At 51.5% G+C, this 137028-nt stretch overlaps 9 protein-coding genes and 5 long non-coding RNA genes across 20 annotated transcripts; 4 read left to right on the forward strand and 10 right to left on the reverse strand.

The window, feature by feature from the left end:
- Window positions 1-2287: 2287 nt before the first annotated feature.
- Window positions 2288-63573, reverse strand: HOXC4 (homeobox C4). Of its 4 annotated transcripts, none has more exons than XM_033221831.1 (3): window positions 63499-63573; window positions 3950-5147; window positions 2288-3461 (listed from the first exon to the last, which is right to left on the reverse strand). In XM_033221831.1, the coding sequence occupies exons 2-3, from the start codon at window positions 4386-4388 to the stop codon at window positions 3106-3108; spliced, it is 795 nt and encodes a 264-aa protein (XP_033077722.1). In that variant the 5' UTR covers window positions 4389-5147; window positions 63499-63573; the 3' UTR covers window positions 2288-3105. The 4 variants fall into 4 exon arrangements, with proteins under 4 accessions (XP_033077722.1, XP_033077721.1, XP_033077724.1 ...); XM_033221830.1 differs by lacking the exon at window positions 63499-63573 and adding an exon at window positions 20358-20454; XM_033221833.1 differs by lacking the exon at window positions 63499-63573 and having other exon boundaries at window positions 3950-4885; window positions 5031-5367.
- HOXC5 (homeobox C5) lies at window positions 23044-25633 on the reverse strand. Its single transcript, XM_033221839.1, has 2 exons — window positions 24851-25633; window positions 23044-24135 (listed from the first exon to the last, which is right to left on the reverse strand). The coding sequence occupies exons 1-2, from the start codon at window positions 25302-25304 to the stop codon at window positions 23921-23923; spliced, it is 669 nt and encodes a 222-aa protein (XP_033077730.1). The 5' UTR covers window positions 25305-25633; the 3' UTR covers window positions 23044-23920.
- On the reverse strand, window positions 27593-41537 carry HOXC6 (homeobox C6). Of its 3 annotated transcripts, XM_033221837.1 has the most exons (3): window positions 41013-41537; window positions 29486-29831; window positions 27593-28755 (listed from the first exon to the last, which is right to left on the reverse strand). In XM_033221837.1, the coding sequence occupies exons 2-3, from the start codon at window positions 29637-29639 to the stop codon at window positions 28448-28450; spliced, it is 462 nt and encodes a 153-aa protein (XP_033077728.1). In that variant the 5' UTR covers window positions 29640-29831; window positions 41013-41537; the 3' UTR covers window positions 27593-28447. The 3 variants fall into 3 exon arrangements, with proteins under 3 accessions (XP_033077728.1, XP_033077727.1, XP_033077726.1); XM_033221836.1 differs by lacking the exon at window positions 41013-41537 and having other exon boundaries at window positions 29486-30043; XM_033221835.1 differs by lacking the exon at window positions 41013-41537 and having other exon boundaries at window positions 27593-28779; window positions 29486-30043.
- Window positions 45751-49672, reverse strand: HOXC8 (homeobox C8). The gene is made up of 2 exons (XM_033221838.1): window positions 48821-49672; window positions 45751-47454 (listed from the first exon to the last, which is right to left on the reverse strand). Exons 1-2 carry the CDS (start codon window positions 49254-49256, stop codon window positions 47162-47164), a joined length of 729 nt encoding a protein of 242 aa, XP_033077729.1. The 5' UTR covers window positions 49257-49672; the 3' UTR covers window positions 45751-47161.
- On the reverse strand, window positions 55188-58805 carry HOXC9 (homeobox C9). Its single transcript, XM_033221834.1, has 2 exons — window positions 57795-58805; window positions 55188-56102 (listed from the first exon to the last, which is right to left on the reverse strand). The coding sequence occupies exons 1-2, from the start codon at window positions 58330-58332 to the stop codon at window positions 55858-55860; spliced, it is 783 nt and encodes a 260-aa protein (XP_033077725.1). The 5' UTR covers window positions 58333-58805; the 3' UTR covers window positions 55188-55857.
- Window positions 58819-59495, forward strand: LOC117090015. Its single transcript, XR_004439855.1, has 2 exons — window positions 58819-58947; window positions 59247-59495. It is a non-coding gene; the product is annotated as an uncharacterized LOC117090015 (long non-coding RNA).
- Window positions 63574-68219: 4646 nt separating the features above from the next.
- HOXC10 (homeobox C10) lies at window positions 68220-73381 on the reverse strand. Its single transcript, XM_033221840.1, has 2 exons — window positions 72480-73381; window positions 68220-69327 (listed from the first exon to the last, which is right to left on the reverse strand). Exons 1-2 carry the CDS (start codon window positions 73228-73230, stop codon window positions 69050-69052), a joined length of 1029 nt encoding a protein of 342 aa, XP_033077731.1. The 5' UTR covers window positions 73231-73381; the 3' UTR covers window positions 68220-69049.
- Window positions 72916-75187, forward strand: LOC117090017. The gene is made up of 3 exons (XR_004439856.1): window positions 72916-73014; window positions 73408-73527; window positions 74342-75187. It is a non-coding gene; the product is annotated as an uncharacterized LOC117090017 (long non-coding RNA).
- Window positions 75188-82048: 6861 nt separating this feature from the next.
- Window positions 82049-86095, reverse strand: HOXC11 (homeobox C11). Its single transcript, XM_033221841.1, has 2 exons — window positions 84580-86095; window positions 82049-83316 (listed from the first exon to the last, which is right to left on the reverse strand). Exons 1-2 carry the CDS (start codon window positions 85259-85261, stop codon window positions 83084-83086), a joined length of 915 nt encoding a protein of 304 aa, XP_033077732.1. The 5' UTR covers window positions 85262-86095; the 3' UTR covers window positions 82049-83083.
- Window positions 86096-91328: 5233 nt separating this feature from the next.
- Window positions 91329-108424, reverse strand: LOC117090020. Of its 2 annotated transcripts, XR_004439858.1 has the most exons (3): window positions 108244-108424; window positions 91747-92137; window positions 91329-91516 (listed from the first exon to the last, which is right to left on the reverse strand). It is a non-coding gene; the product is annotated as an uncharacterized LOC117090020 (long non-coding RNA). The 2 variants fall into 2 exon arrangements; XR_004439859.1 differs by lacking the exons at window positions 91329-91516; window positions 91747-92137 and adding an exon at window positions 94351-95382.
- Window positions 92184-96194, forward strand: LOC117090023. Its single transcript, XR_004439860.1, has 2 exons — window positions 92184-92512; window positions 94376-96194. It is a non-coding gene; the product is annotated as an uncharacterized LOC117090023 (long non-coding RNA).
- HOXC12 (homeobox C12) lies at window positions 99532-103541 on the reverse strand. The gene is made up of 2 exons (XM_033221842.1): window positions 102917-103541; window positions 99532-102131 (listed from the first exon to the last, which is right to left on the reverse strand). Exons 1-2 carry the CDS (start codon window positions 103518-103520, stop codon window positions 101893-101895), a joined length of 843 nt encoding a protein of 280 aa, XP_033077733.1. The 5' UTR covers window positions 103521-103541; the 3' UTR covers window positions 99532-101892.
- A 3417-nt stretch (window positions 108425-111841) lies between the features above and the next one.
- Window positions 111842-119614, reverse strand: HOXC13 (homeobox C13). The gene is made up of 2 exons (XM_033221843.1): window positions 118732-119614; window positions 111842-113386 (listed from the first exon to the last, which is right to left on the reverse strand). The coding sequence occupies exons 1-2, from the start codon at window positions 119462-119464 to the stop codon at window positions 113130-113132; spliced, it is 990 nt and encodes a 329-aa protein (XP_033077734.1). The 5' UTR covers window positions 119465-119614; the 3' UTR covers window positions 111842-113129.
- On the forward strand, window positions 118767-120418 carry LOC117090025. The gene is made up of 2 exons (XR_004439861.1): window positions 118767-118903; window positions 120193-120418. It is a non-coding gene; the product is annotated as an uncharacterized LOC117090025 (long non-coding RNA).
- The last annotated feature ends 16610 nt before the right edge of the window (window positions 120419-137028 follow it).

A 137028-nucleotide genomic window follows, 5' to 3' on the forward strand; every position in this document is an offset into this window, starting at 1 on the left:
GCAGAATATAAAGGCAATGGGAGAGAAAATGCTGTGTCCTCCCCGTGAACCTGGGCTGTGTCCTCCCCCCAGCCTTTCCCCACTGCTCAACCCAACTTAAATAAAAGCTCAGCCCTCAGCTTCCAGTGAGGCTGTAGCAGCATCAGGCAGAGCAGCAGGGACCAAGACTGCTGGGGCTTGCGGCCCTCGGCCCAGATTGGCCCCCCCAACCCTGCCCTGCCATTCTGGGTGTCGAAGTCCAAGGCAAAGGAGAACTTTGGGGAAAGGGGAGAAAATGGAGCCCACTGGAGGGAAGGCCAGAGGACAAAATCTTCAAACTCAAATGTAAGGGATTTTAGTTTGGGTTCGTTCATTTGTCAAGAATTACGGATTTCTGATGTTTCTCCTTTTCGGACCATAAAGGACAGAAGGAGACACACAGAGAATGACCATGTATGTGAGGGAAGAGGAAGGAGAAGAAACAGAAGACGTAAAGAAGGGGAAATAAAATAAGTGTTCCAACCCTTTTGTGCTGCTTTTCCTCAACTAGAGTGTTCCTTCAGCAATTTCAGGCAGAAACTTAGGAAATAAAATGTAGTAATTTTCCCCCTCCTCACTCTCATCTCTTCCACTTTTGGGAGGAGAGGGATAAACTCCCTGAAAGTCACACGAGCAAACTTAGGAAAGAACCATGGATCTCAATTTACCCCTTCCCTGCTTTCCATCTTAGCTCCTTTACAGGCTTGAAAAGACACCCTGGTGCCCTTAGACCTTCCTTCCCTTTTCACAAGCGCAGCTAGAACCCCCTTTTTCTGTTCCAAGGGCAATCGCCTCAAGACGATAAGGGCTACAGTTGGATTTGGCCCCTAATTCACTTGATCATATAAAAAACTCCAGATAATTGTTGGCCTGCCTCCTCGCACTGTAGGCAGCATGTTTTGTTGTCTCCAGGGTACCACTGAGGGAGGAAAAGTAGACCTAAAGGACTAAGAGCTTTCCCCCAGCACACACACTTGTGAGGGCATGCATACACACACACACACACACACACACACGCACACACAGCAAGTAACATCCAGCAAGTGGTTCAAAAGGAAATAAATTCAAATCACACCAATGCGATTTGTACAACTTAGTGCTGCTGTTGCCTTTCACTCCAGAATTTGGGGATGGGGGAAGGGGTATCCCTGGCTTCCCTGCATGCCCTAGATCTCTTCTCCCTCTGTCTTCTACTTCCAATTGCCTTTCTTCTTGAAATATGGATAAATTATCTGAGAAGAAGCTCACCAACAGCCCTCCTCCCACTTTCTCCTAACAAACAAGCAAAAAATTAAGCAGGCCTTGCTAGGGCCTGGTTCTCAGACCACAATTATTTGGGATAATTCTCCTACCAAAACCTAATCATAAGTCAAAACCTGGCCTTTCTCTTACTTAATCCAGGCAAGATTTTTTGTTTCTTTTTTAGCCCCAAGGAAACAATTTTATTTAATTAATTTATTTCTTTACAGCCAGACAGGCTTGTTCAGGCTATCCCCATACACTGCCAGGACCTAGGAGGTTATAGAAAGAGAGGTTGGTCCTTGACTCTCCCTAAGTCTCTTCTCAACACCTGGCAGGTCCATAATAGAAGGGAATAAAAAGGTAAAAATCTTTTATTATCTCCAGGCATCAACCTTTGAGGCCTATCCATAACAAGGGTAACTCCCAGGCCTCTGGCCTCCACCTTACCCCTTTTTCCAAGCCTAAACAAACAGAGAAGGCATCCTGATAGGTCACTTTGCTGCTTCAGAATCACCAGCTCGAAACCTTTCTTTTTTTAAGAACTCAAATGTTGAGGGGATGTCTTCCTTAATCCCTCATCCCAAAAGAGCCCTAAAGATGAAAGAAAACTCTTCTTCCCACTCCCTAAACTTGCCCTCTTGTCTACAAATTAGGCAGGCCTACTCAACACAGAGGAGGGAGAAGGGAAGAGAGAGAATATACAGAAAGAAGAAACTGTACCTAACTATAGAAAAGTGAGACACCCCCCACCCTTAGCTCCACTGAAGTGCCCCCAGAGGAGTCTGGCCTCTCTGCAGACTCAGGGGGAAGCAAGGGGACTGGAGAAATTAGCCTTAATCTTCCACACCCCCTCTTCTGAAGATCCCATACCCCAACCCTTTTGCTGTTTCTTCTAAGGACATTGGAAGACTAATGGAGAGCTAAGATTTGTGTTTGTTTAAAGTAAACTTAGGCAACTATAGAGAAGATGGGATGTTACCAGGCCAGAGAAAGGAGGGGGATAAAAAGAAACCATCAGACATTGACGTAAAACTAATTCACATCCACTGGTTTATTATTGATCACGGGGCATTTCACATCAACACTAAAATTCTTTATTGCAAGTTTTACAATAATCAAGTAAATTCAGTCCAAAAACACAATAACCACGATGGGGGTGGGGAGAGATTCTACCTATAGACTGCCTCTCTGAACTGAAAGTTCATTTTGATTTTCTTTTGGCTCCTCAAACTGAACAGCTTTGAGAGGCTCTCCAGATGCATTTAGCTTTGTCTGCTGTCTTTGCCCCCTCTCCTCCCGCACCCCCCCCCAACAATAATACAAAAGAACTTCATAGCTTTGTTCTCCTTAAAATGACTTCCCCCTCACTAACCTCCCCTGGTGCATTTTCAATGCAAAAGGCCTAAGGAAAGAGGGGGGAAGAAGGAGGAGGAGAAGGATGAGAATTGGCTTTAAAATCTTTTTCCTTTTTTCTTTTCCTCATTTCCCCTGAAATTCACCCAAACCAGACTATCACACCTTGCAATATATAATTTTTGCAGTTTTTTTCTTAAAAAATAAATAACCCCCCAAATGGCCTTAAAAAAAAAAAAAAAAACACCCAGCAGGTACCATGCTAAGACAACATCACATGCTTAAAAGGGTCCTTAACAGTGGAAGGCAGAGGAGGGCAGGGGGCTTGTTTGTTTTTCTGTTTTGTCTGTTTGGAACTGACAAGGGACAAGGTGAGAGGAAGAGAGAAAAGAACCGATATATATATATATATTAAATTCTATAAATAAGAGTCAATTTGTGTGTGAGGGGAGGGTGGGGGCATGGGGTGGGGGCAGGGGTGTGAGTTATGTTTTATAACCTGGTAATGTCCTCTGCCCGTTGCTGCTCCGGCGGCGTGGCGCTCTGGGAGTGGTCTTCAGAAGTACCCGGGGTAGCTGCCGAAAGGGTGCTGGGCGCAGCGCCGGCCGGGGGTGCTGACCTGACTTTGGTGTTGGGGAGTCGGTGGTCCTTCTTCCATTTCATGCGACGGTTTTGGAACCAGATTTTGATCTGCCTCTCAGAGAGGCACAGCGAGTGGGCGATCTCGATCCTTCTCCTTCGGGTCAGGTAGCGGTTGTAATGAAACTCTTTCTCTAATTCCAGGACTTGCTGCCGGGTGTAGGCTGTTCTCGAGCGCTTGGGTTCCCCTCCGTTATAATTGGGGTTCACTGGGGGATGGGGAGGGGAAAAGCAAATAGTGGGGTTCAGAGGCAGCAGGCACCCCGCCTCCCACCCCCCATCCTCAGCTCTGAGGAACAGGAGGAGGGAGTGGTGGAAATAAAGTCATCAAGCTTAAATGAGTTATAAAGAAGTTGAAGGAAGCTGAAGACTTTGTAGTGTAATAAGAGGGGAATCCTCATTGTAACGACACTGAATTATTTATGCGCCCTTAGAAAGCGAGCATAGTTTTCACACATACATAACAGATCGTAGCACATGGCTCGGACTGCCCAGAGTAGCTAAGCCATAAAATTTATGGGGGATGTAATTACCCATTCTCGCTCGTAAATCCAGTTCAATTGTGCTAACCCAGAGTCGCTCCTGGAGAGAGAGGGGGAAGGAGAGAAAGGAGGACGGGGGCCAGAGGGGGCCGAGGAGGGTGGGGAGAGCTAGGGAAGAAGGGAGGGAGGGGGGAGCAAAAAGCAAAGTTGCCTACCCGTGCTAACGTGAATTTTTTTCATCCATGGGTAGACTATGGGTTGCTTGCTGGCGGCGCTGGAGGGATGGTCTGGGGCTGGCTGGCTGCAGGCTGGCGGGGCTGGGGACGGGGAGGCGGAGGCGCCTGAGAGAGGCGCCGGCTCGCAGAGCGACTGTGATTTCTCGGGGTGGTGGTGGCTCGCCTGGGCCGGCCCGTGGCCTCGCGAATTGCCCGGCCCCTGGAGACTGGTGCAGCTATACTGGCGCTCAGGGTAGCTAGGGCGCGGAGGCGGTGGTGGGTACAGCTCCTGGTGGTGATGCTGGAATCCCGATTCCCTGGTCCGGCCGTAATATTCCGGACTGTGTTCAGGGATGTAGCTATTTTGCGAATATTCTTCGCATGGAGGAAATTTCGGATCGATGTAGTTAGAGTCCATCAAATACGAGCTCATGATCATTAATTTCTGGAGTGGAAAATAATTTTTCTCGCTTTGTCGTTTTTCTGCTCCATAAAGCCCTCCTACTAGCTAGCGACCCTGTAAAGTTACTTTCACCATGTGACTCCGCCGGCCAATCACACGGAGCAACCCAGTCCCCGGATAAGGAACCGAATCGCTTTATTCAAAATGTATCCAATTTTTTTGTGTGTGTAGTGGTGGTGGTGCTGGGGGGTGGGTGGTGGTGATGTGGGGTTAGCTGGCAGGGGTTGGGGTGCCGCCAGTGCACATCCCACCAGACTGACAACCCTCCCCTGCAAAAGGAGATGGGAAGCTCCCGGCTCCCCTCCAAAGCCCGGGCATTGGGGGGCTGTCGGGAGGCAGTGATTCAGCCCCCGCCCAGGGTCTCCCCTCAGGCCTCTGCTGGGCCCCGTGGGCCTCGGCTCTTGAGCTTTTCCAGAGGTCTCCATTCATGGCGATTGTGTCTCAGTCTGTGTAGGTCACCGGGCAGCGCCCCTCTTTCGCAGGAAGAGGAAGTTGAATGAGGACTGGAGTGGAGGTTGGATGGGGAGGGGCCCAGGCTGAGCCGAGGAGGCTGGAGAGCCTGGAGTGCCCCCCATCCAAGGATACCAGAGTCCAGCCCTCTTCCCCATACACACTCACCCAACCCTCTGGCCATGGGGCCGGCGAGGCAGGGTCCCAGCTGGACCAGGCAGGTAGAGGCAGCGGGATGCAAATGATTCTGACGTCATTTCTGGAGGTCTGGGGGTTGAGCCCCCGCTGAAGAGAGACAGGAAGTGGTTGGCAAAAGCAGAGTTCAGAAGTCTCACCTTCCCCTGCTACCCACTGACCCTCCCTGCCCCAGCCCCAGAGCAGAGAATCTCTTCTACTGCTGGCTCCTGTTTCCACTCCCCATTCAGCCCGGCCTGCTATTTTCTGACAATTATCTCCAAGGAGATGGGGCACGGAGGAGAGCTTTCTGCCAGGAGTCAGTGCCCTCTGATGGTGCCCAGCCAAGACCCTGAGAGTTCTTTCTCTGTCCCCACAGAGGGCAGACCTAGCTAATAGGGAGGACTGTGTGGGTAGAGCCTGCTTGCTTCTGGCTAGGAGCTGTATCCGTGTAACACGTGTGTTTACATGTAAACACGAATTCTTAAGGGCCAGCTCCAGGCTGCTTTCCAAAAACGGAAGGCTAAGCTCACCAAGTTGGGGAGGCAGGGCCAGCCTTGGGGGTCTCCAGCCCATTCACACCCCCTCCCCTCTCTCTGCCACCCACTCACAGTGGTACCCTGATGGAGGAGGGTGGCAGGGCCATAGAGGAGGGAGGGGGCCAGGAAAAGCTGCTTTCCTAACCACCCCACCCCCCAGCTAGGGGTGGTCCTGTCAGGCCACTGATTCCAATGAACTGATCGCCCATAACTCAGAGTTGGGGGGGTAGCAGTGGGGAGAGCCCAGGGAGGGAGCCGGGTCCCCTTGTTGTACTTGATAACAATTATAGTTTAAAATCATAGCTTGCCGAGGCTCGGCTATATTTTACTTGATAACAATAAAAGTGACACATAAAGTTAACTGTTTATGTTTTATTTATTAGACTAAATCTGCCAGCGGTGGTAGGAGCGCTTGCCTCGTCGCTACAGCTTTTATAGGGCTGTGAAACGTCATAAATCAGTCTCGCGGAATCGTCCGCACTCTTTGTGTCGGCGGCGGCGCGGGGCTGGCGGCCGCTGGCTGCCTGCTCCCTCCTTTCCACGAAAAGTCGTAATGTGATTTTTTCCCCTCTGATTTTATTATTATGATCGCCGCCGTGATTAGTCAATCTACCTTTAATTCGCCGCCCTACGCTGCCTCCTCCCAGCCCAGCCTGGTTGACACTTGAATAAGTACCTTTTAAAACGGCATAACAACTATTTGAGGTTTAATTAGAACATCTGCAATTAAGGGAATAAGGAGGGGAAAGGGAAAAAAAATAAAGCCCTTGTGAGAGGGAGACTGAAGGCAAGAGATTCCCATCCTTTTTTCATCACCTTTGGGATGTTGGAGAGGGTTCGCACTTCCAAATTAGGGCTTCCCCAGAGGGCTGGAATGAGACGGAAGCTGGACCACAGGCAGTGCCCAAAGGGTGCCGATTCCCGCCTGGGCCCTCCCTGCCTTCCCTCTTCTAATGTTTAGGCCCCCAACCCCACCCCAGGCTCAGCAGGGCCGGCGCTTAGCTTCCAAAGAGCTGGCGCTTGGGGGTCCCTGAATACTCTCTCTCCAAGAGGACAGTGCCCATCCCCACTGTCACCTGGCCAGGTGAAGGAACAGGAGTTCCCCAGAGGCTGACCACCTCTTATGGAGATTCCCAAATTCTCAGAGTTGGCTGAGAACCCTTGCCCACTCTTGTCTGGAACCCTCTGCATGTGAGGACAGGCTGATTAGGTTGGAGAGGAACTTGAGACTGTGAGTGAGGGGGCAGAGGAAGGCTACTGCTTGGTTAACAGTGGTTTGGGTTGTGTGAGGGTTGTCTTATTTTAATCATTGATGGTGGGGGTGGGTTCATTAAAAATTGCTGGAAGAGGGCAAAGGGAAACCAGTGCTGAATCCTAGTACCTAAGTCTGAACTATAGTCCCAGATGACTCCATGGGGAAGTCCAAAGCTCAGCAAACTTTGGTACCGTGGGGAGAGGGTTGATGAAGAGGGAGGAAACCGGGCCCCACTCCCTGTCCCCCTTCTAGGCCTGTACCTGGATACAGCTGCCTCACCTGGAAAGGTGAGCTGTGAGCCTGACTCTCCTCCTCTCAGCCCACACACTCAACTTCTACCATCCCTGCCCTGGCCCTAACCTTCTTTTCTTCAATCTTCACCCTCCTGGACTTGTTAAGAAGTCCTCCCCAATATGTTGCCTGTCACAATCCATCCCGGCCAGGTTTCTGAACTTCTGCAGGTGGGTCAAGGAGACTGACTTTGGGCCAGTGTAAGTAGTAGACACAGAGGGTTCAGATGCCCCCAACTGAATGTCAAGTCTGTCTTTGGTTATTATGGTTAACATATATGCATGCACGCTATTAATATTTATTAATATATTAAATGCCTCTTTATGCAGCTATAAATTAAATGTAGAGTTCTCATTCCAGGTTTGTGCAGCTAATTCAACATGCACATCCAGAAAGTGAAATCTCCAAGGTTCCCCCAAATGTGCCCACACTCATCTATATCATTTACAAAACAACAACAGCAACTCCCTTTGGGCTCCTACAGCTTAATAGCAAGGAAGTCGCCTATCACATGGGTAAAATACCACACACATACACACAAACATTTTCACCTGGATATTATTACAAGCACAGAAATAAAATCCGTTCGAAGGGCTTTTGCACTTAGCAATGGCTTAATTGGGAGGGGGTGGGCGTACTAAAGCAGCTCTCATCTGTGATGAATCCTTGTATCTGGTCCTGTCTTCTTTTGTGTTTCACCCTCCTGCCTCCCGCCTTGCTGGCCCAGGGACCGCACCTCTGCCCTGTCCTCCACCTTACTTTGCCCCAGTTTTATTTATTTTTATTTTTTCTGACTACCTTTTGCCAGCATCCAAATGCTCTCTGCAATTGCCCCTCCACCCCATCTCCTTTCTAAATCTCGATTTGGTTTCTCTTTCGGAAACACGTTTCAGTACAAAGCGCTTCCCTTCTGACATCGCTGAAGAAAAATATGTGTCCATTGTGTGTGAGGCCTTATTGTGCCTGGATTACCATACTGACCGTTGGATAACCCATATTCCTCCCCTCCCCAGTAACAAGCTGCCGGCTGAGAGAGCTCAGCGGCTCCACAGATTCTCTGCTGCATTAAAATCTCGCCCCTCTCTGATTTTTCCAAGGGAGAAAAATAAATGGGTGAACCAATTCAGGATTTGGAGGGCAAAGGGAAGGAAAATGAGGGTCATTCCTTTCCCTACTCTTTAAAATGCAGGGCTTATGTGTGTGAATGTTGTTGTTGTTGTTGTTTTAGGGATTAAAAATTGTAACATGTCTGTTTACTTTCACTCATATAAATTGACTTTTAGATGTTATGCAATCAGGCAATTCATTTCACTTTGATTTTTTTTCCTTTGGGCAACTTGAAAACCCCAAACTAAATCAAGGCTCATATCCCATTTTTTTTCGTGTGTGTGTGTGTGTGTGTGTGTGTGTGTCCCTTTCTAATGCTCCAGCGAGGGCTAATGTATGCAAAAGAATATGCAAATGCTTAATTGATTTTTTCTTAAATCTCTTGTCAGTAAAAGTAATGAATTGGTCTAAGATGATTTTAATAACCTGGATGTGTCACCAGAAAATACTCAACCTTTTTTCTTCTCCTGGAATAGCTTATAGTCTAGCAAAAAAAAAAAAAAAAAAAAAAAAAAAGCAATCATGGAATGTTAATTTGCCCCTCTTTAAAATATTGAAGATGAATTTCTCTTGTTTGTTTGGAGACCGTAAGCGAGGTCCTCTCATGGATTTCCCCTGCCTTGCCTTGCCTTCCTTGGAATTCAATTTTCCTTAAATCTCGTTTAAAGTGGCTTTTTAAAAAGTGGCCGCATTTTAATATTGGTTAGACAGAGTGACCTGCATTTCACCTCGGGTGTTTGACTTGTTCCAATAGGTCACTGCCATGGGGTTATTGATGAGGAAACTCCATTGAAATTTGTCTCTTCGCAAATGGCCTTTAGATCTTCCAGCGAGTTCAATAACTAGTTATAATGTGGAAGGGGAAAAATGAAGGCCCTGGGCTAACGAATTTGATGTTTCATTTTTATGCTGGAGAAATTGTTAGTTAGAGATTGGGTTCCCCACCACCTTCCTCCCTCATCCCAGCCTCATCGACCCCCACCCCTCTTCAAGACTGCTTTTTAAAACTTGGTTTGGGGTGTCCCTTGCTAACTTTGATGCAAGCTTTAATTCTTCATGTTATGAAAATTGTTGCTGAAACTTCTGATGTGTGGATGCAGGAACCTTGCTCTGCTGCAGGTTTGTAACCTGAATTTCTTGCTGGGGAGGGGGAGTTTTATTTTTCAAGGAACCTAAATTTGGCTTGAAAAGATCTAGAAACCAGGCTGGCCTTAGGTTAGTTTATGGAGGGCTCCCTGGCCTGGTCCTCCCAGTATTAAAGAGATGACAGGAAGCTGGAAACACTTTTAAGAGTTTATGAGGGTATCTCAAAGTGCCTTAATCTGTTCTTGGCCTTTGAACTGCCAGAGACCCATGAGATTAGGTACCCAAGAGCAAAGAAGGCAGAGACTGGGAAAAGCTAAGGATAGAGAGAGAATTCTATAGTAGGCAAGGGAATCCTGGGTCCTCTCCAGGGTCAGCGTCAGAATTCATGGGGACTCAGTCGGATCACCTCTGTTGCTTCACAAGAAGGGTGATCCAGAAAAGCTCAATTCCCAAAGACCATGCATTTTAGTAAACTGGAGAGAGTCGAGGAAAAAGTGGGGTGTTGGAGATTTTATAAGCTTTCCCTTTTTCTGGAGTTTTTAAGGGAGGGAGATGAAAAGGCAGAAGAAGGGATTGGAGGTCTTTATTTTATTTTCCCCAACCACAGTCAAGTTGGAGAACCCTTGACTCCTCGAGAAACCTCTGTGAGAAAGAACTTTGGAGAGCGCGGTCTCCTGGGCTGACCCAGCGATATCAGATCATTACCATGATTAACCTCAATAATAAGAGCATCTTCCCCTCACAAAACACAGCTCCCGGGGTGCCTTTTTTTCCCTTCCAGGAACTGTTCTTTCTCCTTTCCTGCCCAAAGGGATCCAGTTTGCTCAGCCCCAAGCTCCCCGTTTAATAACCCCGTCTGCCTCGCACACCCCTTCCAAGCCTCGGCCCATAGATCGGCATGCCTTGAATCCTGGGTTGGAGGAATCAAGGCCGAGAGAGATTTCTAAGTGCCTGAAACTGAGGTGTCACCTCCCTCCATCCCCTCAAACCCAGAGGCAGCATCTTGATGCCATTTGGGTTCGCAAACTTGCCTTGGCAAAATCGTGGCACCAGTGGGATCTGGGGAACGGCCTTCAACTGCAGTTGCGCGTCTCAACCCCACAAAAATGGGAAAGTCGGAGAAAGGGCCATCGACGGTTTCAGGGTCTGGCCTGGGAGAGGGCACCAGAGTCTGCTCTTCCCAGCCAAGTGGGAATCAATAGCGATGTGTTATAAACTTCCCCGAAGCCCCTCCGCACGCTCTGTTCCTGGCGGGTGAGCCACGTCCCTAAGCCGCTCGCCAGCCTCGGCCTGCACCTTGGCCCCCTCCTCCGAACCCGGGACCCCCAGCCTCGGGCCTCGCCCCCTCCCTGTTTTAATTACGTGATTGATTTCCGCTTTGGCCGCCTCGGGACGCCTCTCCCTCCGACTGTTTAAATCTTTCGGCTCCCTTTTTGTATTTCCGAGTCTTCCCGGCGGGCTGTAATTTAGAGGCGGCCCCTCGGCTGCCTGCGCGCACCTCGCGGCCTGGGTCCGGGGCGGGCTGCGGCCTCGCCCTACATTCCAGCGAAATGGTCCTGCCGCGGTGCTCGGGCGGCAACCGGCTCTGCAGCGGCCCGGTGGCGCGGGACTCTCAGGCTGTGGTCCTGCCCACTAGCTTTCTGAATTATTTTGTGCTCCATTATTCTCTGATAGGAAAACGTTCCCTGTGTGAATTATCCCTTCAGGCCTGGCCTTAGAGCTGGGCTCTCCGCGGTTCTGTGCTTTTCTCCTCCCCCGAATGAGGTGTGTGTTGGAAGGTCTGGATTGAGCCCGGAAGAAGCGCGACGCCTGGCTCCAGGCTTGCGGGGGAGCTCCCCTTCGCCCCAGACACCTGGGCCCTGCGCTGGCGGGCGAGAAGCACCAGAAGAGACGCGAATTCGGCCACAACTTTACGCCAGTCAGCGCAAGAGGGACCACCCCGCTGCGGCCCCTACCCCGCAGTAGGCGGTGGATCTGACTTTTCGCTCCACAGCCCAGAGGCCCCCTCGCCCTGGCAGCCTCAGCGGGCACCCTGCAGCAGCCTGGGGTGGCTGCGCCCACCTGCGCCCGGGAACACGCTGTTCAGCCCCTCCACCCGAGGGATTGAAGGTGAGGCGAAGGAAGGGAAAGAGGGGAGAAATTGAGAAGAGTAGACTTAGGGTGAGAGGAGAAAGGGGAAGACAAGAAATGAAGAAAAGCAGCCCCTTCTCCCACTGTGGCTGACTTCTTTCCATTTCTCTTTTTCCTCCCCAAACTGCTGGTTTTCCACTTAATCTCTCATTTATTTACAACAAATAAACATTGCTCTGCTTATTCTCCTACGTTGTGTTCATTCTTTGATCTTTTCTAACGAGGCAGCAATGAGTTACTATTAACAGTGTGTATATATGTATATACAAGGACAGAAGGGGATTGGGAATGTCTTTCTGACTGGGAAGAAGTTCAGTGACACTTGAGTTGGCCACAACCTTCTCCCTGTCCCCTGACCTACGACACCCCAATACTTGCCCCCCAGGCCCCCTCCCCCACAGCAATGTTGCCGGGTAAATAAGAGTCCGCCTGCCTGGCTATTAGGATTCTGGAGACGTTGGCATCTGTAGCAATCATTAGTCAAAGCCGCGGAAGCCAAAGGAGCTGAGGAGTTGGACAGAAAAAATCTTGGAAATGATATACAGGAGCCGCTGAGGCATCAATCCCAGCCGATAAGAGCGGGGTTGCTGGGAGCAAGGCGGCCGCTTAATTGGGCCCTGGGCATCAAGAACAACTGGGGAGGAGGAACCTATGGGTTGTGCAATAACCCTGGCATCATTTGGGCACCCTACAAAAATTGTTGGGGACTTGATCCCCTTTTCCCCCACATTTCAAAGGCCCAGTTGGGGGTGTAGGGAGACCTACAAGCCCCTGTCAGCCTCTCGCCCTGGGGATCCAAGAGGAACTGGGCTGGAGGACTCTCCCCTTCCTTCTCTCCCCCTTTCTTTTAGTGGCTACTTTGAGAGGTAAGGAGCCTCGGCTTGGATCTTGGGTCACAGAGGCAGCCTGGAGGCAGGCTATGACCCTTAGAGTCGGTTTTTGGGGGCGGATAACTCAGTGGGACTAGCTTTGGAGATAGTCTTGGAAATAGAGACAGAATTACTTGCTTTAATAAGCTAAACATCCAAAATATATTTGTTCCCTACACCCACTCACCTAATATTTTTGTATATCACAGACGCAGAGATAGAGAGGGAGACAGAGAGATGCAGTAAGTTTAAGTCCTTCTAGAAGGGAGATCTATGCCCCTATACACAGATGCATGCATTATGAAACCATCCCTAAACATATGTCCAAACATGTAAGTTTTTCAGCAAAAATGCAAAGACTGTAAAGACCTCTAAATATGTAGCTTCAATATGTAGCTATTTTATGGGTTAGGATCCTTGCATAAATCTAGATAAAATTTTCAGAATGCACATTGAACACACACATGGTTCTTTCCAACCAAGAAAAAAATTCCCAACTATTCACTAGGTGTTTCAAGAGAGTTGTACCAATACATCCTAGCATATACATCCAACCACTATAGAAAGATTGGTAAAGTGCACACAGGAATTCGACCGAGGACCATTATGTTCACTATGGTTCTATAAATCTAAAGATCTATAAATCTGCATTTAAACGTGGAGTAAAAAGGAGTATAAAACATACATCCTGATATAGACATAGAACGAACTATCTACAAATACATTTTCACATATATAACTATAGGAGTGCTGAGCTCTCTGTGAAGATTATTTGCATGGAGTCCTAGGAATGAAGAGGAATCTCTAGTGCTTGTGGGTTTAGGGTATCCCAGTCCAGGCTTCTCTGAGAAAGAAATGAGGGTGGACTAGAGCCTTCACAAGTACTAAAAGGGCCCAGGAACTTATATAATCTATGACATATTTCCAGCATATAGGGGCATTTTACTGGTAATGAATATAAGCCCTGATGCCTGGGCCTGAAAGATTCCTGACCTGATCTGGCTTGAACTAAGGCTGAGTTAGAGGGCTCTTAACTTCGTTTTCCTTCAGCTCCTTAGCCCCAGGCTCAAAGGAGGGACTTGCTAGGGAGGGGGTAGGGGATCCTTAGGAGGGGAAGACTCATTATCTTTAGGAAATGGAGCTATTTAATAGGTAAAATATATTGTTTGTTAGGTAGATAGAGATATAAGACGGCTGGGGGCTTACACACACACACACACACACACACACACACCCCTGCACCCATCTCTTAATCACAAAAAACCCAGTGACAGACTGCAGAGCTCCCTCCATTCAAGCAGTACATGATGGGGTTCCCCCATGCCCCCCTCCCATCTCCTCTTATTCCTAGCTCCCATGAACTCTTTCTCTTATACATCTGAAGTTCTACCTTGTCCAAGGGGGTTTGAGGCTTGGGGAAAGAGTGACAGGGAGAGATGAGCCCCAGAACAGAAGAGTCCTGCTATCTACAGCCAGGCTCTGAAGCCATTTACCTTCAATGTTAGTTCCTTTGTGATTGAGGGGTTGGGGGACCAGGGACTGCATGGGCAAAAGGAAATGAAAGGCTGCATTATTTTTTAGGGGAAAACTTTGAGGGGAAAAAAAAAATCACCAACTAGCCTTTTAAAAAAGAAATTGGAGGCAAAGGATTTTGAAGACTCCAGATGCTCTGTTATATTTCTCCTTTAGTTTACTGGGGAAGGGAGGAAAGGAGGGGCCTCAGGTGGGCTTGGGGAAGTGCAATCCAATCTACCAAGCCTGCTTTGGGGGAGAGTGATTTACAAAGCAAAACCTCAGATGCTACTTCCTGAGAAGTTACCAGATCAAAACACCCTCCTCTAGGTGTTTACGACCCTGTCTTTACTCCCAACAGGAAAAGCACCCTCAATAAAACCTCAGCCCATGTCCCCATCCTCCACCCAGGGGATGGGGAGAGACACAACATAAAATGAAAGACCTGACCCTTACTACTCCCTACACACACACACACACACCACACACACACACACACACACCCTGTATTTTCAAGCCAGAAAGTTGACTTTGGAAAGAAGTATTTACTAGACAAGATTTCTTTCTAATGTCTGAGCAAGGGAGCCCTGAGGAGTTTGGAGTTTGGGCTTGGAACAGCAGGAGAGGGGGATTAGATCAGATAAGATTCTGGCCTGTTTAGACCCTCCATGTCTCTCCAACTCCCAACAACTCAATCTGGGACAACACGATACTGATCACAGAAAGCCTGGCTGCCACCATCCCTGGAGTCAGCTCTAGGGTTTGGGTTTTCCAGAAAGGCAGAAGGAAGGAAACTCAACAGCTGCTCAGGGCTTGAGGGGTGGGGGTGGGGTAGGGAGGACAAATGGTTTGGAAGCTGGGCTGACAGGAAGAATGGAGTGGGAGGGAAGGAGTGGGAAGTTGGTTCCATGCTGGTTACTGTATCCAGCCCAGGCTTCTGACCTCTACCATACCATCCTTGGGCACATATATGTATTTCTGTGTGTTCAAGTATTCTGGTGTTCAGGGCCAGGAACTAGGGGAAATGAACCCTAGGGAAGAACCAACCCTGAATTGCCTCTCTCAGATCTGTGGTGCAGAACTGAAAGGATCCTAGGTGACCAGGCTACACATTTCAGCCAGCCCACATGGGGTTGCAGATCACTGTAGAATTTTTTCTGTACATGTGTGCAGGTGTAGAGAAGCAGCCTTCTCCCTGCACTGGCTCCCTAGCATGCCTGGAGCAGTGGACTGGCTCAGGGCCCAGCCCAAGTGTTCAATCTCTTCTCATAGCTGATAAAATGTGGTCTTTTTTTTTTTTTTTTTTTTTTAGTAGAGACGGGGTTTCACCATGTTAGCCAGGATGGTCTCGATCTCCTGACCTCGTGATCCGCCCGTCTCGGCCTCCCAAAGTGCTGGGATTACAGGCTTCAGCCACCACGCCTGGCAAAATGTGGTCTTTAGAGGCTGAAGAAGTTCAATTTTAACCGAGTTCAATTTTCCCAAGTCCCACATTGCACAGCCACACTGCTTCCTCTGAGGTATCTCTGTTCCCCTTTTGCCTCTCAGTGAACCTTAGGATTGGAAGAGGGAGATGATTACAAGGGTTGTGTAGGGCTCAAAAATAAAGAGATCTGTATCACCCAAGTTCCTCAGCCCAGACCTTGTCTGGCAATTCCTTGGGTTCCTGGGGCCCCATCAAAGCAGCAAGCAGAGATATTATCAGAACAGACACCAATCTGGGTCACAAGGAGCCAATAAAAGTGGGGAGGGGTAGGAAAGGATGTGACTTTCTTGGCTCTCAAATAGCCTTGTCTTCTCCTTAAATTGAATCCCTCACCCCAAAACCCTAGTTTGGCATCCTGATTCCAGATTTTCTTTCTTTACCTCAAAGGGCTTCAGGGGCCCTAGTCCCACTAAAGAAGAGGCTCAGGGTGGTGGTACTTGCCTTCTCAGCAAAAAAGACCTAATTAAATCATAGAACAGTGATGTTTCGGCATTCCCCCTCTCAAAAACTCAGTCCAAAGCAGCTATGGAAGAAGAGCAATAGTCAAAAAGAGAAAGTTTACCTAGATATTAGGAGGGGTCGAGGCACTCATAAAATCTCTTTTCCCAGTGCCTGTGTGGATGGAACCAGTCTCCCCCATCTTTGTTTCTTAACTCTTCACGAGAACTGGTACCCAGTGTAAGAAGTCCACACTGAGGGGAGAGTTGGTTTCCAACAACCTGCCACACCATTCACTGGGGAAGAATAAGTGTGTCCTTTTATCCTAACTCATAAAAGAGGAAAATGGGGTCAGCCGCGGTGGCTCATGCCTGTAATCCCAGCACTTTGGGAGGCCAAGGCAGGCGGATCACCTGAGGTCAGGAGTTTGAGACCAGCCTGACCAACATGGAGAAACCCTGTCTCTATTAAAAATACAAAATTAGCCAGACGTGGTGGTACATGCCTGTAATCCCAGCTACTTAGGAGGCTGAGGCAGGAGAATTGCTTGAACCCAGGAGGCAGAAGTTGCAGTGAGCTGAGATCCTGCCATTGCACTACAGTCTGGGCAACAAGAGTGAAACTCCGTCTCAAAAAAAAAAAAAAAAAGGTTGGACGCGGTGGCACACACCTGTAATCCCAGCACTTTGGGAGGCTGAGGCATGTGGATTACCTGAGGTCAGCCTGGGCAACACGATTAAACCTCGTCTCCACCAAAAATACAAAAATTAGCTGGGTGTGGTGGTGGGCACCTGTAATCCCAGCTACTTCGGAGGTTGAGGCAGGAGAATTGCTTGAACCCAGGAGACAGAGTTTGTGATGAGCCGAGATTGCACCATTGCACTCCAGCCAGGGCGACAAGAGCAAAACTTAGTCTCAAAAGAGGCAGATGGAGCTGTGTGGTTGAAGGTAACTTGGGAAGTGAGGGCTCAATGACTTCTGAGAAGAGCTGCTCTTTTTCTGGCTTGTCATCCTTGTCTTTCCCACCTGGCCTGTGGCATTGTCCCCAAACCAGCTCCACCCAGAAGACAAACAAGGAGGGGAGTGTTGAAAAACTCCAGCTCAGTCTGGACTATCCTTCCCATTCTTGTGCTCTTAATGCCCCCAGGGGAGGGCTTAGAGGTCTAGGTGGCACAGTCCATCAGAACTCCTGCCCCTTAGCTCAAAGAGGGCAAGAGATCAGGAAGAGAAGGGGAGGAGAACCCAACCAGAAAATTCACTCTGAAACAAAGCTCTGGAGAAGGAGTCGGGGGAGAATGCCCGGGTCTGGACCCAGCAGTGGACTGCCTCAGGGCCCAGCCCAAGCATTCCAGAAACACAAGCATTTCTGTCATAGATGTGCACTCCCTGTGCCTCAGATGCTCCTACTCAGCAATAGTTTCTCGCCTATTGCTTGTTCTTGGTCTAATCCATGTAAACTCAAACACTGAAATCCACATCTTCAGTAGCTGTACCTTCTGATGGCTATTGGCCAGGACATAGGATCATCACCTAGTCTATTATTATTATTACTATTATTATATCCTGTTAAAAGAATGGAAAAGGAAGGGGTTTAAACAAATCCATCAACTATTTAATGTGGAGAGTGAGGAGAGTCGAAATTCTCTGTGCTCATTCGTTTCCAGAGCCCTTAACTAGCTCAAAGTTATTTGACAAACGAGAGGTACCAAACACAACTTTAAAAAAAAACTCCACTTTTGCTCCCTTCCTAACTTTATCAGCCTGAGGCAGTCTGATAAAGCTAATGGCTATTGGAGCATTTCCAGAAACATAAATCAAAAGTCCTCTCCTCTAATCACCCCACCTGCCCACATGAAAATCAGAAGAGTGAATACTTGTAAGTGTATGGGGAATAATCACAGCCAGAATTTGAATTTAGGGCTGGAGTTCATATCCGCATTTGCTCTAAAGTCTAATTTAGAGTCTACAACTACAACACCCAGAAAACTGGGTAGAATCACGCTGGCGAACGTGGGAATAATCCAGAGGTTGCCCCCACAACTTCACATCCTTGTGCATTTGAGATTGACTCCCAGACACAACTTTGTAAGAAATTGAGGAGACAAGCCAAAGACTCCTGAGATGGTTCAGGGACTGAGAGAGGAGGCCAGAATATGCTGGGTATCACTCCAGCCTTCCAAATCTGAGATAGGGTAAACCCACGAGCTAAGGCCGTGGTGGGAAGGGAGGGAGGGAGGAAGGAACAGGGCCGGATGGGAAAAGCGAGACAGAGACCCAAGTATTTTTTGCTGATTGGTTGATGGGGACCATGTGACCCTGCTTAGTGTATTTCTGATTGGTTGCTTGACCTCTCCTTGGGTTAAAGGCCTAGGAACAAAATTGAAAGCTTTCCGGGTTGGCTGGAAAGCTTGGCACCTGATTGCCTGCCCTTCCTCCCGATCCAGAGGGACTCCAAATTCGGATTTAGGGTAGTGAGTGGGAAAACCAAGAATTTCAGGCCTCCTATGTGTTTGCCTTGTTTCCAGGTGGAAATTGAAACTGTTTTTACAAAACAGTAAAAAGCTGAGGCAAACTATTTGAGGGGAAGGAGAATCAATTATCACAGGAAGAGGGGTGGTATTTAAATGGAACTTTTGAGCCTAAAGAACAGAAAAAGGGGTGAAGAAGTCATCAAAGGGCTCAAGGGACGCTGTGTAAATCTTTAAACACCCTCGAATGCCCGTCTACACAGAGAGGAAGGGAATGGGACTGAGATTTGGCCGGGAGTCAAGACGAGTGTCAGGGTGGAGTCTTGCCTGGATGTGGGACTTCGGCCCTGGCTAAATTCCCGGTTAAAGACCACTGCACTCGCTCCCTAGAGCCCTGGGGAGGCTGGAGAGAGGGAAAGAGTCAAGTTACAGACCAAGAGAAACTCCCGTCGCCCTGCTGCTTGTATAGGAAAGTTTCCAGAAACCCTCAAAATCACAGACTAGAGGAAAGGAGCGAGCCAAAAGGGACTGGTAATGAGGAAGGGAGAAACTGGTAATTAGTTTTTTCCAATGCGTTGCTGGAGAGAATTCCCTGTGATCCTAGGGAAATAAAGGCATCAGGGAGGAGGGTGGGGGAGGCTGAATCTTGGCTGAGACTGAGGCCCTGAGGGATGGCGTCAAGGGAATCCTCCATGTCGGGTTCCCGAGCTCCTCATGCAAGTGAGAGACCCCTAGACTGAAGGATGGGGCTCAGCTAAGACTCTTCATTTATTTGGGCCTCTGTACCCCATTCATTCTCCCAGAGTCTACCTGCTTCTCGGTTCTTCCTCAGTCCCTTAAGCAGCAGGGGCGAGGCTAACAGCATTCCCTCCTCATCCCCCAACAGCACCTTTCCACAAAGCAGGCGCCCAGACACCCCTGCTCCCCAGGCATGCCCCTCCTTCTGGAAGGTGCAGATCTGGCTCAATCCCTCTGCTCCCCACCCCTTTCTCCCAGCCTGGAAGAGTTGCCCTATGGGTCCGCTGGCCTTCAGCCCTGCTTCCAAAGCCCTGGCTATTCATGGCTGGCCAGTACAGGAGCCTGAATTCACATGTTGTTTCTTTCCTGGCTTAGCTCCCGGTGACGCACAGGGAGGGATAGCACTCGCAGGTGTGGAAGACACGTGCCTCTCATGCCCAATGCTTCTGCTGCTCCTTTCTAGAAACCTGAAGAGCGCCCTAGCATTAGGATTGACCCCAGGGTGCAGTGCTCAGATTGGGCCCTGCTAGCTCCATCCCCGAGGGGCTACTCTGTCTTTAAGGTTGGGGGACTTACTTTCCCAGCCTAGCAAAGACATTGCCTCTGCTCCCTCACCCATTCAACACACAATTACACTCCACTCACAGCAGGAACCTCTAGGGCTCTTAGGGCCTAGTTTTATCTGAGGCAAGGGCTGGGAATGCCAGGAAGACCCAAGCAGCTAGAGGGAGAGGAGGAAGCATGAAACCACACTGGCTCCAGACGGACTAAGATGCCAAACTACAGAGGATGAGACAGCTGCCCATCCAAACCTGGTGATGAGGGAGGGAGGGGGCACTCTGGGACCTCTGGGTTCAAACAGCCACCTTTGGGATGCTTTTGCCAGTTCAGGCAGCAGTAGCCTGTGGGCTTAGAAGCCACAAAACCCTCCTTCCCTGCCTTTCTCCCCAGCTTCCCACCCTGCGTGGACTCTGGGCCACTGGCCAATGGCTGAACTCACCCCTTGCTGGAACAGGGGGCCCCAGAGGCATTTCGAACTTGTGTCTAGAGTTTACATACCCGTACAGACACCAAACACCCTTGTTGCTGCCGCTTGCTTTCTTCTCAACTGAAAGGGTCAGGAAGACCTGACAAAACTCTAAACAACCAAGGCCTCTCTACCCCAGTTGACTTGCAGTCAGAGAGAATAAGGAGTGGGAAGGGGAGGGCTGCTCTGGGTAGACAAGCTCCCCCATCTTCCTACTTCCAGCGGCTTCTTAGGCTTCTTCTCTTCTCCCACCCCAGCCTGAGAAGGCCTTTTCCCCTCCCCCTAATGAGTGGGAACTGCCTTCTATCAAGTGAGGGGGGTGGCTAGGTAAATGAGAGAAAGGGTCTGAGAGAGAGAAAAAGAGAATTAACTCACAGCGTTCGCCTGGGATTCATTTGCGAAGATGTAACCTCTCTCACCATCGTCCCCAGCGCCGTAATCCCCTCTAACTGCCAGGCCCTCTGTCCTAGCATTAAACCTCACCAGCAGCTGCGTGGCTGGACAGTTAAGATTATATATGATGTAAATATATTGTGGGTTTGTCAGCTCTCCCTACACCATAAAACTTGGTTTAATGATATCACGTGGTCCCCCAAGAGCCACTCACGGGCTTGCCTTCAGGCTATTCACATAAATAACCTCCAAAAGTTTCAAACTCCTAAATTCACATAGAAGCCATGCCTATTTCTCTAATGCTCAGTTACACTAAAAAGCCCTGGTGCTGTTCCTTTGCCCCACCCCCACATCCCCCTTGCAGGGTGGAGAGCGGGGAGAGGGTAGATCCTTATTTATTTATTTACTTACTTATTTCCATAAGGACCTGTCGCCTTCGAGGTCGTGTTGATATTTTTGTCCTCTTATTTTTTCCTCCTCTCTCCTCTAATTGCTCAGAGTGGGCCGTGTCCCCCCTCTTCCCACTCCCCCGGAAGGTAAGTCATGCTTCTTCCCCTTCTTTCTCGCTGCCAGAGGGGGTGGGTTCCAGGGCAAAGTGGATAGGCAGGCTCCATGGTCTCTGTTTGGAACCCAGAAGCCCCCTCCATGAACTCCCCCAGAGCAATGCCAGACCCTGGTACCTGGAACTATGTTCTAGGAGGCTGGCAGGTGGGGAAACTACCGCAGGTCCCAAAGCAGAAGCCTCTGTTCAGGGAGAAATGAGGGATCTGGGCCTTACACACCCCCAGTGTAGGGAAGTAGGTATGAGGCCTCTGGCTTGGTTGCCGCGGCTGATGCCGACCGACGCCACAGAAGCCGAGGCTGGGGCCTGGGCAGACCTGCAGATTGTGACAGGAAGGAGGAGAGCAGGCAGGCACTCTGTGTCCACCCAAGCCTGGCCAAAATGAGTCAGACCTTCAGCTCCTCCAGGGAAGGAGAGGCCCAAACCCTGCCGGGAGGAGGCAGTCAGTGCACGGTGGGGCTGGTGTGCCCTGCCTGACAGCCCTAACCAACGTTGCCCCATCCATGACAAAGCCCTTGGTTTTCCCCCGGGGTGTTACACCTGTCCCCTGGGGAGGGAGCACAGGGCCTGGGCAGCCTGGGAGGCTGGAGCGGGCTGATGCGGGCGCCACAGCCTCTTTTTTAGTTAACTGTTACCCACCGGAGACGCCAGTGCTTCTCCACGCTTCACTGCTCGCCCAATAGTTTTACTCAGCATGGAGAAAAAATTAAAATAACTCCCTGAAGAAAATTACACATTTTATTTCAGAGAGAGAGAGAGAGAGAGAGAGAGAGAGAGAGAGAGAGCGCGAGAGCGAGAGCGCGAGCTGGTCTGGGTTGACTGCTGTGTGCAAGTTGAGGAGAGACAACAGGCGCCCTAACCTGGCCTGAGTGCAGTGCGAAGGGGAAGGGTGGCAGTTGTGGGCACTGTTCAATAAACATTTGTTGAGACTGCCTATGTGCCAAGCATGGGGTGAGGAAAGGCTCTTGGGTCTTTTAAAAAATGACTGATGGGTAGCTTAGGCAGTGGGATGCAGCGTAAGTTAGTACTTATAATAAATCCAAGGAGCATCAGCATTAATAATCATAAATATTCCCTTGCCCCTCCCCAGAGCCTCTCTGCTCCCCTTTCTTCTTGGCTACTCCTGCAGCCCAGCTCCAAACCCTCACTCCACCAGTGTGGGGGGCCTAGTGTGGGGGGGAATCACCCCCTTGTGGGAGGTGGGAGAGGAAATGCAGTGAAGTTTTATGGACCCTTCCCACATTTGTTTCTACTGTAAAGTGCTTCCTTCCCCAGCCCATCCCAGGAACCTGGAGAAGGACCTGAGCCTCAGACACTACCTGAATTATCTGCCTCCTCCCACCCCCACCTTTAACCCATCCTCTCCTCCACACAAAATCCCAGAGACTGACATAAATGATGGCAAACAGACGTGACTCCAGCATTGGTCTATGCAGCTCCTTTCCCAGTTAATTGTCCTGCATAGCCCTAGGCCCTAGAAGGTGGTGGAAACAGTCTGAACATTTCCTGCCAGGCTGATACATGCTGCAGATTGCCCTCCCTGCTTCCGCTTCCCCAGTATCTAAGATACTGAGGCACACCTCCTCCAACTCTCCCAACACCCCCTTACCAAGCAATGCCACTTCCCTCTAGAGGCCCTTCTGGGACCAAATGTGTCCCTAGAGTGAGGGCTCAGCCCTCTCTCTATGTCCAGCAAGGCCTCTCAGGGACCACCTAGGCCCAGGAAAGATCTTCAGAAGCCCAGAAGGGCCTGAGGCTGAGCACGGCGGAGCCACTGGTTCCTGCACCGGAGCTTTGGCATACAGTGGGGGATGCTGCCAGTCCAGAGGCCTCATGGAGTGCAGAAGTGTGAAGGCCTTGGACAGCCACAGCATGGGAAAAGCCAGTACCTGAGGCCTAGGTGCCCTTCTCTTCCCCCAGAGGCTCTTGTTGCAGCCAAGGATCAGGAAAGGAACTCAATTTCACCTTCCTCTACTCACTGCCCCTAGAAGCTAGAAAATGTTTTAAAGGGGAGGCTTAAAGTTTGTGGGTCTCCTTCTACACCTCACAGCCCATTTAGACAATTTTACCCAATACATGCCCCAAACAGACAGGAGCCACTGCATCTTTAGTCCTGTTCTCTCTTCGTCTTTATTTGATATGACAAAATATAGTTTCAGGAAGGACCCAGAGTCAATAAATAGTTGGACAACAGCAACGGGTCAGGAGGGCACAGAAAGTCGTGGCAGGGACTATGGGACAGCAAAGGGCCTCTAGGACCACTTGCTGGGGTCCAGTGTCAGGAAACCCCAATAGTTGAGCTAGCTAGCAGGCTGGGGCTGCCGGCCTGAGAGGGCATGCAGCAGGCGCAGGCTGGGGAGGTTCCCGGGTTTGGGGGGAAAGAGGTTGTGGAGACAAGGTTTGGAAAGCATAGAGCAACCGTGGGGGACCTAGGCCGATGTTCTCCTTTCATATGCAAATCATTCATAAGTGAAAATCTAGTTTAGTCGCTACAAGGAAGCACCCCGAGTCTAGGGCCAGGCACTCGCCAGCCTGCGGCTGTCTAACCCGTCCAGCCGGGAACAAAGGAGAGGGCGAGGCTAGAGGGTTGGGCGAGGGTCCTGTGGCGCAGGCCGGGCCCACCTTAACTCCGAAGGGCCGCGCTGAGGCTGAGAGTCGGAGAGACGGCCCAGGCCAAGGTTCGTTCAGCGCCAGCCTGTACGCCGCAGCCCTCCGGGGAAGCCCTACGGAGCTTGCCCTGGGTCCCGGGTACCGAGTTGAGCCGAGCTGAGGGGAGATGGGGCAGCCCGGGCAGCCCCGCGGGAACCCTGGGTCAGTAGGGATGCGTAATGCCAAGGAAAAGCGCTTTTGTCTGTGAGGTCCGGGAGCCCAGTGCTCCAGCACCTGCCCCCGCCCCGAAATATAGAGAGAGGAAAGGCGAAAAGGAAAGGCGCAGGGACCGGAACCAGCTAGGGGCGCGCTCTGCGGGCCTCCCCCGCTGCGTCTAAAGAGCCTCTTTGCTTTTCATTTTGGAATCTTTCTTCCACTTCATCCTGCGGTTCTGGAACCAGATCTTGATCTGTCTCTCATTGAGACACAAGTTGTTGGCGATCTCTATGCGCCTGCGGCGAGTGAGGTAGCGGTTAAAGTGGAATTCTTTCTCGAGTTCCAGAGTCTGGTAGCGCGTGTAACTGGTTCGGGACCGCTTGCCGTCCGTCTCTGGAACATAAACCCCACCCCAAGCCAGGAAGGGGTGAATAGCGTGCAGCGTTCCCCCGTCCCCACCCCAGCCCCAGACCCCCACCTGCGGCCGGAGGGAGAGGAGGCGAGAGCCGCAAGACAGGCCCCGCGGGCCGCAGGCGGGCCGGCCTGGCCCGGCCCAGCCCAGCCCCGGGAGAGGCGCCTCCGCCCAGGCAGGAAACTTTCCACCGCAGCCTTCTCTTTGCAGCCGGAGGGGCTGAGGGCGGGGGGTTGGGGGGAAGAGGGAGACCCAGGCTCGGACCGAACAATAAGCACCCTCGAGATCCGAGCACCGGGGACCCCCCTCCCGCCCCTCCCGAGTCGCTGGAATCCTCCGGAGCCGCGAGCGCCGGCGGAGCCGGCTCCGCAGGGGAGGGAGGGAGGGAGCAGCGGGGGGATCCCCGCTCGGGAGCCCCGCACTCCTCACCCTACAGATCCCTCTATTTTTTTAACTCCCTCCCTCTCCCCCAAAAATTGAATATTGCCTTTTATACACGTTTTGTTCCTATGATCCAATTATGTCGTCGTAAATTTGGGCGCACACAGCCTCTAAGCCTTTTAGTGGACAGTTTTACGAGCCATTGATGCCTGGATCGTAAAATTTATGGCCGCAGGTTTTTTTTCTTTATTTGCCCCGCATGGCCTATAAAACCCAGGCGGACCCGAGCGCGCAAAATGAAGTCCTAAAGTTTACCGTGGCTCATGTGCAGTTTGGTCATCCACGGGTAAATCTGTGGCGGGGCCGGTGGCTGGCTCAGTCCGGCGGGCTGCCCTGTCTGCGCCTGCTCCTCTTTGATCTCCCCACTGCTCTTAGCTCGCTCCTCCAGCGCCGGGCGAGCCGCCTTCTGACTGTACATCCCGGGGTTCAGAGGAGCCGCTTCGTCTCTGCCCAGAGCGTGTCCCGGAGCGGCCGCGGCGCTGCAGGCGGGGCGGTCGGGGTGAGCCCGGGGGTTGGCAGCCATGTCTACCCCGTGGAGAGAGTTGGAAGGCGCAGGCGGTGGGAAAGTGATGCTTAAGTCCAATCCGCCGTAGCAGTACCTGGATGCCTGCACCTCTGAGGCCGATCCATAGTTCCCACAAGTTTGCATGTTATAGGCAGGGATATTGGGGCTCTGCTTATAGAATGAATTGGCTACGTAGGAGCTCATGGCGGGGAGGGCCCAAAAAATTTCTGCACCCTTTTTGATTAAGGGTGATTTGTGACTCTTTGAAGTTGAGGGGTTTTTTGTTCTCCAAAGTGCACAATTTATAGGTGGAGATATCTCTTTCTTTATCCTATGCGCTCTTCCCAAATAAGGGAGCCTTAAATAGAGTCACGTGACTCGAGCGGCCACTCATAAATTTGGCTTGATGACCTCCGGGAGGTTAGTGATGGAAGCCGGCGAAACGCATCTCGATATGTTGGCAAAGCCCAACCAAGGGGGAGAGGGAGTGAGAAAGAAGGAAGGGGGAGGAAAAAAAAATGGTTCTTGGAATTGGGGGTAGCCGGGACAACAAGCCCACAGCGACACCTGGTGCCTATATGGGGGAATTGCACCCCTGGAGCACCAGCTTGCTTTCCGGTAGCTGAATTTCCTGCACTGTGAAGGAGAAGCTGGTTGTTGGAGCAACCTCTGAGCTAGCCTTTTAAATTCTATTTAAAATTGGGAAAAGATGAGGCCCCACCTATAATGCACAGAGTGCTTTTTTTGTAATGAATAGCCCGTTCTCCCAACCGCCAGGGTCTTCCAATCTTCAAAAATGGCTGAGGAAAGGAGATTTAGTTTGGTAGGGTGGCCCATGTCCAGGCTGGAGACTCAGTGGGGTTTAACTTAGGTTCCCTAAGCCAAAGGTAGAAGTCCCTCGCAGGCCCTAAGGCCCCACTACTGCAGAAGAGGTGCCTATCAGCAAGAGAAAGTAGAATTAGCCTCTGGAGAGATAGACAGGACGCCCAGGAGGAGGGATCCTGAGTGGTCAGAACAAGATAGGGGGGTCATGAAGCTGAGGGTGCTGCGGGCTGTCTGGGATGGATCTGGAGGTGAGGAGCCAGGTGGAGCTGGCTAGACCTCACCATGCTATGGTCCCCAGAGTGGCAACAAGGCAATTTTCAAGTGTGTGCGTGGACACGGACAGAGCAGACAATGGTCTAGAGGACTGCTCTGTCTCCCTGTGTGCGATCCTTGTGTGGTACCTATGTCAGAGGTTTTAGACAGAAAATAGATGTTAAATTGAGGGCATGGAGAAGCAAGATTGAAGCCTCCACAAATATTACGTGAGCACGGCAGAGGAAAAGGCCCGTTTTGTGATCTTTGGGGAAAAGGTCTCTGGGCCAGGCTTTCCATGGACCTGAATCCATAAGATCCACAGGAGAGCAATTTCTGAGCTACCAAGAGGAATGGGGCGGACTGGGAGGTGGGCAGGGCAGGCGCCTGGGTAGCCTTCGCAGGGTATCTGCAGCCATTCGGCCCCATCCTCTTCCCCAGTAGCCCCAAATCTCATACTTTCCCGCCTGCTTCTTCCCAGGAAATCTCCGCCCCCGCCAGAAGGCCCCCTCCTCACTGGTGGAGGCGCTGGAGGCGAGGGTGGGGGTACTGGAGGGAATCTGAAGGGCCTGGAACACTCTGGCGGATTTTTTCCCTCCGGAGACCCCCCTCAACACCTCTCCCCGTAGGCCCACTCAGGTTTCTTTGGTCAGGCTTGGAGAAAGAAGGCCAGGGTTGATAAACGGTTAGGGTCCGGCTGCGCTCCTCACCTGCCTCTTCACCCGTTTGAGGAGAGAAGAGTAAGGAACCAGCCCGGCTGGAGCTGTAATGAAGAAGGAATTTTGTCCCGGCCACGTCAGGAGTCCCAGAACCGGCGAGAGCTCAGTTTCCAGGCTTTCTCTCTCAAGATGTCCTTGAATGGCTCAATCCCTGCCGACAAGGCTCCAGTCCCGCTGTCTTCTCTTTCCCTCGGCTCTCCGCCTCCGCCACGTTTCGCAACTGCCGGCTTGGCGCGGGTCTGGGGCTTGCTCTCACGGCGCCCCCCACCTCCAACTCCCGGGAGTGGGCGCAGGAGACCCTGGTGCCTGGATAGTGCTTCTTTACTGGTCTTTCGGGGCGCCTGGGGGTTCGGACGCCGAGGATCCCGGCGCCACATAAAGGAAGAAAGGCCTGCGTGGGGCTGGTGCCCAAGCCGACTGATCCGGGCTCCCCCCGGAACAAAATCCTACGCGGCCTTTTTGCCGCAGGGTGTGTGTGTTGCTCCGCGCAGGAGCTCAGAGAGGCCTCCCAGGCCCTCCAGTGCGATCGCGAGAACCAACAGAAGGCCGGGGCCGGGCGCCTGGGCTCCGGGGATGGCGAGTGCAGAGGGCTGTGGGCTTGCAGGCGGCGGGCAGGCGCGGGAGCGCTTGGAGCCTGCTCCAGCTCTCATCCCGAGGCCTGCGGGCGAGCGAATTAACAGAATTCCCGGTATAAACTTTTAAAAATAATATCACTTTTATTAAATATTCGAGAACGGACCCAGAGGTTGGATTTATACAGGAGGGTAACACGAGGGGATTTATTTATTTATTTATTTTATCCTACTGGCTAAACAAACGTCATTCACTTTTTTTCTCTCTTTTTGTAATTTTCCCTCTTTTTTTTTTTCCGTTTTGAAATGGAATAGGAACACTGACGGTGCTAAACATAAATATAAATACAGAGACCACAAATACAGCTAAAAATATTCACACAGAAACGGTCACAGTTTGTAAAATGCCGTAATGACCCCCAGGATTCATTAAATACAATTTGCCTGGGCTGGGCATTTGCTGGGGCAGAGGGGCTGGGCAGGGACTGTGGGGAGGCCCTGGGGGTTGGTGTGGAGCCAAGGCGCGCCCTCCTTGGGCCTCTTGGCCCTCCCCGGCTGCCAAGCCGGGCCCTGAGGCCCGAAGCAGAGGCCCCAGGCCCGGGTGCCGGCCCTCTGCACGGGGTGCGGGGCTGGGGGCGTCGAGGGAGTTGGGGGAGCCAAGTCCTCACTTGGAGGGCAATCTGTAGAGTCTGAGTTCAGGGTCCGAGCCCCAAGGCCTGGACGGGGAAAGGGGCCTGCAGACAAGCCGAGAAGGAGCTAGCAAGGGAGCGAGGAGGAGGAGGCGCGTGGTGAAAGAGAGTTGTGCGGTGAGGGAGGGGGTCCAGAGCTGACTTTCAGGTCCACGCTTGGCTCCCTAATTTTGTTTTAGGGAATCAAAACACATCAATTGTGCCAGTGATAAATACAGAGTGTGTGATTAGGGCAGAGTTGGGGGGGAGCGAGGGAGAAAGGGAGAGAGGGGTGGCAGGGACAGTCCTGGTCACTCTTTCTGTTTCTCCTCTTCTGTTTCTTCTCGCTTTTCCTCTTTTCCGCCTAGGTTGTCGGCGGTGGCCCCTCCGCCGCCCCCCGAGAGAGTGGACGTAAGATTGGATTCTTTTTTCCACTTCATCCGGCGGTTCTGGAACCAGATTTTGATCTGTCGCTCGGTCAGGCAAAGCGCGTTGGCGATCTCGATGCGCCGGCGCCGCGTTAGATAGCGATTGAAGTGAAATTCCTTCTCCAGTTCCAGGGTCTGGTACCGCGAGTAGATCTGGCGGCCGCGCCTCCGGTCCGCTCCGTAGCCGACCCCTAAAGATCCGGGCACAAAACACACTAAAAGCAATCAGCAAGGCGTCCTCTGCAGACTATTTCGCCTAGCAAAGTCCTGACCCTCCCAACCTGGCCAGCAGCTCGCAGCCCCATTAGGGCTCTAGCCTTTTCCCGTTTGCCCTGCCCCACCCCCACTGGGGGTACAGCCAGGACCCCAACTTCATTCAGACCTCCCATAGGTGGGACGTGTGTGTCCCAAAGAAAGGTGTGTGGGGTGGGGGTGGGGGCGGGGCAAAAGGCAAACGGAAAGCTGCAAGTCTAAAAGCTGATTTTTGAAAAATCCCAGATAATGGGGATGAGGGCCCCCTTTCTCAAGGACTGGGCTCCCCCATCTCCCCAAGTATCCTAGTTTCTTGGAAACTTCTCCCCACTTCTCTGCCTCTCCTCTCCCCCTCCCTTCTCCTCAGACTGACTCCACTTTGGGGGGCTCCCCCATCTTCTGCTCCCTCCCCTCATCCCCTGCCCTGTTCCTGCCCCCTCAGCTCGTCTTGGAGACCTCCAATCCGTCAGGGGCCAAGGGGGCCAGGCCCCTGCAAGCGAGCGGGAGGCGAGCTGAGGGGGCAGAAGAGGGGGCCCTGTCTCGGCAAGGAGACGAGCGTGATTGTTTTTATGGGGCCATAAAAAACTCTCTCCGCCCGTTCTTCTAGGGAAGCCGGTCATAAAGCCAGTTCAGTTTATTTAATTTATATCTCGGAGCTGTAAAACTCACCACTGTGCGAATTCATTCGCTGCATCCAGGGGTAAATCTGGATACTGGCTTTCTGGTCCTGGGGCGCAGTCCTGCCCTGCTCAGAACTAAAATCCTGAGCGATTGAGGTCTGTGTGTTATGTCCTAAGGTGTTTTGTCTGCAGTTTGAGAGCATGTCTTTCTCCTGGTAAAAGGAATTAGATCCATAGTCATACGGCCCCCGGCTGGAACTGAACACGACATTCTCCTGTGGCGAATAAAAGGGAGTCGAGTAGATCCGGTTCTGGGCAACGGCCGCTCCATAGGTCGAGAAATGCCTCACTGGATCATAGGCGGTGGAATTGAGGGCGACGTTGGGGAGGACGTCCTGGCCCCCGGCGAGGTGGCAGGATAAGGAAGGGTTAGTGAAGTAGGAATTCATCCCTTTGCCTTTACCTGGTCGGGCTATGATTTCTTTAATATTTATTTCTGTCTCCAGTTTGTACTCGGAACTAGATGGTTATAGGGACGGCTCCAATCCAGGACAGACAAAATGACAAAGTCAGCTGACCCCCTCCCAGCCAATCGCAAGCCAGATGTCAAGAAGGGGGAAAAAAATCGCTTCTGCTTCTGTTGATTCCCTAGTTGAGCCTAAGTGTGTGCTTTGAAAGTAAGACTTGGGTTTCTTTTAAAAATATATATGTAGGGGAACTGGTTTGGTGGTGAAAGAGGGGTGCACGTCCCTGAGCAGGGCCTTGGGACTTAGGTAAGGAGAGCTGTACTCCCAGGAAATCTCTTAGCCCCAGCTAACTTTGCTGTGCTGTGGCCAGAGCAGGGCTAGATAAATCCCTGTATTTTCAATCTGGTTTCATCTTTTATATCTGCCCCCTTGTAAAATTACACCCTGATTTCTCCATGGGAGGAAGAAGGAACTCCCTCCCAGCACAGGAGGGGGTCCCCAGAAATCCTGCAGGAAACCCTGGTTTGACACTCCATGGAGTGAGTCCCTTCACTAAACTAGTATTTTTTTTCTCCAATAATTAAAAAAAAAAAATCAAAAGTAGAAAGAAATTTCATGAAACCTGTTCCCCTGAGTAAATAGAGTGTGGCTGAGAGTCTTGAATGTAGGAGGGATGTGGGGAACAACTAGGTCTAAAGGGGCAAGACTTCAGGGTACAGTGGCAGAGCTGAAGTGGGCAAACGGGCCACGCATCTGCTCTCCTTTGCCTCCTGGTTCCCTTCTGCCTCCTCCTCAGGACCCCTCTTTTGGGAAAACTCTTCCAGCATTTCTGCCTAAAAGGGCAAATGTATAAAAATGCAATAGAAAAAGGAGAAAAAAGAAGTAAAATGTAGGGAGGTGGCACCGGAGGGGGAGAGACAGAGAGAAAGAGAGAGAGAAAGGAAGAACGAAAACTCTGAGAATCTTTCTAGAGACATCAACTCCTGTTTATGTTGGTGAGAATTTATGATTTGGAGCCAGTGAGGGCCGGTGGGGTAATTCACATAGGATCCAGCCAGAAAGAGAAGGCTGGTGGGGCTCTGATGGACAGTTGGCTTCCTGCAAGCTCAAGCCCCTGCCTTGGTCAGAAGCCCCTGCCCCCTCCAGACTCAGGGCACCGCCAGTGGAGGCGCCCCTGGACCTGAGCTATGAGGCTTGGAGACTTCAGAAAGGGGTTCTAAGGAGCTCTCACCCCAGTGCCAGTCACCCCTGGTGGGGATGGGCCTCTCAGCAGCCTCAACCCCCATTTTTCCCCCCATCTTGAGGCTAAAAAAAAAAAAGGAAGAGATGGTTATGAAAAGGCCGCTGAATCCGAGGCTTCTGAGAGAGCCGCAGTAGGCGAACTGAAACAGCGGAAAGTGTGCAGATGGGGGTTTTCTCCTGATTAGTCCAAACTTAATTTGATATCGTGATATAGGCTGAAAATGCTTTGAGTTGACAAAGAGGGGTGTTGGGGAGTGTGCAGGGAGCAGTGAAAGCTCATATTCTTCCCCCCCCACCACCATTTTTGGGTGGGTTGGTGGGGAAAAACTGGTTATAACAAGAACCCGGATGTCGCGGGATTTTATGATCTTTTCCTTCTGTGTAACAAAGCGGAGTAATCAATGGGTAGCAATAAAGCCATAAACGGGACTATGCTGAGAAAAAACTCGTTTATTCATCTTCTGTAATGTTAAGGTTTCCCTGGAGTGTCGCTAGGAGGGAAAAATAAAGTTTCGAACCCAAAAGCAGACAGTATGCAGGAGCTGGTGGAGATAACACGTTAGTTAATACATGAACCTCGTTAGGGGGTTGAAGAGTCTTCCTGTCAGACAATTTGTGTTGGTTTTAAAAAATACAGCCCCAATCCCATAGAAAGGACAGAAATTTGTCGGTATTTGGAAGGGAAGGGGAAAGACTCCTATAATTATAAAGGTTCCTCCTTCTAGACCACACTTTCTTCTCCCCAAGGAAATGAAGGGGAAAGGGTAGAGGAGGATTTTTAAATTAAGAAAAAAATATTTTAGATGAGTTATCTCGTTTTGGGGTGACTTGGCAGGTACACAAACATAGACACCAATGTGAGTTGCTTTTTGCCCTATAATCCAGCTGTCCTCGAATTCAAGGCATGCCTGAGCAGAGGTTTCTAACAGCTGGCTGAGGTTTTAGGCCCCCTGGAGGGCAAGAGGTGGGGGAGAGACAACAAGGCAGGAGTACTCTGGGGGCTGAGCTAGGGAACAAATCAGTGCACCCCTGGACACAAGTAGCCTCTCTCAGAGTTCCCAGCCTCCTTTCTGCCCTGAGGGTAATGGTGTAACAAGTAGAAGAGGCCGGAAGAGAGAGTAACTCTGTCCCCCTCACCCCAGTTTCAGAGAGAGAGAGAGAGAGATTGCTAGAGGGATAAATCATGTCAGTGATATTTCCTTCAAGATATTAAATTGTTGCAATGTACAACAAATTGAATGATGGAAGATAGGATGTCTTAATGAGGTTTCGCTTTCAGTGAGTGTTGATTTTCTATGTATTTAAAAACCTCTTTTATGTCTGGGTGGGGGAGGGAAGGACCTTGGAAGAAAGAAGGGGCTTCTGGGGCAGCATGGACTACAGCCCCCAGCAAGGATGCCTAGGTTTCCTTGAGCCCCTCCTCAACCATGTCTGGAGAGGAAAGGGGCCCCAAAGTTGGGGAGATTCTCTATTGGGGCCTAAAGGCGGTGGGCTCAGGGGGATTGGCGACCTGAGAAGCAGAATGTGAGCCTCAGCCCCGGAAAGTTAAGTGTTTTATGACGTCCCTAAACAGAGGGCAAAGACTGAAAGGTCTCGCCGATTTATAATGAACAGAAACCAGCTGCTGGGTGAAAAAGGCAGAAATGCTGGAAGGGGGAGAGAAGGGGAAACAGAAATACAAATAAATTCCTCCACTGCTTAAAGACTTTTGGCAAAATTAATTTTCAACACACTCCCCTCCATTACCTTTCATTCCTGAGGAAAGAAGCCCTCTTCTTTCTCTTAAATCTTTAATTATGCAGCTGAAATTTGCTGAAAGGATTCGCTCCAAGGGGGGAGAGCAGGTCAGATGAGCCCGATCTTCCCTCCATTGGATTATATTTTCCTTTTCCCATTTCATGTTAATTTTATTTTATTTTATTTTTTGGCAAAAGAATGGCTGTCTGTAGGGGGAAAGTTGGGACTTAGAGTTTTCTAAATATATTTATATTTTCCTGTTAAATTTGTCTGAAAACAATTATGGAAACTCATCAGCAGAAGCAAGAACAGATGTTTTATTAAAACTGCAGTTGTGCTCTGTAAATATGCACAAGTCTTGGGAAGGAGGGGAGAGAACTTGTTCTTTGTTTCTATAAAACCAGCCCAGAGAAATCAGAGAACACTACCCCCGCCCCAACCCCATCAGGCTTGCAGGTCTCCTTGCTGTTGCTCTGGCCCCTTGGCCTCCCGAATCAGGCATTCGGAAGGGGCTTGGTGTCAAGAGCAGATTTTCACTTTCAGAGAGGCTTTAATTAGTGGATTCAAAAACAGAATTCAAAAAACACACAAAAAGAATACAGGGGAAAAGTTGCCACTTGCTTCTCCAGTCCTCCCCAGTGCAAAACACATGCTTTTGATAGCGCTAATTATAGGAGAGAAATTTACTGCCTGCGCCTTGGACCTGAGTGGGGTGCAGTCACTGGCCTGTAGTCCCCAAAGATAAGGGTGGCATTGCAGCCTGGGCACTTGGGGATTTCCCTAGGCAAGTTAAAAGCTACCACTCCAGCCTTACTCCGCTTTAGGCCAGGGAAAGCCTGGGGGCCTGTGAGCTTTGAACTGGGGAAAGGGTGGGTGGGACTGGACCCAGCCTGAAGAGGTTCGTGGGCAGGCCTCACCTTGCTGACTTTTGCGTTCCACTCAGCTCTGGGAAATATATTAATTTCTTGGGGAGGGATATTTGAAGTGAGCGGGATGAGATCTGGAATTTTTATTAGGGGACAATATTTTCCAGAGGTCCTCCTGAGTTGTGTTCTCTCTATTTCCTCTCTCTCCCCAGATCCCCCAACTCTGCGCGGATGTTTGTGACTCACCCACCCTCGCACACAGATACACATACTCCGTTCCTGGCTGCTGCCTCGCAACTACAGCTCGGTGCCTCCGGAGGCTGCTCAGGGACCCAAGCACTGGAGCCGCAGGACTCAGTGCTCCGTCTCAGCGCTTGGCCTGGGTGCTCAGCTGCCTGGACGCGACCGTAGCTGCCCGACCCTGCCCCCACCACCCCCAATTCTCACTTTTCTGAGCAAGAGAAGAGCGGTTGCCCCGCCGGCCCCTTTTGTGCCACTGGACGAGGGTTAAAATCCCTGTTACGGAGAAAGCCGAGTTTCAGTAATTGCTCAGCTCCCCTCACAACCCCTTAACCACTATTTGGTTAAGGCTTTGCTGTTCTAGAGCGACTGCTTAGTTGGCCCGATTGGTCTATTATTTGACTTTTTTATTTAGAAATTAAAAATAAATTCTACTCCAAATGCCTGCTGTTTTGTGTATAAATAAGCTCCTTTGATCTCCATGGAACTCCTAGTCAAAGGATCAGATCGCAAAGAAAGCCTCCTGGTCTGCCAGAGAACCTGAATGCAGGGAATGCTGCTTGGGAACACTAAAGCATGGCTCACCTAAGGGGCTTCAGTTTCCCATAGATATGATGGGGAAGCTGTCTGAACACATATCTGCTCCCCCTACACACACCACATTCCAAAAAGGAACACTCCTCCTTTCAAAGTTTAGGCATGGAGAGAAGTGAAATTTGATACACCTAACACAGAAATTGATTCCATTTTGGGGTGCTAATATTTTGGGGACAGGGCCCGGGCTGACCAGTTGAAGGGAGCTGGGGAATCAGCAGGGAGGAGGAAAGGAGGAAGAGGCCAGATTGAGCATGTTAAGCTGCTGAGAACTGCCCCCAAACACCTCCGAGGCCTGCGCTGGTGACTCCTCTTTTGGGCTAAGAGGTTGAGAGGCTACCCGAGCTGCTTTTGCTTTATTGCAATTAAACGGAGAAGAAAGGTATATGGAGGGGCTCTGCTAACTCATGTCACATTTCCTCTCCCTCTTTCTCTCCAGATTTCTGCCTGATCTTTCCTAACCAGCACTTCACTTACTGCTGCTACCATCAGCAGACACAAACTCTCACATCGGCATTTGTTTGGCTTCTCAATTCCCTTCTCTGACTTAAGGTTAACATAAAATAGGTCCCAAACATCTCTACCCCATCATGCTCAACCCTGAGCCCCCTTCCAGCTCCATCTGGAAAAAATCATTTCTGGCTTTTTGGGGGCTGGCGCCCAAGCCTCCCACCTCTATTCCAAGCAGCTGAGTATCAGCTCAGGAGGGGGATTGGGGAGAGCCTGGGGATATAGCTCTCTGAGCTGGGAATGGGGAGAAAGCTTAGACGCCTAGGGACACTTGAGGGGGACAAAGCAAGTGGTCCTGCTTGGCCCAGGAGAAAAATTAAAATCCAGAATATCCAGAATATTTTCAGCCCCCAGAATAGGGCCTCAAGAGGATGTCCCATGAAGAAGAAGCCACAATAGGGGGTGTGCTGCTCTGCGCTGGGTCAAGGGATCCCCAGCTTCCTGGCTTCTTCTATACCTCTCCACATGAAGCATTGCTTGGACCTATTTGAGAGGTTCATGAGAATTATCAAATTCAAGAACTCGGTATTTATGACGTCACAGTGAGTTGTCATATAGAAATTGTAAATGTCCTACCAGTTATACATGGCAGGAGTTTTGTGTGTGGGTTCCCGCCCTCCCTTCATGTTTTTTTCCTTTCCCCCTCTTTCTCCCCCTGGTCTAGCTTCTCCTGCTTGAAAATAAAATGTTGTTATGTTCTGGAACAATAAGCCAACAATAAAACAGCATCCTCATTTCCCTATAAATAATTTTATCCTTTATTGTTTGCAGATCTGAAAGAACCATTTAATCTGTGCTGGCAAAAAGAGAGAGAGAGAGACTGGGAGGGGAAAATTAATTTCAGAAATGAGAATATTACTTACTTGAATGATACTGTTTTAAATTTAATAGCCAGGAGCAAAATTAAAGGCCAAAAGCCAACTATCTGACTCTACACCTGGCAGGATTGGAAACATATAGGATCTTTAGCAAAGGGGCAATTTAATTTTGTAGGATTTGCTTAAATTCACTGCAATTTTGGGGGGCTGAGGAGAAGGGAGTGTGGGAGGAGAATGACATGCTATATCTAGCTTTATGAATCCACTAGCATTACTCTAATTTAAAACCCAACAACCCGGTCTCAGGGAAACTCCTGCAGAAAGAAGTGGGGTATTGGGGGACTGGGTTGACGGGGGTGGGCTCAACTTTCTCAGTGAGTATGGCCCCCTTAACCAAGTGGTTACCAGGGAAAGGAAGAAAAGCCTAGGCAAGGGAAGGGTTGCTCAGAAGTCTCTCCACCACAGGGACACCCGGAGGTTTATGGTGTCCCCATAATTCCCCTGACCCTATAAACAGCTGCCCTGTTTTAAGACTATTTCTGCTTCTTCCCCTCCGAAAGGGAGAATGCAGGAGCTTGTGAGGGCAGGAGGGGGTTGCTGGAAAGGGGAGGGAGTTCGGGGATAGCACTGCACTTTGTTCTCCTGGGCGAGTTCGCTGGTTTGGCGGGTTTCTGACGCAGGGTGGCAGCAGACAAAACAAGTAAACAACTCACAGACACAATAAACAGGAGCGGCAGCGGCACCATGGCAGAGGCCATGGGCTAGGCGAGGGGCACAATCCTGAGGTAATGTCACCCCAGTGCCCGGGGTAACCAAGGCCCAGAAAGCCTAAGGCTGCCCTCCGTGAAGGGTGGAAGGAAGGTGGAAGAAAGGTGCACATCTCTTGGTGCAGCCTGTCTGGACAAGAGTCTTGGGAGGAACCCGATCACCTAGAGAGTGGGGGAAAACCCCTCCAGCCCTGCTCTGGTCCCTGCTTTATTTTTTGGGGTTTTCCAGTGACATTGATATTTCCCCTCTGCTCTGTCTTTTTGTGTCTCCGGAAGGGAAAAAGGCTGGGAAAGAAGGCCCATTAATTCTCAGCCTCGGTAGCCCATACTCAGTGCTCTAGGCCACAGGCGGCGGGCCCAGCGTCCTTTCCCATGCTGCTCGGACCAGCCTTCTCTCTGACCAGGTCTCGCCCTGGCTCAGATATTGATGAGGATTAAAATGTAGTTCATCCAGTAACCGGATCTGGGTATTTGGGGGACCTTAGAGAACTCCCAATCCGCCACCATGGATGCAGGCAAATCGGGCTGGGGTGGGGTAAGTGGCTGCCTGGGGTAAGCAGGGGGAGAAACATATTCACTGCATCCCTACCCCTTCTGGTTTGCCTTTTCCACCAGCTTCTCCAAGCACCCTGGCCAACAGCCGCCCCAGACCACTGTCTAGAGGCCACCTTATTAACCACTCTTATCCCTTCATCGCCCCAGGGAGGCTTCCAGTGCCAGGTCCCTGTCTACTCAGAACTGCTTGCAGACCCACCACACCCGTGAAAAGAGTCCCGCAGAACTCAATTTCAAGACAACTGGTCTCCCCTGTAAAATACTTTGTAAGTTGGCAGAGTTTGCTAGAAGGTGTGGAGAGAAAGCAGAAGGGATTTAGTATTTCCCCAGTCCAGCTGCTCAGGCAACAAAAGCAATAAAGTCTGAGAAGGCCTTTATGGCATCCATTGGTTACTGGAACCTGCATACTGCGATTCCAGTGCACACATATTTCCAGCAGAGCATGCACAGAGGGCCTGCTCAGTGCACCCGGTGCCTCCATGAGCCCATTCTCATCTAGTGAGGGTTAACAAAATTTTGCATGCACATAAAATGGTGTTTGAGCGAATATAGGCATGGTAATATTCAATTAACCACCAAGGAAATATGAGTATGTATATATTCATGCATAAGCCTGAGTCTGTACATTTGAGCCTGTATATCATAAATACATAACACTCCCAAGCCTGGTTTCAGAACACAACAGCCAACCCAACAAGGTCGCCTTCTCTAAACAAGGTTGCATTCTTTCAGGATCACAACTGTCAGACCAGGGAGAGAAAGGGTTTGCTCTGCCCATTTCTCCTAAGCTAGGAACCGGCACGTGAAATACAGCGGATGGCAGGGCTGACAAAGCCCCTTGTAAGGAGAGCAGGCAGGCCTAAGGGTGCCCAAAGAGTGGGCTCAGAGCGGGAGGCTCCAAGGAATGTTGCCAGGCCCTGACCCACAGATTCCGTGTCTCTGCCTGGGGTGTGCAGAGTCCTTGAGCCAGATTCTATTCTCAGCCACCCTGGCTATTATTAGATAATCACGGAAGGGCTCTCCTGCAGTAAGGACCACGTCAGCAGGGAATGTGGCCTGCAGGGAGGCTGAGAGTTGCCACTGGTGGATCCTCTTGTGCTTCTGTTTGAATGCCAGAGAAGGAGAGAAAGAAGGAGAAGGGAAAGAAAATCGAAAGTAACTGGGAAGCAGAGAGTTGGTGTTGGAGTCCACTGGGGTCCAGTTTATCCCCTGGCCAGGGTGGAAAATGAAAACAGAGCGCCGGTCGCTGCTGCTCTGCCTTCTCTCCTTGCCTCTGTCTTGTGAGGATGGGTCTAGGGGTGAGGGGCATAGGATGGGGGTGGGGGAGCTGCAGGGCTCTAGCCAGGAAGGAACAGAAAATCAATTAAAATATTATATAAAGACACCTCAGGATGGTGCTGTTAAGCGGCCAACCTCGAACTCTAGCACCCCCAAATCTCACTGTGGACACACTCGGGTCGTTCCAGGATTGAGATAAATACCCGAGCCCTCGCCCAGGCCCGCCCCTCTGGTGGGAGGGGGCCCTTCTAATATTCCAGGTGAATCTCCACTGGCCTGAATGGCCTTCTCTGGAAAAGGTTTTCTTTCGGGGGAGGACAAAGGATACTTGTGTTCCCACCCCCCCCAATCAGCGGCCATCCACCGGGGCAGGGGCAGACAAAATACAGGCGAAAGAGAGAAATAGAGGCCTCACCGGTAGGCGATTCCCACATTACGCCAGGAGAAAAGCTCCCTTTTTCGGGCCTCTCCGGCCCCTCCAGTGTCCCACCGCACTCCCTTTGCCCTTTTCAGGTCCCACAGACTCCGGGTTCCCGCCTGCCGCAGGCTGGATCTCCGGGGCGTCAGCCCCTGGGCCGTGCCTGAGCGGCGGGAGAGCGCGCGGCAGCCGGAGCAGGCGGCGGGCTGGGCCCATTTGGGGAGAGCCAAGCGTTTTTCTCGATCGTAAACAAGGAACGCGAAATTAGCCCCTCGTCAGACGCCTCTGCCGACACACAAGTCCTACTGAGTTGGGGGGAGGGGGAGAGAAAATGCCATTTCTTCCCCGGGGAGAATACCTCAGAGGCCTTTATGTTGGCTGCGAAAGGGGAATTTTGGGGGGGCAGAAAAGGAAGGGAAGGCGGTTGTGGGGGGAGGGGAGATAAAATTCACCGTCAGCTCGGGCCCAAGCGGTTTGATCTGAATGCAAACTGTATTTTTAAGAATGTGATAAAAACAGGTTTCTTCCCCCTCCCCCGGCCCCCCACAGGCGACGGGTCAGGGTTTAAACAGGAAATCGTGGAGCGATCCCCTCCCCCACTGGGACTTGGCGCAGAATCCCAGTCGCGCCTCTGGGAGAGGGTGGGGGTGGGGGGTGTCTTGGCTTAGATTGAAGGTGAGTCTGGCCCCCAGGCTCTCTCGGACCTCGTCTGGAATATGCTTCCCCACGCCTCCGGGTGTGTCTGCCTGGGTGTGTAGGCGTTTGCGTGTGCGTCGCCCTTTATAGACAGAAATTCACACTTATAGGGGCCGCCTTGGAGCCTCGGACCCGGGCCGGGGTCATATATCAAACTGCAACACATTCAGGGCCACGTACATTTGGAAGAAATTAAGCCACTGTGTTATGAAACCATATGCGTCGGGTTAAGACTATACAACAGGCCATTAGCACCAATTATTAGAGAGATCCCGAGTGCCCAGGACTCTCCCGCCGCCCCAGGCTGACGCCCCTACCCCATAAGTCAGCAGCCCCCGGAATCCTCACTGCCTCCACAGAACCTAGGAGACCCTGCCAGGAGGACTGGGCCTGTCCCCACCCAGCCTAGGGCCTTCTCCATTCCCACCTCTGCCCTAGGCGAGGCAGGTCCTAGCCTAGAGCAGCCATGCGTGGCCAGCGGGCATCCCGGTCCAGTGGGCATCCCGGCTGGGATGGCCGCGGTTGGGGGTGAGGGGCGCAGGACCCGGGAAGGGAAAGCCTGTAGGCCTCTTTCTCCAAGCACAAGATGGCTTTTGAGTACTGCATCCCCCACCCCCACCCTCCACCCTCCACCCTCCACCCTCCACCCTCCACCCAACGCAGGGCACCTCCCACCCTTCCATCCGCCCGAGTGGGGGCGGGAGCAGGGGGTGGGCAGACGCTCTCCTCTCGGCTGACGCGCACCAGCCACCAGCCTCCCCCCTAATTGCCAATTAACAGGCCCCGCCGGCAGCCTAGATGCGCCCGCTTCCTGCTCTGCGGCCCGGCCCTGGGCCCACACTGCGCATGTGTGAGCTCTAAGAGTCGCGCTCTCTGGGAGGGAGGAGGCTGCCAGACAGGGAGGGGACGCTGGAAAGTTTGTTTGGGGGTTGGGAGGCTGACTTTGCTTAGGGGGCAATGGGTACAGCCTCTAGGTTCTCTCTCCCGCCTGGAGCTTGAACTTCCAGTTCTCCTCCGACCCAGTTCCATTAGCCGAGAGCCCGAAGATCTATAATAAGCAGGTACTGACACAGTGGGCAGTAAAAGCTGGCGCCCTAGACCGCCAGCTTGAGCCCCACAGGTGCTGTTCCCTTGCCCCTCCACCCCCAACTTGGCACACAGTGACATCAGGACAACACAATCGCCCCACTACCAGTTACCAGTATTCCAGTTTAACCCCATTTCTCTCCCACCCCCCACTTTTCCTCCCCATTACTACCTACGCGCCCACCCTCTCGCCATCCTCCTCTACTCCCTAACGAAGACAAGCCGCTGCTGTCCTTATCTTGAAACCGCCACCCAGCTACGGACCATTAGTTACATATTTGAACCAATAAGGAAACACTTACCGAGCGCTGCTGTCACTCTCCCTCTCTCCCTCTCTCTCTGCCTCTCTCTCTCCCACTCTTTCTCGTCTTCCCTCATTCTGTGCCGCTGCCGAGCCTGTCTCAGCTCCACACACACACATATGCTTTATATAAATTCAAAAATAAAAATAATTAAAATCATCCAAAAGCCAAACAAAATTAAGGAGAGTTGCAAGAAGGGGGCAGGAGACACAGCCTGGGGGGGGGGGGGCGGAGGCATCTGCAGCTCCCTAGCTCAACTCCTGCTCCTGCATTCCTCCTGCCCCTTGGGGGCCAGAGGGTCGGGAAGGGAGAGAGAGATGCCCTCAACTTCTGTCTCTCCCCTCCGGTCCCCACCCTCCGCAGCTGCCCCCAGCTTCGGCAACTCCACCTGGGAAGAAAAAAAAATTAAATGGGGGGAAAATAATTATTAATCAGATTAATTTTTAAAAAAACTGCTAATGAAGGGAGCGCCCAGCGCAGGTTTCCCTGGCAATGGTTAGGCTCTTACAGAGAGGACTGTTCTGCGGAGCGCTGGGAACGGACAAACCACAATAAAAAGTTCACGTTCATGGATGGAATCCACATGACTTCTTGTGGCCAATCCAACTTGTGAGTCGATCGTAAACTTTTATTACTCAGCTGTAAATTTTCTGCAAACAACCGGGAATGCGATGCATTTGTGTAGCGTGTGCAAATGGGCGCCGCGGTCGCCATGTTTACCCAATTCTCTCATAGAGGGAGCATCCCTGGACCCCCACCCCACCCTTACCCCCACCCACCGCCCACTCCCCACGGGCCGGGCTGCTGCAGGCGAGCGCGGAAAGAGCTGAGAGCGGACGCCCGGACGAAAGAAAGCTTCAAACACGGAGGGTCGGTTGCCTCTCCTGGCTTGCCGAGTTTTAAATATTGTCCTTAATAAATGGGGGCATTAAGGTTGGATCAGGGGGAATTCAAAGCTTTGCAAAGATTTGTGGCCTTGAGGCAGTGATGGCTGGTGAGTTGCAGGGATTGAAAGGGTGCCTCCCTACCCCTACCTTTTTTTTTTTTTTTTGGAAGAGAACAACATCCCTTCTATGGGGTACCCCTGAAAACCCCTACTCCACCCTAGACAGGAACAGTAGTCTAAGACCACTGGCAACCACCCAGCCAAACCTGACCTGGAGTGGTCTGAAGAACCTAGGGGACTAGACCTACCCTGGGCAATCCTGCAGTTTAGCAGGAGAGGTGAGAATTGGGGGCAACTTCTAGGACCTTCAAAACGACCCTCATCCCGGGGTCCCTTTCTTAGAGAGAAAAACATTTCCCCCCAAGACCATCCCTAGTTTCACTTCCCAGTTCAAACGTGGCTTACTTGAAATCTTTCTACAATTAAAAATAAAATTAAAGCCGAAGATCTTGGTCTCTACTTCCTTTTTGGGGGGAGGGGTGCAAGGCAGTAAGCCTTTTGGATCGTGTTAGATTGCCCACACCCACCTGCCTTTCTCAGAAAAATTTTCTGATTCAGTGTCTGGGCAGCTGGGATGTACTACCGAGGCCTGAAGAACTAACCTTTTACTGCCCTGAATTCCACCTTCTGTGCTAAAATTTCGAGCAGCCTGTTTTTCCAGACCCATAATTTTGAAGGTGAGTCCAGAATAAATTCCCCCATATAGACTATTTGCCGGGGGAGGGGTTGCAGCCAGGTCACTCTCCCCACAGGCTGCAGATTTGAAGGCGAGCAGCTCTCCACTTGGTCCCGCATCAAGCTGGCATGGGAATCTCAATGGCTGGGTGCCTCAACCCGGACCAAGAGGGGATACCTCATGCCTTCCCCAAACTTCCTCCATAGAAAGCAAAGCAGTTCCCTAGGCCGGATGCAGGGACCTCGTTTCTTTTTTACAAACCCACCCATAAATTTTATAACAGGTAGTTAAAAATTACGACAAGGAAGCACTGGCCCAGCTTTTCACAATGGGCAGCAGGGAGAATGGGACGGCGCTGCGGGCAGCTCACCGGAAATTTCACTTCTAGACTGTGGTACAACCTGTCCTGAGTTCTCCCTAATTGGGGCGGGGTAACTTTCCCAGCCAGCAGGCAGTCACTGGGGCATCTTATCTGGGGAAGATAAGACTGGGGAGACCAAACCACTCGCCTATCCAAGGGTCCCTCAAGGAGCCCTTCAGGACGCTCGCTACCTCTCTCACCCACCCCCAGATCTCTTGCAGGTCCGCACCTTCCTTTGCTTATGCAATGAGGGAGTGGGGAAGAAAAAAAATTTAATGCAGAGAAACGAATTTGCCCCCCAACTTAATAGCTGCATTATTCTATCTCTACGGTTGAGATTAGAATAATAAATTCAAGGAGCAATGAGCGAGATGCTTCAACTCAGCATTTTGAAAGAAACTATTTTTCACAAATCACAAATAGCTTTCGGAAGCCACTTTGATTGGCTAATAAAAAAGTAAAGAATGGGAGAGAAAGTCCTATCTGCAGCAGCCGAATGGTCCTCATTCCGGTAATGGGACGGCGGGAGCATTTGGTAGGACGCGATTCTAAAGAGAGCGCATCCCGCTCACAATTATGTTCCCCTATAAAACGGGTTTTTACCTCCTTTTCTTTACAAACGAGAAAACAGAGGCTGTGGGCAGGAGGGGTGGGGGAGAGGGTACTTCATGAGGGGGTGGCTGGGGCTCCCTCGGCTTAGCCCTCCCCATGCCTGGCATCTCGAGTAAAGCCGGGCGCCAGACGCACCCCGCCCTCCGACGCGCCGGGCTTGGGGCCATGGACATTGCTGAGCAGGACAAGGGATGAATGGGACATTTGGTGTGGAGAAAAGGCGGCGAGGCCCTTCGGAGCCATTTAATGCTGGGTTCATCCCACTAGGCTATTGGGCCAGGTATTTTTATTAACAGCAATCATAATTCCACGTTTAAAAACGAAACGGAACCTCGGCCGCCCCTCGGAGTATGGAGGACACGCCTGTGGGAAGGCCCGAGGTCGGAGCGAAATGCTCTCTTTTCTGGCCTCCCTGGTGGGTAACCGGTGTCTCCCACTGAGAACAGGGTTACCTGGCTGGTGCCGCTGCTCACAGCAGGGACCCTGGGTTAGGGTAGATTTCCCGGAGCTCCTTCTCAAAGCTGCCCCAGCTGCCTAAAGCGTGTGCTTCCAATTCACAGCCTTTCTCGGGCTGCAGGAGTCCCCTGTGAAGGAAGTCCGACTCAATTCTGTACACAGGCTCGATTTTCAGGCCAGATTTGCGTGGGGGCCAGGGACTGGGACCCGGGTGAAATTACACAAAACAAGAGTTGGCCTGGGCCTCGGTCTGGGAAAATCATTGACCAGGAGCTAGATAGATGAGCGGTGGGGAGGGGAGGTGGGGGAGAGAGAGAGAGAGAGAAGTGGGGGGCAGAGAGAAGAAGAAGAAAAAGAAAAAGAAGAAGATGAAGAAGAAGAAGAAGAAGAAGAAGAAGAAGAAGAAGAAGAAGAAGAAGAAGAGGAGGAGGAGGAGGAGGAGGAGGAGGAAGAAGAAAGGGGAGGAGGAGGAGGAGGAGGGAGAAGACAAGAGAAGAGAAGAGAAGAGGAAAGAAAGAAAATCTGGCCTCAAAAATATTTCAGCCTTTGGGGGTCTGGTTTTTAAGACCAGAAGATCCCTCCCCTCCCTTTTCCCCTCTCCTGACTGAGTCAGAAGACTTGTATCTCTGGAATTTGGGATTATTTGACCAGAATCTTATTGGCATAAACAGAATTTTTAAGTCCAGGACTCTCCAGAGAGAAGTGAGAGACCCTTCTACCCCCTGGGTCCCTGAGCCTTCAATTCTTCATTTTGGGGAATGAAGATACCAGTAAAGATTCCCTCTTACCCCGCTGTGGCTGGGGTGGCAGGCTGTCCACTCAGCAGGCCCATCCTCCAGGCCAATGGCCCACACTATGGGGGCTGGGTAACCTGCCCAATTGTCAAGGTGAAGCAGGGAGTGGACTTCAAAGAGCCTGAACAGAAGTTGGAGTGCACACAAGCAGGCTGAATGACAGTGATGACAATCCTCCTGTGCAGAGGATTCAATTTGAATTTCAGGATGTGGGCTCAGGCTGGTCACCTAGAAGCTTACTTACTTTCCCCTTCCTTTCTCCTCTCCTTCAGGTTTAAGCTTCCTCATCCTCCATTCTTAGCATCTCCCATCTTCAGGCATCTTCAGGCAAGCCCTGCAGACAGGCCAGCCAGTTGCCTTGAGCCTCACACATTCCCATTTGGTTCACTATTCTAGTGCTGGGTGCTGGGTGCTAAGGTCTGGCCACAAGGGGCATGTGGAGATCAGAAGGAACCCCACTATCACATTCTCAGCCCCAGACCCTGGAAGAAAAAGTCATAGTTGCATAGGGCAGATTCTTTGTCTGGGCCCAGCCTAGGGCTGAGGAGGAAGGTGGATAAGTGAGGAAATCTTTCTTCCCATTGGGATCCTGGCATCTGGAAACCCACTTTGTTTGGAGCCAAGATTCCCCCAAGGGCATACCTATAGACCCCTTCCTCTCTCAACCAATGGACTGTTCCTCTTCCTCTTCTCAACCCCTCACCCCTTTCACCTTCCCTCCCAGGCCAGCATGCTTTCTCAATTCCCAGGCTTCTCTCCACATGAGTTTCTCAACCCCAAAGCCAGAGCAGTGAAGCAGACCATTTCCAGAGAGCTGGACAGGGGGATAAGGAGGGAGAGGGTAGAGAATGGGGAAGAGCTATGGAGAAAAACCAAGTCATTCCAGCTTCTATTATTTTTCTTCTTCTTTTTTTTTTTTATTATGACTCACGTATACAATACAAAGTACTTGGACAAGGAACAGGGCTGTCAGGACACAAAATCTACATTCATAGCTGGACATAAAGACAAATGACAAAAAATTATTATTATAGATATATTTTTAACGTTTTTTTTTTCCTTTCAAGCACATTGCATAAACAGAGAATTCAAGACAGAGTTAACTATACATTCAGTGCAATTTAGTTCTACTCTACTGGGGTTAGAAGCACAATAAAAGCGCACAGGACCGGCGGGCTAGGCAGTCTCAGTTGTTGGGTTTTCTTAGTGAAATAAGCAGCAACAGACGACAACAAAACCGCATTACGAATACTCTCAAAGCAGGATTTCTTCCTATAGGTAGTGATAAAATACACTGGAAGTTTCTTTCTTTCTTTTTTTGGTTTTTATTTTTTTTCTCTTTTTTTCTCCTATAGCAGGATTTTAAAATTTTTCTCTTTTTCTTTTTCAAGATTATTGCAGGTTCCCTTTAGGTAGTATGTTAAAGATTTATTATTATTGTTGTTATTATTATTATTATTATTATTATTATTTTCATGATTATGGTGATTTCTGAGCGCTAACACTAATGTAGTTCAGAGGAAGCCGGGCCCAACAGAACAGAAATCAAACAGCGAAGGAGAGGAAGGCATGGGCCCAAGTGACCATGGGATGGTTAGGTAGGATTTTAGAGGTGACTGCAGGCTCCTATCTCCCCTTCTGGAAATGTGGGGAGGGGAGAGACCCACATCTCCTTCAGGTTTCCATCAGGTTCCTAGAGAAAGTCAAGGGGGGTTTTCTAAGCAGGGAGCCCTGGGGAGGGGGAGGGGATATTCCTTGCTTTTTTCCTTATTTCTTTACATTTGTCTTCCTTTCCTTCCTTTCCTTTCTTCATTTTTTTTCTGTCCTTTCCTTTTTTAAAAAAGTACATCTAGTACACTAGCCTTAGCATCAAAACAAAACCACAAGTTCTCTTCTGCATTTGAAGGGGGCTGCCCTCTAAAATAAATACCAGAGAAGCAGGGAGGTGGGAGTGTGGCAAGAGACAGACCCAGGAGCACAGAGGCCAGGTCTCAGACCTTAAAATCCAGGAAGGACTCAGAAGGGTGGGGGCAGGGACAAGTGTGTGTGGGGCAAGGAGTGAGACAGAGTCCGAACTTTTCGCTGTGTCTCGGTCTCCCCCCTCCAGCCCCCAAACAAATAAAGAAGGGGGAAGTCCAAAGGTAATAAAACCAGAGCTGCAAGTATCTGACAGGTAGTTAGAGTTGTGAGTGTCATTCCATTCTCTATAAAAGCAAATGACAGTCGTAAACTTCTCAATTTATCTGCTACCATAAAACGAAACTTCAAGGGAGTTGCTAAAGAGGGGGGGTCTCTCTTTTTTGCTTAGTCCTTGTTTTCTTCCTTTTCCTCCTCTTCTTTCTCCTCTTCCTCATTTCCTTCTTCCTCCACCTTTTCCTCATCTCGGGCTCCCGGCAGTTTATCCTTGTTGTTCTCCTTTTTCCACTTCATCCTTCGGTTCTGGAACCAGATCTTCACTTGTCTCTCGGTCAGTCCCAGGGCATGAGAGACTTCAATCCGACGCTTCCGTGTCAAATAAGGATTAAAGAGAAACTCCTTTTCTAGTTCCAAGGTCTGATACCGGCTGTAAGTTTGCCGTCCACTGCGCCTCCCCGGAGCTGGACAGAAGAAAACCCCAGTCTGGTTACATTTGGGTGGGGGCTCGGTTTTCCCTTGCCACTCTTCCTCCTCTAAACTCCCCTCTCTGATGTCCTCAGTTCCCCTCCCCTCTATGGAAAAGGCTAGCTAGAGCAGAAGGCAGACAAGGGCAGGAAAGTTGGGGGATTGTTTTGGTTTGGCTTCACCTTGGGAGGTGGGGTGGGGGTGGGGACTGGGGTCTGTTTGGAAACTGGGGCCTTTCAGGGGCTGGGGGAGACCTGTAGAATCCCCCCCCACCAGGCCTGTAATTCTAGGAAGTGGCCTTTGCAGCTTTGTTTACAAGTGCAGCATGGCATTTAGTGAGCAAGGCTGGGGACGGAGTGCTTCCAAAAGAAAGGAAAAAAAGCTGTGGGTAAAGAAGAGGGGCTCTGCCCACTGCCCTCTCCTTGTCTCTCTCTGCCTAATGCTTTTCCAATACGAAAAATAATTGATCTGCTGGAATGTATCACCGCTCCGCCTGATTGCTAACTGGAGACCAGCAAATAAATCATGGGCCATCCCCGCCGGAACTTGTCGCTTTATCGCTTCCCCCTGTACTTCGAAATTGAGCCATAAGGGGCCACCCTTGGAGGGGCTCATGACCTGAGCTACTCTGCAGGTCTCAGGGAGACCCCACAAGTCCTTGATTGGGGGGCTGGCTAGGGTTTTCTGGAGCTCAGGGACCCCTAATCTCCATGGCCACTCTCCTTTTGAGCATTCTTTTTTTCCCCCTCCTCTCAGGCTCCCCTGTCTTCTCCCAACTGGGGGAAGTACAGAAAAGTTCGGGTAGTGGCCCTCAGGCTGTTTCTCTGGGAGGAGGCTGTGGGTGCCCTAGAGAGCCAGAGAGCCTGTCCTTTGAGTCTCACCACTCTCTGGCTAGGGCAGAGAAACAGGGGTCTCCCTTTGCCCCAAGACAGCCTGGCCACTGTCCTGGACTCCAGGCTCCCTGCCTCTGGAGAAACCGGTTCGTTCCAAAGGCTGATAATCTCAAGGTACTCAGGGTACCATTCCCAGCCACCTCCCCAACTTTGACTTTAAAGACGGGGAGTGGGAGAGTCAGAGAAAGACAGACAGACAGAGATGGAGAAAACGATTTTTAACTCTTTGTAGCCACACACCAGCTTTCCCCCACCTTCACCCCAATCTCCTAAATGTTCTAGGCACCCCCTCCCTGCCCCGCCCCAGCGGAGCCTTCCCAACCTGGAGAAACCCACCCAGGCACGGGGGTGGGGCGGGAGAGACCCCAAAGCCAGGAGAAAAAGCGAGGGCAGACAAAAAGGAGGCGAGGGAGGGGGGGAAAACCCCGGAGCGCGGGAGACCAAGGGGGAAAGAGAAAAGGCTTCTCACCGTGGGGTCTCATCCATGGAAACATGAGGCTGGGAGACGAGTTTTGATTTAAGTGGCCTTGTCCTTCGCTACTGTTAGTGTTGGCGGAGGATTTACAGTCGGGATATTGCACCACGCTTGCCTCTTGCTGAGCCCCATAAAGGGACTGTCTGGGGAGCGCCTCGTAGCCATAGAATTTGGAGGCGTCTCCGTGGCAGCTAAGCGAGCACGGGTTCTGCTGATAGCCTGAGTTGGAGATGCCGGAGGTGCCGTGGTGGAAGAAGTCTTGGACGTGGTGCGAAGCGTGCTGGAAGCCGGGCGCCGAGCCGCCGGGCCCGTACACCAGCGCATGGCTCCTGCCCACGCTCTGAGGGAACCGGCAGTCGTAATAGGCCGGTTCCAGGGACTCGCCGCCTTTGTATTTGGAGAACAGGGGGTTGACGAAGTAGGAGCTCATGCTGGGTACATGAAAACCCGCGGCCCCCTCCCCTCTGCCTCGCGACTACTCCGCCCGGTACCCCCGAAACTCCCCCTCCCCCCGGGACCAAACCCCAGGCCGGCTGGCTCCCCGGGACTGGGCTGGGCTGGTGGGCTGGGGGCTGGGCAGGTTGGGGGGCGCCTCAGTGCTGAGCTCGGCCGGTTCAGCAGAGCTCCCGGGGCTGGGGCGCGGGCGGCGGCGGCGGGCGGCGAGCGGGCGGCGGCGGCGGCGGCGCTCCTCACTGTCGGTAGGTAGAGCTCGCGCTCTCTCACTTAGCTCTTTCCTTTAACAGCCCAGGCGAATTCCTCAGACTCCCGGCGGTGGCGGCGCTTACACGCGATTCGCGTTCATCAATCCACGACATGAAGACAGGCGAGAGAGAGAGAGAGAGAGAGAGAGAGAGAGATGGTGGGGGTTGAGGGGTACGGGGCTGGGGGGACCTGGAGGAAGGGGAGGGGAGGAGAGGGGGAGGGATGGGGGTGTGTGGTGTGTGTAGGGGGCTGGTGAGCCAGCCTCAGCTAATGGCTGGGGCCAGCTTTTCCAGGGTACGAATTTAGATGTGAAGGTGCCTCTCGCCCCCAACCTCGCTTCTCTTTTCCTTCTGCTCAGAGAGAGAGAGAGAGAGAGATACCTGAGCCAGCAGGTCAACCCAGGTTACCTCAACAGGTATATGATCTCCAAGGGGATGAATACCTGCAAGCCAGAGCAGGGCCCCTAACCCAAAAGATGGGCTCCCTAGGGAGTCCCTAAGTCTGGAGACTTTGAGGAGGAACAAGCACATCATACCCCTAAATACTTCGGGCATCAGACCCTCCATCCCCTGGCCCCTCTCCAGGGTCCAAATCTGTTCTGTCTTCTTCCTTCGATCCCGGAGACTCTCTTGCTACCTGCTATGGGTAGAGGAGAGGGTCAGAGGCGGTGGGGCTGGGGAAAACTCCATATACCCAGTCAGGGCCACACTGCCCTTTCAGACACCAGCCCCTGCATGGAGCAGGAAACCCAGGCAATGGCCACAAGCTTGGCTAGGGGCTCTGAGAGCAAAGCTGCTTATGGAGACTAAAAGGAAAGGGCAGCTGTGTGTCCCTGGCTTCTAGTTGGGCTGATTCAGGACATTTCTTCTTAGGAGACTATTTGCATCTGAGTTGAAGGGGACTGCAGCAGGCCTCTTACTTGTCCCCACATACCCCCATGCCAGAGGAAATGCCAGCTCAGCCTGGTGGGGCCCCTGGCTTCACTGCAGCCCCCTCGTCCCCAGGCAGGCTGCCCAGGCCAGGATGTGGATGGAAACTGTCAACAGACACTCTTTAAATATTTATCCACACTTTCCCTGGAGGGTTCCCCCAACCCCAAGACTGAACACATTTAAGTTAATTCTAATGGATTAAAGAACCTTAGTCCATCAGCACCCTTCTCTGGCCATAGTGTGTACAGTGATTTGGCCTTAACACAGATAGAGAGAAAAAGGGAGAAAGTGAGAATACATGCGTGTTGTGTGCATACAAATGAAAAAGATGAATAAGAATTATTTTTCCGGTCCTCTCCCTCACTAGTGTGTGAGGCTGTTACACCCAGGAAATCCTGGAGCACACTCAGGACACACACGCACTATACGTGCTGCTTCTCACCCTGAGACACATCAAGTCCATGCTCAGTGTAAACTAGCACACACATGCCTGGAAGCATCCCTGCCACCTCATAGACACTGTGCGCACATGTGCACACCCAGGCACACATGCACACGTGCCTGACAAACACAGATGAATCTTTAGGTCTTTGCATTATGAAAACAAAATGCTACCTGTTTTTCTTTCACATCCTGGGGGTTTCAGGGTTGGATGAGGAAGGAGGTGGTTAGGCAACCAGATCTTTTCCTTCCTCATCCGGAGCCCAGCTCTGGAGATGGAAAAAGGAATGGCGGTTCAGGGCAGGATGGTTTAGAGAGAATGAACACCTCCCCCCACCCAACCCAGTCCCTCTGTTATCTAACTAATTGCTGGGGAAATGGCCACTCTCTGTCAAATTCCCAAAGGAGATTCATTGGTGCAGGCTCCTTCCAGGATCCCCTGCATTCAGGGAATCCCACCCCCATATCAGGAGCTGCCCAAACTCTTAGACACCCGGAACTCTGGCATTGGAGCAGCAGGAGGGAAGGGTCAGAAGAGGGCTGTGCCAGGGCTACAGGCCTCCCTAGGGTCCAGAACAGTGGGAGTCAGGACAGGGCGTCTCTACCCCTACCACAGCTCACTTCAGCTTTGGTTTCAGCCCTGCCTTTTCTGAGCCTGCTCTTCGGGTGCTGCGATGAACAGAGTGGACTCTGGGCTCCCAGCATCTGGGTCACTGGAGACTGTCATAAATACTTTCTCTTCCCAGCCTGGAAATAGGAGGCCCAGAGGGCTGGATCCGCTCTGGGGCCTGCGCCTTATCATTTAGGGGGTGGGGTGGGGGGATATTTCGACATTTTATGGTCCAGCGAAAACCCTGCCAGAGAGCTATTCTTCCGGGCCTTTGTGTCTTGGAATGCGACTGTCCCGAGTGTGCCGCCACCGCCGCCTGCCCGGAGAGCCCACCAGTCCCGCAACCCCTGGCCGGACTTGGTTTCCCCTTTTAGGGGTTCCTCGCCATTCTTTCATTTGTTTGTTTGCTTTCTTTTACACGTTATCTGGTTTATTTCGCTCCCCGAGCCTGGAAATAAAGGAACCGAAAGCAGCCATCCTCGCCGAGGCCGTCTCTGTCCCTCTCCCCGAAGCCTGCACCGCCCTCATAGGTACCACGGATTTATGTTCGTTTGTCCGGGTCATTCTGCCTTTTTGTGTTAATTACTCGCTGCCTGCTTTGCACTTATCTCCTCCACAAAGCGATTATTTTTGATGCCTGCCCTCCCGAGCCTTCTGAGTCCGCTGCCAGAGCGAGGTCCCATCTCCCGCTGCCACTCGCGAATTATTTACACCTCGCAGGTGAGAGGATTGATTTGCTCAGAGTCAGTGGGGCCGGGCCGGCAGAGGCGCGGGGCCTTCTCGCAGCGGCTGCGGGCCGGGCCTCAAATGTCAGTGAGGCCAGGGCGGCCCGGGGCACGGCCGCCTCTATCATTGAGCAACAGCGCCACCTCGCGTCCATTTGCTCCAATGCAGTCCGACTGGGAAAAAGCTAACAGAGGTCCCAGGCTTGCCCCAAAGGTGGGAAGTGGGAGGAAGGAACCTCCAGATGGGTGCGCAGGGGAGAGATTCCCGGGAAGGGAGTTGCCCCAGGACTGCTGTTCTTGTGTTTTCTAAGTTCTTGAAATAAAACCTTGTGAAAGGTTCCACACTGTTTTCTCTTTTTGTTACCCTCCCTTCTCGAATTAAGAGACTCTAAGCAAAGCAACTACCGCGATCTACCCCCATTCAGGCACATTTCTGGGCTTGGAACATCTCCGCGAACGCGGATGCACGCTCCGAGGCTCCCACGACCGCCTGCCCGTGGCGCGCACCCTAAAGCCCTCGCTCCTCTTACCCTGATGCTGGCCCCGCACCGACTATTCCGCCGCCTCCTGCAGGACTTTGGGGTGGGACTCTGACTTCTCCAGGCTGTTTGACCCCTGGTTTGTAGCCCATCCCTCTCGCGCGCGCGCTCACCACCTCTCCCTCTCAGCCAGTGAGGTCCTGTTCTCCGTGAGCCATAGACAAAACATTCCTATAATCCGATTTCAAAGGGAAGAGTGTCCACCTTATTTAAACCATAAAACAATTAAGCCCAGACGTCTAGCCAGCTCCGCGCTGCTGTTTTGTTCGGCCCCATTCAGAACTCAGAACAGGGAGACAAACAGTGCCATAAAAGTGGCATTTCGGGGCTGCGGAAATGTACCTATCCGCTGCCTTCCCAAGTGGAACAACCTTTAGGGTTTTGTGATTCTGACAAAGGAACAGAGGAGAGGTGGGAGGGGAAGATTAGGGGAAGAGGGCGTTTGCTAGCCCCTCTCTACCCCCAGCTTTCATTTCTTTCCCCAGATGCAAGTTGTGTTGTTGTTTTAATTCGTAAATGATAGCGAATAAAAAATGATTCCAATCCTGACCTGCAGGCTGGGCTGGGATTGAACAGTGGGCCGGGCCGGGTGGGCCTGCTCTGCATCCCATGATTTTCCTCAGGGTCTTCCAAGCCCGCGGCCCTCCTTCCTGCCCGCAGTAAGGCCGCTCAGGCCGGCTGCAGGAAGCAGGCCGCGCTGATGGACGCTGAGGGGAGGCGACAGAGCCTGGGAGCAGGGGCGGGGTGGAAGCCCGGAAACGCCGCTCTCGGTCTGGGAGAGAAGCCCGCATCCTGGCTCTCCCGACCAGGGGAGAGAGGGGTGTCTTGGCCTCCACTGGGTGGGGAACAGGAGTCAGAGTTCCAGAACAGCAAAATGGCCAAAGAGAGGTGTGAGGAAGGAGAAAAACTATAGGCAAAGCACCTTTCAAATGGACCAAGAAAACAATGCTTCTGGAATTGGGCAGGCGGTCTCCTAAGCTTGAAAGAGGAGCTGGTGCTTCAGCGACTGCGAAGTCCCTTGTTGCGACTTGATTGCCCCCCACTATTATCGAAACAAAATTTTCACCCCTTCCTACCTTCCTCCAGTCACCGAAATTGGAGTTTTTAAATAGAAGGAGAGAGTAGGAGATTCAAATGATGGGGAAGGGGCTGGTCCCTACAAGTGTCTCACCATCCTGTAAGGTGATGCTACGGTGAGCAGCACATGGGCTGGGGTCTCTAATTATTATTTTTTTTCACGGAGGTATCCCCCAAATATTCAGAGCGACATCCTGCACCTTTGGCAGAATGGGCAGCTTGAGATATTAAAGGACTATATTTCTATATTTCAAACAGCCTGATTTTAATACTTTCCAGATTGGGGGATTTCCAAGAAAGGGGGCGCTGGGCCGAGGCATACCCGCAGCTTGTGTCTGCTTCTGATTAGCAGATTAAAACTGCTGGTTCTAGGAAGGCGCTCTGGGGTACAGTACAGCCGATCAGCCCCACCGGGCTGTTACACACACATCCCCACACCTTTGCGCTTGGGGTCCCACAGCCACCAGGGAGCACCCACTCCTGGCTAATCTCTGGCCAGCTTCCTTGGGCCTTGGGCACACCATCCCCCAGAAATGCTGCAGCTGCACAACATGACCCAGTCACCCCTAGACAAACATTCAAACTAAATACCAGAGTAGGGGAGACAGAAATTGGGAAGAAAAGAACTAGGAGAAAGACAGAGAGGAGCCGAGACTGCATTGAGAAGTAGAAACTACATCTAATTCTGATTGTATTGGCTTTGCCATCTTTCTCCTTCCTTCCTTTTTTCCTTTCTTCCTTTTCTTTCCTCTCTCCTTCCATGTCCCGTCTCTTCTCTCTCACTCTCTGTTTTTCTTCTCTTTCTCCCATTGCAGTCCCCAGTGCCTGTCCTGCTCCCTGAGGCCTGCCTGGCCTTCCTACTAGTCGCACACCCCCTCCCAGCCTTTTTTCCCAGCCATCCCTGGAAGCACCAAAGCACCAATGCAGCCAGGCAAGAATCCAGCCTGGGCCCTCACCCAGCACCCAACTTTCATCTTCACCTATCTCTTCCCTCCGATCTCTTGTACTCATAAATTATTACAATTAATTACAGCCAAGGAAAGCCATTCATGCCGTGCCTCTCCCCCGCACTCCATCTAGCCACCAGGAAACTTGTAGGCAGCCAGCCGGGGCAAGCACAAGCTGGGCCTGGGCCTCAGCAGCCTCCACCCCGCCCCCAAAGCCCCCCCACCCCTCCCTGACTGGAGAGAAGCAGCAGGCATTTGCCCTTCCAAGGTAGAAGGAGCCCATTCTCTGGCTCCAGCCTCCGCTAGACGACCTGAGCACTTGCCTCCTCCACAACAGCAGACTGGGAACCATAGGGAGGAGAAATAACGAGAACTGGATACAGTTGGGTTTCTGGTTTTTTAAGTGACTTCGATATATTAACACAGGGCTGTTCTACCATAACAAACAGAAGCACGTTACAGGACGGACGCTGGGGACAAACGCTGGGGATGAGAAGAAACACTGCTATGTACAGCCCAAGCTGCCGGCCTGCACGGCCCGATCCAGCCCGCGGCATAGTCCCCAGCCCTCGCCCCTCAGCTCCTGGGCTGAGAATCATTATGATGTATGTGTGTGTGTCTTTTTGTTGTTGTTGTACAAAATCTGCACGCAGAGGGCCCCAGGCCCGGGGAGGGATGGCCTGGACCAAATACGATACAGGGGGGAAAAATAGAAATATAGCAATTCAAGTACTGGCTTCTCTGAAGAAAGGAGAAAAAAAATCACATTTGTGTGTGTCATTTATTTCGGTTGCGCTGGGGAAAGAGAACGCAGTTTCTCTCCCCGCCTCCTCCTCGCTGGGTAGAACTAACTCTAAAACACCAATATCTCAACACTGAACCCTCCCAAATCGCAAGAGTTTTCTTTTCCCCTTCCTTTTTTTTCTTTTTAAGCTGATTGGCTTTTCTCTATCTTGCTCTTTCCTTTTCTTTTTCGTCTCTCCCCCGCCTGTGTTGGGGTATTTTGTGGGGTTTTTGTTTTTCCCTTGGCTGTGCTGAGGCAGCAGGCTGGGCAGTGTTTAGGACTGCTCCTTGTCGGTTTTCTCTTTATTCATCTTTTTCATCTTCATCCTTCGGTTCTGAAACCAGATTTTGACCTGCCGCTCGGTGAGATTGAGAACCCGGGCCACCTCGTACCGACGGTCCCTGGTTAAATACATATTGAAGAGAAACTCCTTCTCCAGTTCCAGCGTCTGGTACTTGGTGTAGGGGCAGCGCTTCTTCCTCGTGGAGCGGGCGTGAATCCAGTTGGCCACGGGGTTGCCTGCAGGGCCAAACACAAGCAGGGGTCAGTGGAGCCCCTTTCCAGCCCAGGACTTCTGCTACTCTACCCCCAGACTCAGCCAGGCTCCCCAAACGCAATCACTGAACCTGAATTTGGACACATTTTGCTTTAGGAATTTTCCTCCTTCCTTGTTTTGCATTCTGTCCCCTCCCCAGCTTCCCCCTTTTCAGTTTCCAGCACCTAAAACTGTAGGAAATCCAAAGCTATCAAAGCCCCTCCAATCTGGTCCTCAGCTTCAAGAGTAGTAATTTGAGAATATCCTCATAAAAAGTCCAAATTCCCAACCGTTTCATAGGCCCATAAACGCTTCTCTCCCTTGTTTTTTATTTTTATAGCAAGGTCTCTCTCCTCCCCACTTCCCTCCTCCTCTGCCCCCTCCCATCCTCCCAGCCCACGACCAAGTCCTGAAATTTTAGCAGTTCTGCTTCCTGACCCTGAGAGTCCCTAAACCCCTCACCTCCCTCTGCAGCACCCTCCTCCCGCTTGGAGTTCAACCCTGCTGAGGCGAATTCTCAGGGTGATGCTGAAACGGGCAAAGTCTTTCTCCTCTCCCCAGAGAGCTGCTGGCCTTGGGGACAGGCTCCCCTATATCTTAGTTTTCCTGTTTGGCCTCCAGTGCCCCCCTCCTGCCAGCCCTAGGACAGGCTCTGCAGGAGCCAAGCCTCCAATTTCAGGTTTATGGGAGTAGCTGAGGGCAGGGAGGGAAGCCTTCAGAGGGGTATAATTAGGCCCTGGCCCCTTATGGGGCTGGAGGAAAAGATTTCCTGCAGCCCCCTCCTGGGACTCCCCCAGACACTTCCTCACACCCAGGGGGCTGCACCCCCTCCCCTGCTGTTTCTCCTTCTTTCCCCTTCTTCTGACCCTGCAGCTCCCACCTGCCCCCCACCCTAGCCCTCCTGTGCAATCCTCAGAAGGTGCCTGTCTCCCTGATTGGAGTGTGTGTGTGTGTGTGTGTGTGTGTGTGTAGAATTCTCTAATCTGGGGTGATGCCCACTCCTCATCCCTGATCCCTATTCTCAACCCTTAACCTCCAAGACCCTCAGAAGAGGGTTCTCAAGTTTAAGGAGACTCAGACCCCACTTTTGTCCCCACTTCTCTTTGAAAGTCCTGATCTCCCCAAGTTCCCAGGCTTCGGAATATCTCAGACCCCTCACCCAGTGCTCCTGGGGGAGAAGTCCATGGACCTTCTGTTTTATGAATCTCTAGTGGGGTGAGGACCTCCACGCTGACTGGGAAGCAGGGGTAATTCTTCTCGCTGGGGGTATCTCCTCTGTGCCCCCAGTGTCCTCCTCACCTCTTCCCCATCCCATCTCAAATCATAAACTGAACCTCGCCCCCAGCCCCATCCCCTGGCCCTGTCTGCATTTCTTCGAAAGTGGTGACTGAGCCAAAAAGCCTGGGCTGGGAGGAGGGGGCAGGGGTCTCTCATCAAAGCCATCTCCTGAGAGAGGAGCTCCCCTCGGCCCTCTCCCAACCTGTCTCCCTGGGCCCCCTTCTCAGACCTCCTGCCCCTGAAAGCTCCCCAAGGTAATTCGCTTTTATTGAGTCCTCGCCCCCTCGCCCCTCTCCCGAGCTCCCTGCACGGTTCGGGAGGGCTGTAATCCGGCTGCCCCCGCCCGTCCTCCCCTCCCCTCCCGCGCCGGTTGTAAAGGAAAATTGCTCCCAACTTACTGGGGTCCAGGTCGGCCTTCTCCTCTTTGTGCTTGCTGCCGGCGAGCGCGTCCGCCTCGGGCGAGGGCAGTGTCTGCGGGGCGCGGTCGCGCAGCTCCCCGGGCGAGCCGTACATGTAGTCCGGATAGCTGCGGCCGTCGCCCGGGCCGCAGTCCGCGCGGCGCCCGGGGTAGGCGTCCGGCTTGAGGGCGTAGTGACGGCCCCCGGCCGGGAAGCTGGGGAAAGAGACGGCGCCGGACAGCGGCTCGAGCCAAGTCCGCATGTAGCGCGTGTCGGCGCCGAGGTGGGGCTGGGGGCCGTACGGGTGATATACCACGGACGACTGCGAGGGCACGGGCGCCCACGACGTGCTGAACACTGCCGGCTTGGGCGCGAAGCTACAGGACGGAAAATCGCTACAGTCCGGCACCAAACCGCTGGGTCTGGCGGCGGCGGGGTGAGCCCCCGTGGCCGGAAACCTGGACGCTAGGAGGTCTTCATTGTCGTGAGAGATGAGCGAGTCCACGTAATAGTTACTGATGGGCCCCGTCGCCGACATCGTAACGGGGTTTTACATACATAAGATTATTGTATGAACTGTATATGTACTTTTTATCTGCTCACAGAACAATCAAGGCAGGTAATTATTTTTCCAGCCTTTTCCCCGCAGCTCATTGGCTCCCCGGCCCCCACGTGATCGTATTTACCCAAAAATACGGCGCGGATCAATGCGCAGGGGCTTTTTTTTCCTTGCTTTTTTTCCCCCTCTCCCACCCCCTTCCCTCTGCTGCTCCCCGCGACCTGCGATTTCCTGGGGGTCCGGAACTCTGGACCCAAGGCACCGGTCACCCGCTCAGGACGGCTCCTAGCTCATCTGAGAAGCCCCTGTGCCCATGTCCACCCATAAGCAGATGGCCTCCCCCCAACCATGAGGATTTTTTAATGGGGTGAAAATGCCAGTCCCCGAAGCCAGGGTTCTCGGACCCCAAGGGCCGAGCTGGGCGCGGGAGCTCCGCAGGGGCGGGGAGGCCGACCGAGGTAGGTGGAGGAACTATTTCTTGACGTAATCAGTCTCTGTCGGCCCCGACGCTCCCGCAGTCTCTGCGCGAGCCGAGATCAGCGATTGTCAGTTCGGAACGTGGCTTTTAAAAATGCGTTTTTAAATAGTGTGTATGTATGTATTTCTTTCAGAAGCAGCAGCAGCGGTGAGGGAGGGAGGGTGGGAGGGGACTGGGGAAGCTGAGATACAGGGAAGGAAGGAGGGAAGGGGAGCGTTCTTCTGCCACTGGCCAACTCAGCCCCCCAAATCTGGGTTGGGGAAGCCTGGGAAAGGTGCTCCCTGGGGGGGAGGTGTAGAACCTCAGGATCTCATAACCTTTATCAGCAGCCTCAAAAGTCTTCTTTTTGCTTTGGCACAGATATACAGGCGCCTTTATTTTAAATTTATTGTCTATATTTATCTTTCTTTGCCAGCTTGAAGAAGTGTAGGAGAGATCCACACAACTTAAGTGGGGCGTACCCATCCCATCTTCCTACTCACCCTCCTTTGCCCCCAACTCCATCTCTGCGACATTTCCCCCACCCCCACCCCCTAAAAAAGAAGTCACTCCTGGGCTCTGTCTGCAGAGAGCCAGGGTGAGAGCGGGCAAGGCAAGAGAGCGACCTCGGTCGTGGGCAAGTAGCTTGTTTTTACGTCCTTCAATAAAATTTTTATGAGGATCATTTGATTGTTCATAAATGTGTCTTTCATTAAATAAAATTGTAGGCTGTTTTTGGAACGGGAAAAAAGCAACGGAGGGACGGGAGAAAGCAATTTCTTTGGGGTCGGATGCAGGAATTCCAGAGGGGGCAGTGTGATTGTAGAGGAATATCAGACAACTTGGATTCCTCCCCCCAATAAGTTGGTTGCTACCCTCCTCCTTCAATTGAGGGTTTGTGCCCAGCCCTCTGCTTTCCATCAGACTGTCCCATGGTGGTGTAGTAAAGGGAGCTTTAGTCAAGTAGGAAATTATCAGTGTGGGTGAAGAAGAGGGGGCATGGAGGTTGGCTGGGGGTGGGGGGGAAGGGACAGGTGATGCCTCCAGAGATATGGTGCACTGAGGCAGAGTAGAGTGAATTTGAAGGAGGGGTGCAATTTCAGGGTCAGAAAGGAAGAGTCCCAGTCTGTGGCCAGGGAAAATAGGCAGGAGCTGAGGCTGAGATGCAGGCTCTGGAGGCGGCAGGGTAGGAGTCTTCCCAGACCCAGCCACGCCTGCCCTTCTTTGCCTGTCCTGTCCCCAGGAGGGGACCAAATGCCAGGGGTGGGGGCGGGGGCTAGTTTTCTCCTGCATCTCTGTGGATCTTTCCCCTGTGGGGTGGAGAAGGGCTGGGGAGAGTGTGTATAGTATGTGTGTTGCGGGGGAGGAAAGTTGGGGGGAGACAGCTGCAGCTGGCAGCACCGACCCCAGCTCCATAGGCCCCCTCCCAAGTCTCTGCTCCTCCCCCTCTCCCGTTCTTTCCTTTTCCTTTTCGGTCTAGCGGGGCGGTTTAACGAGGCTGCGATTTCAACACATGGGGGAGGATGAAGGATGTGTTTGGTTGGGGAGAGGCTACTTGGGGGTTCAGCTCCTTGGCGCCACTGTCTTCCCCTCCCTTGAGCTGGACTGAGCTGGGAAACCCAACTTACAACAAGAAACAGAATATCTCTTTGGCCTTGATGGAGTTGGGTTAGCTGTCAATCAAAAAATCTCCCTCACTAGTTCAAGGAAAAGACAGGAGGTTCCAGTGCCCCTGCCGAGGCTTTCTCCAAATCCCCAGTGCAGCCAGCACCTCCCCCAGCCCAGGGCGGCTGAGGACCCCGCCCGGCTCTTGGGCGGCTGCTGGCAGCGATGAGCAGAGACGTTTAGCCCTCAGCGGGGCCCGGGGCCAGACTGCGACCAAGAGGACATCAGAGGACAGAGTCTGAGAGACTGAACCCGAGACAGCCGGGGACAGACCAACTGAAACACGGAGCCAGGCCCAAGAGAGGAAAGAAGGAAACGGAGCATTAGAATAAAGAGAAAAAAGGGGGAGAATTAAAGAAGGCAGGCAAGACGAAAAGAGATAGGAGAGCCGGGAAAGGCAGGCGTGCAGAGAGGGAGGCGGAGGAAGTGCGGCCGTACGCAGGCAGGACGGGGCAGGGGCGAGCTGGCGGAGCAGCCGTGGCATTGTGCAGCCCGCAGGCTTGCCGGGCCTTTGCCGCGGGACCGGCTCCGGGCGCGGCAGCCACTTCTGTCTGGACACAAAGGCGGAAGAGGCCTCCTTTCCTGCCCCTCCTAGGAGACTTGCTCGGGTGGGTACACTAGGCCTCCGGGATATAGAACCCCATATTGGCCCAGACAGCCGCTCAGGCGGCTGGGGGCTGAGCCCTGCTCTAGTCAAGGGGCGAAGAAACAGAAGAGGAAAGAGGTTTCACGCCTGCTCCTCCTTTGCGTCTTCTCCTGGCGACAAGGCCAGCTGCCCCAGCCTCAGCTTTCCTGGAGGAAAGAGTCCCTAAGGAGCCTCCCCTATGGGCCTCTGCTATTTGGGAAAGTTCCTCAAATAGACATTGGGGCTGTAAAGAGACGCCCCCTTCTCTCCTACCCCCTTTGAACACCTCCTTCTTTTCAACTCTTGAGCTGCCTGCGCACCCTGCCTGCCCACTCTGCGGAGGCGGCAGCAGCGGGCAGTGAGGATCACTGGCGGGATCCCTGCTGCCATGAAATCCCCTGTGAAACCAAGGAGACTGTCGCTTTTCTTTATTTTATTTTGTTTTTTTTCCCGGGAGTATGAACTCCGAACTCTTCCCACTCAGAGGCAGGCACGACTGAGGATCAGGAAGCAGGCCTCGCCCACAGCCCCTTCCCAGCCAATGCCTCATTTTCCCTGCGCCTTTCGAAGAGAGGCGGCCTTGGGGAGGGGGGCTAGAAGAGGCTGGGAGTCCCGGAGTCTACTGGGCGGAGGTTCCGCAGGTCCACAACTGCATGTGGCCTGTAGCCCCCATTCTCCACATTCGGAGGGGGGTGGGTGGCAAACCAGGGCTTTGAAGCGGACCTGCAGATTTCCCTCAAATCCAGGTTTGTAGGTGCGGGGGCGGGGCACAAAGGATATGGGGGCACCAAGAAGGAAGGTCTGTCTTCCTGGGGTTCAGTTACTCCTTCTGAATCTTCTGCCATACTCTAGACTCCCCCTCACCCACACACTCTCTTCAATTTTCCTCAGCACCATTGGGGCAAACCCAGGGACTGGAGGCCACTGGGAGTTCTTATTGGGGAGGGGGAAACCCCAGCTTTAGCTCGCAGCTGTGCATTTGCTCTGTTTCTTAGAGTTCCTTCCTAACCCCTAAAGACTTCACTGGGCACAGGAGAGACCCCTGAGGGGGAGGGGCACCCTTATTCCATCACCTGAAACCTGGGCAGCTGCGGCCATAACCAAACTAGCACCGTGGGAAGGACAGGCAGAAAGATAGACAGGTTAGAGTCGTCCCCTCCCCCTGCCCCGCGCCTTCCTTTTAGTGATTTAAATTCCCTCCGGTTCAATCCACACCGTCAAGTTCGGATTAAATTTAAAACAGGCTTTCTCCCGTGCCCCCAGCAGGCCATCCCGGCTGCCGCAGGCAGGGAGCCCGCTCCCGGCTCGTCAGCACCCGCCCTGCGCGGAGAAGGCCGTACTCCATTTGCTTTCATTTTCCTTCTCCCCCTGAAATGGGCTCATTTCACCTCTCCACTGCCCTCTCCCCCTCCCCGCCCCCTCCCCAGTTCCCCTCTACTTTCCCCCCTTCTCTCTCCTGATCCCTCTTTGTTGGGAAAAACACACCCACACACAACTCCTCCTAGCTAAGGCCTGCGCTGGAAGCAGAAACTGAGTTCTCTTGGCCTGCCGCGAGGAGACCCGCGTCCTGCCCCCACCCCAGGTGGGTATCTGGGATCCCTACACGCCAGGAGTCAGGTCCCCAAGCCCAGCAGGAGTGAAATCCCCAGGGCCTGTGAACGTGGCCCTCTCAACGCCACGGCCTGCCGGGCCTGCATTCCCGCCGGCGCCCCCGCCCTGCTGCTCCGCAGCAAACGGGGCTATTTCCGGCTCCCCCAACATGGTCTGGTTTTCCAGCCTGGGAGTGGCTGGAGGGGGAGCCGCCCCAGAGCTAGAGCCGCTCCCTGCCCTGCCCGGAGGCCCAATGGCCCTGAGCGCCTTGTTACCTGATCTTTTGTGTGATGTATGTGTCGCAAGGAAATTTGCAGTGACTTTGGAGCCCAGACTGAGGAAGCGGAGGTGGCGAAAGGAGAGACAATACGGGTCCGAAGTACAATTAAGGGGCCAGAACCGCTCGTCTCTCCCCCGCCCTCCTTGCCCGACTGCGAGCTGTCTGGCCTCAAACCTCAGGGCGACACGCGAACCTGGAGCCGGAAACTCAGCCCGTGGCAGAGGGAGTCAGAGGACTCTGCATCCAGAAAACAGAAGCAAAGCGCCCTTCCAACTTGGGGGCGCCTTAACCAGCCCCGCTGAGTTGCAGAGAACCCAATGAATGAAAGTGCAAATTCCGCCGTTTTTCCTGATTTTTTTTCCAGCCTTGGGAAGGAGAGCTCAGGGTTTGGGGCGTCTCAGACAGAAAGGCAAATCGCATCTCCTGAGGCAGACAGACCCACAACATGAGTGTGAGCCTGAGATCACATACAGGTTCAACATTTCCCGAGGCCTCTTTGCCAGGCCCGGCGGGCGCCGATCTCCCTACCTTCTCTCCCTCCAGGGCCTCAGGCAGAGAGACCCAGAAGACTCGGTCCCTCTGGTTTGGTCCAATCCCGCTTCAGAAGCGCCTTCGTTACCTGCTCCTCCGCTCCCCACGGCCATAGATGCAGGACAGCCGCCTCCCGCCTGGGGAGGGAAGCCCCGGCCACCGCGGCCGCCGCCGCCCGCCCTCCTTCCCTCCCTCCCTCCTTCCTTCTCGCCCTCCCTCTCTCTCCCTCCCTCGCGCGCTGCCGCTCGCGGGGCCCTCCCGCGGGCAACCTGCTCTGGACCAAATCCAGGTATCTTCGAAAGAGAGAAAAAAGAAAGGGCCTCTTACGTGGAAAAGAAAAGAAAGAAAGACCGTCCATTGCATTTATTTTTCATGCTGTGACCATTGGTCGGCATCAGTTCAGACGTCCCGGACTCGGCCCGGCAGCTGCAGAGGTGTGCAGGGCCTGCTGCCTCGCTCACGCTGACCGCCGCGCCCGGTGCGCCGCATGCTCCACACTCTGGGCCGCCGCCCCCACGGCAGCCCAAACACCCAGCGGACCTCAAGGTCCTTTCTACAGACTCAACATCCGGTTGCCCGCCTGGCCGCCGGTCACAGCCCAGGAGCCCGCTCTGCTCTGTCTGCGGCCAAAGTCCATACACAATCCACCTTGTCGGTGCTCTCGCGCCCTGCCTGGACACCCCTCCTGGCCACGCAGCCGTCCGGGCCACACTCGGGCTGCGGCCCGGCCCAGGACTTCGAACCTCGCCCCCTGCGCGACCCATACAAAGCCCTGAGCCCTGACGTTGCCACCCGCAGCACCCGGTCCCCGCTGCCGCCGCCTTCTTCACCTGTTCTCGGGAAGGGCTGCATCTCCGAGCCGAAGCCAGGCCGTGGGCCAGGGCGAGGTCCCAGAGAGGCCACAGCGGATCTGTCAGGCTGAGCCGGAACCCCAGCAGCGGACGAGACATCTCAGAGACCAAGGCTCGCCTTGGCGAGCTCTTGCCTTTTCCTTCTCTCGCAAGTCTCAAACACACACTGAGAGTTCAGCTCTATAAATCCTGCTCCTCTTTCCCATATCATAATTAAAAAAAACCGGTAGGGGAGGTTTTAACTTTTATTGCGATTTCTGGAGTTGGGCTGCGGAGCATATATTAAGTTTACGCTTATGCGCTCTCGGCGGGGAGGGTCCTTTAAGAAATAAAAATCCATCTTAATATCCGCAGACGAGAGAGGTAATTTTTTTCTCTTCTCTTCACGCTGTTCCTTCTGAAGACTCCCTTCCAGCGAAGCGAATAAATAATTACCATCGCCTTAGCCATGATCCACGGCCTCGGGCCGGGGATGGACTCTGACCACCAGACTGGCCCTCACCTTGGCCCTATGAGACCTCACTCCATTTCTCTGGATTTGGGGAGGAGACACCTCAACCCCTGGCTCTATGACCTCCCACACATAAGCTCAACAGCTCTGAAACGGAAATGGGGGCACAGAGACCCAAAGCACAGAAGTCGTTCATTGGTGAATTTCGGCCCATCAGGGACTCTATCTTTAAGCCAAATGCTCCTGAGCACCCAGCCCCTGCCTGGGATACCCTTTACCCCAACTGACTGTGTGCCTGGGGCAGCCTGAAGACTCGAAGGCTGCTAGGAGCTCCCAACCTAGGGGAATCCCTTGCCTGCCTCCCACCAGCTGGCCTGCCTCTCTGGAAACTTCCCCATTTCCCTGGGAGCCATAGAGAGGTTTGAATACTTCTCTCCAAGAGAAGAAATTTTTTCCCCCACAAAGGGATGGGGGATAGACAGATCAACAATTCAGCTAGAGAGACAAGAAACTCTATTCCCATTTTCTCCTCCAGCTTCCTTAGCAGTCAAATATGTTTGCATAAGAGAGAAGGGAAAATAAATGTGTGTGTGTATAAATACATGCAGGGTATTTAAGAGAGCCTAGGGGAGACAGACACAGAGCCTACACTCATACAAGGTTACATATATCCCTCCCAGCAGATTACTGTGAGAATATAGAACTCTGTATACATTTTGTTACGGGGACATAATTTTGTTTCCCTGTTTAGAAGTTTACAATGTTTTAATAATCATAATAATTTCACAGTAAGAGAACCAAGAACCTGACCTTCTTTTGGCTTCTATTCCCCATTATCTCTGAGAACAGGGGTGTATCTCTTCAGTCTCCTTAACCCCTCCCCCATTTATCCCCCCCCTACTCCGCCCGCAGGCAGGCAAAGAAACCTCTTTTGAGAACTTTCTCTGTAGCAACCAGGGGCAGAATCGAAGAACCAGAGGGGGAAAGGACTAGAAGAACCTTTGCAAAGTTTCACAGGGCTCAGATTTTCCTCTACCCCATTCTCTTCCCCTCCTCCTCCTGGTATCAGCCAACAACCTTTCCACCAACATAGCAATGGTGGGCACGGGCAGCCTCTGCTCACCCATACGTTTCCACATAGTGCAAAGACAGCCTGACAGTCACAGTCACAGAGACCGAGGCCTACGGGTCACAGACGACTAAACAGAGACCAGAGTCAGGTTTTTGCCCTGATGTTTCCTGGTTGCGTGTGTGTGTGTGAAGGGTTCTACTTGGACTTGATGGCTTTTCTCTAACCTACCAACACCCCAAACATGTCCTTCCCCTGGATTTGGAGCTATAGAAGGGGAAGGGGAAATGGCTGGGCTGGCACTTAGAGTTCCCCAACTCTTGGAACCTCCAGGTACCCCACTTTTCTAAGGGGAATCTCGAGCCCCAGTCGACTGGAGGTGGTAGGTGGGAGAGGCTAACCATTCCGGAGACCCTATTCTCTTTCTGTGCTCCTCTCTCTGCTAATGATTCTGCCCCACCCTGCTGCCCAACTGAGCTGGCCCGCCAGGCCACCTCTTACTCAAACTCCTGAATTTCCTTGGAATTGGCTGGACCCTCTTTGTCTGTCTCCATCAGCTGGGCCCAGGAGACAATAGCTGCAGGAAAAACTCCTCTCCCTTAGTCACAGGGATTGGGACAGGTTGAGGAGAGGACGGCATAAAGCAGGGTTCTCCAGACTTCTTCTGCAACCCCACTCACAGCTTGCCCTCCTTGGTCTGCACCCACTTTGCCCTATCTGGGAGGGGGCAGGGGGGCAGTCCCACTGGGGAAGGTAGGAGTGGGAGAGGTGGGTTGGGGCCCTCGACGAAAACCGACTGATGTAACTCAGGCAGTTTCTTGTTGCCGAGTTCAAAACTCAATCCCAACAACATGAAACTACCTAAGCCACAGATCAGCTGAGCGAGCAGGGCGGGAGATTCAGCTTTGCATCTATCCGGAGGAGAAGGGAAGGGGGTTGGGGAAGGAAGAAATTCAGCCCCGTCCCCCTTTCCGCCCCCACAACCTCCCTAAGGACTAGAGAGTAGACTTTGGGTTGCTGGGTGGGTAGGGGGTCTGACTGCCCTCATTAGTTTCTGGTCTAAGCAAATCGCTCAGGAAAAATCTGGTGAAATGGGACCGCTGGCCGCCAAATCCCGGCCCCACCCCCAGCACCGCAGTGGAGCTATTCCGTTGCATGTGTCCCTGGCCCTGGGGGAAGCTGGATCTTCCTTCCACTCTGGAGCTGGGTCCCCTGTCTTGTCCATCTGGCTCTCCTGCTCTTTTCTCCTAGACTCCTTCTGATCCTCTCCCTCTCAGCTCGGTTTAGGCTTCTCAGCGAATGTGGGTGGCTGAATCATAGCCCTGTGCTCTGGAGCCACTTCCAATCAGGCCACTTGCCTGGCAAAACCCTATAGCCAGGGAGCTCAGGGAACAAGAGGCTGGACGAGGCTCATACCCAAACCAGCGAAAAGCAGGAAAACCTAAGCTTCAAGCTTCAACCCGCTGTACTCCCCCTCCCCCGCCAACAGACGACCAGACTGAGCAACACCTAGACCAGAGTGTCGACCTCGAGGAGACCCAAAGTGCCCAAAAACATAAAGAAGCCAAAAACCATCAATTTATCCCTTTAACCGTGGAACTCCCACAGCAATGGGCCGGGGAGGGGAGGAGAGGGAGCTCCCAGTCGCTGCCCTCCGCTGCCAGCGGCCACAAGGAAAGCCTGGATTCTCGGCAAGCACAGATGCCCTAAACACCTTCCTCCAGGCTCTGTCCGCTGGACGCCGGGCACCTGGGGACACCACTCGTCCCCACTCCGCCGCCAAGAAAAGAACAAGAAACCGCTTCTCTTACCTTGTCGCTGCCTCCTCCTGCTGCTGCTCCTGGCGTTTCTGTTAGCTGCTGTTGAGGTTGGGGGGGCTGAGCTCCTCATGCCCCTCCAGCGGTTAAGTTTATTCCTTTCCTTGGATGGGTGGGGGGCTCTTTGGGTGACCCCCAGCAGCAGTGGGGTGCGCCCAGCCCAGCACCCCAGGCAATCAGATCCGTCTGCTCCTCAAGATTGCAGTTTGCTCTCTGCCTCTTTCCCTCCTCCAGTCACCTTTAAATGCATCTTTTACTGCAGCACCACATTATATTTGCAGATCATAAAATCCACCTCTCGCGCGCACCAAGACCGTCCTGACATTACTGTTTTATGACCTTGACTTATTGTGGTCACCTGGATAATATTTAAATCAACGTTATGGTCTCTCACTTACATTAAACCCGCCAAGAGACGTTCTAGAAAGGCTCTAGGAGATGAGTCAAACACAAAACACACACATCCACACACTCAGCCTCTTCGGGGGAGGGGGTGTCGCTAAAAATCACTAAAAACAAAAAAACATCCGTTTGAGGATTATGATTCTGGAAATTTATTAGGATTTTTTTCTCCATTAAGGAAGATACATGCAAAAGATACAACATACAGAATATCTTTAAATAACACAACTCCCAGATAGGGACAGGGCAATATTGGGGGGGGGGCATTCTGTTTTTGCTTTGCTATGTTCTATTTTTAATTTTTTTGTTCCTCTGGATGAAATTTCTGAGATGTTAATAGATGGGGGATGTAGGGGTGCTGGGAGGGGTGAGAGAAAAGCAGAAAGCAGTACAAATACGAGACTTCAAGCAGATTCTTAGAGCGACTGGGAGGTAAAGACACGGAGAGGGTTTGGTGGAGGCTCTGGGTGCTACGACAAACACATGAACACTAGCCGAACTTTCCAAAACGTCTATTAGTCTAAGGAGGAAATGCAGCAAGGAAGGAACGATTCTGCCTGTGCTCTGCGAGATTACAGACCCTCTCTGGTTAATTTTTTTCCTCTTTTTCCCCTACAAGCGGGTGGATTCGATCTTAACTTTGCATAGAGAACAGAATGCTGTGTGTGAGTGCATGGGTGAGTGAGGGTTTGACACACACACCAGCCACACTCCCACCCCCATCTATGAGGGCACACACCACACCCCACACCCCGGCACCCCATTTCTCATGCTTTAAGTGGAAGCATCTTCGCAGCACGAACCATAGGTCCCTTGGAAGGAGAGTCTGAGGTCTTTGCCTTTTTTGCAGGCGCGTTGCATTTATACTCAGGGAGGGAAAAAAAATATATCACCAGGCACAAAGGGAGGAGGGGCGGGGAAAGGAAGGCGGGGGAAGGGAGGAGGAGAGGCCTCGGGCTCAGGTGAAATTAAAATTGGAGGTCAGTTCCCGGATCCGATTCTCTCGGTTCATTTTCTTGAGTTTCATTCTGCGATTTTGGAACCAGATTTTGACTTGTCTGTCTGTAAGGTTAATGGTCTTGCTAATCTCCAGGCGGCGCTCTCGCGTCAAATACATATTGAACAGAAATTCTTTCTCCAATTCCAGCGTCTGGTGTTTAGTATAGGGGCACCTCTTCTTCCTTCCGCTCTTTGCTGTCAGCCAATTTCCTGTGGTGTTTTCTGCCTTTATCTCCTCTGTTAAAAATAACATTATTTGCATAAGTATCCCTCGAAGTCGAAAACCCTCTCAGCGCTGCAGCCTTTGCCAGCCTGCTGTGGGGTGGCTGAGGGAGCATAAGGGAGCTGCTCTTGCCCTAGGGGTCTGGCCAGTGGGCTCCTCTTAGGCTCAGTGTTCTTACAATTTCTTTGGGGCTTAGACTTAGGGAGATAAAGGGACGAAGTTCTTGCCTCCAAGCGTTTACTAAATTTAAATTACCCAAGTCCACCTTAATCTAAAAGATCCTGAGTACCCTCGCTTTTCCCCAGCTGGCTGACCCTGGCAGATTCCCTACATCTTGCCAGGTCCCCCCTTCTCTCTGTTCCATTCCAGCTCTGGAAAAATCCAACCAGAAGGAAAAGCATTTTCCAGGCTCCAGACCAGAGCAGAGTCCACCCACAGCCCAGATAAATTCCCAGAGAGCTTTGACCTGTTTCAACTTGGTGGAGGGACTTTGTTCTAGGATCTGTGGCCAGAGGCCATTGCAGTGGTCCCTGCACTGGACCCCTAGCTCTTACCCCAACCTGAGCTGCCACAAAGTGACTCTGCTCCCTTAGGTCTCCCATTGCCATCTCTTCCTCTCTTAATCATTTCCCCCAGGTATGTGTAGCTGAGGCAGGGGAGCTTGTGAGAGCAGCAGAGGTCAGGGACAACAGAGCTGGGGTATCCTAAAGGGTCCTCAAACAACTTTCCTGGTCAAAGGACCTAAGCTCAAGGGAGAGACATATCCTGAAGAAATGCAGCCTCCTAGAAACCCCCTGCCCAGTCTGTGCATACATAGATGTGTATGCCTGCAAGTACACATGTATACCTGCAGAGATGCACACACCTATACACGTAAGTACACACACACAGATATGTACATGTGTCTATTTATGTAAGGAGATACTATAGAATACTGTGCATTTCCCATGATCTTATTGACAGCCTCTCTCCCTGACACACATTTTTACTGAAATGGACCAGCCCTGCTTCTCAAGCAGCAGAAGGGAACCTGGCCATCTTTTTAAGGGCAAAACACAGAGTCCAAAGACCTGAGAGGATACCCAGCAAAGGACCCTGCTGATGGCTCTGAGCTCTCTCTCCTCCCTATTCCAAATCAGACTGTCAGATTCCTGGATCTTATCTTGATGGGGGTGGGGTGGGGCGGGGGCCTAAGAGGAATCAGAAAAGACACAAAAAAGGCAAACTTGAGGCTGCAGTCTAAAAAATCTGAATGTTCCGAATTTTCTCTCCTGTCTCTGCACCTGCAGCTTCTTGCCAGATTGTTTACAGGCTCTCCACATGTAACTATGTCCTGTTTATTTTCTTACTGAGGTTATTAGGTTTGGTGGGGCGGGGGGACAAGATAAATTATAAATGGGGAAGTTTAGCCAAAAGCTCTCTTGCCTCTGGACTGGTGGAGACATCAAAATAGAAGGAGGGGAAAGAAGGACACAGACAGGGTACAGTGTAAGAGGGATTCCTTGGGGTGGGAGGGATTAGGTTGCTGTGGGGACAGCTAGAGAAAAAGGAGAGCCTATGGGAATGGGTGCAGGTCGAGTTAAGAGGTGAACTTGTTAACCTTGACTTTGCTTTTGATGGGGCTAGAATGCAGCTTTTCCTGCCTCAAATCTGCTCCCTAACCAAGCTCAGGGTCAGTAGAGAGGGTATGAGATTAAACCTTCACACTGCACACGTGCCACAGGAAAGGCTTCGAGGCTGTAGGCGCCTCACTCTCCCCCTCATGAACACACCAGTGCTCATCTTCCAGTCAGTGTCTCTATGGGGATGATTTGCCAAGGCCACCTTTGCAGACCCAAGAGGATGAGGCTCTGCCCTTGCCCGCCAAAAGAGTGCCCGTGCATGTGTGAGTGATATGTATGAGTGTGCAAGGAGCATGCGATATGGATGTGTGTGAGTGTGGCACAGGTCGCCCGTAGGCATGCGTGTGCGTCGCATCCATATACAAAGCACCAGGAGATCCAGGCCGCCCCTAGCCTGCTCCACTCTCAATATTTCATCTGCCTCTATACCCAATGAGCCCCTTATATTCTGTCACCAGTAGCCGGTGTTGTGGGGAGCAGGTTTATTCTTCCCCGTTGGTTGGGCCTTTTTCTGAAGCTCTTTGCTACAACTTTTCAGGAAAAGTCGTTCCCCTCAGCTTCCCTCCCCTGCTCCCGTTTCCTCCACATTCTTTCCCCAAGTATCAGAGAAAGATCCCCAAGGCCTCCAGCTCCTACAGCAGAAATGAATCTTGAACCCTGAGCTTGAACTCTGGCTGGGCTTTCTCTCAACCCAAATTACAGTGAAATCCAACCAAAGCCACATTCCCTTTCAGGAGAAAACCTCTTGCCAAGCACACAGAAATTTCCCAACCACTCATTTGTAAGCTGCTTTTGGAAACCAAGGAAAAAAGATAATTTAGCTAGAAAAAATGGAAAAGAAAAATTAAAAGAGGAAACAGAAAACTTACAACATTCCAAATGCCCTGTTCCAACGCCATCCAAGCCAGGCATCTGGAGGAGGGAGGGCCGTGGCCGGCAGCCCTTCACCTCCACCTCTTCCGGCCCCAGCCTCGCTGCCCAAGGCCCCCGGCCGAGCCAAAAGCCGCAGGAGCCCAAGCCGCACGCACAGATCAGACCCACATACAACAAATCGCGTTTCGCAGGAAACAATTTTCAACTGGGAAAACGCAGTAAAGAGAACCCCCCCATCTCCCCAGCTTCCCTAGTCCCTGGCCCAAGATCGCCATTTTAGGCTTTTTGCAAGCCCCTGACCTGAGCTGGGGGACATCAGCTCCCCAGGACACCAGCATTGAGAAAGCAAACCACAGCCAGCACGCGCCTGAGAGCAGCCACCCGTCCGGAGCAGCACACTGCGCCTGCAGGCTGCCAGCGGTGCGCACCGCCCCCGCCTTAGCACCCATGGCCGGGGCCGGGCAGACACCTCCACGTCGCCGCTTACCTTCCCCAGCTAAGTGACGCGCCACCAGCCTGGAGCTCAGCAGACACTAGCCGCAAGCCAGGGTCGCATTCCCGAAATGGTCTGGGGCCTCCTGGGCCCAACCCTCTCCCCTGCCCGCCTCCCCCGGCCGCGAAGACCAAGTGCCGGAACGTCCCAGTAGCGCCCGCGGCCCAGGCGGCCTTACCTTTCGCTTCGTTATCCGAGGTGTCTGGGCTGGAGTCGGCAGTTTTAGCCCTCTCCTTTTCGCTCTCCGAGGGGCTGCCTTTAGGGCCCGTCAGGCTCTGCTCCGTCTTGATCTCACTGGGGCTGGGGGTCTGGTTGTCGGACTTGGGGGTCTCAGGGAAACTCACTTTGCCGCCCAGCTGAGGCGATTCCAGATGTTCGGCGCGCGGGTTGAGACTGGCCCGCTGCTCGAAAGGGGCTTCGAAGTCGTTGGCCCCGGAACAGTGGGGCGTCTTGTCCAGCGCGGAGTAGCTCGGGCTGGCGCGGTAGTAGCTGGGCACGGGTACTTCGTGCTCCCCAAGGCAGGACTCCGGCAGGGGGTGGGAGTAGAGAGCTGCCTCGGGGCCACTTTTCGCCCGCTTCTCTGCGCTGTACATGCAGCAGACATTCTCCTCCTTGACACTAGGTGGGTAGGAGCAGGAGGACAGCGGCCTGCCAACAGGTTGTTCCAGGCGATAGGCGGCTTTAGGGTCGCCCCAGGAGTCCAGCTGCGAGAGGTAGGACGGATAGGTGTTGAGGGCGAGGCTGGGGCTGCCGCCCTCGTCCCTCTTGGAGAGCGAGGGCGCGAGCCCGCAGCCCCTCATCACCCCGCAGTTGAAGTCACTCCCAGACTGCATATACATGCCTGCGCTCCGGCTATAGCGCTCTCCTCCGCCGGGCGCAGCCAAGGGCTCCGCGTACGAGTTCGGAGTTACATTTCGAGGGCATGTCATTTTCAGAGAGAGGGGTTTTTAAGGAGCAATACTACAGCGGAGGAGCTGACATCTTTTTTTTCCCCCATCCGGGAGGGGGGGGCGCGGTTGGAGGGGAGGGAGGAAAAAGAAGGGGAGGGGGGGAAATATCAGCTCCATAATTATCCGCGCATTCGGTTCTCACCATGTGACGGCTAGACCAATGGGATTTGAAAATGGCCTTGATGATTCAGACGGCCGTGACGTCAGCGGGGTCAAGTTGTCGGCAGGCGGAGCGCGCAGAGTGGAGTAACAGCGCCACCTAGCAGCTGCCTCGGGGTAGGGGCACCGGAGCCCTTCCCGGCGAACAAAGGAAGCGCCCCCCGGGCTGCAGGGGCGGTAGGGGGGTGGAGGGGGATGGGGGTGAGGGTTCTGGAAAGAGTGGGGTTTGTTTATCCAGTAATCAGCCTGTAACTCCTGGGGAGAAGGGGGCGGAGAGGGGGAAAATGCGGGAGAGAGGGTGAGAGCGAGGCTACCCGGGGCTCAAAACAGTCAAATTCAAATTAAAAGGTCGAGACACGAATCAGGTACTTCTCCCCACTCTTCATCTCCCCTTTTCATCTCCCCGGCCCCGGCTCCCGCTTCTTCCCTTGGAGATGGGAGTGGGGTGAGGTTTTTTTTGGCGGGGGGAGTGGGGGGATCTCGTGAGCAGAGAAAGGGCAAAAAAAGTTAAGGAATCCCAAACAGGACTAAAGTTTCTGCTCTCCCGCCTCCTCTTTTCTCCGGACTTGGCCCTTGGGGCTGGAAGCTTGGGGGCCGCGGCGCTGGAGGTTGGTGGAGTTGCAAGTTTCCTGTGCGGTTTGACGGGGAATCTCCAGCCTCTAGAGTGGGCCAGGGAGGGGGTCACGGTCACTTCATGGCTGCTCGGAAAAGGAGGTTCCGAATGGACGCGGCGTAGGAGAAAGAGGAAGCCAGAGACCAGAGGCACCCGATCCCCGACCCGAGAGCTGCGGCCTGGGCCTGGCAGGGTGGGCGGCTCCTGGGTCACCATCTCAGGGGCCCACAAGGCTTTGGCCTTGGAGCCGGTTCTGCTACTTTACTTCAGGCCCTGGCGGCCCTCGCTTTCCGCTTGACCTTGCCCCCACTAAAACAGGGAATATTCCGGGAAAGAAAGAGGGAACCTGCGGAGCCTCGGTCAGTTTGGAGAAGTCACGTATGACACGGGAACCAGCACACAAGACACAACAAAACCCGACCCAGAGAGGCGTCCTTTACAGAGCGCATGGGCTGGGAGCATGTTTGAAAGAAGACAGACCAGTCTATTTTGGTGGTTGTTTTTAAATAAAAGGAAGAAATAAGGGGAACCGTATTTTTCAAAAAGTTATTTCCGTTTCTCCATCGCCTTCTTCCAAAGCGTACTAAACTCTCCACCCCTTCCTCAGGAAACGGAATCTGGAGAACAACTTGTCTTTCCGGTCGCCCCACATTTTTCCCTGGACAGAGCCTGGGGTTCAGACTTTCCGAAGGGCTGGAGGTTGGCGGGGAAAGGACTGGAGTCCAGCGCCCTGGCGTGGAGGAGTGAGGAGGCTAGACCGCTTCCAGGGAGGCCCAAGCCCGCTGCGGCTAGAAGACCACAGAAAGAAATCCGCCGAATTTCCCCATCCAGGGGTGGAAAGAGAAGACGCAGGGGTTCCTGAACCTCCGGAAAACTGGAAGGAAATGTGTAGTGTATGATTTGCTTGCATGACCGGCCAGGGGAGATTTGAAATGGTTTTGTGTTTTCATTTGCAGGGTCACCCTGGCCTCAGCATGGGGGTTATCCAGGGCAAGGTTAGGCTGTTTAGGCCCCAGACTTGGGACAGTCCGGGCAGCAGTTAATCCAGGGAGCCATTTGTCCCACCGCCCATCCCGCGGGAAACGGGCGAGACTTTATGGCCACTCTGTTTGTATTATCTGCATTAGTCTTTCCCCACCAGTTTGATCGAAACCGTTCCCTTTTACGAGGACCCAACGAAAATTTCCCGTCATATTTATCAGTCAGGGATAAAAATTTAGTATGGGAACTGATATTTTCTCATTTATGGGACGATGAAATTAAATACCAAAGCAATTGAGAATTATATGACTTTGGGGGTTCCCTCCCCCCTCTTTCACGTCTCCTTTATTTTCCTGCCTGGTGTGCTTTTCCCAGGAATTTAGCGTTCCAGTTCCCTACCCTTACCCCCCATTTTGGAGTCCGGTGTGTCCTTTTCCCCACGGCCAAGTGCCCCTTGGCCTCCTCAGCCTTTTCTGTTTTTTCCTCTAGGTGTTAGTAGCTGGGGGCCAGGACAGCGCTACCCGAGCCTCTGCCCAGGCCAGGCCAGGCTGGGATCAGAGAAAGTTTTCCAGGGAAGAACCGCAAAGGGTTTGAGCCCAGCTTGGGAGGGGGTGAAGCAGTCGGCAGCAAAGGGTGAAGGAGATAAACTTCAGACAAGCCACAAGGCCTAGCCTAGGGAACCAGCAGACAGGGAGCAGAGCCATCGGCCTCAGGGGCGCCACCACCCAACCTCTTTCCAAGCCCACCTCTCACCTTAGCCAAGGGAGAGCACAGAGTCGCTCGCCATCATTAATGAAAATAATACTCCGGGGAGGAGCCTCCCGCCTCGACTCCCGCCTCCTCACAAGAACGAATAGTGTTTAAAGTTGAAATAATTAGAAGTATGATAAACACGGCCCATTAATGAAAAAAGAAATCAAATTCATCAGCCTAAGTGGGACCCCCGGTGGGACAAATGTTTGCCTCTAATTATGCAAGATAAACGAAAACCCGGAGCTGTTAAACTAGAGCCCGCTCGGACGACACAGACCTGAATAACTTGTTGGGTTTTCACAGACTTTGGGATTCTGCTTCAGTGGAGGTAAAAGGAAGGAAAAAGTGAGTGTTTGAGCCTGGCGAAGGGAGCATTTGTGGGGGCCTGGGTCCCAGCCCTGCCCCCTTGGGCTCGGTCTTTCCTGAGGCCACGAGCAAAGGCTGTTTCCGTCCTATTGTCCGGGCCTGGCGTTCAAAGGCATGCGGGCCGCCACAGCCACCCCGCCTGCCGCCACTGCCAGGCACCTACCGCCCTTCCCCACAGGACCAAGACCCTTCAGCCTGTGCCCTTGGCAACTGGATTAGGATCCAGGGAAGGCCTGTGTTGCTAGAATCATCCACATATGGAGTCTAATTAATCAATTTCCCCAACTTTCCGAGGGTGCCGAGAGACCTATGCCTATGCCTAAGTCTGGGGCTCCCCCTTCTTACCTCAACTTGTGAACATGAAAATCCAAGGGCTGCAGGCCACAGTGGGGCCAGGCTGTGCATACGACCTGACAAATCCCACTCAGGGCCAGTGCCCTGACCCCTTTCTCCCTTCCCGGGTACCCAGATCCTGGAAAGGCAGCAAGGACGGGACTGGGCCTCCTTCTGCCTGTGGGACTGTGAGCAGTGCAGAGGAGGAGGGTTCAGGAGCTCTATGAATACTCTGGGAGGATCCAGCGGGTTCCACAGGGCAGCCCAAGGGCTGGGGCGCTAGGGGTCCCCACGTGAAAGCAGAAGAAGGAAAATATGCTCAACGAACAAAAAAGGACCTTGGTTGCTTTCCTGGCTGTAACCCTCAACACGCCCCAGAAGCACCCTGGTTTCTCCAGCAAAAATTATCGGAGTTTCCCCAAGAGGTTAAGAAAGTCAACTGGGAAATTCTGAAGATGAAGTGAAAAAGGAAGAATGTCTTTCCCTTTTGGGTTAAATAATAAAATAAAAATAAAGTGTGTGTATTGAAATCTTTCTAAGCAAAGAGAAAACAGAATCACACCAGAGATTGCAGTTTTTTTCCTCTTGCTTTGGAGGCCGAGATAAATCCTTCTCTTCCCAAAACTTGAAGAAAAGATTTCCTTTTCTTCTTCACTAGCACCAGGCTCTGCCCCAGCTGAATTGGGAGCAGGGAAATTCCAGGCAAAATTCGGAATGCCCAGAGACCCAGAAAAGAAAAATATTTTCAAACAGGTAATAGAGGAAGGCAGGAGGCTGAGGACGCTTAGCGGGGCCTCTGGTCTACTCTGGACCTCACAGCCCCCGGGGTAGCTCGGCCAGCAGAATCTGTCACATCTTGACATTGTACACACTTGCTCACAGATGCTACGGAGTTCAGCATCTATACACGTGTCTAACTTGCACTTAAATATTTGTACACAGCCACAAATATTCACTTTTACCCAAAGTACTGTCTGAGATCTCCGAATCCCGAATTCTGACAACCCGTACCAGTCTGACTGCTTCCTGGCCCTGCCGAAGCTGGCCAGTTATTTAATTTTGTCCCCTGAATTGAAACCAGACCAAAGACACCTCGGAGAGAAGCTTTGTGGGGAGGAGACGGGTGGGAGGATGTCTTAGGGGCAGGCCCTGCTCCCCACTTTAGTGGTTTGCTTCTAAGTTGCCCCCAGTAAGTCAGGTTTCCAGCTAGAGTCGGGGCTGTGGTTAGGCTGGCTTGCTCCAGAGAAAAACACCGATCCTTTCTTACCGGTTAAATTCCTTTTCAAAGATCTCTGTTTGCCTTCCTTTCCTTTCTTTCCTATTTTTCTTTTTTTCTTTTCTTCTCTTCTTTCTTTCCTTCTTGTTTCATCCTTCTCTTTTCTCTTTATTTGCTTCTTTCTGGTTTTCTTCCTCTTCCTTTCTGCCTGTAATATATTCTTTCCTTCTTTTTCCAATCCTTTCTCTTTCTTAATTTTCTTCCTTGTTTCTCGAATTTCCTAATTTCCTTCTTTCTTTATTATACAATTCATTCGTTGCTCTTTTCTCTCTCCAATTATTTCCTTCCCCCTGACTTTCTTTCCTAGCCTTTCTTATTTTTCTCTGGTGTGCTGGGCTTAGTGAGGGGGACAGCTCCAGGCTCAGTCGCATACCTCCCTAGCCCAGCTGCTAAGGCTTGGAGTTGACCTTCTCCCGCCCACGGCCTTAGCTCAGCTCCTCCTCACAAGGCGAAGTGTAGGGCTGCCAGCTGCCAGCAGCCAGGCCTCAGCAGTCGCCATTAGAGGGAGGAAAAATCGGATTCTGGGGCACATCCACACTAATGCTGATGGCTTCTTGAAGTGCCAGGATTCAGGGGTCATGTATTTTCACTTCCATCACCCCAAAGGAGGCTTGTCTACCAGGCCTGCCTTTGGAGAAGTTGTCCCATCTTTGTCCTGACCTCCAAAGCTGAAACATTAAAATGGCCCAAAGTTGAGCCCAGTTGGTGCTCCCAAGGCTGGAGTCAGGGGAAATGAGCGAATGGGATTCTGTCAGTCCCAGGTCCAGGGATCATCCATGGGCAAGGCCATCTCCCACATGGCCGCCTTTGTTCTCTGCTCCTGGACTGCAGCCCTGCTGGCCCTCTGTCTCCTTTGGTCCTGCAACCACTGCAACCTCTGGGTAGGAGTTTCTTGGTGTTTTGGATTCTTTCTTCAAACCCACTGTTGACTTCACAGGCGGCAGGCCGGGATGCAGGGCTGTGTGTGCAGAGACCCTCCCAAATCAGCATCTGAGTCAAGGTTATGGGTCTTCGCCTTGTGCAGTGGATTGGAGGGGAGCTGTGCAGAGAGGTGTGTGTCTGTGTGTGTGTGTGTGTGTGTGTGTGTGTAGAGAGAGAGAGAGAGTAGTGCCCACATGAGAACAAGAGGGTGTGATGGGGGAAGGTCTTGTCATGCTGATATTGTCCAAACCTTTAGAGTTTGTAAGTGTGCAAGAGCAGAGTGGACAGGACTCTGTCCAAAGATGCTCCAAAGCTGAGTCCAAGATGGGCCTCAGGAAGGACTGACTCAGACCTTCAAGCCTTTTTGCCTTAGAGAAAGGCAGCTCCATACACTCCCTTCCCTGCACTGCCACCCCGCAGAGCCCCTCTCACCTCTGCCTCTCAAAGACCTGTGATTTCATCCTATGGCAAGACGAAAACTTACTTTTTTTTTTTTAAGGGATGGGGAATCTTGTAAAATTTTTATGCCAAACAAAGTTATAAAAACTTCCCGGGCATTGCCTTTTCCAAAGGTTTATATGAATAATAAAGAGTGCAGTCGCGTGCACTGGTTCTGGCGGGCTCTGAGTAGGGAGGGGTTAGCAAACAGCATTATCCAACCCTAGGGCACCAGAAAACCCCAGTGGCTCCCCCCTTCAGGGAATACTGGCCCAGAAACAATTGCCCTACGGATTCCTGAGAGAGGCGGAGAAAGCGAAGGGGTGGTGCCCTTGACTCCCTTGAAGTTCAAAGTTCTTCTTTGCCCTTAAGAGAAGAGCCCCCTCTGCTCTCAGCCCACTGGAGAAATTAGCCCAAGATAGCTTCTCTCATTCTGGTTGATAACTGGCTCTAGGTATCCCCAACTTTATTCACCTTTCAGACACCTGGTTTGCACCTTTTGCTCCCCCAAAACAGGGCTCCCCAATCTTTCCATCTGGGACACCTAGAGCCAGGGGGCTTTCTCTCAGAGGTGCTTGGCAGGGGTCTTGAGTCTTCTTACAAGGGGCCCCTGCATCGCCAAACCTCAGCCACCTAAGAGTCTAAGTGACAAAGAAACCCCAAACTTAAGGCTACTCCCAAACCCATTTCTCATTTTGAGTGCCCTTGATTCCTCCTGTACCCCCAAAGCCCATAGTTGGAAGGGGAGGGGCCCAGAGTGCTCTCTCAGCCCATACCACTTAATACCCTTGTAAACTCCCACGTGCGCTATAAACTTGGATTTTTACAACCAGCATTCCTCCTTAGCTCCAGGAAACTTTGAACTCGGCCTCAGGTTTATTTACTGTGGGGGGGGTGGTGGGGAGGAAAGGGGCTGGGGAGCTGGGAGCTGAGAAAGGCTGGAGAAAAGAGGAAAAATGTGGGGCAAGGGGCTGAGGAGGTGGGGGTCTGGGGTGTGTTGGAAGAACCAAGACCCTCCACTACAGATTTGTTGACTATTTAGGGCGGAAGCGGTTTCTAATACAGGCCAGACTGAGTCGTTAAGGTCGAAATGAAACTGGGTTTAGAGACATGGTGGGAGGGGGGTGCTTTATGGCAGCGTCTAGACGAGGATCTTTTGTTCCTGGGCAGTGCTGTGGCTGGAGAGGATTACCCCAAGAGGTTGAGCCCAGAGTGCCCCTGACCTGCAAGGGGGGTTGGACACCTTGGGAGACCAAAGGTGGGTTTGTTTGGGGGCCAAAAAACCCTTTTTCCTCCTTTTTAGAAGGTCACCAAGGACTGGCAGATTCCTGGCTTGGGTCACAGAAGCCTTTGTTTTTCTTTCATGATGACCTTCTCCTCTCATCCAGCAGAACTCTCTTTTGGAGCGGAGGACATTTCTGGGCTGCACATTGCAGAGAAAGTGGTACCTGTGGGTTTTAAATATTTTTCTCCAAAATCAGGCATTTGGAGGCTAATATTTTGCTTTATAAATAGGTTCATCTTATAGAGTTTCCTCTAGCCTAATTTTACAGGAAACATGACCAGCAGGCTAATATTTCCTAATGTGGCTAGTGGATAAACATCATACCTGGAGAAGTGTCACACACATACACACACACAAACGTACAGAGGCCCCTCAGTTGCATTCCTGCCCACACTCAACAAACACTGCCAGTGGTTACACACCACAGAGACACAAATTCTAGATGTGCATGTGGTCAGGTTTACTCCATACAACAGACAAAAGCATACAAATAATATTCCTTCTTATGTGCACCCATAGGCACACCGAGTTAAATAAAACGTTTGTGTGTGGGCACATGAGGGAATTGTGGGCTGCATATACACCCTAGTTTGCAAATGCTGTCTCACAACCCGACCCACATTTACAAATTAGAAATTTAGATACCAAAACTGCAGGGATTCTTACCATCAAAAATGACAGAACCTAGATTTGATAGTCATGATGCTTTTTCCTTTCATCCAACAGAATTGTATTGACAAAAACATTTTCTTTGAATTATACAAAGACAGAAAGAGAGGGGAAAGATGAGATAAGTGGTCCCGAACCTCTGCTCCCAAATAACGAATTTGAAACAGAGACCAACGAAGTGCCCTCACTGAAAGCACTGCAAGGGCCATGATTATCTTTCTACAGAAGAAACCTGCAGCAAATATAGATGGGTATGGTGACTGTCCCCACAGGTCATCTCCATCCCCAGTGCCAACCCCTACAAAACAAATCTCTGGGGCTTTCTACTGTGGGACACCCAATGTATAAACAACAGGGTGGCCCCAGTACAGGCGTCTTGTTGTGTCTGGAAGAGCCTGGCCATTTGTGCCAGAGGGAAAGCAGCCAGGCCCCACCTTCCCACCCCCAGGAGCTGTGGAGAGGAGAGGGAGGGGGCTGGTTTCTCCTTCTGTCCCCTCCTTCCTTAAAAACAGTGTGTAAAAATTCCAATACAGACTTCTCATAGAGAGAGAGAGAGAGAGAGAGAAAAAAGCACTACCCTTCACACTACACATTTAACTGCAACAGACGGAGACATCTGGCAGAAGGGCGGTGGAGCCAAAAAAATTCCTATAAATTTAAATTCGATGATGGTTACAATTAACTCCACAACAAACGTGTACTTAAACAGAAAGCGTTGCTGGGCGTTTGGACACAGCTCGAGCTGCACGTGAGAAAGGAGAGCTTCAGAGTAGCTATGGAATGTCCTCAGCTTGAGAATGTGAGGAAACTACGGCAATACTCTTGACCCTGCCAGCGGAGAGGAGCTCCAGGCCGGCCAGCACCGGCCTATCTCACCTCTGCTTGCCTGTCCTCACCCGCTGGGCTCTGCCCTCCTGCCTCCTCCTCCTCTGCCGCCGCCATGGGAGCATGGAGGATTTTAAGAGGAGAGGGGTTAATAAAAGGGTCAAATAAAATCATAATATTGAACAGAATGAAATTTATCTTTATTTGCCACCAAAAAAATTTTCACAGCAATCCCTCTGGGAAGGGAGCAGGGTGGGGAGTGCACATGTACACACGCACTCACGCATAGGAGGAGAGATGGGTGATTTGAATCTCATTGGGGGCGTCCCCCCCCCCCCCCCCCGTCCCCTCCAGGTGGAAAGAAATTTATTTACAAAAATCCAGGCCCCAGCAAGCGGGAGGCGCCCAATCCCATCTCCCTACTGCCTCCACCACCCCAATGTTCTTTTTTCTTAAAAAAAAAAAAAAAGAAAAAAAAAAGAGGTAACGACTGCATAGACTATAGATAAATCCATGAAGTGGGGGCACTGCTTGGAAAAAGGTTTGGAAACCTCAATGCACCAATTAAGAAATTTCAAAGGAAGGTTCTACACATTCACGGGAAGAACAACTAGGCTCGGGCGGGGCCTTGGCGAAGACGGAGGTAGGACACGGACTTTGCACACCTAACACCAGGTCGAAGGTACAGAAATTTCACAGCAAGGCAGGATCACATTTAGCTGCCCCCTAAAGTAGTGGGGCTAGGTGGGGCGGGGTAGAGAGGGAGCCCGAGAAGTTTCCGCTGGCAGACATGCTGTCTTAGCGGATCTTTTCACTTGGGCAAGGGAAGGCTTTTAGTTCGTGGATTGTTCGGCTCAGGCGCTCACTACTGTCGCCCCTCCCCCACCCAATCCGAGCAGCAGCAAGACTTTGTCGCCGAGGTGTGTTTTCTTTTAAATAAAAGTCTTGGCCTCGGCGCCAACGGTGTTCACTCGCCGTGCATCAGACACTTCCCTTCACCCCCTTTTCAGGCCCGGTCCCCGTCTCACAGCGAAAGTCAGACCGAGGGTCCAGGAGGTTCCAGAATGGAGTGCCGGCCACAGCGGTGGGGGCCACCCCTGGCCACAGTCCAGTTTTCCACCCGCGGAAAGAAGACGAGTTAGAAAATAAAAAATAAAAATAAAATAAAATAAATTTCCCCTCCCCCCGCCCCCAAAAGGGCCAGGTCTGCAGGTTACAGCAGCGGATTTCCCGAGAAATACTGCAGCCGGTCTCTGCTCAGTTTTTTTTCTTTCATCCTTCTGTTCTGAAACCAAATTTTCACTTGTCGGTCCGTCAGGTTCAGCATCCGGGACAGCTGCAGCCGCTTCTCTTTGTTGATATATACGTTGAAGAAAAACTCTCGCTCCAGTTCCCGGATCTGGAATTTCGAATAAGGGCAGCGCTTCTTGCGGGTGCGGGGGGCGTCTGGAGGGAGGGGAGGGGGCAAGTGCGAGGAGAGGGGGGAGAGAGACACGTGAGACCTGGGCGACCCCAGCCCCCTGAGCGCTCAGCGGCCCTTCTCCTAGCCCACCGCTGGCAGCCCTCCCGCCAGGCGGCTGGCTGTCTTGCAGCTGCAGCGCCGGAGCAAGCCTCGACCCTCTGCCAGGTCTAGCGGGTCCCGACCCCCGGCCACTGCGCGACCTCGTCCCCAGTCCTCAGGCGAGAGCCGCGGCTGGCTGACAGGGTTTGGGACAGAAGGAAAGCCCTCCGGGGACACGTGCGTGCCCTCGGGCCCCCAGTCTGCTCCCCCTCGGCCCTCGGGCCCTTCCTGCGCCGCCCTCCCAGTGGTTCGGAAAGCCCAGCCTCCCCCCTCCTAGAAATCTGGGGGGAAAGCTGAGAACAGGCTCGAAGCAGTGAGATCTGGCGACAGCAGTGGGGAGGCGGGGAGGAAGCCGGCCAGCAGGCACCGGGACACCAGAGAGCCGCTTCCGGGGCCCTGGCGCCCCGGGACGCCCGCGGGGCCGCGCCTTCCACACCGCAGTTCTAGGCCAGCACCGAGGCCGCGTACCCACGAGAAACGCCCAGACCCCCGCCTGGAGCGCAGTGGAGTCCTGCGGCGCCTCGCCCCATTCCCCGGTCGCCGCTGACCCCAGAGTTGCTTGGGTTTCTGCTGGAGGACCCGCGAACACATAGTTTGAACATTTTCAAAACTAGTTTTAAAAAGGATCATAGCGGCCCTGGCTTGCCTCTCCGGTCTCAGGTTCTGCTCCATTGCTCCTCTCCCCCACCTCTCCCCCCCTCTGGATCTCTCCCTGTCTTTCCCTCGCCCTCCCCTTTCTCCCCCTCCACCCCTCCCCTCCTTCCCACTCCTCGGCAGCCCGGCTCCCCATCCTTCCTTAAATGCTCCTCTAAGTTCACGATCAAAGTTAATATCGCCCGCAATGGTGGCGCTTTTAAAAATTTCACAGACCGAGGGAGATAACGGGGGGGGGGGGTTCACCCGGCTTTTCCAAAGAGCCCTTTTCCCTCCCTCCCCACCCCTTCTCCATCGTAAAAAGTCGAGTCGTTGGGAGAGAGGGCTTTGTAGGTTATAATAAAATCCTTTGAATGCTTATAAAACTCCACATAAAACCGGACTGACCCAAAACACGAGGCCGTCCCCGCTCCTCTTGCCTCCCCCCTTCTCCCGCCCTCCCTCTCTCGCTCCCTCCCTCGCTGCCCGCCCGTTCCCCGGCCGCTGCTACCTACTGGGGGCGGCTCCTTTGGCCGGTTCCTTGGCCGCGGAGTGGGCTGAACCGGACGAGCTGGGATTTGTGTTCTCCTCCTCAGCCTCCGCCTCGGCACCCGCCTCAGCCCGGGACCCCAATCCCGAGGCCGGGGGCGCCTCGGGCTCCCCCTTGGCCTCGCCCTTGCCGGAACAGGGGGGCTCGGTGGGAGCGTCGCCGCCACCGCAGTAGGCGTTGTCGAAGAAACGGTCGAAGGCTTGAGGCAGGACGCTGTTCTTGTTGACTGAGGAGTAGAAGCCGGCGGGGGCAGCGTGTGGGGCGCTGGGGTGGTGGTGGCCGCCGTAGGAGCCTTCGTTTTTCATGAGGATCTCGGTGACGGTGGAAGGAGGCAGGCACTCCCGGTGCATAAGCTCGTCGGCCGCCGCATAGCAGGAGGAGTAGCTGTTCCGATGGTGCCACTTGCCGGTTGGCTCCAGGCCGTAGGAGACCTCCCGGACCGGGGGCACTTGGGCCGAGTAGGGATAGGAGATCTGACGAGAGGGGGCCTGGGGCAGGAAGGAGGAGACCGTGGAGAACTCGGGCATGTAGTAAGTGCAACTGGGCAGATAGAGGTTGGAGGCGCAGCTCCCTCGCTCGCCGAAATCTGCGCCCCTCTCCTTGCGCGACGGCGAGCAGAAGTTGCCCAGGTTGACCGAGTTAAACATCGTTCTCCTCTCCTGCCGGCTCCGGATGGAGGTTTTGGACCCGGTCTAGCGAGGGGGGAAAATTTGGGAAGGCGAGATGACGCGTTATCCGTCTTAGTCTCTCTCCCTGAGCACGTGATCCAAAGTAGATATTGTCATATATCAGTTCGGAGCACTTCGCAGACGTAGGAGGGGTTCTCTCTTAGGTAAGATCGGGGACGTTCAGGCGATTGGTTTGCAAACACCGCAGAAACATTATGAAAATCAATTGCAGATTTGTATTCGTTTTTCTCTCGTCACTCCCCTTCTCTCCATATCACAGCACGAGCAAAGGAGGAGAGAGAGGGCTGGGGTGGGGTGGGCGGTGGGACGGGCGAGGGTGGTGGCTGGGAGGGGGTAATTGTATTTTTTCCTAGCTGCTGCTCTTTTTCTCCCCCAGGATTGGGGGAAGGAGGAGGTCTCTCATGTATGGGGGTCTTGCCTCCTCTCTGTGATCAGCACCAGAAGGGTGGGAGTGAGGACTTCTTTCCCCACTGCCTGATTTCCCCAGAGAAGTGAATCCTTTCCCTTAAATCTCAGGGACTCTTACCCTTCCAACCTGCAGAGTCACCGCCTGCTCACAAGAGTTTGAAGAAGTCCACTCTTTTCCTGGCCAGAGCTGGGTGTCAAGACTACCTTTCTGGAGTCCTTAGAGAGACTCCGGGAAGAGTATCTGAAGTTTCCCAAAGGTGAGGCAGCCCAGCTGCAAGCCAGTGTCCCAACTTTGTCTGGCTTGCTGTGCTGCCGCTGGCTAGGGAGTCAGATTAGTCATAAACGAGTGGTGAGCAGTGCGCCAGCCGCCCAGCCGGTGCCTGGCGAAGTCTGGGAAAAACCTTCTCTAATGTTGTGTTAAATATTTAGTATGAGAGAGTGGCCCTGGGTGAATATTTCATGCCTGCCTTTATTGTCAATCAATGTGAAGAAAGCTACATCCACTGTGGATTTTCAAATCCCAAACCCCAAAGAAAAGGATTGGAATGAGAGCCATGTATCTTCTATGTCAGGGCCCTTTGGCTTAGTGGTTCACTAGTCTCAGCTAGTGGGCTGAAAAGAAGCCTAGTGTAGGGGTCCAGATAGAATATAGTAGGGGGACTAGGTTTGGGGTTCTTATCCTTGGATGATTTTGGGGACTGTAAGGTGGGAGTGGGGCCAGGTATGGGTCTCCAGAAGAGACTAGCCAGACAGCGGAAAGGAGCGGTGGATGCTGTAGCATCAGGGGAGACCCAGGGGCCACTCCCTAGTCAAAGTCCCCAGCCCCTGTCCCTGGGGCTGTGACCAGATCTTAGTGCCTCCTTCCTATTTCTCAGTCCTGCCCTGCCCTCCTCCAAGTCTGTTAGCCTCCTGGGTAGCTGTAGCCCAGGCAGTAGGCTGTGATTCTGCATCCCCAACCCCTTGCCTTCCATCTCTCTGAGCACCACAGGACACATCTGGGCATCTGAAAATCACTTTATTGCGAGGTTCTGGACTGGGTCCAAGGGGCAAAAAGCAACCGGCATGAGCTGAAAGCAACCTTGGGTCCAAAGAGGAGCTGCCAGGGCACGATTTGTTTGGGAAGGAGGGGAAGAACTGAAGCCCCCAAGGGCTCAGCCTAATGCACACTCAGGGAAAAAAGAAATAGCCCAAACTTTCTTTACACCCATAACCCTTAGTTAAAATTAGTTTCCACTTAAAGAAATTAGATTGGATTTGTCTTGATGAAACATGATGAGGTGCTGCGGCTCCCAAACCAGATAGGGAGGACACAAAAAATTGTAGCTTGTCTCCATATGTAACCCCTAAAATCCATTCCTCCTCAGCGCTCCTGCCTCCTCAAACTTGCTCAGCATTTAGAGTGACACCTGGGTGGAGTCTGCCTCCATTATGGGTCCCAATCTCAGGGCGGTTCTGGAATACTCCGGGATAGGTCTCAGGTGCCTCCCTACCCACTCAATGCTGGGCGCTGCTTCTTTAGTTCTGGTCAGATCTTAAACCAAAGCAAAGAATAACTAGATTGGGGCTTTGCTGAAGTGTGAGGCTTCTCTGTTGCGTTTCCTTTTTCCTCTAGCCCTTTTTATAGGATGAACTGGGGCCAGCATTTTTAACTATAATGGTGGGGAACTATGGACTGTGGCTTTTAATGGGGTTCACACTGACCTCATTAAACTCGAGTTTATTGAAGGCAATACGCTCCCCAAACAGTGATAGGAACCAGCAAGAGGGAAGCGAGAGGTACCCCTATCCTTGCAGAGGTGTGGATGAGGGCTCAAGTCTCAGCTCCCACTTTTTCCACTTCCACCCAAGGCTCTGCTTCCTTCCCCCTCCTGGCCCTCCAGGGTGATGTGGGGCCCAGTCCCCCAAGGCAGATTCAGCACAGCTAGGGCTGAGGTGGGGGTAGGGGCTGCTTCCTGTGAGGAGACAGCTGCTGGCCTGAGCACTTGAATTTGACCACCAAAGTTTATTCCCGGGCCACCATAAAAGTGAGCCAGGCGGCAACAAGATGCTGCTGGCGGCCCTATTTCCTTGAAACAAAAAAGAAAGGCAAGAAAGAATGTCAAAGAGTTGATGTCTAGGAAACGCTGGGGTTTCCCAACAGAGACTTCTGGAAAGTAATATTCTTCCTCTTAAAAGTAAGGCACGAAGCTTAAAATGTTCTCTAGTGTTGGTATGGCTTAGTTTTTCAACAAATCAAAAAACCCCTAGCAACTGTCAGTTGCTGCTAGGGTCAAGGAAAGAAGGCCCTGGCCACTGAGGTCAGCCAGGCATTTACTGGCAAAAACGCCCATGGTCTGGAGTAGCCTCCTTGCCCAGCCCTGGGGCCAGGCTACCTGGAAGCTTCAGCTGAGATGCTTGCCCCAGGCTGCACCCTCTCAGCCTGTGGATTCTGGCCAGAGCATCAATGCCTCCCCACATAGGACCCATCCCCAGCCCCCAACCCCTTCCTTGTCAAGCGCGCTTCAGGTGGCTTATTTGTACCTTATCTGGTGGATGCCTGTGGCCCCTCCATCTTCTTTGAGTCTTGGCCTTCACCTGAAATTCTCTGCAGCAGGGCCATCCGGCCCTCCCCACTGGCTCTTGGTGTCCTCAGTCAGCGCCACCAGCCAGCCTAGCCGCTAGCAGGCAGCTGCGGTCTGGGCAGCTATCCCGCTAGCCTGACCAAAGCTAAGGCAGACTCCAGCACCCTTCCCTCCCACACACGGACAACAGGGGCAGCTTCAGAAGAGGACAGTGTCTCCTAAATTCTGCCCTGGGCAGCTCCCAGAGCAAACTCCCGCACACAGAGTTAGGGCCTCCTGTTAGCTTGTCTACCTCCTCCCACTGCTCTGGGTTCTAGAGAGCAGATCGTGGTAGGGAAAGGAGCCCATCCCACAGACCATGAACTGGGGAGGAAAATGCTGAAAGGAGAAATGGGGCCACATGTGCTCCAATGGGCTTGGATTGTAAATTCAGCCTGTGTGGAGTCAATAAAAAGATAAGCGGAGAGAGTCCCACGCATGGACAACCTCATTTATTCACAGGCTGGGCCAGCAAGGAGCCTTTATTAGAAATTGGCTTTCACCTTCTTGCCTATATTTCTCTCCCTTACAGTAATATCATTGCCTGCAATAATCCCTTTAGTATGCTTTGAGATTTTCAGGTCAGTGGTTTATCTTGTACCCGGGACACCTCAGCCCCAGCCAGGGAGCAAGTTCCTGGGACTGCTAGTTCCTGGCTTCTACCTCTTCTCGGACTTGGCCATTGCCCCAAGCCTGAGTCCCCAAGTCAGGCCACCTAAGCTGGTGGATGCTGCTCAGAGGTTCCTGGGACCTATGGAGGAGGTAGTGGGGAGGGAGAAGGACAACTCCTTTGCCCCCACAGGCCCCACCCAGCTTCCTCTGTGGAGAGATTGTCCCAGGAGGGTAGCAACCCAACCCTATTTCTTCCCATGAAAAGCCCTATTTTACGAGCCGGTTTCACTGGCCCCCTCACCAAATGTTCCAAAATGAAGGAAATGTCTTAAAAGCAGTCTGGAAGTGGAGCCGCTGCTATTGGGCTTTAGTTTCCTAAGCCAGTTGTAGTGGTACAGAAAATACCTTTTCTGGGCGGGATTGCCCTGTTGGGCCACCCAGATCTCCTGCCTCACCGCAGAGCTGAGGCGGGTTGACTGGGGCCCTGATTCTCTGGCTTTAGCTCCTACTTTAAGGCTCGGACCCAGTCCTCCTGATCAAAGTGAGCTCGCGGCATTTTTATGAGATCAACTTCAGTGACTCTTTATTAGCGATCAGATGCCTGGGTCGAAAATGCAAAAGGAAACAAACAGCTAATCAATCCAAAAAGGAGAAAGAAAAAAAGAGAGAGGTGGGAAGGCGTGGGTGAAAAAATTCAGGTGACACAAAGCAAAAAGATTCCAGTCACCAAAAACAAAAACAAACAAACAAAAAAAGATCTTTTGCCCCCAGCAAGAATCGCTTGTTTGGGATCTGTTCCAGCCTCCAGGCCCTGCCTTCTGCCTGCACAGTCGGCCCTGATTTCCGGAACCTGGAAGCCTAGGCAGGCAGTGGGGAGCTCTGACTCGCCTGTGCTCTGAAGCTTGATCCGAAAGCTTCCACAGTGAGAACGGCTGTGTGGGGTGAGTGTGGTGGCCTATGCCTCCTTGCCACAGCAGGGAAGGTGCCTTCTGCTCAGGATTTACAAGTCTCCCCCATTTTGTTGCTTTCCTCTCTGCGGGCTCAGTGGCTTTCTCCTCACTACAGTCAGAAGTTGAGTTACAGGAAGATTCGCCAGAGATTTATCGCCTGGCCCCAAACTTGGAGAGCCTCGTTGTCATAAACAGCCGTCTATTGTCTAGACTTTTATCTCCGGGTATGGATCGTGCATTAGCGAGGCTCAGGAGACATGGGACTGGCTCTGTGGGGTGTTTGTGCAGCCGGTGCCTGCCCCCAGGCCCCAGGGGTTTCTTTGGGTCAGTTTTTGAGAGTGCACACATTTGTGTACGCTCTTGAAGCTGGGCAGGTATGCCTGAGTGTTCACGAGTGGAGGCCCAAGGTAGGGAAGTCTCTTTTTCTCTGTGTCTGGGAACATTCCGGTGCGTGTACTTGTGTGTTGGGTGAGAATTTGTCATGGTATACTTTGTTTCTGGGGCATTTTAAGTGTTCCTGCCTGGGCTTTTTCGGGTTTTATTAACTTGCATCCGCTTGGCCTGTTTATGTCCCTTCCAAGCAGATCATCTGGTGTTTTTCAGTATTAGAGTGTATTGTGTATATTTGGCTTCTCTGAGGAAATGGTTTTGGGTGATACCTTCCCAGGCTTACTCCCTCAGATTCCCCCACCCACCCTGAATCACACCTCAGCCTCTGCCTTCACCAGGTTGTCTGACCCGGCCCCACTCTCTGCAAGTCCCTAAATCTCCAAAGTGCCTGCCAATTTTATGTCACAGACATGAAGCACATTTTTGCAGGGTGAGGTCTGGCTGTCTCTATCTTTCCCACACTAGGGGGAAGTGTCCAGCTCATAAACCACCTCACTAACTGGGGCTCCCCTTCCCAGACGGAGGAGACATAAGAAAGGGCTTCCCCAGTCCATTTCAACTGTTTAAAATACTATCCACGGAACTCTAGATACTGCCAAAGAGAGCCTGCTCTTCCCTCCTTGGGTCTTCCTGGCTACCCCTCCAGCCCCTTGAGCCCAGGCATTTTGTAACATAAGTGACACTTTGCCCAAATTAAACGTCTATGGCAGAGACACTTATCACCTTAGATCTTGGGGTCAGAGTTGCTTTGAAAGCCAGGATCATTTAACATCACCAGAAATAGTCAAATCCTCCCCTTTGTTTTTATGATGAGAACACAGGGTAAGAGAGCACCAGGCACTGAGGCCTTGGAGCTCCACCAACCAATACCCCTGCTCTTGGCCGCTCCCACCCGGGACTTAGATCCTCAGGTTCCTAATATTCGGGAGGTGCTCTCAATCAGAAAGGTAAAGTGGGGGGTGGGGGCAGATCCCAGAGGTCATTTTTCCAGTTGAGGAGGGTGGAGGTGACAACAATTAGAGGCTTTTGGAGCATCAGATTGACCCAGAATTCCCCATCATTGTTTTCTGTGCATCTTTCCCTTCCCTTGCCATTAGAATTTCAATTTAAAAAGTAATGATTAGACCTTAAAATGAGCCCAGAGGAGGCGAAAACGAGCTGTGAGGTCCAGGAAAAAGGTAAGTCCTCCGCAGATATCCCCACACCAATTAATTTTCTTTGGTTCTTTCTCTCTGTTCATCCCCAGCGCTACCCTGGAGGAAAAGGATCAAGAATCTCAGTTCAGGATCCTTCCTCCCTGAGTCTTCGAGCTAAGGCTGCCCACTGCCCACCGCCAAAGGCTGCCGCGGCGGATCCGGGGCTCTTTCGGTATCGCCGGCCGGCTGCGGCGCCGCCTTACGCTCCCGGTCTCCCTGTCTCCCTCCATTCTTGGGTCACCCCTCCCCTAGACCAACAAATATCCAATATATTTGTTTCTCCGCACCCCAGGCCTCCGCGCAGCCCGCTCAGCGCTCGGGGATCGCTGTCCCCGCACCGGGTCCTTACGCGCTTTGCTTCCAGTCCCACCGATTACAGCCTCTTTCTTTGCTAGCTGCCCGGGTAAAACGCTTCTGTCGCATTTTCCTGCTTCTCCCCCTTTCTTTCCGCCTCTGGATCTGAGGAATAAATAAAACAAAGTCTCCTACGGCACCAGCCCTCCCCACCCCTGCTGCCTCACTTCTCCTCCTTACCGAGTGTACCGCCTTGTTTTCTGAAGGAAACCGTAACATTCAGACATTTAAGATGTAAATGAACTTTTCTTTATGACGTTTAATTTTCTCTCCAATTCTTAGGTCCTGCTCCGCTTCGCAGTAGAATGGAACGGATTTAGAAGCCTGCAGTAGGGGAGTGGGGAGTGGAGAGAGGGAGCCCAGAGTTACAGACAGCGGCGAGAGATACAGAAGACCAGGAGATACAGAGAAAAAGAGAGGCGGGGGAGGGGAGGAGGAGGAAGGAGGGAGGGAAGGGTTCCCAGCTGGCGAGGAGCCGAGCCAGAGAGAGAAAAAGAGAGAAAAGTTTCCCAAAGTCTTCATTAGTTGATTTCCCTGTCCGCCGCTTTCCCCGGCCGGCTCATCCCCAGTAAAGGAAGGAGGAGCGTCTTTATTTTTTTTAAGGCCCCAAAGAGTCCGATGTTTACAAGACCAGAAATGCCACGGCCGCGTTCTGGCAGAGAAAAGGCTGAAATGGAGGACCGGCGCCTTCCTTATAAGGTACGATGCTAACTTGACCTTCACTTTGTCATGGCGCCCCCGCCCACCCAGACTGCTGCAGGCGGCCGGGCAAGGGAAAGCAATCGTCGACCCTTGCTTCTGCCTCCCTCCCGCCTCTTTTTATCTTTCAATCTTTTTCTCTTGTCTTTCTTATTTTCATTTCCCTCCTTCCGTCTTTTTCTTCCTCTTTTTTCTGTCTTTTCCTTTTCGTTTCCTTCCTTTCTTCTTTTTCTCCTCCTGTTCTTCCTGCCCCCTTTCTTTCACTCATTTCTTTTACCCTTGCCGGCTGGTTTCATAGCTTCCCTGAGTTCTCTCTTGCCTTGTTCTCAGGCACTTCCTTGATCTCTTTCTCTCTCTCCCAGCCTTTGGGTCCCTTCTGGTCTCAAATCCCGGAAACAACAACAACAAAAATATTTTCAGTCCTTCCTGCATCCCTACTCTGAACTGACCTTCACAGCCCCAGCCTGACTTTTGCCCCACCCAGCTGTTCCTGGGGGTAAGGGGGAAGGCCAATTTAGGATCAAAAGAGGCTTCACTTTGGGACCAGTGCCCACTTGGGCATGATCATGAAATTGGTTTGGATAAGACCCTGTCTTCCTCACATTGGCCCCACCTGCAAAGTCTCTGTGATCCTAGTGGCCTGGGACTGAGAGCAAAGCCTCAGGCTGTGGGGGCATGGGGAAAGCAGATCCCACAGCTCCTGAAACTATGGGGAAGGGAGCAGACTTCAAGTACCCAATTGTGATTCACCCTTCTCTGGCTTTCAGCCCCTAAAATCTTAGAGTTTTCCCTTAAGATATCTGAGGAGATGTAGAGAACTAGGGATTTATAGAGATTAACACATATGTAAAAATAAGATAGAGAAAGACTATAAGGGCCTCTCTATCTTGTCTCTTGCTGCCTCCCAGGCTCCAAAAGAGCCTCTGACATTAACTCTAATCATATCTTGTGTGGCTATAAAATAATATTATTGACTCCCCTGTAATTATCTATTATCCCTTTACTTGTAACGATTACAGTACTACAGAAGGCAGGTCTATGCTGACAAAGTAAAGCCAAACAAATATCCTGGAAAAGGAAACCAGATCAGGGGCATTCAAACTCGATCTCTTGTGCGTTCTTGAGTATGTTCCAAAATCTATAAGCTCCTGCCTAGGGTCTCCTTAATTTAGGAGTAGCCATTTTGTGGGGCTTAGGGTGATATCGGAAGACCTTACCATCTCCTTTTCCTCTACATCCCATACACCCCTGGCCCCTCCTCCTCTGCACAGACATCAGAGAGGGTCAGACAATAAAAGAGAAATGCTTTCTCTCTCCCCCCCTACAATTATCCGAATAATTGCATGAATTCTTCCTGGAATACCACTGTGTAGTCAGGGTCAGAATTTCAGCAGGAAGTGCAGGGGACAGAATTCCAAATGGGGGAAGCTGAGAGAGTCCTGCCTTCTTACATTCCCAGACTTTATAGTTCTGTCTAGTGTTACATTGTTTCTTCAGGCAAAGATCTTTGTTCGCCTTCAGTCATATTTCTCCCTTCCCCCTCCCTTTCTTTCTCTTTCCCTTCCCCCTTTTTTGAGTCCCTTTAAAGGAGACTCAGATCATCTTCTGCTCTTAATGGATGACTATAAAAGTAAAATTAATTCCCCCCTGCCCTTTAATATCAGTATCTCTCCGTTAAGTATGCACATTGGCGAGAATAACAGAATTAAGTACTGCAACCCAAATCAGCAATTACACCTAAGGTTTTTTTTTTTTTTTTTTTTTAATTTTATTTTCATTGGGTCTGGCTTATCTGGGGGTGTTCACTCTGGCCAGAGATAACCAGGGGGTATTTGTACTTTTTTTTTTTTTTTTTTTTACAAGCTCATTGGGGCCTGAGCCAGCACCGACCTGGTAGAAAAAGCAACCACGAAGCTAGAGAGAGAGCCAGAGAAGGGAAGAGAGCACCAGACGAAGGTGAAAGCGAACCACGCAGAGAAATACAGGCAAGGGAGCAAGGCGGCAGTTCCCGGAACAAACGTGGCAGAGGGCAATTCAGGCACTCACAGACAGAGGTTTATGTATTTTTATTCTTTTTAAATCTGATTTGGTGTTCTATGAGGAAAAGGGAAAATCTGGGGAACAGGAGTACAGAGAGAATTATCCGGGTCCTAGCTCGCCACGTGAACGCCCAGAAGGAGAGAACGCTGGAAAAACCTGAGCGGGTGCCCGGGCAGCACCCGGCTCCGGTCAGCTGCTGCCCACACGGTGCCGGGATGGGCCCACCAACTCCCCCCTCGAGGCCACCCGGGCTTCCTTGCTCTTCTTATCATCTCCATCTTTATGACGAGGCTTGTTAACAAGACCAGCGAGCTGGCCACGCACATCTATCTCAACCGCGCCCACTCAGCCGAGCAGCGGCCGGCGGGGGGACTGGGAGGCGCTAATTAATTGATTCCTTTGGACTGTAAAATATGGCGGCGTCCACACGGAATCCATGGACTCATAAACAATATCTCTGTTGGGCGTGAGTGCACTGTCTCTCAAAGAATTTTTCCAAAGGCATGTGTCAGAGGGTTCTGGATATTTAGTTGCTAAGGAAAGACCCAAATGGGACTAATTTTAGGAGGCCCAAACAGAGTTCGTTCAGTGCCAGAAAATGCTTCCTTAAAGGGGTTGGGAGTGTGTTTTGTTGGAAAAAACCTTGGGTTATAGGAAAGCCTTTCCATGCTACTTGTGTAGATCCAGCCCAGTTTAATAATTACAAGGAAGCGAAGGCGTTGTGTAGGCCGGAAGCCTTTCTGTCCCGGCTGGATGCAGGAGACTTGAGCTGCTCCGGGAATTGAGAGGAACATAGAAGCAGAGGTCCAGCCTTTGCTTCACGCTGCTTCCTAAAGATTCAAAAACAAATTTTTAAAAGTGAAACCAGCCCTAGCCTTCGGAAGCTCTTGAAGGCTCAGCACCCACCCAGGAATCCACATGCCTGTTACACGCCTCTCCAAGCCACAGTGGCACCGCTTTTCTAACTGGCAGCACAGTGCAACTCTATAATATGCTTATATTAGGTCTAGAAGAATGCATCTTGAGACACGTGGGTAACCTAATTATATAATGCTTATTCCATACAGGAGTGATTATGCTGTGGGACCCTGCTGCCAACGGGACTTTGCACTCTAAATATAGACCTCAGCTTGGGACAAAAGTTGCAACAGGTGAATAGACATAAGGGAACACTTAAATAAGTAACGCATGTAGACACAGAGAGGGTATTCACAAGACAGAAATCATAGAAGAACAGAAAAAAGACTCAGCAGATGGAGATTACCATTCCCAAAGCCTGAACTTCCTCCTGCTATTAAGATTGCTAGAGAATTATGTCTTATGAACAGTTCATGAACCCAGAAGAATGCAATTTCAATGTATTTAGTCCACACACAGTGTATGTATATAAACACAACTCACAGAATATATTTTCCATACATGGGGTAGGTATGCACTTTGTGTACATATAATAATGTATTTTCCATGCAGTTTTAAAATGTAGATATATTAGTATCTGGATGCATTTCCTATGCACTGGCTTTATATGCCTTATGGAGTATATACTCACATGTAGCTAAATAGACTCAGGACTGCACATTCCTTGTGTAGGATGTGTGTGTGTGGTGGTTATATGTGTAAATAAAGTTTTACATGTGGTGAATATACATGCTGTATGTAATCTTTCCCCCATAGGTTACTTTCACATACAGTAGATAAAAGTGCCTCTGTGTGTATATTTTATTTTTCTATGCCAACAACATACCCATAATAGAGATATCTGCATTTTAGACTGTGTTTCAATTTATTGGCAGCACTATGACCAGGTGTGTGCTTTATGGAACATCTTTTCCATGCTCTGCATGTGGACAATGCACCTTTTGCAGAGAGCTTCCCAAGCAAGGGCTGTTGGTGGGTTCAATCCTCACAGACCTGTCTTTGAAGGAAGTTCTCCACTCTGGGCCAGGTAAACTGACAAAGTGAAGACTTGCCTCCTAAGCGGCTCTGGCTGGAAGAGGAGAAATCACCTGCTGGCAACGGGCTGGTTTAGATTGGCTAAAGGTCCAGCTATGTTTGGTCTTGTCGAGGCCCAGTTTCTTGGCTCCTATGCCAGGCTCCAGAGGGCGGCCCAGGTCTCAGGAGCCTCCAGGGCAGAGCCTCTAGCGATGAGAAGCCGGGCAGGAGGGCGGGCAGCCGCTGTGGGGACACAGAGTCCCGGCAAAAGGAAGGAGCTTAGGATAAAGGTCTAGTTCCCGCAGCCCGGCCAGCGCCTCAGACTCCCGCCGCTCTTGGAGGTCTCTCACACTCACAGGGCGTCCCCCCTGGCCTAGGGTGCTCAGGGACGAGCGACTGGACAGGTCCGGGTCTCGGCTAGGCAGTCTCCACAGCTCTGGCCAGCAGGGGTCATCTCGTCCTTCGCGGGGGCACAGCAGCCCTCCAGAGGAGACCAGAGCTGCCGGCGCTGTCGGGCGCGGGAGCTGCTCGGGTCCGCCGGGGCTGTGGGCGCGCCGGGTTTCCTCTCCCTGGGCCCTGGAGAGGACCGCAGCCGGCATCACGACGGTCGGGGAATTGCACCAAGGTCTCACAGCCTTCTCCACAGGCCCGGGATGCTGAGCACTCCAGGCGCGAGTCAGGGAGTGGCCCAGGCGCCCGCGTCGTCCACCAGTGGCCAGCGCGTCTTTGTTTCGGGGCCTCGGCTAGAGTGGCAACCGCGAGCACCGCGCAGGGCTGCAGCGCCGAGCAGAGGGCGAAGCTGGGGAGTCCAGCAGCAGCTGGCGCGGGCCGCGGCCTCTCCGCGGAAAACCGGCAGCGCCTTCTCGACCGAGGCACACGCAGAAGGGCCGCCATTCCGACCAAAGGCTGGACATAGGGGCCTGCCTTCCACCTCCTGCTGAATTACACCGGAAGCTTCCGCGCCTCCAGGTGCAGTGCAGAGAGGACTGGCGGCTCCAGAGTGCGTTTCTCGCGTGGCCTGGGGCCGAAAAACCGCTCCTGCTTTCCTGGATATAGCAGGCAGGGTGGGCAGGGGCTCTGGTCTGGCCGGAACCAAAAGTCCCCGGAGTTTGCCTTGTTCGCAGACCGGAGCCAGAGGTCCCTGCTCAGCTCTAGGTCTCAGCCATCGATCGCGCTGGATTTCCGGCTACATTAGCAGCCACAGAACCCAGACTGCCAGACCCATCTGCTGCCGGCTCGATAGCGGCTTAGTGGCCTTAAATACTCAGTTTCGTCTGTGCACGTCAGAGTGGAGCGGAATAACTGCGACAATAACCAGGTCCAAATAGAGAACTCACTCGAGCAATATAAGCTTATACACGCGCAACAGCAGAATTATTGTCTACCTAAATTATCTGGATATTTCTTCCCTTTTCTTGCTCCTCAAAACGTGGCGAGAGACACGGAGTGCTTTGTCTTAAAGTTAGTGGAGTAAATTGTAGTTTAGGGGCTTAAACTGGACAAACAGTTGTAACATAGAGGAAATCCTCACCTAGATGGAGAGCTCAGCTGCGCCCTAAGTGTTGGGATCGCGGTTCCAACCATGACCTCCTCTTTGGCCGGGAGACCCAACGATTTGTTTTTCAGACATAAGGAGGAGGCAACATCCTTCTCTGGCAACATCCCCAGTGTTTGCGTTGAGTCTCTGGACCTGCAGAGATACCACCCAACTAGGTGCCTTCTCTCTCAAATTGGGAGTGTCTCTGGGAATAAATTAAAGGCCAGTTATTTGCTGCCTTCCTAAATCCCTCTTTTTCTTTTGCCAGAGATGTCCCTATTGTTGATCCTTCCTGTGTAGAGACATCATAAGAGTCAGATATTCTTTTGCCTGGATTTCCTGGGATTCAGACTCCTCCTACCCTCCTCTATCCAGACCCAGGCTCAATCACCAGGCCCCTCCCCCAGCTCATGACTGCCCAAGCTACCCGTCTTCGGTGGATGCTGCACTCTGTGGGGCATTTTTATGAGCACCCTAAGGCTTTGGGTCTCCTTCCTGTCCATACCCCTCAGCTTCTCAAAACAATTGGGGATTAGGGGTAAAAAAGAGAATGATATTTGATCTACATTCACTAGTTTCTCTAATTATAGGAATAAAGAAAGGGAAAGAAAGAGAGAAAGAGAGATTTCAGGGCAGGAGGTGTGGCTCAGAGGCTGGACTTGGTGGGGGTCCCTAGGATTCCGGTACAGGCTCAGGAGGGTGAATGAGTCATTTGGAGAAGACTCCTTTGATAGGAGCCACACCGTTAGAAAAGGTAACTGGGGCGAGGGGAGGGAAGAGGCAAAAGGGTGAGAAAGAGAGAGGGCATTTCTTACCGAAGGCAGGGGTAGGTGGAAGTGCAGAGGGTTCATGGGCACATCTGGACTCTACTACTGGCCTGGGCCTGGGCTTACCTCTGGCATGGCCTGGAGAGAGTCGCTGGCTTCAAAAGGTGGAGCCTATTTTGCCAGTTCCAAGGGGTCTTTAGCCCCCTCTCAACATCTTGCAATACACAGTGTCATCTCAGAGTGAAGCCACAGGATTAAGATCACAGGGTTGAAGCTCTAGGCCCACCAACCCCACTCCATCTCAGCCCCTGGATTACGGGTTACTCTCACTGCCCCAGTATCCAGCTCAGATCACCAGTGCCCCACCCCAGCTTCTATTTGTCAAGTTCCTGCAGCACAGACCTCCTTTTCTGAAGCTGGTTTCAACTTCCTTTAGGCTGCCCACATTATTTTTATGGCCCCATGACTCCTCAAAGCTCTCTCTCCTCCCCCAAGTCTACTACCGCCCAATTTTCTCTCTGCTATAATTGCTTGGGACTGGAGATGGTAGCTCATCAACAGATCTTGGCTGCTTATATATTTTTTGTTGCCCCTGCAACCACTCTTCCTGTATTATTATTATACATTTATTATTTTTATTATTCACCTGAGCTGGAGAAAACAGAGTGGAGAACAGCTAGGAGGCTGGGACTCCCATTATTTTGGGGTAGAACTTTTGTTTTCAAAAAATCACATAATCATAATTCATGTTTTAATTATTATTATTATCAATATTAATATGATGAAGCAACTCTGTACAAGAACTATATAAAGGGAAAACGTGCTAAAGACAGATGTTTGAATAGGAGAGTACACTACAGAGAGCTGGGGAGGCAGCTAGGGGAAGGGCAACTATCCACGGGGACTACACTAGGTACCAGCGACAGACACAGAGAACAAGACACAGATTGACAGAGAAGCTCACAGAAGTCAAGTTTAAAGCACATGGAAAGAGAATATTGCATATCTTTGTCCCCTTACTCCTTTTGGAGTGTTCTGGTCTCTCGTCTCTATTAGGTTGGGAATCAGGTTAGTTTGGAGTGGTAGAGCTCAAATCCAGCACCCTAGAGCCCAGAGGTCACAGGAAGGGCTGCATAAAGGGGGTACAGTGGGTGACTTCATGCCCAGGGGAAGCCCACAGGAGACTGCAGACAGCTGGAGTGGTGGTAATTTGGGGGAACTTGTACATGGGTGAAACAAGTATGTGTGGCTGGGAAATTGTCAGGTGCCAGATATCCAGCGGGGGATGGAGGCATGTGATTGTATCTCCACTCTGCTGGGCCATGTGGGGACTATGAGGCTGCCTGCTTGCAAGTGCACTAGGGAGAGTGGGGTGGGCCCAGTGCTGTGCTGGGCTCAGCTGTGTGTATATGTTTGCCTTTGCCTCTGCCTGTGCAGAAGCTCTGTGCTGGTAGGAGAGTAAAAAGGTTGGTGGATTGCCTTTGGAGAGTTTGTTAGAGGAGACTCTCCCCATACGGGAAACACTCCAAGTCAGCAGGCCAGTTTCACACTGTCCAGGCTGCAGTTAATTCCCATCAGTGCCCTGCTTCTCACCCCTCTTTCTCCTGGAAAGGGCGGGACAGCAGATGGGAGGCTGGGGGACACTTGGGGAGAAGGATAAAAATGAAGTGCAGAAAGGTTGATGGTTCTCTCACTGCTCCTTTCTCTGAAGCCAGCCCAGCATCTACTGGACTGGGGCTGGGGTCTGAAGGAGTCTGGATGAAAGGCCTTCCCGCTCAGAGAAGCCATTCTCAGACCTCCAATGGGTTCTAGGGCTGTGCCCCTCCCTCTGCTCTGGTCCATGTGCTAGGCTGTGGAGGTTTGCGGGCCAGGAGGCAGAGGCAGCCAGTCTGAAGACAAAGGGCAATGTTGGGTGGGTGGGCGGGGAAAAGAGAGAAGGGAGGTGGGGGGGGCTGCAGCGCCCCCCTCCTTCATTGTCACCAGCCTGGGAAACTGGGGTTGAGTGGAGCCTCAATGGCTGGTAGCCCCTTTAAGGGCGAATTCTCCTCCCGCCTCATAAATTACTCTGGTCCAGTCTCTGGCGGCCATGACCATGAACGCCAGCCGGGAAGGGAGAATCAGAGGCCTCGGCTGTGGCTGCCAGAAACTCGCCCGGCCAATCAGTGTGGTGCTCTGTAGCCCCATCTACAGCCTCTTGGACTTTCTTTCTGGAGAGCCAGGTGGGGACCTCTGGGGTGGCTACTGAACCTGAGGCTGTGTCCTCTGGGGTCTCAGGTCCCTGCTTGCTGCATCAGGCCGGCAGCCACCGCAGGCAACGGAAGAGTGGATGGCAGCACACCTGTGAACAGACGTTCGCCTGGTGCGGGGAAGGGGCTCAGGAGAGGGCTGGGGACCAGGACACTGTTCTGGTCCTAGAGGGAACATGAGGCTGATAGTCCTTGTCCACAGCCCGGCCAGCCAAACGCCCAAGCTTGAGTCCACTGGATGTCCTGGGGAACCCAGACCCAAGCAGACTCTGGGTCTTGATCATTTTCTCACAAACCACATTTCCTCCTTGGTTCCCCACTTCCTCCAGCCCTGCCAGAGCCACCTGACCCCCTCAGCTCTCTCTGCTGACCCTCCACCCTCCTCTCTACTCCCAGCCTCTTCTAGCCCCACCGACTGTGAGGTTGGGGTGCCTTGGTTCCACTGACCCTGCTGTCTGCTGCTCCTGCAGGCAAAGAGAATTAAGACCACGGAAGGGAAGTAGAGGAAGGGGACATTTGGGCCGCGGCTTCTCCAGATCCTCAGCGAAGGTGCAGCGCCCCAGTCCTGCCTCAAATAAACCAGCCGGTAGCACCTCAGCCTTCCTGGCCCTGCCAACCGCGGGCAGCCGCGGGCTTCGGCTCTCCCTGGCTAGGTTTCTTCCCTTCTCTCTGGGACCTGGCAGGGTGTTTTGGGTGTGTATGGGAGGGAACCACGAACAAAACAGACAAGAGGATGTCCAGGGAAGGCCTGCCAGAGATGCCTGGCGTTCTAAGCGGGGACTGTGTTCTAGGCGGCCCCCTCTTTTGCTCTTTGCCAGGGACAGGCTCAGTCTGGGGCTGGCGCCCGAGTCCTGCCCGCTAAAAGAAGGAGAGAGCTTGCTCCCTCAACAGAAGTCTTTTCTTTTTCATTCTCCGGTTCTGAAACCAGATCTTGACCTGCTGGTCACTAAGATTCAAGCGGTCTGAGAGTTCCCTCCGGCGCTGGCGTGTGATGAACTCGTTGACCAGAAACTCGCCCTCCAGCTCTGCCAGTTGCAACTTCGAATAGGGCTTGCGCTTCTTCCGAGAGCGGCTGTGGATCGGGTACCAGGGCGCGCCTGGGTGGAGATGAATGGCAGGGGTTGGCCAGAGGATCAAAGGGTGACCAGTCCAGTGCCCTCAGCCCTTCCCCAGACCCTTTCACCTTGGCCTCACGCCTGGACTCCAGGCCCTTTCTCTGCCTTCTGCTTGCCGCCAGTCATCTGAATCCCCTCTTCTACTCAGAACCCCGTCCCCACCAACTCCTCCACCTTCTTTACTCTTTTTTTTCTTTCATTCCTTGCCCTTACCTCCTCAACCCTACCTCCTGCTGCAGTATTCATGACCCTTCTATGTCCCTGCCCCTCCTTTCTCCCCAAACCTCTCCCCAATTTTCTTCTTCCCTATTTCCTGGTCCATTCCTCTCACATCCTTCAGGACTGGATCCCGGATCAGTTAGAACAGACATGGGCGAGTAGCAGAGTAAATGTGTCCACTGGCATTTCTTTTGAAATGTAAGTAATGGGGGTCTGTGGGAAGGTGGAGGGAGAGGCGCCTGGGAGAACTAGAGCCAGGCTTTCTGTCCCTACCTCCTCACCCCCAGGCCTGGGGAGTCCCCAGCAGGATCCCCCAATTCCGGAATCCCTGCCGCCTCCAGCCGCAGGGGACGAAAAGGAACTCTCTCTAGTTATTTTATGGGGATATTTACATGTTTATAGGCTCCCCCCACCCGCACTTCATTTTAAAAGAAGCTCTTCCTCGCCACACATTCTGTTACCCCAGGCGTCCCTAGCTCAGTCCTGCTCTGCCCGCCCTGATAAGATGTCGGGTTTGAATCCGCCGCGTGAGTGGCCGGGGTCCTTACCGCTGGCCGAGAGCCCGCCGCCGGGGTTCAACGGCGATACCAAGCTGCCGGGGTCGCCTGCGCCGGCGCCCTTGTTGCCCTCGTTGAGCAGGGACGAACTGGAGTCGGATTCCAGCGACTGGCAGGAGGGCGGGTCGTGCGGGGGTCCTGCGCCGCCGTCGCCACCGCCGCCGCCCGCCGCGTAGTCGTACTTGAAGCCGAGCGCAGGCGGCCCCGACGGCTCCAGCGGGAGCAGCGCTGCCCCGGGCCCGGCTCCCGGGTCGCGCCCGCGCTCCTCACGCTTCAGGCTCCCGCCGCCACCCTCGGCGCACGGCTCGCGGTAGTAACCCTTGCTGTCCTCCACGCGCGCCAGCTCGCACGTGCGGCCGAAGGGAGGGTTGAGAGACACTGGGCTGCCGAGGTAGGGCTGCGGGTAGCCATTGCACGGCTCCGCCGACGGCCAGGGCAGGGAGCATACGTTGTCGCGGCGTGGGTAGGACAGCGAAGGAAGCCCGGGAAGCTGAGCCCCGGACGCGCGGAAGTTGGGAAAGTAGAAGGTGTCTCCCGTGTGGATGTTTACCAGAGGCCCCACAAACCCGGGATTCAGGAGATTATGCTCGCCCATTTCCGCGGGGCCCGACCGGCAGCTTCTACTTTATTGCTATCTGACATTAAACATAGTTAAACCTGCACCGGCCACCCATTGGCCGCCCCGCTCACGTGGGCGCAGCCGCCAGGGGGAGGGGTGGGGACAACCGATCCCCCCTACCATCCCGCACCAACTCCAACTTCCCCCTTCCCCAATCCTGGGGGTTAGTGGGGGAACAAAGGGCGGGGGCAAGTTTATTTGCTGAATTCTGATTTTTTTAAAAATATATATATAATCTAACGCAGATAGTAAAGCAATTGCCCAACACGGAGCAAGAGGGAAAAAAAAATACACACACCAAAAAAATGCCCGCATGTATACACCCCTATAACCTGCACCCCCTCCATGTATTATCTTATCGCCAACAGCTGGCCAAGCACAGCCCGTCCCTCTTTAATTAGTTTCTTTATTAACTAAAACCGTTGGAATTTACAATATCTCCCCAATAAATTACTATTAGATATTGTGTCATATAAAGTTTACTGGCTGTTTAAGGAGACGGATGAGCCCTTTGGCTCGGGGTTTATTTACAGTAGAGGCGAAGTGGGGGTAAGGACAGGTTTCCCTGCCGTTATCTCTCCCAGGCCCAGCTGCTGCTGCACGCTTCTTTATCAGCTTTTATCCTCAGGAATTTGGAGAGACATTTGGAGTCTTCTTCCCCAGTACTCAAGGATAACTGATAATGCCAGGTTTTCCGCTGGAACCGGGAGCCACCCAGCCTCACACTTCCACTCGCGGCTAGAGGAAGGATGCGGAAGAGAGGCAGAGAATGCAGCAAAAGGAGGTGCCTAGCTCCGCATGGACCTGCCTGCCTGCTCCTGAAAATCTGGGAGCTAGAACTACTCTTCTACTGTCATTTCCGGGGGACTGAGGAGCTTCTGGGGGTCTCCTGGAGTCTTTGCAGCGGAAATCTTTGGACCCCTTAACAGGGCTTAACTGGTCTGACAGCGGCCTAATTCTCACTGCAGAGGAGACATTCGAACCCCAGACCCAGCCCAGCCTTCTCCTGGGACCATCAGATAGCAGTGCAGAGGCCCGCAGTAGGTTGCCTCCTGAGGGGGCTGGGATTGAGGGAAAAAAACCTTGAAGGATTATCTTATTGGGGGGTGAAATTATATTTATGGTGCAAACTCAGAAGCTCCCTCCAGAGAAGGCCGAGAAGCAATACTGGCTATTGGTGAGATAATCAACATCTGCCAAACCACAATCCGATCTCAACTAGGTCCACAGAACACAGCCAAGCGGATTAAAAGGAAAGACAAAATAAAACTCCCCCAAACCAGATGTATCCTTTTGGGGTCTAATAGAGAAAACACTCGAATTTCCATGTGATTTTTCGAGCTCCTAACCAATGCACGGCTTAAGTAATACAGGGTTGGATAAATAGTTCAGTAAACGTCTAAATACGAAAAAATACCAGAAGATTGAAAGAAAATTGAAGACAGAGAGTCGGAGAGAATGCAAAAGAAACCCATTTAGGTGAAAGTTAAATATCAGAGAAAGCCTGAGAATAAGCCGAAGCTACTAAAGCGGACCCAAGCAGAGAAGATTCTCCCTTTTTTTCCCTCTCCCTCCCCTCTCTTCTCTGCAGGACGCGGCAGAGAGAAACGCAGATTCTTTGAATTCCACCGCTCCCCGGGCGATTTCATATCCCAAACCGTAGCTGCTCACTCCGACAGAAATGTGTCCCCGCGGGCGCCGCCCTGCCCGGAGCAGTTCGAAGCTCTCAGCTCGGTGCCTGCCCCTCACCCTGCAAGGCCGGTTCCCCTTCCCCGCCCCTGCTCGCCTAGCTGCCCGGCCTGGCCTGGCCCCTCCCGCCCCCAGAAGCCGCCCCGCGTTAGGCCCACTTGTCGGAACTTAGGGCAAGCTATGGGCTGCAAACCCGAAGCGGTCACCTTCGGTTAGAGCCGGTGGCGCCAAGGAATGAGCAGGAGACTCAGCCTGGATTGGCCTTTTTGTGCCTAATTGATAAGGGGCTGCGAGGCTGCGGAGAGGAACATCCCTCAGCTGCAAGTTCCAGGTCACAGCATCTGTAACATCTTATTTCCCCTTCTCGAGCCGTATTGATGACCGCCACTGAAATTTCAGTTTTTTAAAAAACATTTTATTTGAGGGTTATTTTGGTCATAAAGATAAACAGGGTGTGACTTTAATATTGCTGCTGATTTCAATCAGAACATCGTGCGGGCAGCTAGGTCTCCGCCCAGGCTCTCCAGGCCTCTGCGCTCAGCCGCTATTGTTGGTGTGAGGGATGCCGAGCTGGACTTTGCCAAATAATCACTAGCCTTTGTGGGGTGGAGTATTCTCCTCATTCTCTTTTCCCTTCCTAGATAATTCCAATCTCCTAGAAAAGGGACCCCGAGAGGAAGGAATCAGCCTCTCCCCATTCCCTCCACCCCAGCAGGCAAATCCCAGGCCAGGAGCTCTGCTCGCTGCCCTCCCGAGCCAGGCCGCTGAGCGCGAGGAGCAGCGGCCACAGGGCGGCGGATGCAACACAGGAGAAATGAAGATTGGGTGAAGACTTCCTTCTTCCAGACATGCATTTCTTCTAGCCTGATTTAGCCCCATCAAAGGGGTCTATTTTCCCCAGGTTTTGGACTCTGCGGGCAAAGAAGCACGCACAAACCCCTCTTCCTTCTCTGTAGCTGACCCTGATTTCTCTCAGGGAGAGCTGCCGACAACCACTAGCAAAATTCGCATCCCTAGTGTCCTGCTCCCTGAGACCCACTGGGAACCTATGGGTTTTCAGGACCCTGGCAAGGACCGAGGTAATCTAAGCATCCAGCCTTCCGGAGCACCACCGAGGCTCTGTTTGCGGTTAAGGAAACCCGCGACACACGCAGCTCAGGCACCCGTTTTTTAATAGGACTCAGACAAAAATGCCGCTCCCAACCTGGGTCCCCGGGGCCGTCGGGAGGCTCGGGTGAGACCCTTCAAATCTAAATCCAGCCTCGGCGAGAGCTGCTCGCGGAAAGCAGGCTGGGGCTGGGTGAGGAGACTGGGAGGGACTCGCAGCCCGAGGCGTTGGGGCAGCCGTGTCCAGCCGGGCTTAACCCGCCGACATTTCGCTGACCACGCGCAAAACTGTAGGTGGTCGGGCCGAGGCACCCGAACCGCGGAGCTATTGGTGCGAACTCTCCCGCACATTTATCAAATCACAAGGCTAGAGCGGTGCCAGGCTCGACTAAGCCTAGCTCATTAACTCGGGGTTAATTAAAGGTGAAGGCACGGATGCGGTCCAAGGTTTTCCTTGAAGACCAAAGCAGCCTGCGTCCCTCAGCTCTTCCTCCAGCTGGATGCAACGCCGCCTCTCTCACACCTTCTCTGTGCCTCCATCCCTCCTGCATCCTAGCAGCCTCCACTGCGGCTGAGACCGGCGAAAGGAGTTAATTATAAAATCTACGCTGATTCTGGTGGCAGAGGCAACGCGGCTGCTGGAGGTTTAGGCCGCGGGGAATCGGCTGTGAGCGACTGCGTTCTGGCTCCCCCGCCGACCCATGGTCGGGAGTGATTCCACGCAGTACTGCCTTACCCATGGTCTGTCCAGAGGCCGCAGGGGCCCAGTTCAAGGTCACTGTCTAGTTTGCAGAAAGCGGTTCTGCCTTGTATGCAAATTAGGCTGGGCCTCAGCCCCAGAAGGGGTGTGAGCAGGGGTTTGGCCCGCGGAGAGAAGGGAAGATGAAAGGGGGGCTGAGTGGGAGGGCCTGCCCACTCAACCCTGCAGCCCTCTCTGTCTTGCCTCTTTGGGGCAACTTGGGTTTGGGACCTGACTTTTGTCTGGTTCAAACAAGGGTAGCGGGTAGAGTAGGGAGCTCAGTCTCCTATTTCGTGGTTTCCAAGCTCCTTCAGGGGTTGGAGCCCACCTGGCTCCCAGCCCTCCCTGCGGGTGCCCGAGAGGTAAGGAGCAGATTGGGAAATCCCTTCCCCAGGTGCTGCTTTCTAGGGATTTGCAGCCAGGAGGACAGAGCCCACTCAGGCTTTTAGGCTCAGGCAAGTAGCCTGGGGCCAACGGAGCCCCTACCTCCTCCAGTTTTCCCGCGGCTTCTCTAGTCCTCTGTCACCAAAAGATCCCAGCCCGATTGTCTCTCAGAAAATGCGGGGGAGGTGAGAGCCCCCAGGCAAGGACATCTGGGAGGCCATCTCTCCACCTCAATATGAGCATCCCTAAATGGACCACCTTCCCCCGTTTTGTCTTTTCCTTCGGTGGCTCGCTAACAATTAAATAGGGCTGCAGCTCTGACATTTTCCCCCTCCACCAGCAGAGGATCTCCTCCACCTAGTGAATTACTGAGTGTCAGGCAAGGTGTGGGAACCAAGTTAAAAAAAAAAAAATCGCATTAAATGCCACACCCACAGCCGCCTGCAATGCAACAGAGACGTCTCCACCGACCTCTAAACTGGGTCAGGGGGTGAGGACTACCCGGTGCGCCCTCGCTCCTCGGCGTCCTTTTCTGGCTTTGACCCTGTCCACTGGCCAGGCCCAGCTCTGGGGAGGAGCTGAGATCTGCTTAGGGTCTGCTCAGCACCGCTATATAACTGCTTTCCAAGCCCGGGGCCCCAGCTCCGGGCAGAGGAGGAGGGCTCGGGCGGATTGGGGTGGGAGCAACGGGCCCTGGAGGCGGTTGGGGTGGGGAATGGACTACCAACTCCGGGGCTCGCTGGGCTGGGAGAGCGCGGGTAGGAACGAGGGTCCACTTACCTTTGGAGACAGAAGAGGTTCATAAGGGTGAGGGATAGGAGTTCTCAACCTCTAGAAGTCTTCTGGATTCCCCCTCTCCAAGGCCGTGCGCCGGCCTCGCCAAGGTATCAGAGGAGGGCGGGGCGGGGGGAGGTGGATAAAGCGGCCAGCGGCAGGCGCGCGGGAGCGGAGTTGCCAGAGCATCTCTGGAGAGGCCGCCTTTTATGGGCGTTATTAGCGCCCTTGTCTAGACTGGAGACGACACCTCCTCTGTGTGTAAACAGAGGCGGCGAGCTCCGGCGGGAAGGGGGATGGCGCATCAAGGGGGCAAGCAGCCCTCCCCTTCGCTGGCACCGGAAGATCAAGGCCTTTTCCACCCTCCCCCCCTTCCGTGTGCTCCCTGTGATGTCAAGGTCAGAAAGACCTAGTCACGGTCAAGGCTAAAAGAGGAAGAGCCTGGTTGGTTGTGAAAAGACTCTGGCCCCCTCCTCCTCCTCCCAGAAGCCCCTGGCTCCCCAGGGCCCCTCAATTCTCCACCAGTGCAGGTCTAGATACACATCTGCTTGAACCACTCTTGGAGTTTTCTTGGGGGTGGGCTCCAGTACCACCCAGGACAGATCCAGGCAGATCCTAGGGTGGGGAGTTCTCTTTTGAACAGATGGAGCCACTGAAGGGGCTGCCTGCCACAAGAACCCCACCTCCAATGGGAGGGTTGTTCAGAGAGATAGCGGCTGCCCCAAGGGCCTGTCCCTGCCTTGCACCCACACTGGCCTGCTGTCCCCACACTGCTGACCCAGCCGCCTGTGGATCAACCCCAGGAGCAGATGGTCTCAGGAGCAGACAGTCATGGAGGGATCTGCCGAAAGAACTGCTGTCCTTGTTCTCTCAGGTGGGTTCGGGCTGTGGGACTGCTAGCTGAAAGGCCCATTCTGCTGGGCCTCTGTCTGGAGACTTAGATGTGGGTGGGGAAGGGTTTTTCCCCCAAGCTCGGCAAAGGATCTCTTGAAGCCCTCTCTGGCAGCCCCGGGGAGTGACCACCAGATGGAGAGTCCTGTGAGGCCCTAGGCTGCCTGAGCCTCCCAGCTCTGGCCTAGGGATATAGGGGGGAGTGGGGAGTGCTATCAGATTACGAGAAAGATAGCAGGAGTCTCAGTCCCTCTGTGTGTCTGTGTTTCCACACAGTGGTTTCACCAGCTCTTCAGATCACCCTGTACCCCCGGTACCCTCATATTTTCCTTCATACCTAATTTTACTTTTAACACAAACACTAGGAGACTGGCCTTGGAGAGAAAGACACTAATAGAGACATGACTAAGAGATGAACTATCTCATTGAGTCCTCAAAGACAATGCCAATTCTTGGGAGAAGGAAAGGTGAGAGATCAACACAATCAGAGTTGTGTTGAAGAAAAAAATCCTTATTCAGGGAAAGAATAGTACATTTCACAACTGTGCCTCCCCAAAACACATGCTCACACACACTCACACAATGTTTGCTTACTCTTATGGGAAAGTCATCTCCAAATAAATCCAGGCATGATACTCCTCCAAAATAAATCTGGGTATATTTAATGCACCGCACGAGGGCTCACAGGCACTCAGGAACTGCAGTCCTTGTTAGACTTACCAGTGTCCCAATGCACCAGTAGTGTGCCTGCACAGGCTTTCCTCTTTTTTTTCCTCCTCCTCCTCCTCCTCTTCCTCCTCCTCCTCCTCCTCTCTTCTTCCTCCTCTTCTTCCTCCTTCTCCTTCTCCTTCTTCTTCTTCCGAGACAGAGTCTCACTCTGTCACCCAGGCTGGCATGCAATGGTGAGATCTCGGCTCACTGCAACCTCCACCCTCCCGCCCCCCACCAGGGTTCAAAAGATCCTCCCACCTCAGACTTCACAGACATGCACTACCATGCCAGGCAAAGTTTTTCTGTTTTTGGTAGAGACAGGGTTCCACCATATTTTCCATGCTGGTCTCAAACTCCTGAGCTCAAGCAATCCGCCTGCCTCAGCCTCCCAAAGTGTTGGGATTACAGGCATGAGCCATTGCGCCTGGTTCCTCTTCTTTTTCTACATTATTCCCTTCTAGAGCCTTAGGATGGTTCCCTCAGTATGGGATGACTACCTCATATGATTATAAATGGGTTTGTGTGCAGAAGCAGAGGGATTCCTCAGAGAACTCTAGACTTCTCTTTAATCAGAATCCCCAATTTCCAGTTTGCCTACAGCTGTGCTTGGGACTACCCAAAGCAGTCAGGAAGGGTGGGGTCATAGTAAGAGAACCCCAGGCCTCTTGTCCACTCAGTTTCTTTTTCTGACCAAACACACACACTCAGTCTCCAACTCCTTTCATCTCAGGGGAAACCCAGGGATTTGGAGAGAGAGGTTGGGATAGTGGGTGGGGAGATAAAGGAGAGATGGAATTAAGAATGAACCTTATTCCTGGAAATTCTCCCTCAAATCTCCACTGCCCAGCGTGTGGCTCTCTAGTAGTTAACCCAGAGTTGAGACCAGAAGCACTGGCAGCCACGTCAGTAGCAGAACCTCCACAGAGGGCAAATTCTTCAGGTTCTTTGTCTCTCAGCCTCCGTGTGTATGTGTGTGTGGGGGTGTGGGTGTGCGCGCGCGCGCAAAATGTGCATGTGTTTAACCCCCAGGAACATTTATTTAAATGAAATTGTTAAAGCTTCAGCCCCATCAGGCAAAGGGAGAACGGAGAACTCTGATTTCCAACCTGACATCTCCAGTGTTTCTGCGTCTCAGGAGAGGAAAAATATTATATATAAATAAAAATTGCTGCAGTAAAGATTTAATCTGAGATAACATTGTTTTTAGGCTATATTGCTTTTAAAAAGTCTCTTAACCTGACAACTTAATGATCTCATTAACTCTGCCAGATAGGGAGATACACTGACGCGACCAGGAAAACAAATTAGTGGCAGCATCTACATAGGCTCCTCATTGCCTCGAAGACTGGGGTTCCCAGGAATGTGGAGAGTAAAAGTGGGATCGGTTTGGCAAACTGGGGGCCAAAGGCGTCCTAGCAGCTCAGCCTCTCTGCATAGGTTAAGTTGGGGGAAGAAAATAGTACAGCCAGGAAAAGCTGAGCTTGAAGGTGCCCTGCCAGGCTGTGCTGACCCCAACCCAGCCCCAACTCCAGTCCTGAACTGGCTGAATGTATCTGGGGCCCTCTGGGGGCCATAGGGCACCAGGAGCCTAAGGTTAGTTCCCCGCTGCCGCCGGCCACCACATTTACCTCACCCACTTCCCAGCTGGGATGCCATTTTCTCAGTACCCAGAAACAGATCTGAGCCCCAATTATTAATCAAAGTGACCATCAATGTATTTTTGTCACTCACCTGCTTCCAGGCCTTTCAGTCACCAATTACATCTTTCCTTCCTCAACATACACTCAACTAAGTTGGACGTCAGGATGGGAAGTTTTCTCCTATATAGATGGTATAGATAACTCAAAAACTTAAGTGGAGCAAAACAAGGGTTTGGAATCTACCCAGCTGGGAGTGATGTCTATACTCTGCCCCCGATCATTCTGGCAGAATCAGGGCATAGTAGACTGTCCTGAAGAGCCAGTGAACAGAAGAGACTTCAGAAAGAATCTAGGCAATAAAATCAAGGCAAAAAAAGATATTTTATTTTAAAAACATGTTTGTGGGTTTTTTTTTCCTTTTTGCATTCAGTACATCGTCATTCAGACATCACAATACTATATACAGATACACAACATTAAAAAAAAAAAAGCCTATTTCTGATGAACATTTCAAAAGAACACTGTTTTGTAATGCACCAGTGGGAAGGGAAGAGGCAAAGGACCCCCACAGCACCAAGGTGGTCTTTGAGGAGGGAACTGTTAGGCAGCATCTACATTTAGCTCATTTAGCTAATTGAGGGCCAGATCTTCTTGCCTCCTGAACTAGTTCCTCTAGCTTTCCTCTGGAAATCAGTAAAAGTGAAAGTGTGAGGAGTCCCTCCGGCGCTAGTGCCTTGATGGAAAGGTGACTGGAAAGAGACTTTGTTGAGAAACCCATTCTCCATCCTCTTGGAAGAGATGTTTATCCTTAGAAAAAAGTTCTGCTTCTGTGCCTGGCCTAATCCCCAACCTTACCACCTAGAGAGAGAAAGAGAGAGGAGAGAGAAGCCCTATTTAGCAGCGTGGCTGGAGTCTTTGTCCTCCTTGGATTTCCACATGTTGACTGAGAGAGCAGAACAGGGGAGGCAGTGGGGCAAAGGCAGCCCCCACCTGGCCCCAAGAAATGCAGTTTCTTGGTTGGGATGGAGCGTAGGGGCTGCGTTGATTCCAGCTTTTACGGAACCATCCATACTCCAATCACGCTGCCAGATCCCTAATAATTATCATGAATGTTAACACGACTTTTAAAATATGAACAGAAAATTTTTACTGGGAAATCTTGCCTAAGGAGTGCGAGAGGGACAGCGAAGGAAAGTATGAGCTGGACAGATCCTGCGCTGAAGCTGCGCCCTTAGGGAGGGTCCTCTACTAGCCTGGTGATAGGATGAGGCAAGAATTGGGGCCATTCGGGATTCCCCAACCCTGCTTTGGTTGGAATGACTGGGCTCTGCGCTGCCACTGGACTTTCTGGCAAGGTGAGCACAAGGAGGAGTAGAGGTCGACAGCCTTCCTCCCACGGCCCACCCGGGACCCATTTCCAAAGCTGTTGAAGCCGGGTGAGTCCCATCTGGATGGGGGTGGAGGCTGGGGATGGGATAGGGAGTTGGGGATGGCCCACTGCGGCCATGGAGCCTCTCTGTCTCCGGGCGGCGCGGTTCTTCTCTCTCGTTAACATTAAATACTCTTCTGCACCGCGCAGCATCTTTCCGTGGGTTCGGTTATGGTACAAAGCGGTGACATAAATAGATGGGGCAAGCAGCGGGTGGGTGGTCAGGTGGAGTGGAGATGAGGCGCTTTCGATTTGCTGACCACCTTCTTCTCTTTGACCCGCCGGTTCTGGAACCAGATGGTTACCTGGCGTTCAGAGAGGTTCGTGGTGGCGGAGATGCGCCGGCGCTTCTCTTTGGTGATGAACTTGCTAGCCGCGTATTCCTTCTCTAGCTCCTTCAGCTGCACCTTAGTGTAGGGCACACGTTTCTTGCGCCCACGCCGGTAGCTGCTCACCTCGGGCTGCAGGGGAACCACGTCTGCGGGGAGATAAGGCAAGCGAGAAGAAGTGAGGCACGCGGCTGGACTGGCCTAGAGGACCCGAGGCTGCCTACCCACAGAGTTCTGGCAGGGGCTCAACGGGGCCAGAGGATTGCTCTGCATAGTGAAGTCCCAAATGCTTTTCATTTCTGTTATTTTAGCAAGACCACAACTATGGTGAGGCCACTGGGCTCAAGGTTTAAGGGAGGGGGCGCCAAAAATTCAGTAATCAAGACGATATTTTAATGCAACGTTTACAAAAGCAAAACGAATACAAAAACATCCATGATGAACACAGTATCAATTAAAAAAAAAACATGGGTTCGGTATTACTGATTTTCTCTTTTGTTTCAGACCCCAATATGGCTCTGCACAGCACTCGATATTAGGATCCTTGTACGCTTAGAAGGGGCCCTCCAAGTTCCAGCCTGGCCTGCCATGCTTGCAGAATTTCAGATATTCAGAAAAATCCCTCCTTCCTGAGTTAGATCGTTTGGGTGCTTATTAGTTTATATTCTGCCCCGTTGTCAGAGGAAGACATTCTGCTATATGTTTCAGGGAGGGCACGGCAGGCAGGGGGTCAGCTTCAGTGGGCCCAGATCACCAGATGGGTCTTCATGCCTTTGGACAGTGGCCCTATGTTAGGGATGTGAGGCACAGATAGAAGATAAGTGTCCAGGTGAAGCAAGCCTGCTTGGAGGTCCACACTCTAGGAATTGGGGTCCAATGTTGTGAACCACCTAACAACGCCCAAGGTGGGGGGTCCTGAACCTGAGGTATAGGGAATCAGGTGTCGCTGGAAGTAGGGGGTCCACACCACAGTCCCACCAAAACAGGGCAAATTCTGTTCCAACCCCCTTCCCTCTCCATTCCTTCATGGCTGAAGGAAACTGTCTACATCCCATGCACCAACCATAATCATATACCCTAGATACCTGTCATCCAAACCAGTATCACCAGTTCTGTTTCTTTAGGCTCTGAGAATTTCACAGAAACTAAAACCAATATATATCACTTCTAACTCCATTTTCTACTCCACCCTCATCCCTGTCAATAAAGGTCACAGCAACATTTTCAAGGGGAAGTGGGGAACTAGGGAGATTATCTGGATAGCTCAGTCCTCAATTTTTTCCATGTAATTATTAGACTTTAGGTGAAAGCTAATGAGGAGGGCTGAATATTTGGGGTTTCCCCTTCATTCTTACTGCCTTTTGAAACTATAGACACAGCCCAGAGGGAAGACACATAGTTCTTTCTGAAATGTTTGTTCCCATCCCACCCTCACAAAACACTTTCCCTGTACCCATCCCCATTGGGTCTGCTTTCTCTCAGGGACTCTTATCTATACACAGTGGGAAGAGTAGTGTCACAGTGATACACAGGAGAAAATAAAATGCTTAGGAAGAAAATGGGAGACAGGGGGTCCAATGGCCTTGTTTGACTGTCTTCTGGTGACAATTTCTCAGGAAAACTGTTGGACCTGGCATTTTTCTCTGCCTCTGTGTGAATAAACCATGATTTAAAAAAAAAAATCTTAAAAACAAAATAACTTTATTTAAACAGTATGGATCCTTTAGGTTAAAAAGGATTTGTTTTTGAACAAGACCTTTTGTCTTTAAATCCCTCAGTTCTCAAATTTGTTTTACTCTTACAGACATAACCATGATTTGGGGAATTGATGATTTGTTGACAAGAATAAAATGAAGAGGGTAAGTAGTGATACCAGGAGTTTGTTGCTTTTGTTGTTGTTATTGTTGTTTTTAATCCTCAGAACATTTTTTCAGGCTTATTTTGTTAAACTCATTTTACAAGATCAGGAATCTGAGGCTCAGAGTGGGTAAAATAATCTAAGTGGCAGAACCAGATTTTAAAGGCAGACTTTCTGACTCTCAAAATGATACAGTAAGTTTTAAAATGGAAATAGGCCAGCTGATACAATCCAGCTTTAAAACACCTCCTTTTCCCTGGAGAAGAATAAAGTAGGGTAAAGGTGGGTTTTTGTTTCTGAATTAGCCAGATAATTGTCCCTAATTTTTTACTTTACTTTCTTTAAACTCTTACAATTACCTACCCAATTTTGGTTTCCTAAACTCTAGCTCTAAATTTCCAACGAGATTTAATCAACCCTAAAAAATAAAATCAGTTTAAAAAGTAGATAACTGGTTTAAACTGGTTATTTTTCTCTATAGGATGCCAAGAATTGATTTAGCCAATTTGTCCTGGATCAGACCAACTGCAGGTTGTTTTGGTCTCCTGGGGAAATAACTCCGGTTTTGTCATCTTAAAGAAGCCCCCTTTCTTTGTCTGCTGCCTTACCTGGAAAGGAAGTGGTATGTAGAGATGAAGAAACATCTGGTAGCTTAGACTTGGAGATGTGCATACACTGCCTAAAGTGAGTGGGGGCTTAGTTACTAGTCTTACAATCACCCCTTCCCTAGTCTCCATCCAGATCACATACACAAATGATTTCATGCCTGGAAACCTAATAGACACCTTTGAGGAGTAAATAAAAATCATATCAATGCTCAGCCATGGCTTTATTTTTGGGCTTGGGGGCCCCTGTGTTTAGCTCCCCACAGCCCACCCACTCTTGACCACCCGCCCCCCACGAGCAAGCTCTGGGCTCTGAAGAGTGCCTTGTCCAGCTAGAAATCCAGCTTGCTACTCTTTCCAACCCAAATCCAAAGGCTTTGTCAGTAAGGACTTCTAGTATGGCCCAAAGAGCCCACTGTTTCTTTCCCCCTCTTTCTGTCTCCTGAACCCCATCTCTCTTTTTTCTGCCTTTCTGATTCCCTCCTGGAATTTCTGCCTCTCTCTCCTCTCAAAAAAAAAAAAAAAAAAAAAAAAAAGTCTACACTCACCGTAGGGAGAGAGAGAAAAAAACAAAAAACAAAAAACAGAGCAATAAAGCAAGAACCTGTATAATTGGGAGAAGGAAGAAGCCACGACACATCTTGGCCCTAATTATCTGGATCTTGCTGAACAATTGCCTCCATCTCCCAAACCAGCCCAGACTGCCACCGATGAGGTTTCTCAGAGCCAGAGGCACTGTAGAGAGACAGCGGTGTTTATGCCTACATGTTGCCGAACAAACCACAATTGCATAGACAGAGTTATCTTGAAATCTCACTACTTCTAAAAGATCTCTGAGTGGGTAGAAAGATGGAGAGTGTCTGAAGATAATTTCTTATTCATCTGCCTCTTGCCTGTACCTCTGCACTCACTGATACATCAGTCCAATTCTATTTCCACACGGGGATTGTGGGAGCACATAGCTGCTGAGGCATGCTAGGTTTTATATCCATTTCCATGCCATAATTTGCAAGTGTATTAAATCTCAATTGGGCCATAGTTTTTTATTTCAAAGTTATTTTTCTCTAGGAGGCTGTGATCAAAAAAGTATTTATTTTTAGTGGAGGTTGTTTTTTGTTTGTTTTGTTTTGTTTTTTTTTTCCTGGGAATCTTTGAGATGTTTATTTTGCTCAAAGATATTTCTCAGCTTTTCTCCAATCCTTCACCCCTACTCCACACCACATTCATATATAGAACAGCTCCTTCTCTTCTACCTCTTCACTCTAAACCCATTGCACATTGCTATGGGCCTGTGCCCCCATCCACAGTGGGTTTGGTGGGCACCTGCTCCCTTACCCCTTAGCCCCTTGGCATAGCCCATTGGCTTCCCTGCCCCAGGAATTCCTGCTGCACCCCAATCTCCTAAGAAGCTTTGTGTTTTGGCGAGATAGAGAATTAAAGGGCCATCTCTCTAAAATACATTGCTATATTATGAACATGTGAATTGCCTATCTTCTAGAAATGTATTATGGTATATTTCATATTAGGCAGTTAATAAAAGAAATCATATTATATAAAAATATTATAGCCAATACAGGGTAGGTGACACACAATACCATGTACTAAAATTGTACCATCCTTAATTCTGGCAATCAGAAGTCACCGTGCCTAGTGTAGGTCATACCCTGGTATTGAGTTGTGTTATTTCATAATATTCACAAGAATGTTATCTGCTACACTCTCTAATATCATTCGGTAATTTTTTTTTAAACCACCTACCTCTGCTTCCAATTCCGGATGCAGAGGAATTTCAGGCCCACCCTTACGAGGTCTTTGGGTCTATGCTTTCTAAGGAAAACATTCCTGAGCTTGGCATGTGGAACTGGTCGGGGAGCTGGGCACTGTCAGGAGACATCTGTGGCTGCCCTGGGCCCCCAGCCCCCAAAGACCTCTGTAGGTATCGGAAGGGAGAACGCTCTCCCACTGAGCTCTTCTTACAGGGAGAACAGACTCAAATACCTGACTCCCTAGACTGGAATCCTGATTTCTCAGCACAGGGCAGGATCCAAAGCTCTTGGTGTGGTTTTGGGAAACCTGGGACTGGTCTTGTAAGAAGAGCGGTGGGATTTGCAGGATCCTTTCTCTCTTCAACTGGAGACCGAACAAGAGGGGAATAAATTCTCCCTTACCTTACTTAGCCAGACAAGACCAAGGGGTTCCCAGCCTGGGCCTGGACCCCAGAAGCCCCTGAACAGGTCTTCCTCTCCCATTTCTCATCCCCACGCCCTTCTTTCTGTGTTTGGGGCACCAATTACTAACTCTCTTTCTCCACCACATATGGGGGAGTTGGCAGTGGAAATGTCTATAAATTTGAGCTCAATATACCAGAGAGGCAAGGAAAACTTTACATTGCTGGGGAGGGATTCGAGCCTCCTCTCCACTCCCTCCACTTTGGATCTTCTGTTCCCTCAACAATCAGGAAATTCGTGGCCAGATTTTTAAATATGTCAAGAAAGGAAAAAAAGAAATTCCACATTTCTGTAGACCCCAGCAAATTAGTCCCCTATTTAAAAAATACTGTCTAGTGCCTGAACGATCCTGCAAATTCTGTCAAAGAAAGTGGGGGCTCTTATTCTCCCCCCTCCCCACTTATTCGGTAGGTTGGGGGTTTTGTCCTGGATTCCAAGGCACTGTAGGCCCACCCTGCCCCCATCCCTGGCCGGAAGCGGGTTTAGGGGCCAAGAGCCCGGCGGGAGGCTGGAGCCGGCGAGGGGAGGCGGAGGCGAGCCACCGAACGGAGCAGAGCCGGCGGCCCGGCGTTCGGGCGCCTGTGATTGCTTCATTCTCGGCCGGGCAGCTACAGAGAACGTGTCGGAGCAGATTTCTTCCCCGGCGCATTCCTCAGTGCAGCTCGCCCGGCCGGCTCCATAGGCAGCCCAGCCGAGCGGGCGCGCCGGGGCCAGACGGCGGGGGTGGCTGGGGCGCGGAGCCCCGGGGCAGGCAGGGCGGGGAGGGGTCCTCGGCGGCGGCGGCGCTCAGGTCCCTTCCTTACCTGGGAAGGGAGACTTCCAGAGGTGGGCGGACTGCGACTGCTCCTTGGAGCAGTACACCTGACTGTCCCAGCCATTGGAGAGAGCCCAGTGCTGGTAGCCTTCGACGGGGATGAGAGCGTCGTGACGCGGCTCCGGGTGCCCGCTGATCCCGGGCACCACCGACACGTCCAGGTAGCCGGGCATCGCCTGGTAGGAGCTGGCAAAGCTGGGGTAGAAGGCGAACTCCTTGGCCCTGGAGGACAGGTCGTCACCCGGCAGGGCGCCCGACGGCTCCGGGTATTTATCGCCCGGGTGGTAGGCGCAAGGCTTCTGCTGCAGGTTCACGTTGTGCGACAGGCGGCAGCCGTAGTAGCTGCCCCCGAAGGGGTAGCCGTAGCCCAGGGTGGCGCTGGACGAGGTGGGGGGCGCGGGCGGCGGGGCACACTGGCGCGCCGCCTCCGGGGCAGGGATGTCCGTATAGACGGCGCCCTGAGGGGCACCCAGGGGAGCCGGCGGGCGGCCCAGCACTGGGTGCGGAAGCAGGTCGCGGCAGTGGCTGGCCGGGCAGCTGCTGCCCAGACCATCCATGCTCGGGGCTTTGCCGGGGCTCGCTCCGCTGCAGCCGCCCCCCGCTCCGCCCGCGCCGCCGCCTCCTCCGCCGCCGCCGCCGCTGCCGCTCTCCACCGCGCTGTCCTCATAGACGTACATAAGGCTCTCCGGCCAGCGTGGATGCAGGAGCAGCGAAGTCGTCATGACATGATCTGCTGGAGCTTTTTAAAAACTCCACTTGCCAGAGGCAGCGAGCAAGGGAGACACCTCGCTCCTGTTTCCCCTCCCCCATCCCTCCCCTCTTTTCTCTCCACCCCTCCCCTCCTCCTAGTGCTTCCACCTCCCTCCCTACATTCCCTCTACGCATGCGGAGAGACTTCATTAAGAAATCCGCCGGTTCCCGCCCTCCACCTCTCAGCACCCCTCCCGCGCCCATGTGACGCTCTCTGCGCACGTGATGCCCGGGTCAGGTCTCCTGGGGTTCCCTCCCCTCTAGGTGGGGCGGGGCGAAAAGAAAAAGGTCTCTGCTGATTGGATCTCAGTTGGGCCAAAGGAGGCGGGAGCTGGGAGATTTAAAGGGACAGGGAGACGCCCCCTGGCCGGCCCCGGGGGGCGCGGAGAGGCTGAATTTGGCCGACGCAAAGGGAGGAGAGGACTGTAACTGGGCGCCTCCTCCTAGGCATAGAATGTGCACGGGGGAGACGGACCCCTATCCCCAAACCGATCACTGTGACTGCCCAAGTCTCTGGATTGGGGCTTGAAGCTAAGGGTGGGGAAGAAACCAGATTTTAAAGAATAATAAATGAAGATAATAGAAAACAGGCAGGAGCGCTCCAGCCCTGGCAGCTCCCCTCCGCTCGCGGCTGGAAAGAACCTGATGCCGCGTAGTGAGCCTTTGATGCCAGGATTGTGTTTCCATTTCCTACTTTCAGCCACTTTCCCCAGAACTCCAGATGTCTGAAAAGGACACTCTCCTTTACCTCGCTGGATTTTTCTCAAGCGGAGAGGGGTGTGACAACCCCCAAATACAGAATTCATCACCTGGGGCAGGGGATTGTGAAGCAATGGAGTGTACTCAGCAATAAATGGAGGAAGACTAAAACGAGGGAAATAAAAACAATAGAATATACTGATATTTAAATATGCAACAGAAAAAAATCTCAGAGTGAGGTTTTTTGAAGAAATGCGGGTGGCGGGGGTGTAATATTCAGCCTGGGAAAGCTAAAAGCCCTGGATGCGAAGTAGAACGCGCTCTCTTCTATAGCTATACAAAAGAAAACGTGGAAAATGGGGGAGATTCAGTGCTACCCCTTTCGAGGGACCTCTCTGGCGCCACTCTGGGGACCCTGCAGAACCCACCTCTGCCCTCAGGGGCCTGGTCCCCAGTTTGAATACCCTCACTGGAGCTCCCACAGCTTTCTTAGGTCACCCTCTTTTAGTGCGGAATAGTTTCATGATCTAAAACTGCCCCCTATTTCAAAGAAAAAATTAACACCAACTTACTGATTCTTCAAAAGCTCTCCCTTCTTTCCTCCCAATCTCCCAACTTGTCAGGAGCCTCAATAGAGTCACCCTTTTCTGAGGGAGTATCTCCGTGGAATTGAGTCAAGTTCCCTTTCAGCAGAGGACCTCCCTGAGAAATAGTAATGAAGAGAGAAAAATAAGAGGGGAAAGGGGCTGCAGCGTTTCCTTCTTTCCTGCCTCTGCCACAGGTTTTAAATGCTGAGTGCTCGTGTGTAGCCAGCGCACAGGCCATGGCCACACAGTAGCGCCTCGCTCAGCCAGACCTACTGCACCCCTCAAATGGAAAGCAAATGGACAGGTCTGCAGAGACCCCTTCGGGCCACGTCCCTCCTCTTTGTGGGGAGAAGGTGGTGTTTGACGGTTGAGAGCACTCGGACATCGGTGAATTAGGATAGTAATTCTTATCCGCGTGATCTTGAGCCAGAAGAGTCAGCTCAGAGTTCGGAAAGCAGGCTGCGGGCTGGGCTGGCAGTAGGAGGAAAAATACAACAGAAAGAGGGTTGAGACATAAGGAGACCAGCTCAAGTGTGTATTGAGGGCAATGACGGAGGGGCGAGGAGAGATGAGCCCAGTGGAACATAGGGTCTTGACGGGAGCCGGCTCTGCTAGGAAACTGCTTATCCTGCTGCTGGAGTCCAAGGTCAAGGTAAAACGAGGAGAGCAAACAGGGCCTGGCCAAATCTAGACTGGGTCGTGTGACCTTGGCTCCCTTGCCTAAGGCCTGGCTGGTGGGGGTGGGTGGGTGGGGAGGCCTGTCTTTTTCCAGCCGCGGGTAGTAAAGATGGAACCCAGATCCTGGCCTCCCCTTCTGCGAAGTGCTGCGCCCAGGTGGAAGAACTGGGGCGCTGTGGACAGGGTTCTGCGGGACTGCCAGGAGAAACAAAGGGCCTGAAATGCCCATCCCATTCTTGGGGCTCCCTCCCTGGTCAGGCCCAAAGCCGGACCCGTTTTCCGTGGGCCAGAACTCAAAGACACATCTCCAGCCTTTGGGAGGAGGTACCAGAATGGCGGGAGTAGGAACCAGAACGGCGTGAAGGATCTGGGTGCAGGGTGGCCAAGCAATAAATAAAATTAATAGTATGGTCTTTTCCAGGTTTATATAAGGGCATTAACTATTCCTATTGCAATGAGATACAGATTTAATTAACCCAGCAACTTTACAATTCCATTTATTAGGAGCACTATGCGGCCAAAATGTAGTGGCGAGAAGAAAGAAAGGGAACCATAGTCCTCTTCCTCAAGAAGACCAGCCGAAGTTGTAGGCCTCCAAAGCGACTTGGAGGAGTGCGAAGGCTGGAGGGGAAAGTTTGGGCTAAGGGCAGTAAAGGCGACTGAGGAAGTCCGCGTGCTCTGAACAATTCCCTCTTCTTTCGCTTGGTTCCCCAAGACCTTTCGCGCCTGCAAACGCAGTCTCCAAGTCTGGGGCGCCGGGATCGGGGAGGGAGGCGCCGAAGAAAGAGCTTGCAGGAGGACGGTGGAAAGTAAAGCCTTGTTGGTTAATTAACTTTAAGCCTGGGGTGGTTTCTCTCCCCTCCCCCGAAAAAAAATGTAGCTCTCGCTGAGACACAAATAAAATCAAATTAAACACTCCAGGAGAATATGCATCACTAGAAACGTAGTAATTACATCTCCAAGGCGATCTCGCCCTAGAAAGCCTTTCTAGGGCCTGGCGCTGAAACCCTCGGCTGCAGTGCTCACCCGGGCTCGCCCCGCTGGCCTTCGGGGATTAGGCGGTGAGGTTTGACTGTGGATGAAGTTTAGAGAAAATCCAGCTGCTGGTATGCGGAAAAAGACGGAGCATTTAATTATACGGAAGGAAAATGGAAAACAGCTCCTCAGCCTCGTCGGGAAGCCCCGGCTCTGCTCCCGGCTGCTTTTTCAAAGGGACTTCTACATCGCGGAGCGGCAGGAGCCACTCTACCCTCAGCTACCGTCCATGCACCGAGCTCTCGGCTAAGTTCGACTCTGAAATGTTTTCTCTTAAATGCTCCAACACATAAAGGAGATATTTAATGTGCCTTTTCGCGGGAAGTGTGTGTTTGTGTGTGTGTGCGCTCACGCGTGCGTGCGTGCCTGTGGGTTTAGGGATGGGTGCAGGCTGCCTGCACTGTGTCAGCACACGGCCTTGTGGACACAGCCCAAATGTGTTCCTAAAGATAACCAGCTCTCTGCTTAAATCCTCTGTATGCAAATAAAAGTCTCTGCTTGTCTGTCTGTATACACTTTTAATTGACATGCTTTTCCTACTCTACTTAGGAAGACATCCCCCAGGAAAATATAGAAAAACGAAGAAGCAAATATCTGTGTCTTTCTGAAGTTAACAGGTGGAATTCACGCCCCACTGTATCTAAGATGAAATCAGAGGTATAACTTAGCAACATTTGCAAGCGGAGGGTGCAAGCCTGATGCACACATTTGAGGGCTGGGTGTAGCTTCAGTGCTAGACTAGGGAGAAGGATGAAAGAAATGGCGTTGCTGTGTCCCTGATTCAATGCCCAGATTTTCTCCTCTGAAAATTAGGTATCAAATTATTTCTCTCCCTGCAACCCTTTTCTCTGTTTCCTCCATATGGCCGGGGGAGCTTAAAGCTCTGAAGCTCCTGCTCCCCCCACCTGCTTTTTATGGGAGAAATTCCAGTTTTAAAAAAGGAGGGGGTGGGTTGAGGCTGTAGGAGAACAAAGAGCCTCACCACCATGGGGTCTGGATTCTGGTCCAGACTTGGGGCCTTATAGGGCAGGCAAAGGGTTTGGGGGCCCTTTCGTGTCCAAGGTTCAGGTTGCCGATGGAGGAGGAGATTTGTGGAGGACAGAGGAGGACAGGGCCTGGGCTAGCCAAGAAAGGGATGTTTGAGAGAGGCCACTTATAGGTAGGGATTGGGGGTTCAGAAAGGGCATATGAGAAGGTATACCCTTGAGGGTGTGTCTGTGTGGGAAGACCCTCCCACATGCTTGGAAAAAATTCCAGATGAGCTGCAGAGGGTGATGTTGGTAGAGAAGGAAAGAAAACTGGCTGATCCTGGAGTTCCCCGGACCTGTCCAATCCCCTCCCTTCCTTTTTCCGTTCCTTCCACTTTTCTGGGCTCCTGGAGGTCCCTCATCCCTCTGGAACCTGCTCTACTTTGATCTCTCCACTCCCACAGCCCAGCCTCTGAAAAGGGCCACTAGGCCTCTTCTACTAGCTTGGGAACTCACCTCCTGGACAGCGGCTGCTATCCTGGCATCTTCCATCTTTATTGTTCTCCCTCCCTAGGCCCCCAGCTTGAGGGAAGATGGGACCAGGGTAGCTGAGGCATCACTTTGCTCCTTGTTTCAGAGTTTTCCGCTCTTAAATCAAAACTTGCCTTCCTCCAGGCCCCACCTATTTCCCTGTGGTAGATATCAGGGAAATCCATTCCTCTCTGCTGCCTAGTTAGGACTTGCAGTGCTGGCTGAGGTTTGGGGTCACCTCGAAGACCTTTTCCTCTCTGGTTCTGCAGGGATCCATACAGGGGTCCAAGTTTAGGCTATCACAAATCTTCTCCTGGATTCTCCTCTAGCATGCCCCCAGCTGCAGACTCTGCTTGGTGGTGCACTGGGTTTGGTCCGGGGAAATCAAGTGGCCCCTTCCATGGAGAACTGTCAGAAAGCCTCCTCCAGCGGTCTCTGGAGTCCCTAACCCCAGTCCTCTTTCTTTCACAGTTTCCCCGCCCTCCTACCCCTGTCAAGCTCATCACAGAGCCCCTTCCCCAACCCTCCTCATCCCCTCCTTCCTCAGCCCTTTTCTAGCCCTCACCCCACCCACCCCCTTTTCTTTTTGGGCAGTATCTCAGTCTGTCACTTGGCCCCCTCCCTACTCTAACCCTTCATTGACAAAAGAAGTTCAGGGAATAAACACAGAGTTAAGAAATTAACAAAGTATCTCCTCCCGCCTTCTGGCTTCGCCATAGCTCCTACCCCCACCCTGTCCTCTACTGGGGGAAAAGGCCCCCTGTCCCCTTCCCCTCCCCCTAAACACCCTTCTCCTTTTAGGAAGCCCTTCAGAAACAGACAAATAAAATCTCTCCCGGTTTTAGGGCCTGAGAGGGAAGTCCAAGTTCATTTTCAAGTTAGACAAGAGAGCTGAGGGGGGATGGGAAAGAGGTGGAAGAGTATTTGCTGGGGGCTGAATTTGGCTTCCTCGTAGAGACCTAACAAAAGCCCCTTTTGGTCAGAAAGCCAACAAACCGAATGCCTGGAAAAGGTATTTATCACTTTCAATCATTTCCTTCATCTTTTAAAGTTTAGGTTTGAGGCTCCTAGAAGGGAGGCAGACCAGTCAATCTTTTTTTCCTTCTTTTAAAAGATTTCCAGTTACTTTAAAAGCAGATATGGAAAATAACATTTTTCTTAGGGCAGGGAGGGGATAGGCCTTAATACAGCATTCTTCTGGGTCAAAGTACACTGGTTAACCTGTCCCAAAGAATGACCAAATACAAAAGACAGAGCTGAAGGGCCGAGCATTTCACCTCTAATAAGGTGAGGGGCCTCCTTAGTCCCACCATGGTGTGGGAATTGGAATTTGGTGGGATCCTAAAAGGGAGATGATGGAAGGAATATATGTATATATGTATTTCATCACAGGGAAGAGGAAAAATTATATCCTAAGTGGATCACAGCCTAGTTCTCTCCATGACCAGACACCTCAGCAGTTGCAGCAAAAGTACATTCTAATATGAAAATCACTGAGCAGAACACAAGAAATTAAAGGACTTTCAGAAGATGCCTCATCAAAAGAAAGAAAATTTAACCCCTCCACTTCCAAAAGAGAGGGAAGAGAGACCCAAGGCTCAACTAAAGGGGGAAGGAAACAACTTCTTGCTAAAATGACTAACCTTGACTGGGATCTATGGAACAAAAAGGTAGAAGGGAGCTTGTATATTTGGGTATCTGGGACATGATTCTCACTGGTAGTAATTAATTAAATCATCCTAAACATATATAATTTGTTACAGTTTTAGTGACTGGAGGGAAACTATCACTCTGATATCCTTGGGGTTGGGGACTGTTAAACTTTACCTCCCTCACTACCATCCTCCCTCTCATCCAAATTTCCCCCTCTTCAGGGAGTATTTAGAGGCACATTTTGAATCTTAGCTGTGGTGTTGCCTTGTACATGCAGCAAAGCTGATGAAATCTAAGGAACTAGAAAGGAGAATGGGGACATCCATTTTTCCTTTTCCCAAACATTGGATTTATGCATTCACCTGCATAGTCAGAAAAAAATTAACTCAGATCAGAAGAAATATCTTTCAAGGCAAAGAGACTACCCCAGACACCTTGAATTTGATAGTCTTTAGCATTTCTGGGGAACATGATTGTTAAGTCCTGGTTTTTGGACAGTGCACACCCTGGGGAATATGTGTTGCAACAAGTATGCATTGTGCTTGTGTAGTATGGAGACAGACATTTGCGGGTGTTGTAACAGGGGTGCTGGTTGGGGCAGGCTGATGAGGTGGACGTGAAAAGGAAGAAAACATGGTGAGACTGTGAGCTTGGGAAAGACCCAACTGCTCTATTCAAAGGCAGTCATCTCTCCTTAGGCTTAGCCATCACAAGCAAATAGATGGGAAAGAAGAACATACTCAAGTTTGCAGAGATGTATTTCTTAAAGCCCCAAAAGAGGGGACCTTGTGCAACTCTTCTCCTACTCTGAGGCCTTGGGAGAATAGTCTGCTATAGCCTGTATTTGTGATTTGAAGCACTTGTAGCTCTCTTTTCAGTGCTTGGCTTGTTAATGAATTTCCCTCCAAAGGAGAAATACAGATTTATTCCTTTCATCTATTATAGGCATTTCTAGACAAGAAAGTATGTAATATATGTTTTTTTTTTGGTGTTTAGGGAACTTCAGATAAATATTAACATAAGAAATGTATCCTCAGATACCCATATTCATATAATTAGGATTACCTTATTATCCATATAATAATCTTAAAATTTTTTAAAAATAATGTTTTCTTTCAATATGACAACATAGTTAAGTTTAATTAAAAAGTTTAAAGGCTTTAATTGTTTATATGCCTACGCTGAGATGGTGGGAGGCTTGACCGACTTACAGTTCTGTGGGTAAACATGTGTATTAGTATAGAGGCTTTGTTAATGCATTTCCATTCACGTTGTTTTCTAATGCAGTTAGCCGTTAAACGGCAATAGTATTTAAGTATATGTAAGTGCAGAGATGCTTTTTAAAGTTATATTTTTAATAGATAATAAAAACACCATGTCTAAGAGAATAAAAACACCATGTCTTTGCTGTTGCTCCCAGACAATTCTCTGGGAAAATTTTTCCCTTAGGCGTCATTTAGCGGCATTGTGCTCCTGAAACCAACGTGCCATCTCGCCAAACTTGGCAGGACGCTGGCGTTGGCTCTGTTCTTTTAGCGCGATTTTCTTCCACGGATTTTGGGATTCGGGTCGCTTCCGGAGCCTGGATGGCGATTCCGCTTAGCCTGAGGAGTCACTGCCTCCTGGCTCCACCAGAAACTTGGCGCCAGCATCTAACTCCGTCTCCTCTTTTTCCTGTGGCTTTCTCCCAACGCAGAGAGTTCCTTAGTTTATTTTAATATGCTGGTTTAAAAATGTTGCATGTAATAATTGTTTAGTATTTTATTTCACTAACCCAGACCAAGCTTCTTGGCGAAAGCTGCTTCCCCACAAGACAATAAATGGCCGACCCGAGCGGCAGGATAAGTGCCCACACTAGGAAGCGTCCGCTCCACTGCCCGGCGCTAGAGCAGGTCCAGTGGGGCAGGCATAGTCACATACGCAATCCTGATTGATGCCCTGTGTGCACGTTATGTGCACCTATTGCCGAGCACACCGGTGGGTACATTTATTAGTGGGGTAGGAGAGAAGTAAGCTCCTGGAGAGCTCTGAGTGTGTGGGTAGACAGCGGACCCACCCTAAGGCCTGGGCATTCATGAGCCTGCTTGTGTGAACAGACGACCTGCGGAAGGTCGGGAGCTAGGTCCCTGTGCCTCCAGAGAGACACATCCTGACTGCCAATTTCTCTTAGCAACATCCACTGCCAAGACCAAGAATCAGCCTTTCTTCTCTTCTCCCCTCACAGGTCCCTGTGGAAAGGGATCCTCCCAATGGGGAAACAAACGAAGAAAAAGACTATTTTCTGTTGTTTATGCCCAGTTTTGGGGTAGGGAAGTGATTTAAAGATAATCATACACCTATAAAGATTTGCCAAAGAAGGTTGAGTGAATCTTGGGCTCAAAAAGAAATGTGGGGAAGCAAGAGGTGGTGGGCAAGGGTTGGGAACCAAAGGGGGATAAACCATGATAATAGACTTCTGAAAAGCTGGTTAATCTTAGCTGGAATAATGGCAAAGGAAGAAAGCAAATTATTCAGCTATCAGGAATCTTACTATAACTTTTCATGTTGCTGTGTATTTGTTGTCATTTGCTGAATATAATACATATGAAATGGCATGGTTATGTCTTATACAGAAGCCTACAATGACAATATGCATTTACAGTTGGTCATGTTTCAAATCTGCTTCTAAACTTGGTGCACTGGGATCTACAAATTTTCTGTTTTAAGTCTTATCTTTAAAATGCTTTGTACTTTGCCGGCCGGGCGCGGTGGCTCAAGCCTGTAATCCCAGCACTTTGGGAGGCCGAGACGGGCGGATCACGAGGTCAGGAGATCGAGACCATCCTGGCTAACATGGTGAAACCCCGTCTCTACTAAAAAATACAAAAAACTAGCCGGGCGACATGGCGGGCGCCTGTAGTCCCAGCTGCTTGGGAGGCTGAGGCAGGAGAATGGCGTAAACCCAGGAGGCGGAGCTTGCAGTGAGCTGAGACCCGGCCACTGCACTCCAGCCTGGGCGGCAGAGCGAGACTCCGTCTCAAAAAAAAAAAAATAAATAAATAAAATAAAATAAAATAAAATGCTTTGTACTTTAAGTAGTAGGGGCAAGATCATAAACAGTGGTGAATTTTTCCTTCCAAATATTACCAGTAAGAAAAGCAGATTCACTACTTTTCAAAGTTTAGCCTCACCCTCACCCTTGAAAAAAGCTTCCCAAATGTGGTTAATCCTGGGAAGAAGAAAGCCCAACCAACCCTCTCCCCCTCAAACATGACTGCTCCTTGATCCTTGATGACTTGATCCTTCAGGGTGTCTAGCTCTCTGAGTTCAGTCTTTAGGGAAGTGAGTTCTTTGCAAGGCCCAGAAACATGCACTGTAGTCTCCTGGCTTCTCCGGGCTCATTCCATAGGCTGTGAAGCCAACAGGGGATCTCAGATGCTCTGCCCAGTACGCCTGGAAGACAAATCTGAATTTGCAGGTTCAAGCCGAGTTTTCATCTGAAGGCTACGTGGGTGATGCCCCAACTATGCTTTGCAAGTGCATATTCAGCTTAAAAACTATGTGGAGGAGTCTGGTCCTACACAGCTATGATCATCTTGGAAAAAAACAAAAACAAAAACAAACAAACAACAACAAAAAAATGGAGCCCAAATATTCTTTCTGCCAAGAAATAAAATTTTTCATAGACACAAGTAGAAACCCTTGTTTGTTCTCTCTTCTCTCTCTCTCATATATATACACACACACATATATATACACATACACACACGTATATACATTTTGGTGACTTGATCTAACTCTATACATTTTATCACAACAGATAAAATATCCTCCAGGAAATAACGCCCAGGAAGGCGACTCTGTCTTTCTATACCAGGAAAAATGCACAGAAGACCCGTTTCACCATCTTGGAGCGCTGTTCCCTATTAGATTTTCCTTGTTTCTCTCTCTTTTTACTGTCCAGGGGTGATGAGTCTCCACAAACAATCAGAATTCGTGTTTTCCTGAATTATTCAAATAATCGAAAGGTGAGTGGTGGGAGGAAGACTTATCTGAGTTGCTCGATAATTAAGCTTCCAGGATTTTTATTTTTATTTATTTATTTTTTTAAATTTTAGAATGCAGGATTAGCGTTTTTCCCTATCCCAAACCGCAGGGAGAACCTTGAGGCTGTGAACCCGCCTCACATAGTGGAGCCTGGAAAATGGGGACCATGCTATTTGAACAGGGAACATATTTGTAATAACTTCAAAATCTACCTTGGTTAAAAACACCTACGACCATCCCCATCCCCCGCACCTTCCTCTCCTCCATTTCTTCAACCTTTACTTGGTAACTTCAGCATTAACTATCAAAAGCTGTGGGCGAGAGTACTCTTTCTCCAGGTCGAAAAGGCACCTCTCCTTGCACTCCCTGACCTAGCCAGCTCTAACGTGCAGGCTTATTCTGGGGGAGCTTCAGAGGAAAAGCCGGGAATGGGGGTCTTAATCTCGCTCTAGATCTTTACTTGTAGAGAGATGAGTTACATTGTTTAATTTTCTTCTCTACCTGGGCAGTTCAAAGAGCTCAGGAATATTGTCTTGTCTATTTCTCCGGAGTCTTCATATTCTGCCCCTGCAAACTGACGACCTCCTCCAGCAGAAATCAGGCGGAGGAATGGCAGGAGCTGCGTGGGTGAGTTCTTGGCGGAGGGCTTGACTTCTCCTTCCCACCCCACAGCTGCGTACGCTGGACTGGCGCTTGGGGGCTCCCGACTTGGAGGGGTGTGGGACGTGGTATTCAGGGCTTTTTCTCCATCCCACCCTGCAGGGGTCTGGAGTCCAGTGCCTCCAGGGAAACTTTCCTAGGCTTCAGGCGGCGGGGAGAGCATGCCAATCCGGGAGGCAGCCCCAGAGGGTTTGCACAGTCCATAGACGGAAGTCCCCACGCTCCCAGCCTGGGACGGGGCGACCCTTATTTTCTCAACTTGAACCAAACGAAATCTTCAGCAGTCACGAACCTCTCAGCTCCCAGACCGGGTGGCGCCTGCCTGTCCACGTCTTTGGTTTTTTGAAGGAGATACATTTAAAGAAAAAAAAATCAATCCGAGAGAAACTTGCATTTTCAAACACTCAGAGCGGAACTTGTACGTGTTGGCGCCTCACTGGGGCCAGGCATCCGCCCAGCGCTCCCCGCGTTCCCCAGGAGTTGGGTCCTGCACCAAAGTCTCTACTCGAAGCCGCGGCAAATCACTTTCTGCCAGTCGCTCTCCCGAGGACCTACCGCCCCCAAAAGCCATTTTTCAAGAGGAGCAGGCCCCCTCTCCAGGCTTCTCCGGAGGCCGGAGCGGCGGGCGGGCGGGCGGTGGCGAAGGGACGCAGCCCAGCCAACTAAGCCAGCTCGTTTCCCGCCACTGGTGCGCATCTCGGGTCCCCCCGATCTTCGAAGCCCTCGGACCTGGCTTTCGCGCAGACTGGGGAGAAGGAATGGCGAGAGTGAATTGAGGGATTACTGACTCCCGCAGCCTCCAAAGACCGCACTTTGCATCGTTGTAACGCTCAGAGCTGCACACGCCAAAGGCGATTATGGGGGTCCTTCTCCATCATGGCATTGGAACGACAGGGCAGAAATTTCGACTTAAGTGTCTACACTGAAGGGTTATGTCTTCTCCAAGTCCTTTTCATTTACTTAGGAAGCCTTGGTTGCATTCTGCTATGGAATCTGAGGGACCTTCCCCTCTCTTCTGTTTTGTTTTTCCAGCATGCAGTCCAGCTGGTCTCAAGAAATGGGGCAGGGGAAGGGTGCATAAAATAAAACTCCAGTGGAACTAGAAGAACAGAAAAATGCTCACTGCACACAGACATGGATAAAGTAGCGAGTGTGACTGTAGAACGGTACCTCTGGGGGAGAATGGAGATGCCCTTTTATTTTAAATAGTGACCCAGAGGCCGGGAATATAGTTAACAAGGGGAATTGTGTTGCCGGAATCTTTGCTTTCCTTGATGGGTCCTGCAAAGCTCTTCGCTCCCCACCCCCAGAATCCAAGAGTGGCGGGTGTTTTTTTTATTATTATTATAAATAGTCAAACTCTTCTTGTAATGACCTCATCCCTGCCAGATGTGTCTTCTGATCTCATCAGAATGCGGCACTTTAAAAAATTGAATCCAGTTTTGGAATTAATAAGATGTAAAATATGTTTATTTTATTTGGGGTTGAAGGGCCAGGCAATTCTTCTGCCTTCGTGCATTTTACTGGCTTCTGTGTCCAGTGGCACATTTTACTGGATTGTTTTCGGTAGCAAGGATTTTTTAGGGTCGTGTTTACTTCCAGGCTCTCTGAGACCTAGGAGTTTCAGGTGCATATTCATTACACAAGAGATGAGAAGTTCCACCAGGGGAAGGAACAAATCTCCTGCCAGTAGGTCTCAGTAGGAAAGCTACAGGAGCCTTCTTTATCTTTAAGAGGCAACTGAGCATGGCTACCTTTGCTCTGGTTTTTCACAGAAGTCCTTTTCTCTCCCAGTCCCTTTTATCCCCGCCATCCATCAACCTGCACCATTCAGAGAGAAGTCCCTTTGGGGAATGATGACCTTCCTTTTGGAGAAAGAAGTACTCTCATAAGGTTGCTGCCTATGATGGTTGAACCTCTGGTACCCCATGAGGATCTTCTGTGTCCAAATTTGCCACTGGACACCGAAGCCAGTAAAATTTCAACCATTATAAAGACATAGCAACTGCTCCCTCCAAATCCTGGGACCACAGCTGGACTACACCCCCAGCTTTTTTTTGCAGTTTCATATGGCTGTGTGACTTAGTTCTAATTAATGGAATGCATGTGCCATTTCCTGACCAAAGCTTTTAACAAGTGGGTGTGTTCCCATCCTCCTCCGTGCTCTCTGTCCTCTTCCTCTGTGACGGTGCCCACCATGGCGCCCTAGGGAATAGATCAGACACTCGATAGGAAGAACCTGGATCCCTGAAGCACATGGAGAGGGCAGCCACCCACGGGCAAGAATCATCTGCCTAGGACTTTACCTGAGGGAGGAATAAGTTTCTATTGTGTTTAAGTGACTATATGTTTTGTGGTTTATTTACTCTCATATCCCAGTCCATCCTTTACTAACACATCCTCTTTAAAAGGCAAAATGCAATTTCATTTTTGTGTTCTATCACCCTTTATCAATGTCAATGGATGTTAGCTAACACTTCTTGGCTCTTGGACTAAAACTCCAGGGGACCCTAAGACTGTTCTGCCTGCTCTTAGGTAACAGACAATCCTATAACAACTTCAAGTCATATACACAATTTCAAATCTTAGGGAGAATGTCCAGTGCAACGGAGCTTCAAGATTCTGAGCTCAGTTTAATGTAATATTTTCTTCCTTCCCTTGCTCAGGGTTGCTTTAGCCTAGATGTGTGTAGAAGGAAACAGGGGTAATTTTTGCTTTTTTATTTTTTATTTTATTTTATTTTTTTTTTGAGACGGAGTCTTGCTCTGCTGCCCAGGCTGGAGTGCAGTGGCCGACTCTCAGCTCACTGCAAGCTCCACCTCCCGGGTTCACGCCATTCTCCTGTCTCAGCCTCCCGAGTAGCTGGGACTACAGGCGCCCGCCTCATCGCCCGGCTAGTTTTTTGTATTTTTTAGTAGAGACGGGGTTTCACCGTATTAGCCAGGATAGTCTCGATCTCCTGACCTCATGATCCACCCGTCTCGGCCTCCCAAAGTGCTGGGATTACAGGCTTGAGCCACCGCGCCCGGCCGCTTTTTTATTTTTTAACCTTGTGTTTCTCTTCTTACCCCCATGCTTACCTGTTGTTTCAGACTCACTAGGGTTTCAAGGGATGAAGAGAGTGAAGGATTGGCTCAAACAGTTTTCTAGTTGTTTGAGTTGTAGAGATAAACCAACTAGATCAGGGCTACTATAGTGGAAACTGCATAGCACCAAATAAAGCAGAGTTTTGGCAACTCACTACCAAAACCATAGATTTCCTGAATTATTCAGTTTGATATATTTCCAGATCTAAGTAAAGAACCATGATTTGTTTCACTAGATTGTATGGTAATAGCTCCAGTTGGTCTCTTGGAAAAATGGCTGACACAAAAGCATTTTTTCCAGAGGTGATGAGAATACATTCCTTTGCATTGGTTCACCCAAATTTGTCCCTCCTAGACCCTGGATGTGTAGGCTAGACTCAGTCGCAGGAGATGAGGAAATGAGTTCCTGCTTTTATGGCCCCTGCCAACACCAAGAACTGGGCAGCCTCATTCTTGCAGTTTTGTTTTGCATTCTCCTTATTCTCTTATGGAAATCACAGCAGCTGCCTTATAGTTAGGCTGCCTGCCAGACTCTCTGGCACTTTTGAGACATTGGCATCTCTCTTTATAATGAGTGCCAAGCCACTCAGGCCAGCGTTGGGTCACCAGGTGGGGAGAAAGCCTGTCAGATATAGCATGCCAAGTGAAAAAAAGAAGTGTTAATGATGCAGTTAACTTTGTCTATGGACACTGCTTGACTATGATATTTTAGGACTGTCTACATGCTGACAAAGGAAAACTTCAGTCCTTCATTGGATTATTTCCAAATATCCAAATATATGTTAATAAGTGGATGGATTAGCCAGATAACATTTTTCTCTCACAACCAGTTGCTTGGCATTACACAGACCCTTATTATGTGTGGACACCATTGAGTGGCACCAGCACTCTCAACCTGGGCTGGGGGAAGAGCCATAGAGTGGGATGTGGGCAGACAAAAAAACATTTAAATCTAGGGGTAAGACTAATCCAAACTTGGAAACCTACTTACCACTGTGAGCCAGGGAGGATTTTGGATGTTCATGGTTAACAGCTAAGTCAGTCTGGAAATTACTCTGGTCTTCGGAAAGAATGTAGATTGTGTTGAAGATTGAATTATCCATCATGGATGACCACTTGGTCATGGATGAACACTTTCTCTGGATTATTTCTAATATAATTTTCTTTTTCAAGTATATAGTGGATTATATTAATCATCATCCACTTTCTGGCAACAACAGAAGTGGAAAGCGCCTGGCATTCAAAGGAGAGGTTGTGGGTCCATACAACAAAACGCATTCTGACGGTGGGAACTGCTAGATAATGGAGTGGGATTGAAGAGTGGCACATCCATTTCCCTTGTGTAGCACTTTGAAACTAGATCTCTTCTAATTTACCTGAGCAGAAACTAGACTGGAGACAGGGGCATATCCAAGATGACCTCTCAAGGCCTCTGTTTTTGCCTTTGGCTTCTGTAATTTTCTGACAACAGCTGTACCTGTAAAATGTGTTCGGATTCAGTAGCAGGGTCAGGGGCTGCTGTCACTTGGCAGATTTCAACAACATGACCCTGGCAAAGACTTTGGAATAAAAACATCAGGAAAATAAATACTCAATGCTCCATATCCAGAGGACCGGCTGGGAGCTGTCAGGTTGAAATACTAGTCTATCTGAGAAAGGAAGGAAAAGGAGCAAGGCCTCCGACACTCCTCCGCTTCCTAGAAAATACCCCTCCAGCAGCAGAGGTGATGCCAAACACATCAAATTAATTAAGAAAAGAGATTGGAGAAGTATTAAGGCTGAGCTTCAACTCCAGCCAGGCTGTCAGTCAACACTCTGTCAGGAACAAGGCATTGCCTGGGCTGGGGGAGGGGAGCACCAGGAAACAAGCGACAAAGCCAATTCCTGCATGTGGGGAGCCACACCCCATCTGTGCAGGGAGATGGAACATATACTCAGGACCCAGGCAGAAAGAAAAGTGAGAAGATTGAGTAACAAGAGAAATGAGGGACATCAATGCAGGCGGGAGGAGCAGGAGCTGCAGCAGAAGCGAGATGAATCAGACAAGGCAGTCATCCCCTCAGAGGGGAGAGACACTTGGGGAGGAGAGCAGAAATGGGGCCCAAGGGAGAAGTAGGAAAAGACTTGTGTCCCAGGTTGGGCCATGGCTTGTGCAGTTTAGAGCCTGGAGAGGACAAGGTATATGTTGCTGGGGAGAAGGCATTCATCTGGCTGAGCAGAAATTCTATATTAGAGAGTCAGGGAGAAGAGGCTGGGAAGCTGAGGAACTGTAAATCTGGCAGGATAGGATGAACCAAACAGGGATTTCTGGGAGAAGGTGTTTCTGGCAAAAATGCTGATAGGAAGAAGCTTTTGTTCTGGCCACCCTTTAGAAAAGAGGTAAAGTCTAAGCAGATGAGGCTGATGCAGTTATCTGTAGTCAGCTGTACAGCATAAACAGAAAAAGCAGCCTGCTTCACTTGTTCCAGCCTGAAGTGACAATAATGTCTGTCCAGCTATAGCAGGGGTATGCAAGGAAGATCTAGGGAATATGTGGTAGCACATGTCTATATATGTCTCCTTGTGTGCACGTGTGTGTTTGTGTGTAAGGCTGCTTGCACATGTGTTTATAAGTTCTGATTGGGCTGCATCTGAAGCACTTTAGAAAAGTATGGAAATGAAGTAACAGTAAGGTAATACATTAAATTAGTAGGCAGATTCATGAGAGGGTCTGAGTAATATACACCCATGGAGGAAAACAATACAAAGCCGTCTACACCATATGCACACCCACACATACAGATGTTGAATAACATTCATATGAATATTAGAAGTACACATGTACAAAGACATATCATTTTACATATGGAAAAGACACAAATTCTATTTAATAACTGCTTTCCATTTCATAGGTATGCTGTAGGAAAGAGGAAAGTAGATTTGAAATGGCATTTAAATCGTCTTATCTATTCTTTTGTCTATAAGAAAGAATGCCAGCTTACCAACTCCTTCAAACAACATGATGCCTCATTTTCTGAAAGTATTGACTGGGAATATTAGTCCCAGTCTCTAGCCCCTACTAGCATGTGTACTGTAGAGGAAAGTGCACTGAACTCTGCTGGAGTCAAAAGATAATGGATTATTAGTCCACGTCTGTCTCCTAATAGCAAAATATTCTTCAGTAAGTCATCTGTCTGACTGATTCTTCCTTATTAAGTGTGAGAGTTGTCTATAAAATCTAAAGTGTCTTCTAGCTATAGTCTTAGGATACACACACACACATACACATTATACATATATATAAGATCTCTCTCTCTCTCTGTCTCTTTCTTTCACACATATTATCCAAGTGCCTAGAAAATTAGAGGATGACCACAATTGTCCACAAAATGTCCAAACAATGTTCCAGTTCTGTTTTCTAATGACAAAACTCCAAATACAATTTTTGACATTGTAAGGACTAAGTAGTTAATGACAGAAAGTTTGTCTTTCAAAACCTGAGAACGAACAGGTCTGTAGTCACCTGTTTCACACAAATCTTGGAATCAGTGCTTTGCTTATGACAGTAGTTACACAATGTCACAACAATGAGATGATTTAGTTAAGTCAGTGAAAAAAATTAAGTACGTTGGCC

This window comes from Trachypithecus francoisi, unplaced genomic scaffold, assembly GCF_009764315.1.
Source record: "Trachypithecus francoisi isolate TF-2019V2 unplaced genomic scaffold, Tfra_2.0 Lachesis_group11, whole genome shotgun sequence".
In the NCBI taxonomy this organism is placed as follows: Eukaryota; Metazoa; Chordata; class Mammalia; order Primates; family Cercopithecidae; genus Trachypithecus; species Trachypithecus francoisi.

Coding starts and splice junctions, on each gene's coding strand:
- HOXC4 (XM_033221831.1), bottom strand. CDS start 4,388: ATGATCATGAGCTCGTATTTGATGGACTCTAACTACATCGATCCGAAA. Junction 3,462..3,949: donor AAAAATTCACGTTAGCACGG/GTAGGCAACTTT, acceptor CCCATCCCCCAG/TGAACCCCAATTATAACGGA.
- HOXC5 (XM_033221839.1), bottom strand. CDS start 25,304: ATGAGCTCCTACGTAGCCAATTCATTCTATAAGCAGAGCCCCAATATC. Junction 24,136..24,850: donor CAAACTGCACATGAGCCACG/GTAAACTTTAGG, acceptor TTTATGTTCCAG/AGACGGACGGCAAGCGGTCC.
- HOXC6 (XM_033221835.1), bottom strand. CDS start 29,885: ATGAATTCCTACTTCACTAACCCTTCCTTATCCTGCCACCTCGCCGGG. Junction 28,780..29,485: donor GCGAATGAATTCGCACAGTG/GTGAGTTTTACA, acceptor GATTGCTTTTAG/TGTGTTTTGTGCCCGGATCT.
- HOXC8 (XM_033221838.1), bottom strand. CDS start 49,256: ATGAGCTCCTACTTCGTCAACCCCCTGTTCTCCAAATACAAAGGCGGC. Junction 47,455..48,820: donor TCCATGGATGAGACCCCACG/GTGAGAAGCCTT, acceptor TCTTCTGTCCAG/CTCCGGGGAGGCGCAGTGGA.
- HOXC9 (XM_033221834.1), bottom strand. CDS start 58,332: ATGTCGGCGACGGGGCCCATCAGTAACTATTACGTGGACTCGCTCATC. Junction 56,103..57,794: donor GAAGGCCGACCTGGACCCCA/GTAAGTTGGGAG, acceptor TTGGCCCTGCAG/GCAACCCCGTGGCCAACTGG.
- HOXC10 (XM_033221840.1), bottom strand. CDS start 73,230: ATGACATGCCCTCGAAATGTAACTCCGAACTCGTACGCGGAGCCCTTG. Junction 69,328..72,479: donor CTCGGATAACGAAGCGAAAG/GTAAGGCCGCCT, acceptor TATTTTTAACAG/AGGAGATAAAGGCAGAAAAC.
- HOXC11 (XM_033221841.1), bottom strand. CDS start 85,261: ATGTTTAACTCGGTCAACCTGGGCAACTTCTGCTCGCCGTCGCGCAAG. Junction 83,317..84,579: donor GGCCAAAGGAGCCGCCCCCA/GTAGGTAGCAGC, acceptor CCCTCCCTCCAG/ACGCCCCCCGCACCCGCAAG.
- HOXC12 (XM_033221842.1), bottom strand. CDS start 103,520: ATGGGCGAGCATAATCTCCTGAATCCCGGGTTTGTGGGGCCTCTGGTA. Junction 102,132..102,916: donor CGGCGGGCTCTCGGCCAGCG/GTAAGGACCCCG, acceptor ATCTCCACCCAG/GCGCGCCCTGGTACCCGATC.
- HOXC13 (XM_033221843.1), bottom strand. CDS start 119,464: ATGACGACTTCGCTGCTCCTGCATCCACGCTGGCCGGAGAGCCTTATG. Junction 113,387..118,731: donor CTGGAAGTCTCCCTTCCCAG/GTAAGGAAGGGA, acceptor ATCTCCCCGCAG/ACGTGGTTCCCCTGCAGCCC.